Raw genomic sequence first — 116,828 nt, 5'->3', positions numbered from 1 at the left:
GACCCTTTTCTGCTCGTGACCACAAGGTAAAGAGGCTTTAACAAACCATTTCAACTTCCTCAAACTGCCACAATTGGCATGGATGCAAGATCACATTTCGTGCAGGGCTACATAAGCATGAACCAGGGAGGCACATAACTTCCATTGCGCTTCTGGTCTGAAGTAATGTTGTCCAGCAGCAAACAAAAGGGTTTTATAACCTGCAGCCGGGCCCTGAGCCTTTAAGGTGTCACGGAGCTTCTGTTTTATTTTTCTGCTCTGGATAACACCTACTTTTAACCCTAATTAGGATTTTTTTTCAGGGCGTGGGAAAGGAATTTCTTTCCTATTGTCCTATATCTGTGGCAGTGGATCAGCTAAAACCTATTGGCTAAGTGTATTTGATACCCAACCAACTGCTCAAAGCAAAGTGCTGTGAAGGAACAGGTGTCAGTTTGGCCAAGGTTAAAGCATCAACGGAAAATCCAGGGTCAGAAGTAGTTTTGTGGGACAGGTGGGGAAGCGTCTCAAGAAAACGGAACTCAAGAAACAAGTTACCTGAGTGCAGTATAGGCAATGAACTAAGAAATTTGATGGAGAAAGCAGGAGAAAGAGCTTTGAGGCTAGAAGAAACTCCTCAGCTCTTAAGATGGTACAGGGCTGTCTGTCTGGGGGAAGGGAGTGCTGGGGAGGTGTAGTGGTTAGTGTCATACTAGAATGGGTCCCCAGTGTGGTGCCCATGGACACCGTGGTGCCCGCAGACAACTTTTCTGGCACCCACCAAGTGTTTTTTACCAGTGGGTCAGGCCAGATGGCACTTTTGCCCAGTAGGGCATGTGATTGGCCACTAGAGATCTAATTAGCTGAGCAGATTTTTTAAAATGTTGCTTTGGGAGCAGCTGCCACCACAGCACAAGTTTCTGATTGACTAAAAGTAAGCTGTTCATATATGTTATGTTAATTTTAAACGACGTCCTGTTAAACAAAGCTGCTCCCTGAAATGTTGAGCTGCTATTAAAATTATGCATAAGCCCATTCCCTGACATTCTGTGGATGGTTCCACCTCCTGCAGTGGCCATTTAGTGACAGTGCCTGGCAACAGGTAGTGTAATGGGGTGGGGACATGGGAGAGGGAGCATGACGTAGACTGCAGAACAACACTTCTGGTGAAAAGTTTTATAGCTCTAGGAATCGCCAAAAACTGTATGGTAAACAGAGTTTCCAGTGATTCCTAGAGCTACCCTATGTAACTCAGATTTTCACTGAGATTAAGATAGTGCCACATGAGATGCTCCTGGTTATTTGTTATTTATCTTCCATCACCACTTGGAGCAGCTGTGAGCAACAGGACCTGAGGGTAGGCCCCCGCTGGAGACTTTGGCAGCCCTATGCAGCAGCCATTTTGTTCCACCCACCACCCTGTGTGAGAATTTCAAAGGCACTGCAGTTTCAGAAAAGATTGGAGTCCCTGGACGAGGATTGACCCAAGATCAAATTTCCACCCAGTCATGAAGCTCTTTGGGTGACCTTGGATTAGTCACTCTCACAGCAGAGAATGGAGGACAACGATGTTCCCTGCACTGAGTAGCTAGGTAGAAAACCAGACTAGAAAAGCAACAGGGAAGATGGAGCTTGGTCAAGAGATACGGCAAAAAGAAGCTGAATGAAAGCATGTAGGGGGTTGAATATCAATGACCAAAAGCAAAAATGGGCGGTAGAGACATAAACAATGGAGGAGCCAAGAGGAAACGAGGCCTGGACAAAAACCTCACTTTGGTAGAGGAAAAAGAGGAAGAAAGATGAGGGGGCAGGTGCTGAGCATTATGGCCCAAAGGAAAATCAGCTTTGGGGTTGTGGGAGACTTTTTAAAAATAAGTTTTTGCACCAGTTAAGAGTGGTGCCAGAGAAGGTCTGCCAGCTGTGTGTTCTGCTACCACTGCAACATTGCAGTGACTAATGTCACTGTGATTCACATCTTGACTGTTGTTTGGCTGCCAGCTTATAATATTACTTTGCATGGTTCAACACAAAGCCCCTAGCATGTGGAATGCACTCTAGGTAGGACTGTGCTTCAGTGAACTCCATTTCTGCTTAATTATGTAGCTCTGTCAGCAGCTATTAGTCATGATAACCAAATAGAACCTCCATGTTCTAAGGATGTATATCTCCGAATACCTGGACGGGGGGTCAACAGAGACCCAGCTTTTAAATTCCCCAGAAGTTTTCACCAGGGGGTTATTCAGCTCAAGTGAACCAAAATGATCGATCAGTCAATCAATTACCTTTATTGGCATTAGAAATAATAATAGTCTACAATCAGAGATAGGGATAGGCAGAAGCGTAAGCAAGCAATTAGTAACAGTTAATAATAAAATTAATAAACATTCAGCAATCAGGTACGGCTATATGCTTGGATTTAACTTTATAAACCTCTGCTAGAAATTTTGCAACACTTAAAGTAACACAAGGGTCATGATCTTCTAGAGTGAACCAAAATGAAAAGGGCAGGAAATCAAACTTATCTTGGTGGACAAATTCCTCTTCAGGAGCTTGCAGCATGCTAAAATGAAGTACAGAATTTGTAGCAAACTGATGCTAGGTGCAAAATACAGGTCAGAGCACTGCAAAAGTAACTAGGAGGAAGAACATGAACAAAAACAACTCTCCCTTTGAGGCTATAAAGGCCAGTAGTTAATCATGTCTCCTCAGTTTTACTCAGAAAGCACAGCTCCCTTGTAAGACAAAGAAGAGAAGAAAAATCAGCGTCCATGTGGTATAGTAATTATTAAGGTGTCAGACTAGTATCCTTTTAGGGAGTTCAATAGTGCTTTCGCCAAAAAAAAATAACAAATAAAGAAGAGAGAGGCTGCATAAACGTTTTAAAAATATCAGTAGTGTAATGCTTTAAAATGAGGAGATTTTGTGTACAGGAAAGAATTACTTTTGCTTTGAAATATTACATTCAAAAAGTTGAGAGGAAATGTGAAAAATTAAAGGGTGCCGTATGTAAGAGAAGTAAACTACCACGGACATTAAATAAAAATTAAAGATAAAAATAAAAAATTATTACCGTTAAACTAAAAAAAAAAAAATTAAAGGTTCTAATCAGATGGGTAATGTGCCCCGTCGTAACAACTGGGACGGCACATTTCACGCATGCGCGTGCAAGACCCACTCATCATATTTTAAGAACCAGAAGGATCGCCGTTTTCATTGCGCGTCCGCTGCGGCAGTTAGTACAGATGACTTCCCAGTCACAGGGATCTCAGTCCTGCCCTGAATAGCACCGCCGTCTCATCCTCATTTTGAAACATGGGACAGACTTCGCACTCTTTTTCGCTCGCTCTGTGTCCACGATATATAATATTTCCTCGTCGATTTCTAAAAACAGGAGTTAATATTTGTATGCTAATCTATTCATCGCTGGCCCCGCCCCTTTACAAGAAGCCGTTTGCGACAGGGTCGGGAAAATCGTTCGTGGTTTATGGCAGCAGGAGAATATGGTGCGCGTGAGAGGAGGGCCTTTCCACGCGTAGGCGGTCACACACGGACGGGTTTTCGAGACAGGGGAGCCTGTGGCAGGTCTTTCTAAAACAGGAACATATTTTCATAAAGATGAGAGAATAGCGTCGCTATAGAAACAGGGTCTTGCGACGCTGCCGGGACTTCCGGTAAAAATCGAAAGCCGCCGTTAGTCGTCATTCTGCACTTCTCTATGCCGTGATATCTCTATGGTGAAATCCCTCTACTAGATCTTAAAATGGCGGGGAGAGTAAGCACTGCGGCGGTGTCCTCTCTAGGCTTTTTGTTTTCCGATCTCTGTGGCTAGAGTCACCCCAAAGAACTTGACCTTCCGACTTTCAAATGGAAAGCGGCCATTGGCCGTGATGGTTAGCGGCGGCGCTCTGGCGCTGAACATCTCTATAGTGAGCTTATGCCTGGTATTGGAAATTGAAGCCGTGGTAGCCAATTCTGTGCAAGGACTGCCGCCTCTTGGATGGCTCCCCTGAGGACCAATTTGAGAGAGAGCTAAGTGGAGGGAGAGGGTGAGAGGTGGCTGTGTGAATGTATGGAGCACAGCAAGTGCGGAAAGAGGGTGAAATACCTTTTTTAGAGGCTGTTCAGAGCCATGGATCAACACTATCTGTTGGATTCCCTGCAGCTGACCACCCCAGGGGGTCAGGGTGCCCCCCAGTACCCCCCAGTAGAGCAGGTTGTCCCTCAATTTCTGCAGCTGTTTGCAGGGGTGGGCGCCCCACAGGCTGGCAGCAAAGTCAAGGCAGGCATGGTCAGAGACCTCTTGGTCATCTTGGAGGCTGTAGACTGCCAATGGCTGCTGGGGGACTGGCAGAGGAACTCCACCCCTGTTCTTCGAGACTTGGTAGTTGCACTTAGCACCTATGCAATGCTGCCCCAGCATGAACCTGATGGAGGAGAGCTTTCCTGCAAGGATTCATCCAATGCTGCTGCAGCCAGTCGGGCAGCGGAGGTCATCCTGGTTTTCCAAAGCATCTTGACCAAGGTGGAAGCAGCAAAAGGCTTGGAGGAGCTGGGGTTCAAGGCAGTTGGATCATGCTTGCAGGCAGTGGCAGGGCCCATGTATGTTTTTGCTGTGACTCATGCTGCAGAGAAGCCGTGGAGCAGACCCAGGACGCGGACCCTGGCCCAGGAGCTGCTGGAAGGTCTGCTTCGGGTTTGTGACTGCCAGATAGTCCCGGAGTTCCTCAGAGGTGCCACCGAAGATGAAGAGGGTTGGTTTGCGATGGTGATGCAGTGCCTGAAACCAGAGTTGACCAAGTGAGTGGAAGTCCACTGGAGGGCATTGTGGAGACAAAGGGAGGAAGCTAGAGGAGAAAGCATTTAGCAGGTGGGGATGGCTTTTAGCATTCTTGGCTGCTTTCTAGGAACGTTTATCATACTTGTCTTTCTGTCCTGTATCCTGTGACAGCTGATATTTCCCAGTAAGCTGAGCACTGGAGTTATTTCTTCCAAACCTGTTCAACTTCATCTTGGCCAACTGCAGCTTTCCTAACATTGCCCCAGCATTAGATACTCCCATAGAGGTTTTTCAGGGGGACATGGTTCAGTTCTCTATTGTTTCTGCCCTCTGTTTCTTCAAAGCAACATTTTTCCAGCAGCACATTTCCAGTGACCTCTGTCCCCTTCCCTCCCTTCTAGCCCCAGAGAACCTTCAGCCGGAATCTGTAGAGGGTCTGGGTCACAGGAAATATTTGTCATCAGATTATATCTTTGGAGAACATCAGATGGAGACAGGAATTTGCAGTTTTGACTTCGCCTAGTAGCCATTATTTGTGGTCCCAATTAAGCTTTACTCCAAGTTCTCTGCCTGTCCTTTGGGAGAGGGGAAGGGGATCTTATTTCTCACTTTATGCTGGAGTTTGAAGGGAGACAGAAACAGTGAAAGTTAATGCTTCTGTACAAAGGCCCAGCTCAAACTGAACGAAAACAAATCCTTTCCATCGATTTCCTAAGTGTTTATCACAGGAATTAGGGGTAGGAGTAGGTACTGTTTGTGTCATTTTGTCCTGGGCTTTGAAGGGAGATAAAAGAAGCAGTGATGGTGGCCCCCAGTTTAGGAATTATGCCCCCCAGAAGTCTATATGTACTATTCTCTGATCTTATTTTGGTGACAGAGGAAGGCTTCTTTATTGCCAAAAAATTGGGAATTAGTTGGATACTTAACAGTGCTTTTTGTAAATATTGTTTTATTCTGTTTTGGCTTTATTTTATACTTGCATTTTTGTTGAAAGATGGTCTAAAAAACTAGAGAGAGAGCGCGCACGTTTCTTAAAGGATTTCAGGCAGGCTCTCCTGTCAGAATCCTTAGTTTGTTTTGTCAGTTACTTCATTTATAGCCCACCTTTTTCTATGAATCTCAAGGCAGATTACACAATACAAAAAAATGGACAGTATGAGACATTCAGTAAACAGTGCAGTAGGGCTAGGATTGCAGAGATGGAAAAAATTACAAACAAAGAAAACCTGTCTTAGGCATGATATGCAAGTTTATGCTGAGCCTGTCCCACTCTCACTTGTTTGATGTGTGGAAAACTTGAGGGAAAGGAGAAAGAGGGTATCTGTCTGTAAGACAAGTGATCACCACAGCTGAAGTTGTGGTATCCACTGGCAGCCATCTTGGTAAACCCTTGCTTGCAGACACAATTGTCCACGTGATCTGACTCATCACTGAGAATAGACGGTCATCAAGGGTTTACTAAAAAGCTACTACTTGTGGGAAGATGGCCACTTAACAAAACCTTCCTACATTTTAGGCAGAAGGGTTGTGGTCCCTGGGAACTGAATTATTCAGCTATCCAATCCCATTGAGGCCTTGGAAATGGGAAGACCTTGCAGGCGATTCTCCAGCCTGGATCATTGTCCACTTGCTCTATCCCTGCAAGTGAAGAGCATTCACATGTCATTCTGTTCCTTCAGGAAACTCTCTGAAAGCGCTCTAGCTGTGTACACCCAATAAATGTCCATCTCCCTACGTCATCATCACCTTGCAGGTGAAGGAGTGCCTTGCTTGAAATTAAAGCATGTTCTGCGTTGAAACAGTCCCTTTCCACCTTCTGGCCGTAGGTTGATCCAAGGCTACATCCGATACCTGGATGATGTGATGGGAGCTTGGGAATAACAATTCTTTTTGACCCTCTTCAGAGAAACGTGGCAGCGCAGCCCAGCCACAAAACACGTGTTTTCCTGGACACTCCAGCAGGTCACTCGACCCTGGCTGGGCCCTCATTTGGAGAAAGTTCTGCCACCATCGCTGCTCCTGTCAGATGACTACCGAGTAGAAAATAAAATCCTGGGCGTGCAGTGCCTGCATCATATCATTCATAATGTGGTAAGGAACCCACACTGCCCTCCCCACCAACACTGCACGCACTGCTAACTGAGGCCCCTTAGCTCCAGTGTTCATTGGGGGGTGACAAGGGAAGTGGCTTCATTGCCTCTGTTGGCTTATACGTAATACATGTGGTAATTTGAGCTTCTTGGCCTAAAAGGTAGGTAAATCAGATGTTTCAGTGGTTATGGTTGCACAAGCGGAAAGAACTGCAGTCAGCCTCAAGGATACGATGGAGGCATACATGCAAACAAATATGACGTGCTGGATTAATGCTTGTGAACTGATTAAGATGTGGAAACTGCTTGTTTTAATTCTTTAAAAATCTTACTAGATCAGATTCTATGTCTCTTTGGTCTAGTACTGGCTCCAACAGCTGCCAGCCAGATACCCTGGAAAGCTTCCAAATGTTTCTGGAGGCAGTACCATTCCCCTGTTCATTCCAAACATCTGGTAATCACCATTGCTTGGAAGTGGCTCCCCTTCCATTTTGTTATGTGTTTAGTGCATGTCAGATCCTAGCCTTAAAGGTCCTGCCGAAACATTTCTTGTCATCGGGTTCTGGAGTACAGAAAGGATGAACCTTGCCTCTTTCGAGGAGCGTCTGTTTGCAAATGGATGCATCCACAGCCAACTCCCACAGTCACAACGGCTTTCTCTCATTGCAGCCAGGAGCTGACCTCTGCCAGTTCAACAGAGCACAAGTTGTGCACCATGCCCTCTCCAACCATCTCTACACCAAGGAAGCCCAGCTCATGCAGGTAATTCAAGGTTGTTGTGTGCACAACTTCCTCTACACGCTCTGAACCGATCAGGCTGGTGGGCCAAGGATAGGGCTACATATCCTCTTCCCTCCCTAGCTGCTGATGATAAACTCTTGTTACTCCCTAGTGGTTTCCCATTACCCTGCTTTGAACAAGAGTCAGTAGCTCTGAGGTTATCGCTGTAGCATCTTGCAGTTCTGGTTCCAGAGTGCTCGCATTTTTCTTTCTGCCTGATAGCTAACCTGAAGAATGCCTGTCCTTGCCTAGATACGAGATTGGAGCACTTTTTTCCAGACCGCATGAAATAATGAAAGATGCCACTCTAACAGTGCAATCTTAAGCAGAGTTGCACCCTGCTAAGCCCACTCGCTCCACTGGGCTTGGAAAGGTGTGACTGCTTAGGATTGCACAGGATGCACTTTGGATCATGCAAGTTCTACTGACATCAGTGGGGCTTACTTCCCCGTCACTTGCACCTAGGGTCAGGGTGTATGCAGCAAAGAAGTGTGTGCAGATGCTTAAACCGCTCGAGGATGGATCATCCTATCCCAGGCTGATCTCTGTGAGCCAGGGGAGTAGGTTTCCCGCTACTGTACTTGGTCCTGGGTTGAGGGAACGTGTTGCCCAATTCTCTGCTGCCCTCTGGAGAAACGTAAGTGAAAGTTCATTGATTCACCTTATCCTTGTAACTAAAACAGGCTGTGTTGCCATGCTTGCTGGACTTGCTGGTGATCCTGGAAAGGGCCCCTGGACAGCCGTCCCACAAGCCCCGATCTGCCAAGCCCTCCGACAAGGTGCTCCAGCTGGTCTTGACCCATATGGAACCAGAGCACCAGCTTGCTCTGCGGAGGGTGTATGCCCAGAATCTTCCTGCCTTCATCGAGAGGTGAGAGATCCCCTGGCCCCACCCCCAGTACTTTGCTTCTGCTTTTTTGCAAATAATCAGCCCTCTGTTCAAGTTTATAATATTTAACCCATTATCTTGAGAGGCTGAGCATCCAGATAAGTCGCCATCTGAAAAGGCTGCTGCGGGTGATTGTGGGATACCTGGAGGTCTACGATGGACCTGAGGAAACAGCCAGATTGGCCATGTTGGAAACATTAAAGAGGACCATACAGCACGCCTGGCCCAGGTACCTTTTTAAATCTGCAACACCACTCAGCATCTGTATGCTTCTGCATTTGGATGGTGGTCTCCAGCTAAAAAATTCTGTCTTTAAAAGTAATAAACTCTTGAAACCTACTCCCTTCGACTGACTCTTAAGAGGCAGTTTCAGGGGGGTAGCTGTGTTGGCCTACAGTAGAAAAGCAAGATTTAGGCCCAGTAAAACCTTAAAAGACCAACTAGATTTCCAGGGTATGAGCTTTTGAGTGTGAAGGGAGCTTTGATTCTTGAAAGCTCATACTTGGCAATCTAGTTGGTCTTTCAGATGCTTCTAGACCAGAATCTCTCTCTTAAGCAGCAAATATACATTGGTTGTAAGCTGTTCTGCAGACTGTGTTTGACCTCCTCTCACTCTCCCCCCCCCCCTGAAATGTTGGCAGGGCTGCTCCCGATGCGTTTACCCCAGCCCATTAGCATAGCTGACTCCTGTCCTTACCTCTGATTTCCTTCCTACGTTGAAAAGAACGTTACCAGGACTGTAAAACTCCATAGGCTAGGGGTTCCCTTTGAAAGCAAAGTGATATACCAGGAATTCAGGCTGGGGAAGTATCGAATCCAGTGAGTGCTGAGATACAGCCCTGCAGATAATGGCTTAAGGTTCCATGTTGCAGGCACCTTAGAATACCTTCTGCTCATCCTAGGTGTCTTTCAATCACAGGCCCCTAGGACAGGGAATGGCTCAGGTGAGGATGTCAGCAAAACCCCTGCACTACTGCTTTTTCAGAGTGATCTGTGAATTTCAGTCATTTGATAGGGTCTGGCATTGGGGATCAGGATTTAGAATGGAAAGTGCTAGAAGAATACTGCTGTGGTGGTTTTATTCCTGTTTGGCTAGCCTTTTAGTAACATGGTAGCTTGCCTTCAACTCCTTTTGAGAAACCGGCAGGCTTAAAGTGTTAAGTAGGGTACCACATTCACTGCAGTTAATGAATCTGGCCTTGCTGGTAGTGAGCACTAGCTGCCTGGTTGCATTTCCTAGATCCCCAACCTCCTCCTGGGATTCAGTCGGCTCCACAAACAGCTTTCCCATCAGACTGAGCCCTGTTCACCATCTCTCTGTTGCAGGATGACGAGCCGTCTCACTGTGCTCCTCCAGGCTTTGCTGAGGCTTATGTGGGACGCAGCCACTGACAGGAGCCTGACACCCGAGCCAGTAACTGCAGCATTGCTGCAGGGAGCCACAGACTGCCTTCTCTTACTGGATCGGTGTTCCCATGGCCAGGTGAAGGTGAGACCAAAGAGAAACATCTGATGGAGAAAGCAAGCAGCCTCTTTTTTTTTTTAAACAGCAGATAGCTGTGCAAGATCTGCAAGAGACTATTGACTTGCACCTGTGAATCTGTCTTCATGTGCTAAAATGCAAGGAGTGAACTCTCTCTGTCAAAGTGCGGATATGTGTGTCCGTTCATAGGGAGAGGGGCTGTGGCTCAGTGGCAGAGGATTTGCTTTGACTGCAGAAGGCCCCAGGTTCAATCCCCTGCATCTCCAAGTAAAAGGATCAGGAAGTAAGTGATGTGAGAGACTTCCGTCTGGGACCCTGGATACCTGCTGCCAGCCTGAGTAGACAGTACTACCTTGGATGGAGTTTAAGGCAGTTCCAGGACAGTTAAAGACACACTGCTTGTTCCCAGTTTATCCATTTCCTGGACAGAGAGAACAAGGGGTTAAATACGTTTGTAACCTGTTCCCCTGTTTAACCTGTAAACTCCACAGTGACGAATGGGAATGTAGCCCTTGTTTGCTGAAATTTCAGCACTAGTTCTGCGGAGACAGGAAGCACCACTTGCAATGTTGAGATCAGGGCACTGACATTCCGTCTCCCAGAGCTGTTGCATCAAGCGCATGGCACAGCAGAAGGGCACAGCTTTCTGCTTCAGACTGACCGTAAATTGTCTTCCTCTCTTCCCAGATTCTCCTGCAAGGAGTCCAGCGCAGCTGTCAAGATGATCGTCTTAAGGAATACCTCAGGAAAGTTGAAGAGGAGCCTGTAGGAAGCTTCATTCCAACAGAGCCCAAGAGGGACTTTTAGCGAAGGAGCGCAAGACTGGAATAAGTACCCTCTGGCTTTTAAGAAGCCCACCTGAAAGGCATTGCTGTGCTAACACAGCCAAAAACTGTTGACTATCAAAGGCAGCAAAATAAAAAAATTAAGGCCATGCATGAGGCGGATATGGTTTTATTTAGATGCTGCTTCCTTAGGAATAAAGGGACATCAATGCAGAAAACAAGTATAAAAATAACATTTCAAAATCCCCATTTTAGTGCCCATTAGCTCTGCAGCCCTAGTTTTAGTTCCAAGTGAAAGGTCTATTGGTAGCCTCTTGAGTTGGAAAAGATCTTGAGAGGAGGAGACAGTGGCATACCCTCACCCCGTACAGTTCTCTGATTTGGCTTTCTCCCCTCAAGAGGAATCACGTTGCTTTTGATTTCGACAGCAATTCTGTTTCTTGCTCGTATTCTATTTCGATGTAGGGCCGTTTCCTCCTGACTGGCCCCTTCAGCGGAGCTTTACCCTTTGACTTGGGCTCACTGCCTCTCTCTTCCATCTCCTCCTCACTGGATGTAGCCTCTGCTTCCTCTTCACTGCTTGTTCCCAGTTTCTCCATTTCCTGCACAGAGAAAACAAGAGGTTAAATACAACTGGGCCTGTTTCCTGTTCCCCCAATGAAGCCCTTCTGCTGTAGAACTCCCCTCCATACCAACAACCACACTGCTAACAAGTACAGCCTCAAAGCAGTACTTCTGGGCTTCCTTTTCTATCCCTCAACAGCTGCTCTGTACTTATCCAAATTAACAGAGCTGCCACTGTTCAAAAATAAGCACAATTTAAGAATTTCCATGGTTCATAATTCTAGATTACCCTTGCAAGGAGACAGCTGCCATGCCCTGAAATCTGTACTTTGCGCGGAAACAGAAGGGAGAGGTATAATTGAACTTTGTGCACAATCGGCATTCATCAGCCAAAGCCACTTAGCTACCATATCAGCAAGTATTAGACAATTGCTAAAACTGATTTGAGCATTTTAAGGTACGTATGTAATTTGCTGAATACCCTGACTGAATCTAATAATCAAGTCTGCAATACACCAGGGAATTTCCAATGTAAATATTCCCCAGGAGAAGGCATAGATTATGTAACCAAAATCTTCAAGAGAAGAAATGCATTGAAGAGAGGGCGATTCTGAATTCAGCCATTCAGAAGGAAAGCTTGCCTGGTGATCTACTGGATCTGCTGAAAAGGAAAATCCTGAATGTAAGGAATGTTTAAATGTATAAGGAATGTTAAAAATGTCAAGTTGCAGGTGACTTATGGTGCCCTCGTAGGGTTGTCAAAGCAAGTGACAAACAGAGGTGGTTTTCCATCGCCTGCCTCTACATAGCGACCCTGGGTTGGGTTTCCTTGGTGGTCTCCCATGCAGGTACTAATCAGGAGCCAACCCTGCTTTGCTTCTGACATCTAATGAGATCGGGCCAGCCTAGGCAAAACAGGTGTAAAAATGCTATGCATTTTTTATTACTGGATATGACTAACTTTTGTATAAATGTAAGATGACCTTCTCTCCTATTTGGAGGGGACGGCATACCTATGAAAAACCTAATCTTGCATCTGAGTAAATACTGTGTTTCCTACTGGCAGTACAGGAAAACCGCACCTGCACCAAAATTTAGCAGCCATATTAGAACTCTCAAGGGGAGGGGGATCCAAGCTTTCTCCAGATGAATGCCAAGTATATACAGAGTCGTTAATTGTCTTGCTCATAACGAGCTATCTGGGACTCCAGAAACTTCCACCTAAGACAAACTGATACCTTCCATTTGAGAGATGTTTGCTTAGCAACAAACAAATCTAACAGAGCAACCAACAGTTAATGTTTGCTCTCCTGCTTGAGTTGATGCTCACTGGAAATCCAGGCCCTACCAACTGAAGGGCCTGCATAACAGCTAAATTTGCCCTGTCACACGTCTTGTCACTTCTAAGTTTCAGTGCAGATTCTAAGCCCTGCTTGGTGAGGTGGAAGAGTAACTCAATTATAAGATGTTGAAGAAAACACAGGTTAAGGTCTAAAGCAAGAGATCCCTCATTGCTGCCCAAGACTGGCAATGCACTTGGCTGGGGCTCATGCTTGAACAACTGGCTTCTGTATCATTGTCAGAAGCACCCAGTTTTTTTAGTTGCCCAGACAGCAAGAGCAGAGTCTCGGGTGCTCTTTTCTCCAGAATTCAAGAGCCTCTGCAATTTTCAGCTGACAGCCTCCAGGGGGCAGCACTTACCTCAAAATCACTGAGATCGCTCTCATCTACCTCCACAAACTCCCTCTTGTTGGCATCCTGCAGGAAAAAGACAAGCAACATCTGGGTATTCGAAAGAGCAGCTTTTCTTCTCATTGGTCCTTTCCCAATCATTAAGGAGATCCAAACTTTTGGAACCCTCGTTTCCCAAAAGCAAGCTTGGGGAAGGCAAAGAAGAGCCTGTCAACTTAATCTGCATATCTGCCAAATGAGTATTTAGCAAAGCCCCAACTATATCAGGATTTCTTGCCAAGCCGTAAGGCATGCTTTGAAGCCCACAGTACTCTGCATGCGGCTGTCTTCTATGGGCTTGTCTCCTAAACCTCTAGAGTTCCAGTTACATAATTTTTACAGAACGAGACCAGTAACACGCTTGCGTGCGCACACACCCTCCTTAAAATGGCTATACAGAAAGAACAAAAGCCCTATTAATTAGAAATCTCTCCCAAGAACACTTTGACTTGCAAGGCCACCCTAAAGGAGAGGAATGCTGCCAAGTTTCGAAAACATTACCTCCTCCTCCTCTTCATTCTTCTCTGTATCTGAGTCGGTCTCACTCTCAGCATCCTGTTTTTGCAGAGCTTTGTCGAAAGCATGGATGGGGAAGTTGTATATATCGCCATACTAAAAAAGAAAGCACATTGGGGAGAAAGACATTAGGAGAATTCCGAAGCCGACGTGGCGAGGGCATTCTGTACAGAACGATGCCAGCCTACAAGAGCTCTCGAATTTGGATTGCTACAACAGATTAATAATGGCACCAAGCGACTGCGTTTAGTTGTGTTAACACTTTTGATGCTTTCAGAAGCATATGGAAAGCTGACTCGGGAGGAATTGGAGGGCAAAGTGGGAGGGATGAGATTTTTAAATGTGTACATGCAGAGAACAAGCAAAACAGGAAGTTCGTTTATCAAAGAATTTAGGGCCTTTATTTCAACTAGCTTAAAGGAATGGTGTTTTAAACTGTTACATAACTGGTATTTAACCCCAGTTATATCAAGTCAATAGGGAAAGGACAGGGGCTCGGTCGCACAGAGAGCCCTCAAGCAAATCTGATTGGAAAGATGCAGCCTACAGGTATCATCAGATGGTGCACAGCTAGATATATTCCTCTCTCTCCAGTGTGGCTTGCTTTGGGATGTACATAGTTCATAAAGATCATCTTGAGATGGTTACTGTGATAGCTACAGCATGTAAATGGAAAGATAGGGAAACCCTAGCCCTGAAGATTTTTCACTTTTTTTAAAAACATGGAATACTCTGTATTGATTACTGTAGTGTGTTGTATTTTTGTTGTTGTGCCTGTTTCTTTTTCTTAAGGTCATTTTGAAACAGGTATTATTTGGGGGGGGGGGGGGTTGTAAAAAAAAGTCTAGCAATTATGGTGGAAAGTCCCTAGAAACCTTTACTTTCATTCAAAACTAGAAATGAGATTCTAGCCTGCATTGTTCCAGGGGAAATCTTAACGCTGTTGTAGAGTATAACCTAAAGATCTCCGGTACTAGAGGGCAAACCTGTACCCTCAAAGTTTACATGGGACCCTCACCATTCACAGGGAATCCGTTCCCAGGATCACTGAGATTGGCAAAATCTGCAAATACCTAGGAGGGTAGGGGTCTGCGGCCTTCCAGTAGAAAAAAAATCCAGTTTCTCACAAAACTGAATGATGTAATGACTGATTATGACAGGGTGGGAGTAAGCAAATTTGGGACTGCATCATGTGTCTGGAGTGTTAATAAGTGAAACTGCAAGTCACAAATCCTCAAAGGCAAGAAGAGTTTTCTGTACTCTTTTTCAATAACTAAAAAATCTGTCGATGCTTTTTTTTTTTTTACACAATCAGTTTTGTACTGCTAAGCATTGAACACGACAGACCCGAAGCCCCTGACACTCAAGGCAAAATGAATTTTTAACAGCTGTGCTCTTCAACCTTTGTAATGGCTCTGCCTAGTCATTCAAGTTGCTATACTTACGTGCTGTTTTTCCTTTTCAGAAAGCTCAGAGCCTTTTATAAGTCTGGTAGTCACCCACCCACCCATCCTGGCAATCACCCATCCAAGTACTGATCAGTTGCAAATTCCCAGACCCCCTCATTAGGCCCCAAGATCCACAGCCTCCCACCCAACCATTTCAGCCTGAATGCCACATACAAGTCCCTGCAGAAACAGCAAGGCAATAAATAGGTGAGATTTCCCTGCCGCCTCCCTTCCTGCACTACCTGCAGACAGGTAACCGAGCTACTGTAACACACCACATTAAGATACTAAAACTGCCCATACCGTCTCTTGCTTGAGTCTCTCCAGCAATTCCTTTTCAATGGCGTTGTCAAGCTGAGCAGCAATCAGAGCTTTTTCCTGCAGGAAATAAATGCAGATATAGGAGCACTGAACAGGCAGTGAGCAACCTTTTCAGGGAAGGATGCTGTCCAGGAACAGGCAAGCTCAGTCAGGAAATAGGACTTTCCAGGGGCTTCTTCAGTTTTACTACTACTTATTAAATCCATGTACCATCTTAACTGCTGTTTGATATGCAGCAGAGTCTCCTACCACATAAACACCAGTTTAAAACTAATAACACTTTAACCAAGCAGCAGTTAGATATTCAGAACCACAGTCTCAAATAAAAGGTATGAAAGAGAAAGGAGTAGTTTTCTTTACTCCAAAAAGAGAGAAGCATTTGAGGAAGGCATTCCACAATACTGGGGTAACTACTGATGAGGCCCTGTTCCTGATGGATGCTAATTTTGTAGCCACAAATAATGGTAGCCCAAGAAGGATAAACCTGGAAAGATATAGAAAGGATAGGGGGAGATCATATAGCAGAAGTCTCTTTGTTCTTGTAGGAAGAGTTCTATTTTTTTGTGCACCACCTAATGGGCAGCCTTCTCATAAACTATGAAAAAGAAAGAACAAGAGTCCAGTAGCATCTATTAGATGTAACAAAATTTGAGGTAGGATACGAGCTTTCGTGGGTAACAGCTCACATCTTCAGAAGTATCTGACTCATGAAAGCTCATACCCTAAAAAAAATTTGATAGTCTTACAGGTGCTACTGGACTCTTGCTTGTTTCAACTGCTACAGACAGGCTATCATGGCTACCCATCCTGATCTATGAAAAAGAAAGAAACAAAAGCCACAACTCAAGACCCAAGCAAAGCACCTCAGAACCTCAAAAGTGACCAATCACATTCTGACAATCCGAGTGATTAAGAAGTCTTTGCAGGAGCACTCCACTCCTGCTGTCTATTCTCAGCATTCTTTACAATCTCAAACACACATTGTGGCACTGAAAGTTTTTTCTCACTCTCCCCGCCCCAACTCGAGTTGCCCAGGTGTGACTTTCTGAGAGTACAGAGGGACCCTTTAAAAGAGGCGAAGGAAGGACGGTCCCAAACCCTGCAGGGAGGAGGCTTATCCCACTCTCCAACTCAACACTGATGGGTCTATATAGCATGCTGGTATTTTTGTTGTTTTATGTTGGTTTTTAAATACCAATATACTGTTGGCTTTATGGCTGCTGTGCTAGTTTTACTTGAGTTGGTTATTTTAGTTTGTTGTTATAATCCACAACACATAAATTGTCTAAAAATGATAAGCCTCTGGAAAGTCACACCTCTAATAAGAGTAATCCCTTCCCAGGTCACTCCTTCACGCTAGAGGGCAGAAGGAATAGAAGAGGGCAATAGGAGAGTCCAACGACAAGAAATGCCAACAGTTACGTTACCTCTCGCCTTTTCTCTCTCCGTTCGACCTTTTTACTTAATGGAACAAGTTTCCTCCTGCAGAGAAGAAAAGAGCAGTTAGTGGAGCAATTCTGAAAGCCAGGCACCAACACCAAATTAGGAACACTTTTATCTCAAGTTCTCCCTTAACTCTATTAGCAACAGCTAATATCACCAGCACCAGCACACCTACACAGCAATATCACCAGCTCAAACAGAATTACCCTGTTGGCAGCCCAAGCCTGCAAAGAGAGTTTGCCAAGCACCACAACTCACTGTCTCTTGAGCGTCAGCTTGCGGATTCTGATCAGGTACTGTGTGATCTTCGTGAAGCGCTGCTTGCATTTGTGCCGGATGAAGCGAGGCCAGTAGATGAGGTTCTCATCAATCTCCTCCAGCGCTTTTTCGTAATTCTTGCTCAGTCGGACCTGTCAGAAATAAGGTGGGGAAAGTCTCTAGCAGTTCTGAAAATAGCAAATCAGTGGGATCCCACATGCAGGAGGAGCACCAGAACGGTAACATCTTAAAAATCCTAGGTTCCATACAAAATTCTTCATGATTCAGCCCTTCAAGGATAGTTGTGTTGGGTCAAAACAAAAAGCGAGAGTTCATGGTTAGCGCGTTGATCCAAGAACCAAGTAAACTACCCATACTTTCATCCAACAATATTAATCTCTTTCCAATTCTAAGCCAATGGAAATTGGATTGCTTCATTAAATCCATCTAAAGCTTTTGTGAAATTCAGATTTTTAGAACTTCTAATATTTTCCATCTTTCTGCAGACGGTTTTAGGAAATTTTTATCAACTGAGAATAGCTGCAGCGATGCCAACAAACCAAAAAGATCCGAAGGCTGAAAACTGTTCTGTTCCAATGGGCTTAGTAGTGCATTTGATGGGGAAGGATACACATTAGGCGATACGGCATATTATGCCACTTCTGTCCACTAGTTGGTTCTATTTGTGTGATTTTATATTGGATGAATTTTCTTGTGGTCAAAAACCAATTGACTTTATGTTGTCATAAGCCACCTTGAGGACCTAATTATTCAAAAAGGCAGGATATGAATATTTTAATTAAATAAAAATAAGTGTGCCAGAATTTCCTTATTAATTCTGGTAACGTTTGTCTAAGTCAGTCTAACTATACGGCACAACCAATACATGAAATCCACATTTAATAAACTACATTTCTAACCCAAGTTAGAAACGCAAATTTTATTTAGCCCTAAATGAGTATCTGTAATAGGCTTTCAAATCCCTTTCACATTAACTGCTAGAGATCTACCATTCTGGTACTGCACAACTTACAGAGAGGGGACGACTTACCCTTTCCCATAGCCGATTGGGAAAAGCAGCCCGTTCAATTGTCTTCATGTAAAGGTAACACTGTCCTAAAAAGGAACAGAGGCAGCATAAAGAGTCAGAACCAGGTCTGCCCTCGGTCAGACGAAGTATAGATCATGTAAGGTCAGGACACCAACGCTCTGAAAATAATGGAGCATCGACTTTCTAAGCAGAGTCGTAGATGCCCTTTACATACCTGCGTAGGAGAAAGGGAGCGGCGCTTTCCCATACTCAAGAGTCAGCACATGCTTGCCAGCTGCCAGGTTTTGAAGGAAATGGAGTTGATAGCTTTACCACCCAAATTGCAAGTTCCATTTCCTTTGAGTTTTGCTTGGGCTCTGTTTTGTGACTCTTCACTACCAGGTATACCTTCAGGCTCAGATGAAGCACTACAAGCAGTTCCTGCTTTTGCACAAGATAGAGAGGCAAAGCCTCCTTGCTGGTCACTGAGAAGTCTAAGGGAAACCAACTCAAAGAGCAAGCACTGAAGGCGGCCTATGCCCACGTGACACAGAGTCGCCTGGTGCGTTCTAGAGCAGCCCGTGCTTCTTAATCAGGCCGTGATCCATTCTTTGGATCTAGGAACCAGCCAAGAAAGGGAGGAACCAGACTTATTTTTCAGCCTCAGGGGATTTTATACTTTTAATGACCACTTTATCTATCTGCTGCTGTTACCAAACCTAACACTAACTTCATAGCGTCGAGATAAAAGTGTTGTCATTTAAAAAATATATATAAGGTAATACTGTGCATCATTACCACATTTTTGAGGAACTGTAGGTCTGTAAAAAATATATCAAGTAGGACCCAGAGGTTAACTTAGAAATACACTAAAGAAGTGAATGGGATTTAAATTGAAAACAAAGTAAAATGAAGCCATTAAGATGAATCTATCTTCAGGGCTCCAGTTTCCATTACTTTTAGGTACATAAATACAACAGGAATGCAACATTGTGTCTTCTCGTGCCATAAACATCCATCCTGCACCTAACAGTCAGGTTGTGGAGTACCATTCTGAAATTCAACAAGTCCCATTCTCACAGCAGGAGCAGACAGGGAGCAGTGGCAACGGGGCCTGCATTTGCTGACAGGCTTAAGCACTAACCAGCTGGGATTTGTTCAGCCCTGTTCTAACCAACATGCAAAGCAGGAACGTCAGTCTCCTCCATGGCTAGATGCACAAGGTTCACATATATCTGAAAGTCGCACATCGTAACAAAAAAGCAGCATTTTTCTCCTTTAGCAGCCTAACAATGTTCTTACAGATGGCTTTAAAAAGGGGTTGATTCATGGAGGGTAGGTCCATCGGGGGCTACCAGCCATGGTGAGTAAAGGACTCCTTTACTCAGTAAACCTCTGAAACCCAAAGCTAGGAAACAACATCAGGGTATGCACAACTGTGCCCTGTTTGTTGCCCTCCAGGGCAACCAGTTGGCCACTGTGTGAACAAGATGCTGGACTCGACCACAATTCCGATCCAGCAGGGCTCTTCTTAAGCTTTTCATAATTAGGCCCACAAAGAAGAATGCATGTTTGTTTTGGCAGCTGTTTTGACCTACAGGAAAACCATCGCCCAACAACTCAACTGATTTGCTTAACAAGCTGGGCCAAATATCCAGCAGCATGATTACAGCACTTCTAAATCAAGGCATTTCTAAAATGTAAGCCAGGTAACAGTGCTACCTTCCTCTCTCCTCGATTAGGGAGGTGGACCCAAGGATTATCCAACCAAAGACAACCGTGAGGAGCTGCAACCACGGTCCTCACCTTTCTCTTCCTTGATGGTAGCATATTGGCTGTTTGCCAAGGGACAGGAGGAACGGTTGCACAGGCCAGTTATATTAAACTCATTCCGGCAAAAGCTCTGTGTTTTTGTCCTGCAAACAAGATGCTTGAAATGAATCATGTATTCGGTGCCTTTTATACACAGAAGGTTAATTCTAATGCATGTTAGAAAATGTTAGTATGCAGACGAATCAATGCAAATTTAAATTTTAAAAAAACAGTAGCTTTATGTTGCACATACAGCAAAAAGAATTCTCATACAGTAAGGCAAATTTGGTGTAGCATCAGAAAGAGTTTACTAGGGGATATGACTACTAGAACAGTTGGAAATAGGCCCATAATCCCCATAACCAAAGCAAGACAGCAGGCACCTTAGCCCAAGGATTTCAAAAAACACCAGCTAGGGATATATATTCCTGAGCGCACTGCCTCAGATTTCACAAGGGAGAGGGAAATCACATCCTGCAAGTACTCAAAATCAACCCCAATATGAACCCTCACATACAGAATCGTCACATCATAAGAAAATTGTGCTATTCAATCATTGCTTTTGAATCATCCCTCTTCTGAAGTGACAGAAGATTCTTACGTCAGTAAGTCAGGACCCCAACTTCTCCTAAAGAGATGCTCCGTAGCCACTGTGAAGTCTCCCACCAGCCAGCAGATACTGAAAAGAGTAGGCCACTTAAGAGTGAGCAGCCAAGAAACGGCTCCATTCTGAACGACTCCAAATGATACCACGAACAGCCCCTGAGCTTAGCACAAGAGGGGACAAGGCAAGACTACTCACCTGATCTTGAACGAGCAGAACTGCTTGTTGCCAAGAGTGTCCCAGACAATCTAACAAATGAGAGAGAGAATCTGTTAGTTTTGCTCCTGGCAGGATCCTGCCCCTCCAGGCATAACACAGAGAAGTTACTTACCACTTTCTGAGATGGGCTATTTTACTCAAACATGAAGCTGAGGTACAGTGAAAAATACAACTTTGGTATGGTCACAGGAATCAGAGGAAGGTCTTGAAGAAGATGCAAAAACCCTTAAATGAGCACTCTACTATATTAGTTAACTTTTAAAAAACATCTTTAACAAAAAAAAGCATCGTCTGCTGAGGTGACCCAAAGCTAAAGAAAGGGTAAAATTGCTGGGCAGTTTGCCTCAAATGTTCATGATGTTTTTAACAGAGCAAAACAGAAATAGTCAAATGTTAAGGAGGGTCCTGAAGTTTCTGCTTTAATTTCACCTAGGTGCACCATAACTGGAATACCAGCTGATCTCCCTTTCTTGGTTATTTTCTTTTCCTGATCAACTTCCAATGTGAAAGAATAATAATGATAGCGCTTATATACCGCTCTTCTAGACAGATCAATGACCCACTCACTGCAGTGGACAAAGTCGGTGTTACCATTATCCCCAAACTACAGATAGGGAACTGGGGCTGAGAGAAGCGGCGTATCCAAGTGTTTTTTTTCATGACTCTCCCTTACATTTCCATTTTTGCCCACTTTCACTATGTAACCCACTTGAGTCTCAGTGAGAAAGGCACTATAAATGACAAATAAATATTGCGCCCACCAAACCTGGACAGATAAGGTCAGCCAGCTCCTTCCTAGGAGCACCCTGGCTACAATGTTCTTGGGAATTAAGTCCTAAATGGAGAAATGCCAAGTCCAATAATTTGGAAACAAGACAAGACACTTCCCCTTCCCCTCTGGTAGCCCTAATTGTGGGGAGTTAAAGCTATGGCGGCTCACAGCCCTAATGCTAAAAAAAAAAAAAGCTCTGATGACTTTTGGTATGAGCCCCCTCCCCAAATCCCGACTCCCCCCGGCTCCACCCTCAATTCTCCAGGAATTCCACCACCATGGAGTTGGCAACCCCAGCAGCAGCAGCGAGAGTACTCTGCACATGGCCAGAAGCACTCTCTTCTCTTCGTGATCACAGCGGACTGGAAACACGAGCCAGCGTCCAGCCCACAGACCCACCTAGTTTGCCCTCGTGGAAAATGAAATGAAGGAGGTCGAAGCGGAGGCCAGAAACTAGAGCAGCCGGACGGCACAGACTGAAGCCCACCCTCGCCCAGCCCCTTGCGCCTGCCTCTCCCCGCCGACCCGCCTGGGCTTCGACTCACATCATCGGAGTGCATCTTGGCCCAACCGGCCCGCAGAGCTCATCAGCACACGCTACAGCCACAGGCACGGCGGAGCACGCAGATCTCGCGAGAACCGCGCGCGTGACAACATCCGGGCGGAAAGGAGGTCGAGCCTTCTACAACATCCGCCCTGGCAGAGGCGGGGCTGAGTTCGATCAGACGTGGATTTCGGATTGGACGGATTGCAGCCGTGGGCAGGGATTTGCTGCTCAAGCGACGGATCAGGAGATTCTGGTTCCTTTGTCTTTGCTGGCGGGTTTTAGACCGCTTTCTGTCGAGAACGGGAAGCGTTGCTGGTTCTGTAGCAGGTGAAGGCAATGCCTTTTAATGTGTTATTCGTTTATATAAAGCTTGTTCTTTATAGGAGCGAGCAAGTCAGCTAGGATGTGCCTCTTTCCCCATTAGTCAGAAACGCACTAGATCACATGAACTTGTATTACAGCGAACCAGACCATTAATCCAGCAAGATCAGCATTGTCTATACATGATTGCTGAAATTGAGTGTATTTGCAAATTTGGAATCATGGAACCCCACCCCCACCCCCAGGCTTAATAGGAACCTTGGGTACTTCTTACTACAGACGCTGATTTTCTGCTGTTTACACCCCTGCTCTATCAAGCTGATGACAGTATTCTCATACCTTACACCCTTTCTTGAAATACTCCCACCTTCTGGCTGGCATGAAACCCTGCATACTTCCGCTTCTAAATCTAATTGAAGAAGGGAGCGTCAACTCTCGAAAGCTCATACCCTGAAAATCTTGTCTTTAAGGTGCTTTTGGACAAATCCTGGGAGATGCTGGGACTGAGTCACAGCCCCTCCACTTAACATGGAAGAGGTTTAGTCACATTGGCTTGTAGCTATCAATGAGCCTGTTCTCCATGAACTGGCCTAACCCGCTTTTAAAGCCAGCTCAGAAGCCATCAGTACATTCTGTGGCATGAGTGCCATAAAATTAATGATATGTGAGGAAGTACTTGGGAGGGGGCTCTGTCTTGAGTCTACTGCCCATCATCTTTATTGGATGCTCCTGACTTCACATTTTATGGAATGAGGCACAAACACATGGGCATACAGTAAAAGTGAAGTAATGATAAAAAGTGTGTGTCTCTGAGCATATGCAATTCCCACTACCATTTCACTAATCACAATTATCTGTATATTTTCAAAAATAAAATATACCCTGTTGGTCCAAAACAAACCCCATAAACAATATCTTTATTATGACTTAAGGTCAGCGTCAGCACATGGTGAGGTAGGGCAGCTCCCAGGGCTCATCGCTTCTGATGGATTCCACTGCTGCTGATTATCTACTCACACATCTCTGATGCCTGCACTCACACCTTTCCACTGTCTGCTTGTGAGTGCTTTGTCACCTCTGCTCCCTGATGCATATGCTGCCTAGTGCTGCTGGAGAAGGGCATGTGGGTGGCACACAAAGCATCAGCGTTCCTGGTGGCCATGGCAGTGGCACTCCTAGTTGCACCCCTCCCCCAGCACCACTGGGGAAAGAGCATTCAGGCAGTGTGGGCAGCTGTAACTGTAGGTGGTGGGAGAGCTTGCAAGTGGGCCAAGGAAGGACACCCAGGCAGATGGGGGCACAGGGGTGGGAGGGCAAGTAGGAGAGCCTAGTAATGGACATGGGGGGGGCTGAGCACTCTCTGTCCTGGGCCCCTCAAAACTTTAAACTGGCCCTGTTAAGACTATGGACCAAGCTACAAGTGATGAATGACACTTGAACGGCAAATGAACAGACTCACGTGTATTCCTCCCTGTTCACTTGCATTCCACTTGATCACATGTGAGTCTGTTCACTTGCCGTTCAAGTGTCATTCGTCACTTGTAGCTTGGCCCTAAGAAAAATGACACAAAACAGACATTCATGGTATCTATAGCTCTTTGTTACAATGGTTTTGTTTTGTTTTTTAAGGCAAAGGAGAGCATTTTTCAGCTCCTGGTCTTGATGCCATTTGTCAGCTTTTGCCTAGAGAGATTTAGAAGGCACTGTATCCCGGGATGCAGTTCATATCTGGCATGTGGAAGAAGTCTGTGAGCACACTCCCTTGTGATTTGAATATAAAGGTTTGTGGAAGCCCTCTCTTCCTTTTTTTAATATCCAGCTTGATAAAATTCTGAGGCACTCAAAAGTTTGCACACCATTTTGTGTCATTGTGGTTGGTTTTAATGCATAGTATTACTTACTTTTGGCTTTGGACATCATTATCCCTGAATTTGTGGAACAGCTTATTAAGGACTGCATTATTAAATTCGTCCACTAGAGGTCCTTATATACAAGTAAAGCCTTTGAGAGGCTGGGCTCATAAAGGAAGACCTTTGTTTAACCCCCGCCCCCCCCCAATGGTTTTATCTGTAGGCTATCATCTACATGTCTACAGATCTCCACAATGGAAACCTCTCTCTCTGTTCAGAAGCCAAATCCTATTCCTAAAAGCTCTGCACGGTTGAACAAGAAGTTTGGTCTTTCCTCTTTCTAAGTCCTTTGGTCCTGCTCAGGGCTTTTTTTCTGCAAAAAGAGGTGGTGGAACTCAGGACCTCACAATGACGTCACTTTGGGTCAGCTGGAACAAGGGGGGGAGTTTCTTAAAGTTTAAATAGCCCTCTGCGAAAATGTGGTGTGGAGGGCAGTCTAAACTCCCCTCTTTCTGGAGATCAGGGGGCGGGCCACCAGCCATGTGACCATTTTCAATAGATGCCGGAACTCCATTCCACTGCGTTCCAGCTGAAAAAAAGCCCTGGTCCTGCTGAAGTTTTCCCTGAAAAGCTTTCCCAATAGCTCTGCTCAGCATTTGAAAAGTACAATTAACTACCTCAGCCTTTTTGCCTGAGGTGATGAGAACATGATATTTCTGATTATGTGGAAAGCCCATTGAATTGTGACTACTCTGAGAAAGATTTTTCAAAACGGGGACAATGCTCGTGGTCACAGTTGAAACCATATCCTCTGAAAAGGACCAATTTGGATAGTTTTAAGTATAGCAGGACAATTAACAATATTTTGTAAATGTCTTGTGAATGAACTATATTTGCACTGTCACTTTAAAGATTAGAGTCAAATTTTTCTCCTGCTATATTAAGATTCAGTTGATTGTGAAATACTATTTACAGAGGCTTGTTTAATGTCTTGACTGTGAATGTAATTGTGCGATATATTTTTTGAATGTGTTAAATGCACAAGCACTTTAATGCTCTGAGATACTCTCTTTGGATACACAAGATTTAGTTATTCTGTTCACAGCACCCTTAGAGGCTTGTGTAGTATTTTGAGCAGATTGGGGATTAACACAACCAACCTGCTATGCTATTGAAATACTTTGCTTAATGCATAGAGAACTTTGTTAGATTTTTTTTAAAATCTTTGCTTTGCTTAATGCATAGAGAACTCGGATGGATATTTTAAAAGCTTTGTAAATGACTGTATACATATGTACTTAAATTTGTTTGTATTAGTAAGATACTTATTGAACAATTCATATGATACAACGTCGACTTCTGGTTTAGTTAGGTTTCACAGCTTTTGTTTTTTGTTCACCGTTGTTCCATGATACTCTCTTTTGTGTAGGCTCAACAACTAGGGTTGTCAACTCTGAGTTGGGAAATTCCTGGAAATTTGGGATGGGGTCTGCGGAGGACAGAGTTTGGGGAGGTGAAGGAACTCAACAGGGGTAAGATGCCATACATTCCACCCAACAAAGCTGCCTGTTTTTCCAGGGGAACTGATTTCTGTAGCCTGGAGATCAGTTCTGGGAGATTTCTGGGCACCACCTGGAAGTTGGCAAACCTAAATAATCAGCTGGGTAATATTCTGCAGAGTAAGATGAGTACATCAGCAGCCAAAGCACATGGAGAATGTACTTGATGCAAAGAAATGAGCCATGTTGATACCAGCTGCCGTTTTGCCCAGTGAATTGTCCTGTAGAAATTTTCCTAACCACATATTTGATCACTGGACAAAGCAAAGTTTCTGCTTCCTGCTGAACACACAAGCCAAATGGAAACATAGATGAAGGTACCAATGCTGGCTGGTGGAATGGCCTGCCCAACAAAGTTAGGAAGGCCCCACACTTTTATCATTCCACAGAACATGTAAAATAGAATATCAGGAGGTCCTTTCTAGAAGGGGTTGCAGACTTTATTGGGGAAGGCCCTTTTATAAGGGGAAGAGGGTCGCAGTAAATGCTAATGAAAATTTTGGTCATTTTCATTTATTCATGGTATATTATACTGTTGCATTGTTTATCTAATTTTGTAATGCTGATTTATGGCATTATTGTGTGTGCCCCTTAAGTTTGGGCATAACTGAAGGAGTGTGGACTATTCAGTCTGTGCCATTGGCTTCCTGCTGCTGCTGCAGAGATCTCCCACACTCAGCTGAAGGGAAAGTGGTATGGCTGAGCGGGAGAGCATCTGCTTGGCATGCAGAAGAAGCCAGGTGTCTATCCCCAGCATCTCCAGTTGAAAGGACCAGGGAACAGGTGTTGCGAAAGGCCTCTGCCTGAGACCCTGCTGAGCCTCTGCCGGTCCAAGGAGGCAATACTGACCCGGATGGACCAATGGACCTTGCTTATTACAATGCAGCTTCAGGAAAGGGTTCTTCCTGCCTGCTCCAATTATTTCCCACTGCATCACTTACCCAGGAGACTGAGAAGCAGCTACAAAGGACACACGTTTCAGCAATAACCCCCCTTAGTCTTTTTTAAACATCAACCCCAGCACCCCAAATTTCCCTTTTGCAGGTCATAACAGAGATTCTCTCTGTCTCCAGACAAATCCCAGTTTTGTTGCAGCATTCCTGTGTCACTCTCATTGCCTAAAGTGCCACAGGGGAAGCTTGTGGTTAAAAATACTCATTTATTGGAGAGAAGCCAAGCACTCCACACCTCCCATGTTTTCATTTGTCATAGGAGAGTGGGTCATCTCTGACGGCCCTTCCCCTCGCTCCTTTGGAAACCTGACAGCTTTATTAAGCGTCACCTGGTTCCCTTCCCAGTCTTGCGCTCTGACTGTGCCAAACGGAAATTGCAGATCTTTCAGTGACACAGACAGAGGAAGGTGCAATCAGTCCTGGGCACATGCTGATCTTTTTTCCATTTCTCCTGGCACAGATGCGCGGGGGGGGGGGGGGGGAGATGATCTTTCATGGGATATTTGTGAGGAGTGTCGGATATAGAGAGAAGCATCAAAGTCTTCTGTAAATCTAGGTTAAATGTTCTTCTCACACAACAGTCTTCACAAATCCCTCACAAAGGTCTCTGTCAAAAACAAAGGCACATTAATAAAAAATTTAAAAAAACACAAATGCACTGAGGCATTAATGTACATATAATAAATCAAACATTTTAGAACAATGTACTGACCCAAGGGCCCTGACCTGGATAGCCCAGGCAAGCCCAATCCTATTAGATCTCAGAAGGTGAGTCAGCCTTGGTTAGTCATTGGACGGGAGACCTCCAACGAAGACCAGGGTTGCAGAGGCAGGCACTGGCAAACCACCTCTGGTAGTCTCTTGCCATAAAAACCCTACTAGAGGTTGCCATAAGTCAGCTATGACTTGAGGGCACTCTCCACCACCACTGACCAAAAGGGCTACCTTTTACCTTGCTTCCTTCACAGATATCTCGCTAACTTTATTGGGAAGAGTGATTTCGTAATGCTGCATCCTACCAGTTAAGATCCTCTTATCGAGCCCTTCTCTCTGCACCCTTGTCAGTTGTTAGGTCAAAACATTTATTTTTACCCAAGTTTTTAAAGGAGGGGTTCTATCTTCCAAAAGAGTTTTTATGCTTCTGGCTTGAGGATTGTTTTATGAATAACATTCCAAGCTGCCCAATGTTTCTTTTATGCTATTCCAAACAGTTTTTTGGTTCTGTTTATTGTTTTAGTTATGATTCAATCAGGTCTCTGGAGAGGCGGCCTATACATTTTCAAACTCAATAAACCTCATACTGGGAAGGGCAAAAAGAAAGAGATCTTGTGTATAGTAGCTGTGCGTCTGAGGAAATGAGCTCTGACTCATGAGTGCTTAAGCTGCGAGAAACGTTAGGTTTTCAGGTGCCGCGGGATTCCTGTTTTATTTTGCTGCAGCGAATGCTTTCCAGCTATGATTCAGAAGGACTTCGCGTACACTAAATAATACATCTTGATATCACTGACCTCTCTGCTAGCACAGATGATACCGTGGGAGGAAAAGTGCTTTGCAGCAGGGGCTGCTTTCTTTAAAAATGAGACATAGAAGGCTGACTAACTGAGGTTTGCCCCTGAGGTCCAACAGTAGAAGGAACAGGCTAGCTAAAGGTACAATCCCAAAGTCCTGGCATTTGACCCAATATCTCCAGGGACCCTCAGAGGTAAGAAAATGATCTAAGGAGCTCTCTGCTTGCTGGCGGAGGCGAGGTGGGCTTCATGGCTCTAACAGGGTACATTTCTTGGAGTTTCCTTCTATTCTTCACTCTCTGCTTCCTCGTCGCTGATGTCAGTCAGTGGAAACTCCCGGAGAACTTTCTGAGTGGCGTAGCTTTTGGTCTGCATGGAGCATTCCTCGCTAAGAATTGCCTGAGGAGCGAAGGGAACAAAACGCTGTCACATTTAGCTGCCTTATAGTCAGACCAGTTAAAAAGATTAGGTGGGGCAAAACAGTGCTCCAGGCAGACTGGTGCATTCCCTGACCCAACCCACCTACAGCCACGGCCACAGGACATGGCTCTCAGCAACAATGTTGCCCTTTTAAATTTCTTGGAACTTTATCTTAGGAATGGTACTATGAGAGCCATCCAACCCTGTTTGTGAATATAAGGTATCGGGGCATTTTAGATATTGTAGAAGCAACATCCACGGTCCCTGGGAGCTGTCCCTGGTCCTGCAGTACCCAAGGCCTGAGAGAGGTAGATGTGCTTGGCCTGAACAACTGAAAGTGCCGATAGAGTCTGTTCTGATTAAATGTTCCTCCATACAAAAGGACTTCTACCCCCCTCCCCCTACACAGAAAATTAGAATGGCACAGAAAAGGGGTATACTATCGATTGTTTTCCCCTGACATTTTTCCAGAACACGTTTGTATGCAACTATCTCCTTTGGCCCTCCAAAGTCTGTGCCTTGCCAGTAGATTCCCAGGCTGCTGTAAACTGGTGTTTGGGGCATAGCAACACAAACAGAAATAAAGGGGAGGGGGCATTCTTAACATTTTCAATACTTTAGTTGAGCAGATTGCCCACAGAAAGCATCCTTTGTTCTGTGTTCCCTCCTCATCTGCAAGGGTTGTCCCTGTTATGCATGAGTGTCACAACCTGTCATCTAGAAAGATTGATATGGGGTGTGTATCATCCCACACAGTCATTTTGAAGACTGGTTTTTTTTGCAATTCCAGTATTGGACAGAAGCATCACCCTGGGCATATGGTAAACTCCTGGATGGATGTGGCCCACACAGTCTGAGGACTCTTTGGATTCAGTCAGTTTAGTTTCAGATAAAAACTTACAATCTTCTCCTCTTTGGCTGGGGGGCTCCGTAGGAACCAGCAGAGAGGGGCATATAAAAGGTTGATTCCCCCAATGACAACCATTAGCCAGGGGAAGCCAATGGCTCGTACAAGAGCACCCCCTGTAGAAGGACCTGGAAATAAAGAAAGATGTAAGATATTGTTTACTTTTTATCACTTTTATACCCCACCGTTCTTGCATGGGACTTAAGGCAGCATACCTATATTTCCCCAGTGGTTTCCTATCCAGACAAGGTTTTTTCTGGTTTTCCACACCCGGAACATATCTGCCATCATGCTTTTCCCCAACCACATTAGTGAAATTTAACAAGAAATAACACCATGAAAAATTAGGCATGCTATTGTGTCAGTTGTGTGTGAAGGGCATTGAAAAGGCATCAAAGAAGCAATGGAAAAGAGGGGAAATGCCCAAGGAAACAGGCAGGATAAAAAATTATCTCCCTGACTTTGCACAAAAAATAAAAGAAATGAATACGTGACATTTATTTTACTTCATTTTTTACACCCCACTTTTCTCCCCAAGAGGAACCAAAGCAGCTTACATTATTCTCTCCTCCATTTTATCCTCACAACAACCCTGCGAAGTAGGTTCAGCTGATAGTGCGTGCCTGTCCCAAGGTCACCCAGTGAGCTTCCATGTTATCCTCTCTCTCTGCTTTTCTGTACCAATGCAGTGCGATTTTACTTCCTTTTGGCACCCATTTGCGTGCCCCTGTCACCAACTCTTAAGGTGCAGTCCTTTACAGTTACACCAGAAGAAGCCCATAAAAATCAAGTCTATAGAGTCTATTGTCAATTGTGCTGTAAAAGCACAGTTTTATGATGCATATGCCTCTTCCTATCAAAGTTGTGATTTGAGGTGTTGGGGACGCTGTCATTTCAGAGCACTGCTATGCACTCAGGAAAATGCAGTACCGAGATTGTTATTCAGTGCCACTCAGCTGACCTACTGGCTCTGGCAACATATCTCTTTGTCTCACTTGCTCCATCTCCCAGCAAGGCTGCTTGTTAAAAGATCAAAAGCTTACTGAGAATGCTTTGAAGATCAATCAATTAAAAAACCCTTGAACCCTAAAGTTATTGAAATTGGGATGGGGAGACTTAAAAGCTGGAAATGAACAACATGGAAACACAAGAAAGAAACAAAAACAACATCAGGGGGACTCTGTTCATTCATACCGATAGCAAAGCCCATGCAGAAGGCCACATCGGCAATGGCATAGACACTGCCATAGACAGAGGTGTGCCGAAGATCCACCAGGTATCCCATAATAGGCATCATTGAGGAATCCACCATGCCTATCCTCAGAACATTAAAAAAAAATGAAAAATTAACACACATATAAAGGGCGAGGGGGCATCCCTTATTTCCCACCCTGTCTTCCACAAACCACATGTGATTATTCTTTCAGGGTACATATTTCTGGCTACATTGAAATGATAATCGCAAATGTTCTTAAAATAGTCTGGTTTTTGCAGCTGAATCATGTCTATATCTGAGAGCTTTGCCATGGATCATACACGGGCTCCCCACCAAAAACCTGAACTATCACTTCACAGGAACCCAGCTGACGTTCTTCAGTTACTTACCAGAGAGTCAGAAAGTCAATGAAAATAGGCTGCATTTCCTGAGCGAGCACAAACAGTGAGCTGCAGGTGCGCCCACTCCCCATATGCGTGACTTTCTTTTTTAGCATTACTTGTGAACACCTTTCTATAAAATCCAAAATTCTTCATAATCTTACCAAGAGCAATACCAACCCCACTGTTGGGCCCGATGAGTCCATAAATATTCTGAGCCAAGGGAATCTGCAGGCGAGGGAGAAAGGAAAGAGATGGATGGGCAGGGCATCAAATACAATTCACAGCCCTATCTCTTGTTTACTTCACAGACTAATTCAATGGATGTACTCAGGGCTTTTTTTCAGCTGGAACACGGTGGAACGGAGTTCCAGAACCTCTTGAAAATGGTCACGTGGCTGGTGGCCCCGCCCCCTGATCTCCAGACAGAGGGGAGTTTAGATTGCCCTCCGCGCTGTGCGCTGTGCGCTGTGCGCTGTGCACTGTGCATGGAGGGCAATCTAAACTCCCCTCTGTCTGGAGATCAGGGGATGGGGCCACCAGCCACGTGACCATTTTCTCCTAGGGCAACCCAGTGAGTTCCACCACCTCTTTTCCCAGAAAAAAAGTCCTGGATGTACTAATGTAACATACAAATATGGAGAAGACCCCTCTGTTTTCTCTCCTCTTTTTCTGCCTTGCGGGGATCCGGATGGGAAGAGAAGGGAGATACCCCTTCATCCAACATAAATATTCAAGCACTTGACACGATATTTATTAAGTAATGTAATAAACATGTTCACCCTTGCTTCTTTCTGTAAAAGTACCCAACTTCTGACCAGTATCCCCTTCCAGTAAGCTCACTGTTTTTTCAATGCTACTTTGGGGACGGATCTCTTTGGAAGAGTGGAAGCTTGGTCCCTCTTCATTCCATAGAACAGGGAATCTTCTCTAGGATCAAAGCACCAATTCCTCTTCCAGGGTTCCCGTCCCAGTGCAGGTAGTGGAAGATAAAACGGCCCTCTTCATGGTTTCCCAACTGACTACTTTGTGCAGTAATCTTGGAGCATAGATCTGGTATCATACTCACACAGAGGAGGCTGATTCCCACCAGCACCATTCCAATCAGTGAACAAAGCCACCTTTTAAAAATGAATAAGAAATTAGGCACAAAATGATGAGAGGTCACAGGGGAAGGAAGGGAAGGAAAGAGGAAGAAACAGACAAACAGTTTCCACTTACCGTCCCATTTTGTTGGCCAGTATCCCAAATAGGTTGGTACCAATCAGGTAAGCTACACTGGCAGGCAGAAAAGCTATCCCTGCAAAACACAGAAGCACCAGCCTTAAATGAAGGAATACAGGGTCTCCTAGAAAGTCACACAGCTCATGAGAGATTTGGGGCATTTTTGTCGCATCTGCTTTTTAAACAAATGTATAAGTAGAGAGCTCAGGTGGAGGCAAAGAGGCATTCCTCCAGTGCAGCAATTCCACTATCCCACATCAGAGATTCAGCAACTGCAAGGAGCTCCAGTCAATTCACCGCAGTGCCTCTGTTAGAATCTAAACCTGTTCTTTCTCTTCATACAGAGACATGCCGGTCACTGCCTGGGGTGGGGAGATCACCTCATCCAAGCACTGATGGATATTTGCACAGAGCTACTTCCCAACATTCAAGGCACATTAAGGAAATACTGATGATCACTTAAAAGCATTACCATTCCTTTTGCCAGATCCTCTGGTTTATTTACTTATTTTTTATTTACTTCATTGGTACATCACCTTTTACCCAATGGGGGTCCAAAGCCGCTTATATTGTTCCACTCCCCTCCATTTTATCCTCATAACAACCCCACGAAACAGGTTAGGCTGAGTGTGTGTGGCTGGCCCAAGGTGACCCAGCGAGCTTCCACAGCAGAGCAGAGATTCATTCCTGGATCTCCCAGATCCTAGTCTGACACTCTAACCACTGCGCCACACTGGACAGCTCACACTGGCTTCCTCCGGGCATTTGACTTTAGAGCTAACCTATAGGAGTCTCTGATCCACAGCAATGAGAATCGAAGCTCTTAACAATATATGCCATAGCTGAGCTCTCACAATCAAACCCTCTTTCACGGGTGCCAATTCTCCTAATTTTCCAAAGGGAGTCCCTGTTTTCTGGACTCTGTCCCTGGTAAATAATTGTCCCTATTTTTTTCCTATTTTTGCCTTGTTGAAATGTTTTTAGCACAAGTTGGTAGTAAGGTCTTTCTTTAGAGTTCTGCGTCCTACACAGGGTCTCTAGAAGTGAAAGCGGGGATGTCTATCATATGGCCTCCAATGCACATACATTTCAGTGCACGTACGTGAACAATACGCTGCCATGTGGTACACAGCCTTCCGTTTCACACACTGCAGCTGCTGGGCGCCATTTTGTACTGCTAATGTTTTGCTGAGGAAATGAATCCAGACTACAGCTGATAATAAGCAGAGTCTTGAGCCGTTGTGGGCTGCACAGGTTTGCCAGCTGCCTGGAGAGGAAAAAAATCTTATCCCTTTAAGAGAGGCTTCATGGCACATTTTCCAGGTGATATTATTCACCTCCATGCTTCAGCTACTCATTTCTACACACTATGCCTCTATTAAAGGGACAGACATTTTTCTCCAAGCCTGTTGGCTGCTCTTTTCAGGCATATTGACATTTTCCTTTATGCAGGGTTGGAAGGTATGGACGGGCTCCTTTTGTGCCTAGCCCAAATGAGACTGCTTACATTTCTCCCTCCTCCATTTTCAGTTCACACTCTCTACCAGAGTCTCAGTGCTCTGCAGTCACAGTGAACCAGAATCAAATATTTGACTGGTTGTAGGTTGACAGTTGTTTATTCTTAATTTATTCCTCTGCAGACAATAAATGCCTCCCAGGCGGCTCTGTTTGCTCCAATAAAACACAGCTTCCTTATTGAAACAATCATTTGCATTTAATTTCCTCCATCTGTCCCTTTAATTTATCTTCCAGGTTCTTCAGGGAAAATCTATGCACTGCCCATTTTGCTAAGAAATACCAGTTAGACAAACAGAAGCAGCGATCTAAAGAGACTTGTGTCAGTTTCATTTTTAAAATACTCAGTACAAGGATGGAGTCTGTCACTCATCTATATCCAGCCTCCATACCATGCCTTCCACAAGTAATAAAGATCTCTATTGAAAGTACTTATTTATGAATGTGCCAGGGCTCCTCCTCAGAACACAGTGGCAAAACAACAACCAAATTATTTTAAATTACACGTCATCCACGCTCCAGGCTTGAAGCCTCTGCATACCCTGTGGTCCAGTTTCCAAATTGCCCCCCCCCACACACACACCCTTTGAGTCCTTTGCCTTGAAGGTATTTTATGGCTAACCTTATAACCTTTTCCTATATTCAGTGCAAGATGCCTTCGGCAACCTCCCCCATCCTTGCTCTACTGCCCGTTCCAGGAAACCAGCCTGCAGGAAAAAATGCCTGCTCACAACCTCCCAGGATGTCTGTATCTGGCTGAGGGCTCCTCCTGGATGACTAGTTATTAATCTGATTAGCAGCCGTTGTGTTCAGCCTAGGTAGTCCCTCTGTTTCGGCAGTAAGTGCAGCTGAGAGCATCCCCAAAGGTCATTCCTCCACAAATTGGATTTCAGTGGTTTTTGCTACAAAGGTAGGTAATTTTATCTTATTATCCTGACCCGTATCCTAGGCAGCTGGTAAATCGGCATGTTCTGATCTTTCCTCTCTGTGCCTCTGAAAATGGTTTTATTTTTTAATCAGTAGGTGCCTCTGCAAAAGCCATGTGTTTTTTCCTAGTGAATGTCCCAGCTTTTTAAAAAAGTCCCTTTCTACCCAGCTGCTACAAATGTTACGTGTAAAAATACACACACATCTCTCTTACGATGCATATGTGCGTCAAACAGACATGTCATATTCCCAGCTCACTGTCTCTTTACCCAATTTGGTAACCAGAGGGCCTGACAATTTTACAATTAATACTGGTAACGTGAATAAATAACAATAACAATAAATAAATAACAATAAATGACAATAACAATAAAATAACCATTGAAACAGTCAATAGTGGTAAAGTATGTTTTTTCAACCTTGAATGCATTCCTTCCTAAGAAAATATCAGATAGATGGCTCCAGCTTTTCAAATGTGTGTCACTCAAGCTTGTGCCATGTATTCTGGGAAGATGCGTCATTTTGATCTTATATTCTGTAAACAATTAGCAATTATCCTGTAAACAATTAGCGTTAAGGGTATATAAGATTCTCTGACGTGACTGGTCTTTTATTTACACATTTCTGCCTGAAATGGTGATATGTGTCATGGGCTTATTCTATAAACAATAAACCCATATTTCTTTATCGATCACTGCTTTTGGTGTCTTAATTCTGTGTGAAGTTATTGGCTGAAAGGGGGATTTGAATCAAAACACAGAGTACTTCAAAATAAATCCCCCTTCATAGACCTGCTTAGCTTTGCTCTGGCAGTGTTGTATCCTGCTTTATCATCACCTTCCCCAGATTTCAGCCTCCTAAGCGAAAGTCTAGGGGCAAGAGCCACTCATATCTGGAAAGTGCATGCCGCACTTGCAGTCTTCTCTTGAGGATCACGTTCAAGCAGAACATGTTCTGCCAGTTTACAGCAGAAGGGGCTATGCAAGTGCCGAGTGGCTGATTCCTGTAACATCAAGAACTGTTCTTTCTAAAATATTTTTTCCTGATTCTTATAAGAATTGCCTATGCTTCAAATGGATTCTGTCAAGCCACAAATTTAAATGTTCTGTTTTTCAAAAAACAATTACACGGAGCAAATTAATAGCACAATTCTAAGTGTCATTAAGCCATTCCTCTCAAACTCAGCTATATTGTGAGGATAATAATACACTGAATTTGTTCACAGTTCTGAGTGGATCACTAATCTGTCTAGAAGCGCAGTATATGTGCAGTTGTTGTTGTTATATTTCTATAACAACATTGACTTCAATGGGCTTAGAAGGGTATAGCCATTGATTCTACCCTTGCTACAGCCCTGTGGGAGGTACAAAACTAATAAAACCCATTGCAGAATCAGATACTTGTTTCTTTTGAAGACTAAAGACAGAGAGAATTTAGAAAAGTCTGACACAGCAAATTTTAAAAAATTGCACCACAGCATGGTGCAAATTAAAAAATGTGCAGCCTTCTGTTTTTATGGCCCAGGAACCCTCAGTCACAGACCTTAGCAAGTCTCTTTTGTAAGTGAAACTGAGGCAGAACTGTGTGAGTTCTGCTTGAAAAGCCAAAATACTGCCAATTCTGCTTCAAGAAACTCTGGATCCTGCATAAAGCAAGCAAATGAAACATTGCATTGGATTTGCATAAATTGTTCCACTTCTAACAATCACAAGGAAGGACAAAGAATTATCCCTCTGAGAACCTTATAATTCAGCCATGTCCTCATCCTCTAGCCTGGGGGATGGATCTCTTTAGATGTTACTTGCATCCCTTAGAAGGCTACACTTTTATCTCCACTTAACTAGCACTGAGTGGTAATTGACTCAGTTTCCAAGTGCATCAGATTGAGCTGCAGATTGACCTTTGATCATATTTGGTTGGCTGCATGCAGAAGTCCCACTCCAGGAGAGGGTGGATGGAGCCTGGAGTTCTCCTGGAATTAATACCCATCTCCAGACTACAGAGATCAGTTCCTCTGGAGGAAGTAGCAGCTTCAGGGGTGGGTGGACAGAATGATATCGCATTCCCACTGAGTTCTCTCTCCTTCCCAAATTCCCCCCTCTCCAGGCACTGCCCCCAAGTCTCCAGGAATTTCCCAAGACAAGATAGAAACCACGTGTGTTTGCGTGTGCATTTAAATGTCCTGTCAATAACCAGGAGGACCATAAACAGGAACCTACCCAGCTGCCACTCTGGGGAGCACATGGTTTGCATCATCCAAATGGGCAAAGTGGCTTCCAGCATAGCGATTCCCATATTAGCAAAGCAGAGAGAGCCTGAAGGAGAAGAAATGTATAGGTTTTTATCCTTGTTATCACTGATCACAGTATGCATGATGCTTTTTGCAGATGGGCAAAGGAAAGGATGGGTCTGTGCTGCTCTGAAGCACTTAAAATTTTCTTTCAGACAACCAAAGGAGACGGCAAGAAATAAATGTGAGCAGGGGTCATTTTGTAGAAAAAGAGCTGGAGGAACTCATTAGCATAACTCATTAGCATATGCCACACCCCTTGTCATCGGTGGAAATGTGTCATTAGCATAGCTGATTTGCATATGCCACACCCCCTGACATCACCTATCCTGGCTGCTTTGGACCCAACCCTGGCCATTCAGGGCCAAAATTGGGCCCAAAATGGCAAAAAGGGGCTGAAAATGGCCAAAAAGAGGCCCAAAACGGTCAGGATTGGGCCGTTGCTGAACAGGAGAGTGATCCACCACCTGTCAGAGGCCCAATCCGGGCTGTTTCAGCCCCAATCCAGGACGAAACGGGCCCAAAATGGCCAAGAGTCAGGTGGGCGGAGCCACCTGACATGACCTCTTTGGGGAACTGCCGGAACTGCGTTCCTGTGCGTTCCCCCTCAAAATGAGCCCTGAATGTGAGCCAATGTAGTTGCATGTGTCCAGACAGCTAAACAAATACAGTTATACATAACTCTTAAAACTGTATGAATAGGGGGAATTAGACCTGAAGGAAAGATATGATCAGGATTTCACTTTTTAAAAAAATGGTTTAAAAGTTTTTTTTAAGAGAGCCAGCTACTCAAGACTTTCTGTTCATCTCAATGAGAACCCCAAATTAAAACTATTTAGAAAAACTTTGGGATTCCCCAAACTGTTCTAGTTGCTCCTTTCCCTCTTTTTTCCCTGCACTTGCATTATTATAAAGAAATCTAATTATCAAGGGGTAACAAAGATGAGAATCAGAGAGGCAGAGAGATGCCAAGGCTCTCCAACATTTAAACAAATAGCAGGCTGTCTCTCTCCCTCCCCTATTTTTATTGATAGATGTGCTTATTCTGGTGTTGAAAAAAACCTTAATCAATGCTGGAAGAAATGGGTTTTTCCATTTCATTAAATCCCCAGCTCTTGCCACATAGAAGGTTTTATTCTGCCATGGAGTACCCAGAGCTTCAAGACAATAAACCCATAAGGACAGTATGGTGGCTTACCTGCGGCAATCAGAATGTAGGGGTCCCATAGCAAGGTGAGCAGCGGGGTCCCTTTGGCACTCTACACGAAAGGGAAGAGGGGCTGCTGAGAGGGGTCAGAGATGGAGCTGGTAACTTTAGCCCCAGTACTGTCAACCCCATTTGGTCATTTTTAAAAATTGTATTTATTTATGTTATTTCTAGTCTGACTTTCTCACTGAGACTCAAGGCCGATTACACAGAGTAAGTCCATGCAGCCACCAGCCGGAACATTCAACAAACAATACAATAAGGTATGGATTACAGATATTTAAAAACAAGCAGAAATCCGAATACAGAGATGAATCACTAAAGAATCAAAGCAGACGTGAACATATTCCATGAGTCAGAAACTCCAAGTAGCAGCATATCTACACCAACAGATAGTACCTAATAGAATGGTCTATTCGTTTCCCATGAAATCTGTCTGATCCATTTCTTACAGCACAGGCCTATTACCTGAGTCAAAAGCCCTTCCAAATAATTCTAGTGTTGCATAGTTTGTGGAAAGCCAGGAGAGTGGGAGCTTTCCTGACCTCACCAGGCAGGCTGTTGCGTAAGGTGGGGACCAATACAGAAAATGCACATGTACAGGCAGTTGTTGATTTTGCCCATTTGCAAGGTGACACCTGCAGAAAGCTCTGTTCAGATGAGCAAAGCTGCTGAGGCAGAGCATAGGGGGAGAGGCAGTCCTGCAGCTATGAAAATTTTAAACTGAGCCTGGTGACTGATAGGCAGCCAATGGAGGGAGTCAGAATGGGAGCAAAATTCAAGCCTTGTATAAATCCTGATAATAATCAAGCTGTGGCATTCTGCACCAGCTGGAGTCTCTGAATTGACTTTGAGGGGAGACCAGCTTGTCCCTCAACACATATTTTGAGTTGGGAGATCCAGGATATGTCATTGCAATTCTCTTCCAGCAGGTACTTTGAAGTAGTCCTGTTTATGAGATGTGGGAGTGTATTTGAGCCCTTTTCTGTGAAATCCTAAGAACACGTTTCTGGGGATAAGCCCCATTGAATAGATCTGAATGGGATCTGAGGAGATCTACTTAGTATTGCTCTCTTTATACATGGAGTGAAGACCTTCAAGGAGCCACTGTAAAAGCAGAGGTTTTCACATGAGTCAGTTCTCTGTGGTCCCTGTGTGGGAAGCCACCATTGTATAGTTTTCATGTTCGGATTCAAACTTTTGGTTCAGCTCACTTAAAAGCTTTAAAAAGAAGAAAGGTAGGGTGGAAGTCTCTTAAATAAATGAATAACCTAAGTACATGTTACCCAGATGCCCTGCACCTGACAAACAGAAGTTGTCATATTCCTGTCAAGCTGTCTTTCTCAATTGTTCTCAAACCCTATAATGCTCTAGAGCAATCACAATCTGTTGCCTACCCCATCTTATCAAGAAAGAGTAAGGCCTGCTCGCTGCTTTCTGTCTGCCATGCCCCTATTGTTGTACATACCTCCGGTGAAATCTTTGAAGGGTGCAGGATGCACATCTGTAAAGCTAAAGGAGAAATATCATTATTTATTACAGGTTTCTTCCACCCTTCCTTCAAGAGAGCATAAATGGCATTCACTTCTCTCATTTTTCCCTCAAGGTGAGCCTGTGAGATTAGGCCGATACATAGAGACAGACCTAAGCTCTCCCAGAGACCTTCATGGACAAGTAGGATTTTGAACTCAGTTCCCCACGTCACTAACCATCACTGATTCTCAGTGCCAGCTTCCTTTTTGAAATGGCATTTCAACTTTGTTATTCATGACCTTTGATCTATTTCTGTCTACCAGCTAAGCTTTCCTTTGCCCTTTCCATCCCAACTGGCCTCAACCACAGCTGTGAATATGTTTTCCTGTTATGCCAAAGGACTCACCTCCGTCCAACAAGGCTAAGAATGCCAAGATCAGAAAGGGGGACGACTTCCCAACAAACTCATACATCACACTTCCAAAGGGTGCTCCAACTGAAGAAAAGCAATAGGAATAAAAGAAACAAGGTCATTGAACGCTACAGCACTTCCAAGGCCCTGGCAAGAAAGTCGCTTAATTGACTGAAGCGGGAAAAACGATTCTTAACCAATTGCTGTTAAACTCAGTGAACACAGTCAGGGAGCTGATGGTAAGACTTGTACTCTCAAAGGGTACCTGTCTAGATCTAAATGTGTATTAGATATAAGAAGTGGGTGAGCAGGATGAACACAGGAAGCTGATAATCTGCAGAGGCACTCTAGCAGACAATGGTTGTTGACTTTGGATGATGGAAGCTCACTTAATTTCACTGAGGTGGTTCTACTTCAGGTGGTTTCACATGATGGATTGCTCCATTATTTAAAAAAAACTATTCTTACCATGACCTGAGCCATGAGCAGTGGTGAAGATACTGACTCGGGAAGAGATGTATCAAAAGGCACTGGGAGTCAGGAGACACAGGTTGCGGAGGAACCTGGTTTAGGCCTCAATACAAATACTGTGACAAGAGTGAGAAGCCAGCAGCGCTCAGAACTGGAGATGAAACTACTCATGATCTCCTTCCCTCTCTTGAGTTGACAACAAGCCCATTGATATTTAATGGAAAGGTAATGGATTGAAAGGTATCGGGCAAGATTTTTCTTTTAATGGTATTTTCTCTTTAAGAATCCAGCATTGGTAGCAAGTTTGATAGGAAATATAAAAGCTCGGTCTGGCTACAGAATTTGTTGGGGCAAATAAGTCTACTGCCTGGAAGCTGTCCTTGGTGCTGAAAAGCCAATCGCCCGTCTTTCTGGTTTCTTGCTGCTTACCTGTACTTTGGCTCCTGGTTCAATTCACTGGCAACACCCCCTATCTGCTTGTTAGATAAGCTTTCCTTGAGTCTCCAATGGATTAGAATCTCCCAGGACTGGACAATTCCCTCTGCCCATAAACATCTAGCTGTAAGTATAAGGTTGGACTAAAACTGTTCTCCCTGATCTAGCTATGTTTGTCCACAATTTTCTTATAGGGAGAATAATCCCTTCATATGAACCCAAAGTTGAAGTGGGACAGTCCAGACACAGGTCTACCACTTGTGGAAGGGGTTAACTAGATGAACTCCAGGAGAGCCAGATCCAGATTTCCTGGCATCTTACATTTCATTTTAAAATAGCTATAACTCTGTGTGCGTGTGCGTGTGTGTGTGTGTGTGTGTGTGTGTGTGTGTGTGTGAGAGAGAGAGAGAGAGAGAGAGAGAGAGATCAAGCCAATCACCTTTTCCCATGTTGGAGCTAATAGCCACTCAGCATGGGTGATTTCTAGCTCGGAAATGGCAAGGGAAGAATGCCCTCTTCCCCAGTGCCACGTCCTTGATCCAAAACAGCCCTATACCCCTCACAGATGTTTTTTAAGGCATCTAGAGATCTAATCACAGATTCCTCAGGTCTCTGTAATTCCTGAGAAGCAGACCTGTCACTTTAAACAAAATGTCTGCTCTTATCCTCCATTTCTCAACCAGTCATTTATACTAAAGTTATTTTCAAATTTAAAGTACTATATAGAAAAGCTAGCAAAGTACTTGTCATGATAACAGGCTGTACTTTGGATATTTAAGCAGCAGCTGAAAGTTGTATTACCAAGCTTCATTTGTGATGTCATGGAATAGAAAACTGAAAGTGATGCTTTATATATCACCAGGCCATCATCACAGGCAAGGGATATACGAGCCAAGTCTAATGGTATAGAATTCTGGCTAACTTTCACCCACAATCTTCCCTTCTAGTGAAAACTTGTAACAACACTGGCAAGAGTTGTCACTGAAGAAGTTGAGATGGCTGTAGGATTCTGTGCATCAATCTGGTTTTTGATATGCACCACTGTCATACAGGAGATGAGGATGCATTTCAACAGATGTCCAACATGATCAAGAGAAACAACCATGAAAGGAACACTGGAGAATATCCAGGGACAAAAACAATCTAGCAGATGAGCAAAGGAAAGAGGATGGAAGGAGCAGGAAAAATGAGCCATCAAAGAGTTGGTAACATGATAACATTCTAAAGTTCACTGTGGAACAAGAGTTACTCACCAAGAACCCCCAAAGCCAAGCCACCTAAGGCTATTCCCATAGCATTTCCCCTCTCATTGTCATCAGTGTAGACACTTGCTAGCATCCCAAGACCTGCAAACAGGGGGAACAATGCCAAGACGGCTTTGAGTTGCTTCCTGGGTACCACATCTATTCCAGCTGTGTCTGCTACTTAAAGATATGTATTTATTTAAGAAATTGATAGCCTATGCTTCTACCAAAGCAGCACTCCTGATCGTCTACAAAGCTAAAAATAAATAATGATCCTAATCTCAAATAATGAAATGTAATGTCCTCTCCCAGAGCTTACACACAGGCTGTAAGGAATTGGGGCAATACCTGCTCCCAAGACCCTTCCACCTGCCCAAGTTCTTTGCCCATTCCAGTAACACCTACATCATGTTTACCTGCAACAGATGAACAGGCAGACCCAAGGCCTTGCAGTGCTCGAGCCACAAACAGCAAGTCATAAGTACTGGAGAAAGCAAACACTAAGGGAGGGAGAGAAACACAGCAGAATCATAGATGCAGAGGAGTTAGCAGAATCAGGACTTTTGCAAGGGCAAATTACTGAGGAAATGTACATGATCGCCTTGAAACTCAATTGCTCTATAAATGCTAAGGGGAATTATAATGGTGGTGATGGTGAGTTCTACAACTTTCCTGGATGATACTATCTTTTCTGATGCACTGTGCAAGAAAATCACCCTTCGCCCTCTCTTCAAGCCATCACAAACGATGTAATAATTGTGTGTGCACATTTTGCCATTGTGTAAACCAACTCTAATTAACATTTGCTGTCTGGAAAAGGTAAACATAATGCAAACTTTTCCATCAGCATCTATAAGCCATAGAATTCACGGCTTCTCGTTTTGACCATTTCTGCGAGTACTTCAGAAAATTGAAGGACCTTATAAATTAACTCTCAGTGATGGAGTGGTAAGCCTGTGTCTGGACTGTACCATTTCAGATTTCAAGGAGGGACTCACATGATGGAATGCTCCTCCATTTTAAAAAAAAAATAAAGAACTAGGAGAAAGGGTAAATGGGTAGGATGCTTTCTTTATGGGTGGAGCATTTCATCACATACAAATCCATCTGCAGTCTGGTTGAACAGCCCACTTTCAGGTTTACTACATCACCTGCTCTTTAGAGAATTCACCTCATGCATGCAACGTTTCATAGATTTGAATAAGGATGTGCCTGTAACACTCCTATTCACATATCAAGTATTGCTCTCCTCCCAGTGTTTACACTGCTGAGAACACTTCTGAGAGCTTGTCTCTGCCTACGGGATAGTGTATTCATGTATTCTGCTCATTTAAAAGATAAGATTGTTCTTTTGATAAAGTAATATTAGAAAAACACAATTTGCCCTGTGCAGTATTATCACTGTTCAAAAGATCTCAGCACCTGCCATGTACAAAATGGCAGAGTGTGCACTGAATGCTGGGTTAGTGTTCATATGCATGAATTTGAGTACAATATGCACAAGATATGTGACGCATTAATTCCACCCCCACCCCCAAAGTTTAATTTTCACATAGTATTTAACTTACAATGTACAATTTCTTCTGTGTTTATTGTGATAACTTTTTTTCTTTTGCACATTTAGTTGCCAGGATTACTGTATCAAGAAAAAAACAGTCTGGGGAGAGATGAAAACCTGAACCCTTTTCTCTCCTCCCATTTTTCTCCCTTGGGAAAAGATAACCTTGCACTGCGTTTACACCCACTGGGAAAAATATGGATATCTGTAAGTTTTCCTCAACAAGAGTAAAAGGATTTTTTTCCCTAGGAAAAAAACAATAAGGGAAGAAAGGGTTCAAGTCTCCCTCTCTCCCTATGCCATTCTCTTCCTCGATAAAGCAATTCTGAAGTCTGCATTTGCAAAAGAAAAAAAAATTAAACATAGACAAAAATGTAACATGTAGCTGAGCAGTTAATCAGTCCATAGAAAATAAGCGTCTTACTTCCCCATTTCTGATTCACCTTCCAGATGTTTACATTTTGTCCTCAGGTCACATAGTTTAGATAAGAACACTAACGGTCACATGGGAGGCAAAATACTCACAAAGAGTGGACAGGAACATGATGACAAACCCAAGAAACATGGGAATGTGGTATCCTATCCTATAAGAGGAAAGAAAATCTGTGTGTCTTTTTATTTTCAAAACTGCATTTATTTATTGCCTTGCTGTAAAATTCGCCGGGCAACTTAAGAGCCGTAATAATATACACACAATTAAAACACATCCAATTCAGTTCAAAGATAAAACAACTCATTCCCAGTCCAGTATAGACCTCATCATGTCCTTTTTAGAGATGAAGAGAGACCTCAAGACACCCATTTTCTACTCAAATGCGTGGTTTTTCCAAAACAGCTTTATAAACACAACTTTTTTGCAGGGGGGTGGAGTCTGATTTTTCATATACATATTTGCATACGCTGAATGGTTCTCCAGCTACCATCACCGAAGCCCAAGCAGAAAGGGCATTTTTCCAACATGCCTGGATTCTGTTTTAGTAAATTTCCCACCCTCCACCTGCCATTAGCAAGGCCAAAGAGGCAGCAGCCAGGATCATGTCTAGATGCAGCTCCAACTGACAGCCTCCTTCTACCCAGTTGTCAATGGCCGTCATTTCATCACTATGGCCAAAGGAGGCATATGGCAGAAATCAGGCATTCTTGCCTCATACCTGGATATGGCTCCAGCTCCTCCCTTCCCACCTATCAGTTGCTATTAGCAAAGTCAGACAGAAAAGCGGCAGCAGCCAGGCATCCTTCCACCATGCCTGGCTGGCAACTTAGTTCAAATTACACTTCATTCTTTGTGTTAGCTTTTAATCACCAATCACTTGGGAGCCAATTTTTTAAGGGCTTAAAAGTGTTGGCAGAGTGCCAATGCAGCAGTCAGGAGACACTGAAATGATTAAGAGTAACGAAGGCTTTATTTGTGGAACTGACAAACTGGATAGAAAGAAAGGAGTATAAATCTAGCTAGTTCAGAGAGAATGTGTAAAGAGCTAGAAGAAAAGCATTCTGCAAAGAAAAGCCCATTTATAAAGAAGGCACTCCCTCTACAGTCCTGTCTAGCTGGAGCTTGCTACTCCCTGCAGAATCTTTTTCCCTTCTTTATTTAATTATTTTATTTATTTCCTTTATTTATACCACACATTTCTCTCCAATGGTGACCCAAGGTGGCTTACATCCTCCTCCTCCATTTTTCCTCACATCAACCCTGTGAGGTAGGTAGAGTGAGTGTGTGTTTCACTGGCCTAAGGTCTCCGAGTCAGTTTGCATGGCAGAGCGGGGATTTGAACCTGGGACTCCCAGATTTTAGTCCAACACTCTAACCATTATACAACACTGGCTTTTTTGTACACATGGCATTGCTCTACTCTAACAAAAAGCAGGTTAAAACATAGGGAGTAAATAAATAGATATCATACATCATACATATGCACACCATTGGTTGGTTAGGTGTCCCACCTGTTGGTAAGGGGTCCTATAAAGGGGTTGGCTATGAGCTGCATCAAAGCCTTGGAAGCAAACAGCAATCCAACGCGCACATTCTCTTGAGTCAGAAAGTCAGCCCCCTCTGTACAATTGTCACTCGGAATCAAAGCTGCCTGGGGGAGATGAGATGAGTTTCCTTCTTGGGTCTTGCTTGCACCGTTTGCATCCGTGCTGGCAGTATAGCCAGAGATGAGTACTGTGGTATTGTCATAGTGAGAGAATACTGCTGCATAAGAAGCAGCTGTGGAGACCGCCATCGGAACCAGGCCTTGCAGAGCAGAGTGACTGGCATTTTTGTAGGTGGTAAAGAGGAAGGAAGGGACAATTGGCACTGAAAGGAAAGCAGTCAGAGGTTTGGATTGCAGTTCAAGGGTGCCATACAAAGCCAGGTATGCTGAATAATGTTCCTTCATCAAGACGAGCATCATGCAAGATTCTCCTATTGAGATTCCCTATGGACTGGACAACTATTTCAAAGAGACAGATGTGCTTTCAGTCCATCCCTTGCCAATCCCCTGCATGCCCCAGCCCATCCATGGTGCATGCCAGTATAAAGGAGATTCAGTAAAACCTTTGGCTGATGTGAGTTGTATCTCTTGGCACTCTATCCACCACACAACCCTGAAAAAGACAGGCAAAGCAACACACAACATACCCACAACTGTCAACAGCATGTTGTCTACCAGCAGGGCAACAAAGACGACCAGCAGCACCAGCTTCCGGGATTCCCTCCCCTCCTGTAGCCAGATCCAGGGGGTACACTCCATGAGTTTGGGCATTCCTGGAAGAGAAGAGTGATCAGCTTCTAGGTTTGTTTCTCCTCCTTCTTGAGGAGTCTAGAAGCCTAGAATCTGTAAGAGAAAGAACTCAACTAAATTTCTATCCAAATAGTTGATCTTCCAAAATTAAAAAAAAAACATCCTAAATGAATGTGTTGTTAATGTTAAATCCCAAAATAGAAGCCATGCAATACCTTTTACTGAGACCAACCTAAATAACTCCCCGATTTACTGCTTCCCAGCTGACCGAAAGATACAACCTGGTCCACCCTGCACCATCTTATCTATTTATATTTGCCCGGAATTCTACACAGGATAGTCATGAAGTATCTCCCCCTTCCCTTTTTGCTGTTTTTTAACATCCAAAGAGTTCTGTAGAACCTGAACATTTGCATACTGTTTTGCGTTATGTTGGTTGGTCTTAACAAAAGATTTTATATCTGTTTATAACTTCAAGATCTGACAAGATCAGGCTCTCCTGTGCTATCCAGCAGAGTCAGCCTTGGTTAGTAATTGGATGGGAGACCTCCAAAAAAGACCAAGGTTGCAGGGGCAGGCAAAGGCAAACCACCTCTGTTAGTCTCTTGCCATGATAACCCCACCAGGTGTCGCCGTTAGTCAGCTATGACTTAAGGGCAAGATTTCATTTTTTATAACTTTACTTCCTTCCTTTCTGCTCCACTTGCCTCAAACTGCCAGTGAAAAGGAAATCACATAGCAAAGCTTTAGAATAACCTTCTGTTCAAAAGTTTTCCAATCACTTCCAAATGTCAGAAATAATTCTGTTTGGCGTGGGAGCATTTATGTTATTGGTTTACCAAGGGGCACTGTTCGGGCTGCCTCTTGATTAGTAAGTTTCTAACTACTCATTCCTACTGGTTGGGGAAGGAGAAAGTACAGCCCACCCCCATCCCCATTGTACCATGGCAGTGACAGAGAGGGAGAGAAATCAAGGTCTGTGAAGAGCAATGGAAAAGGTGCTGTTTAGGAAACAGGTGTGGGGGAAGGCATCCTGCAAAGGTTTCACTTAGAACATTTTAAACAGTGGAAATTCAGTATGCTTCTCCTCTCGATATAGTTCTTTCTAAAGGACTAGGGTACTTTCTTCAATCTCTGTTCCTATCATTTATTATTGTTCACAGCATCTTTTCTGTCAACAAATACAACAGAACACTTTATTAATCAAATCTCAGTACTTTTTACTTCTTTCCTGGGAAACTCCCACACTCACCCACACACACATTTTGCTCCGGTGTCATTAAAACTTTATAACAAGACCATTCCCACGTATGCAAGCATCAGAGTATCTAAATGGTGTGAACATTTCCAGACTATCAGATAAATAACAGATCTTGCTTATTTCAATGGGGTTTCCTTAATAGCAAGTAGGTTGAGGGTTGCAACCCAAACTTTTCTTTTCTTTCTTTCCCACTTAATTAAACTGGGTTTACTTACTAGCAAATATTGTAGTTCATATCATATTGTATAATTCCTTCTTTCGTTTCTTCCTTCCTTCTCCAGCTCTCTCTCCAGTTAAAAAAAGACAGGGTAAAACTTGTAAAAAAAGACAGGTAAAAAAGACAGCTCTCTCTCCAGTTAAAAAAGACAGGTTTCAACCTGAAACTCCTGGTTTTTTTAAATCAGTCTCCAACTTGTTGGCTCACAGTTAGAAATGGGCTCTTTACCATTTTGGAGTGCCTCACAGTTGGCTGTCTCCCTGGTACTGTTAACAGCAGAGAAGGAAAGTGCCCCTCCTGTTGAATTTATTAGAGCCTTTTATCTGGGGAGGATATGAAGAATCCTCATCCAGGAAGATGTAATTGGAAGCTCAAACATGTTTCATTCAGCCCTGTAGCTCTGTTTACGTCAGAGGCTGGGAAGGGGGAATGTGGACCAGTGAGGGGGGAGGTTGCCGAGATTATCTCCAGCACTGAGGCACCTGCAATACATGGCTTTTTATCAAGGTTTATCTCTCATACACATGTGTTGTCACAGTGTGCAGAAAGCAAACAGCAGAGACCTCTGAGGTTGCCAACACTGCCTTGGGAAATTCCTGGAGATTTAGGGATGGTGCCTGGGGATGGCAGCTTTTGGGGAAGGAAAGGGCCTTGATGAAGTATAATCCCATACAGTCCACCATCCAAAGCAGTCATTTTCTCCAGGGGAACTGATCTCTGTAGTCTGCAGATCAGCCGCAATTCCAGGAGAACCCCCGGGCCCCAGGCTGAGGTCGAGAGGCCTTAGTTCGGTATCTTCGCTGAACCCGTGGGTGCAGGCTTCCTCCCTGAGGCCCCCCCTCAAAATCCCCCTCTAGAAAACTCTGGATTGCAGGACCAAAGTGAGCTGAAAAATCACCTAGTTAATCCCTTTATCTGAGGCAGCATTTATCAACTCTAGCAGAGTAAAACTATATTTTGGAAGACTATTGCCCAAGATACAATGTGGCCCAGGAAGACAATGAGAAGAACTAAGAGGAGAAACCTTTTCTAGGCCTATAAAATCTTCAAGCTATTTTTACTGCTGAGGCCAACTCATGTTCGGCCTTACTCAAATGTACAAGGAGGAGTGAAGTCAAATCCCAGTCAGGACTTCAAGCGTATTTTATTATTTGGGTTCAGAATGACTGAGATCCTCAAACAATTCCAGTCCCTTTCTACAGTCATATTCCACAAATCAAATATTAACCAGTCATAGAGGGATCAGCTGCTGTGAAAGGTAGGGTTGCCAACTCTAGGCTTGGAAATTCCTAGACATTTGGGGATAGAGCCTGGAGAGGGTGGGGTTTGAGGAGGGTGGGGACTTCGGCAGGAGTAATGCCATAGATTTAACCCTCCAAAGCAGCCAGTTCCTCCTGGGGAACTGATCTCTGTAGTTTGGAGATCATTTGATGTTCCAGGAGATCTCCAGGCTCCACCTGGAGGCTGGCAAGCCTAGAAGTGGTAACAGGAGGAGCATCTATAACAAGTAGCTACAGAAACAGAAGAAGTCTCAACATCAGGAATTGCATCTTTAGAAACAGTAGTAACTGCAACAGGGCTTCAAGTAGTAATCACAGCAGTAAGCTACAATTCTTCATACTCTAGATCCCTGTGGTATTATTCATACCTGTGCTGTATTAACTTCTTGTGGGGCTCACCACCACAGGCTATAACTAAAACTGAGATTGTCGTCAGGGACAGAATGCTAACCAGAAAATCTCCAAAATAAGGAACAGGTCCTAAGAAAAGTTCATCTTAGCAATTCTTTATTAGAATGTAATGTGATGTTTTACATTAAAGAGGGACAAGAACTCTGGAGAGCTTCCTGATTGATGAGTGAAGTTGCCGAGCTCTGGGGACATCACCCAAAAAAGGAAGGGCAGTCTTAAGGTGAGTAAATTTGTTTACAGGTGATCCAGATGGCTTCATTGGAATGTAGGATGTTCAATCTTGAGACATGTGAGAAAAGAGAAAACTTTACTGAGTTGAATGCTGAAGTAACCTAGAATCTTATTAGAGAGCTGATGTAACATAGTGGTTAAGTGGCTGGGTTGCAAATCAGCATTCTGCTAGTTTGACTCCCACTACTGCCATGAACGCTGCAGGTGGTCTTCGATAAGCCACTCCTCTCAGCCTCAGCTCCCCAGTTGTATTGTGGGAATAATAACACTGACTTTGTTCACAACTCTAGTGTGGCACTAATCGGTCCAGAAGGGTGGTATATAAGCCCATCATTATTAATCTTGTTATTGTTAAGGAAGAATTATTGAAAGGTATTGTTTCTGATTGGCAAAAAAAAAAAAACTATGAGTGATGGTCTGTGAGCCTAACAGTACAATCCTAAGTAGACTCATACCCATTTAAGCCTATTGACTTCAATGGCTTAAACATGGGTAACTATGTTTGGGATTGCGCTTTTAGTGTTTTCAGCAGATATGCCTCTCTCTCTGAATGCCATTGTTTCTTGATGGAATCAGCCTAGGTGGTCCCCATCTTACCACCTCTGTCCCCTGACTTGCCCTTTGACCTGTAAATGTCCTCCTGTGTTTTATGGGCCCCACATCAATGGTGAGTTGCAAGACTGAACTTTTCAGGCAAACCTCCTCATACATGGCCCGCTGTTAAGTTAGTTCATTTGGTTAACAGCCAGAACTTGTAAGTTTTCTTTTGCGCAGCCAAGAGTTTTAAATGGCTTGTCTCTCCCTGCTTTTCAGAAAACACACAATAGGATTTTATTTTAGGATGCTTTTTTGTGGAGGGTAATAACTATCAAGGTGGTGTTGGAAATGCTCAGCTATGGTCTTGTCTGAGTGTGTTTTAACTCTCTTGTGGTGGTGTTTAAATTTTTACTGCAATTTGGTGTTGCTGGTGTGAGCTGCCTTAGGAAAAAGGGAGGATATGTTAGAAAGGAAGGAAGGAAGGAAGGAAGGAGTAGTAGTCTTCAGATAGAGGGGGAAGGAGAAAGGCCAAAGTGGAAGCTTGATGGTAACAAACCCTTTGGCTTGGAGTGAGGCTACATAGTCCACAAAGAAAGAAAGCACTAAACTCAATCCCAACTAAAATGGTAATTCCCACCGATTCCCCATCCCTGCTGCGGACCACCTGTGTGACATTCCTCAAGGCCCAGCATGCCCCAGAAGCAGCGGAGATCAGTGGGGTGCAGAGGGGTGGGAGAAGCTGGAAAATTCCATTCTACTGGTAGAAAAAATTTACAGTGCAATCCTAAACAACGTTATATACTTCCAAATTCATTAAAGTCAATTAGTCTAGATCCAGTCCTTTTTTTAAAAAAAAAAATGGTGTGGGCATATGGGGGCGAGGGGTTGTGTGGCTCATTGTGATATTTTCACACGGCATGAAACGTTGTTTATACCAGCGCCTGGCTGCAGTACCTTAACTACACAAATATGCAAAAATATAAAAAAGAAAGGATTACGCCGGGTGTTTTGTTTTAAAGAAGATTAGTCTTACAAATACAGATGCAGGCATTCTCAGGAAGAGTTTCCATGTGTGCCTGTTTGCTTTCCCTAGCTTGTGCAATGCAAGCTAAGGTTACACTATAGAGCCATGTATAATTTCATTTCATTTTCCCCTCAATAAAGAGTGCTTCTTCTTGTGCTGCCAGTAAAAGACAACCAGTTTCTCCCCTGAGACAAGATCAGTTCCCTTTGCTGCCAGCCAAGGCAACATATAATGATGTACCTCACACACACACAAGAGTAATGAATGTGTTATCTGGGGGAACAATTATGATTTCTTAGTTACATTTTTTTACAGATACAATATCCCCATAATTGTAGAATATCCTAGAAAAGGAATTGGGATGTACGCTGTATGCTGTAAACAGCAACAGACCAGAAACTAATGTATATTTATTGTATAAGACTTATTTAAAAGTTTGTGACATGTTTTCATCTATATAATAGGCCCTGGTCTGGAAATACTGTCCCCTGATGGGAGGTGATTTCTACAGGGTGGCTGGGGGGTGGTTGCCTGGCAACTAGACAGGAGAAAGAGGGGAGAGAAAGGGAGGAAGCTGAGGCATTTTTCTCTGGAGGGAGCAAAAAATTTCTGAAGAAGTTCCACAGGAAAAAAGCCTGTGGAGAGTGAGAATGGCAGAAGTTACATTGGCAATGTCTTGGCAATGGCAATGTCTTTTGACATGGGCCTTTGACTCTGAGTATTTTAGGGCCTTTTCCTTCTGTGACTGTGTGGAAAAGTGTCTTCCAGAGTTGTGCAAAAGAGAGACCTCTCCAAGTGTGCAACTAGACCAGCCTGTGGCTTGTGAGTCAGAGATCAGAGACTGAACAGACTTCCTTCTCTTTTCACTCTGACTTTGGGATGACTCAGAATATTTTATTATTCACACACTGCTTTGTTTAAAACGTGAATTCTAAACCCATTTGTTTTCCCCACCTTTAAATAAAAGCTGTTTGTTTGCTGTTTGGGGCATCCACAATTCTGTGGTCACAGATGTGGCCCTTTTAAGGGTTACAATTGCATAATAAACTGATAGTGCTGTGAGGACACCAGTCCTCAGGGAAGGTTCTGGAGAAAAACCTGTTGATTACTAAATCAGCATCTGCAAGACAGATTCCAGATTACTGCCAGTGCCTATAAGCGGAACTACAAGTGACAAAAGGCACAGGTTGGACACTTGTCAGCTTCCCTCAAGTTTTGATGGGAAATGTAGGCATCCTGGTCTCGCAGCTTGGCTCTCCGACTGCTGTCCAACGGACTTTTCAACTGTCACTTGTCCAACATTCCGCCAAGCTGCCTACATTTCCCATCAAAACTTGAAGGAAGCTGACAAGTGTCCAACCTGTGCCTTTTGTCACTTGTAGTTCCGCTCTCAGTTTTGAAAGGGAGCATTACATCTTGGTCCCAATAGCCTTTGGTGCAACCTGAGATTTTAAAAAAGTATTATTTTGTATTCAGAGCTGCCTAACTGTGCACCAGTGTGTATAGTGGTTAAAGTGTTAGACTAAGGTCTGGAAGAGCCATGTTCAAATCCCCACTCAGCCATGGGAGCTCACTGAGTGACCTTAGGCCAATCACTCTCTCAACCTAATCCACCTCACAGAGTTGTTGTGAGGATAAAATGGAGAAGAATGATATAAGCCACTTTGGGTGCCCATTGCAGAGAAAGTTAGGATAGTTCTCGTTGCTGCTGCAAGTAAAGAGGTATTTGCAGTGGCAATAGCACATCCACATTGCAGTTTCCCCCCACACTTTCCTTGCCTCAGCTCCCCATAACTGCTGCAAGAGTTTTTTTGGCTCTTAAAAAAATTGGCAGTAGCATTATAATGTTATAACAATCTATCTGTTAGGTTCTCTGAATTCCTGGCTTTCATTTTTAAAAAGAGGTTCGGCAAGAAAAACCATAGAAATCTGACTATTAGGGGAGGATATCATGTGGGTACTCCCCTCACAAAAATCAATATCAGAAGAGTACTGTATTTGTTGATTGCATGAAAGAATGAAGAAATTGAATATGGTTCCAAAACAGCCACAGGACGCAGGCTATCTTATCATATTAGTGAGAAACTCCCTGCTTTATATACAGAGGTTGGCCAATACTTGGCATCTACTTGAAATCAAGAATTTGCTATAATTTAGATGATTGTACAATTGTAGCCCATGTCTTATGTTTTTGAGTTTATTAACTGGAATAAAAAATTATTTTTTTTAAAAAAATGATATAAATGTTCACTAAGTTGTTTTGGCAAACCAGATCTTGTGGGGAAAAAAATCTTCTCTTAAATGTAACTTATGATGAACCTGTATTTAAACATAAACAAAAATTTTTAAAATATTCTCCTTTATTCTGTTTGGAAACATTTATGAATCTCCATTGGTGCCCTTTTTTTTGCCTGAGAAGGAAGAGGAAAAAATGACCTGTTGCTGCTGTGAAAGAGGAAGCAAAATGTGCTGAGCTGTTATGATTCTCAGAAGCACTAGTGGACAATATTCGGCAGCAGAGAGAGAGCAGTTTGCACATACTCAGAGCAGAATTACTTTATGTATTAGGATGTAGTTGAGGAAACTCTGTAGCAGAGGGCAGGTGACACAGTGTTCATGCTCAGATGCTCAGAGCTGTATTAATTTATATTGAATATAAGATTGGATATAATGTTGAATATAAAATGTAAAATATAAAAGGCTGTACATAAAGTATCTTAAGTATGTATGGAGATGGGGAAAATATTATGTAGTTTCATTATTCTGATAATTATTTTTGCTTCTATTTTATGTGTATGTTGTTGTTTTTTTAAATGTTTCATTCATTGTTTTCTGTTTAAAAAATTTAAAAAGAGTTGTATTAATTTATATTTTTTCATCTGGTTGATGTTAATTTACAGTGCAGCAGGGGTGCACTTTGTACATGCTCAGGGGTACGTTTTATTACTTTATGTGAAGATCCAGGTTTATGATCTGGTTGACACTAGTCTACTGCAGAGGAGAGAAACCGCGCTGCTCATGTTCACTTTTATTACATTATACCTTACGATCCGAATGACGCCATACTGCATCGGAAGAGAGCTCTGCACATGCTCAGGCACTCGGGTTGCCAGCTCCGGATTGGGAATTCCTGGAGATTGGGGGGGGGCAGAGTCTGATGTAGGGAGAGAACTCAGTTGGGTAAAATGCCATAGAGTCCACCCTCCAAATTAGCCATTTTTTCCAGAGGAACTGATCTGTATGGCCTGGAGACCACTGGCTATTCTGGGAGGGCTCCAGTCACCCCCTGGACTTGGCAATACCACATCCTCCCCTATGTAAAAGTACCCTGGCTGCGGAACTGCGGCGAGAAGGCACCCATCCCTACGCATGCGCTTCCTCTTCTCCGCGGAGAGCCCCTCCCCTCAGCACGCTGGCCAGCTCCTCCGGGCCCCGCCCTTCCCTCTCTCCCCCTCCCTTTCCCCGCCCGGCACTTCCGGCTCTGTTGGAATTGAGCAAGAAGAGGGAGGGGGCGGAGGACTGAGAAGGCCTATTTGAGCGCCTGCGCAGTGGCGCCGTAGCTTAGACGGGGAAACAAGATGGCGGCGGTGCGGGCGATCCGAGGGATGGTGAACGGAGCCATGTCCGAGCTGACCGGAGGCGGTGGTGCCGCCGCCGCGCGGGAGCAGGCGGCCGCCCTCACCCGCGACTACCTCTCCCAGCCCCGCCTCAGTGAGTAGCAGGGCAGGCGGGGAGGGTGTCTGTTCTGGACCCCATCTTCGTCCCCCGAGAGTGGCTGGACCCTGGTCATGGCTTGGCCTCGGCAGGTATCGGCTCCTCCGCCCAAGAGCCGTCTCCTCATTCGAGACCCTTTGTGAGAAATAGCTGGTGTCAGGGGCAGAGGTTCCGGCTAGGGCTGAACCTAGAAACCCGATCTTCCCTTCTGCAATGAAAACAGTGCCCCTGAGCGTGTGCAGAGTAGCTGCCGTTCGCCACCAAGCTTAATGAGCCCAGTCGTTTTCTCTCAGCCTAGGCAACCTCACAGAGCTGTTGTGAAGATAAAACGTGCATGGGGGAAGCTACCTCTGCCGCCTTAAGCTTCCTGGTGGGTGAGATAAAAGCGAGTACAATGAAATAATAACTGTGCTCCCTTTCATTTATTCCTCTTCTGGTGTCCAAGGACGATCTTCTCTTTTCTCCCTTGCTTGGCTAGGCCAGATTCTCCCACTCTCCCCTTCATAGTCCCTCCTGGCCATCTAGGTTCTGCTCTTCGTATGTTCCCCTTACTTATTCCTCTGGAATGCTTCCTTCTGGTTTGGTTTCCACGGTATGCCTTTTTGAGAGTCAGAAATCTAGTTGGTCTTTGCTATTGGATCCAGATTTTGTTTTTTGACTGCAGACCAAGACAGCTACCCACCTGAGACTATCCTTCTGGTTTTGCAGCTTGCCATTATTTCCTTGAGGGTGTCTGGGATTTAGTGAGGATGTCCCTTTTGCCCTTATCCCTTCCTTCCTATGTGAGCTGGAGTTGTAGGGTCTTGTTCTTTTGCTTTTCTGAATCAGTAGTGGTGCTTGCAGCCGTGCCAGTTGTATGTATGCTACATTGGGCAATTATGGGTGGTTCTAAGAGGGCAGGTGTTTTTGCAAGGAAGTGGGATTAGCCTTGAAGGCCTCATTTTAACCCGGGTGTTTGCGGTGCTCTGGGTACCAAGCTAGTCCAGAGCCTTGCATGGAGAAAAAATTTGGAAGTGAGCCCCATTGAGCACAGTGGCTTTTGCTTTTGAGTAAAGGTATCTAGAAATAGGCGTCACGGTTTGCATGTAAAAAAGGAATTCTCACATCTTTATGGAAAGGTGTAAAATGGCATGAGCACCAAAAGGCCTGGTGCAGGCTGTCTTTGCTGGGCCAGCTCGTCACTGGTGCTGCTTGGTGCTGCTCGGCGTGCAAAAGAAACCCACTGTCAAGCTCTGGTTTCCATATCAACAGAAGGAGCAGATGCTGGGTGCCGTTCTCTATCATCACATGAAGATGCTACCACTCCCTTTCCCCAAATGCAGCTATTCTGGGTCTTATTTAAATGGGAAATAACAGTAAGTAGTTATGAAATATTTCTTCTGTAGGTTGACTAATCTGCTTTGGCTGAATCTCAAGGTCATGTGGTACACTGCAGAATGGCATAGAATGTGTAGCAGCTGAGAAAGAGAAGATGGCCTAGTATTATGGGATGCCTAACACTAACATCCAAGTATAAAGAAAATGTTAGCATGTGTACACAGCGGTTAGAATTTAAAATCTTTCCATAGGCCTGTAATAGGTAGATTTATTGCTGCCTGATTAAAACTTAGGAGGAAGGACGCAAAGATGCCGAGACATTCATCTTGTGACGCCATGTGCTTCAAAGAATGTGGGAGGATAAACAGCTACCAGTGTAGAAATTAAAAAGTATATAATAGGCGTATCTTGTTATATGAGAAAGGGCTATTCTTGATGGGGTTTTTCAGTAGCAGCTAAAATTAGAGTCAGCATCAAGGAAAAGAATTAAGAGTATTGCTCAAGGAGGCATATAGGTTGGAACCCACATGATACAATTCCTGCTTCACCAGCTGAAGGTTTTAGACGATGGAGGATGTGATCCTCTGCATTTTCACTTGAGCATAAGTCCCATTGGATTCAGTGAGACTTCCTGCCAAGTATATATGCATGGGAATGGGTTGCAAAAGCAGTTTGATATTCAAGTTTGTGCAAGACTTGTGAGATTATAGAGTTTTAGATAGTTATGGTTATAGATAATGGAATTAATGAGATTTGAAAATAGTGTATGCATTTTCTGGAAACCCCTGAACATTTAAAATTGAAACATGGAGATTTTTCCCAGTATGACTAGGAATTCCTGGGCCTGTCTTCATGGAGGCTATGTTTTTTTTACTCCCAACAAAGGATTGTGCTTTTTTCACCACATACTGTTATGTATTATTTGGGTCTCTCACATGGAGACCCAAAGCAGCCTACAATATCATTCTACCCTCCTCCATTTCTTCATCACAACAACCCTGTGCGGTAGACTAGATTGAGAGTGCCTTGCCAAGGATCACCCAGCAAGCTTCCATGACGGAGCGAGGATTCAAATCTGGCTGTCCTGGATCCCTAGTAGCATCACACTAACCATGGTATCACTCTGATCTTCTGCCCCTCTCGCATCAAAGACCATGGTGTTCCTGGTCTGTCTTTCTATACTTGTGATCTTACTAACGGAAATCCTGCTGAAGCTGAGCATGTATTCAGTGATGTTTACAGAATGGTGAATGTGTGTTGAATGCTTGCCCAGTTTTGGGATAGCTTCATGAGTACCAGTGATTCAGTGCCAAATATTTAGAGATTTTTCACATAGGGTCACAGGACTACTACCGAGATGGAGTGTATTTGTAGTAGCTACAGGGCTGAGTGTGTGAAGCCCATGTTCAAATAGCCTCTTTGGGCCAGGAAGCCTGGTGAACAATTCCCAACAGCGATTCCCATCACCTTTGTTTTTAGGGTTGCAAGCGCTGCTGCCTGTATGGCCAAGCACTCCTACTGCATTAATGTATCAGCAGATCCTCATCTCCACTATGACTCTCAAAGGGTGGCTTGATCCAGACATTGTTCTCCAGCCCGAGTTCTTGATAGAAAGGCAGAATGCAAATGTAATAAAATATGCCATATGCAGATGATGAAAAAGGGTTCAGATCATAGAAGCACAAAAGTAACTATTCAGCAGAAAAGCCAGGCTGGTCTTTCTGTTCGAAGCAGGGAGGCACAGATGTTGCATATCCTAATCCTGTTTCTGTAATTCATGGGGGGCGGGGGGGGGGGTTGTAATATACAAATGTGCAGTGCATTGAGCTATTACAATTGTGCAACTCTTCAAAAGGGGAAATCCAGCACCACAGCGGTAATAGTTGGCTGCATGGACTCTCCAGCCTTGTGCAAGTAAAGAAATGAACAGAGTGGAGGGCTGGCATCTAAAGTAGCAGACAACCTTCTCTGTTCACAAGATAATTTTTCTCCATTAAGATCTCAGCTGGTTGGCTAACTGGTAAAAGTCCAGTTCTGTTCTGATGTTTTTAAAAATTCTGAATGTTTTCATTCTACATTTTTTTTCCCTTTCAGATGTCTGCCCTCTCCCTTCTCAACCAGCTGTGGTTGTGCTATAGTGTACATGGCTTTAGGCTGACTGAATCGAGGGGGTGGGAGAGTGCCCTGCCTTCCCAAGGATTGTAGTTCTGGGTGTAGGTTTCTGAGCAGCTAGCTACACTTACGATGTTAAAAGAAGGAAAACAAACTATCTAGCAAAAATGCAGGAAGTGTTTTGCCCAGTGTTAGGAGGGGGGAGGCGTCTTAGCAGGAGAGTCACGAGTTAAGGGATCTTTCCCAGTTTGAGAAGAAAAGGATGACAACGCTGACCTCTAAACTTGCCTTGCCAGATATCAGGGGTCAAAATGCTCCCAGCTGTAGTATTTATCAGCTTTTTGTATCTTCCTATGAATTGGTAGCCAAATGCAAGGAAAAGCCCCCTGCAGTCAGCACTTTGTATGGTGATAGGTTGGATCCTGCATTCTCAGTGGGGAAGTTCATTTTCATCTTGTGTCAGATCTCCGGCTCCCCCAGGAGAAGTGGGGGAGGGGGATTGTAGCAGAAAGGAAAAAGAGGAAAAATGCTTCTATTGGTTTCAGATTTTGGCAGGATCTATGCTGATATCTTTACATTTGTGGCTTGTCTGATTTGCAACTTTAACTTGAGTATGCACACGGATTAAAACAAGATACCCAAAGCCGGCCACATTGTCTTGTCTTGTGACACTTCTGAAAGAGACTTAGCCTTGGACTTTGGCAGGATTCTGGTAGAAATGTTTTGTGGCTGTGTGTTAGCTACAAGAAATGTTTGTTTGAATGTAGTGTGCTGGTTGTTTTCAGGTTGGTTCTCTTGGTTTGTCTGAGGCAAAGGCATCTCTTGGCAAACTTGTTACTCTTTATTTCCAGTATAAATATCTGTCTGTTGACACAACACCACTTTTATGTGCATTCCTGACTGGAATAAACCTGAACTGGCCAAGCTTCTATTGCTTGACCACTAAGCACTGAATTGCTTCATAAGTGTCGCCAAAACAAAGACTGTTGCCTGCATGTATTTGATGAATACTTTAGATAAACATTTTAACACTTAAAATGTCTGTGATCATGATTATTAAAAGTAGGTTATTGTGATGGTTTTGGTTTCAGTTTCTCAGCATTTCCTATATTCAAAGCGAAAACACACTGAACCTGTTTAAGTCACTGGTCCCCAGTATTGAGATGGGCTTGTCATTTTAGTCCTGATTGTACATTCATTAGTGCCCTGTTGCTCTTTCAACCTGATCCTATGCATGCTTGCTTGGTTGCAAATCCCAGTAAGTTCAGTGTATCTTTAGTGTGCTTCAGATTGCTGTCTTAGCCATGTTGGTCTGTTCTGCCGTTATCAAAGCAGCCAGGCTTGTTCATCCTTTCCCCAAGGTTCAGAGGTGGCTGATTAATGATTAGCCCATTGTCTTGTGAGGATGGCAAAGCCTTGTGGCTCACTAAAACACTTCCGTATTCACAGATCATGTGAGACTGAACTCAAGTGTTTTGTGTCCCTGGGGAGGATGGGAAATGTTTCCTAAATGATGAAGAGCCCTCATTCCTTCCTAATAGGTCCTTACCCCTCCTATCTTCTGGAGAAAGTCATCTGGGTCAAATTCATATTCCCTGTATCTAGGCATTCTTTCTGAGATTAGAAGCAGGGGAAAGAGGGTTGAGGTCCCAAGAAAGTTTGTTCCATGGTGGGAATCTATCACATTAATTTCTAGGTAAAGAGGGTTGGTTTTCCTTTCCAGGAGTCTTGCAGGTGATGGCAACAACAAGAGTGATTCCAAAAACACTTGCCCAGTTCTCCGGGCACAGAATGATTTGTAACCAGCATTGCTCACTCGCAGATGATAAATGCTGCTTCTCTGGAAGAAAAAGCTTTTGAGACCCAGGTGGCTAAATGGTACATCTGAAACTGACTTGTAGTAGAGTCAGATCACTGGTCCATGTTAGTCTGTAGTTGCAAAATGGCAAAGAGTCCAGTAGCACCTTTAAGACTTGTAGTAGAGTCAGATCACTGGTTCATGTTAGTCTGTAGTTGCAAAATGGCAAAGAGTCCAGTAGCACCTTTAAAACTAACCAACTTTATTGTAGCATAAGCTTTCAAGAACCACAGCTCTCTTTGTCAATCTGGATTCTTTACCATTTTGGTCCATTTAATGCACTGTTGCTTATTACAGCAGCTACTTCCAGATTCAGATCTTTCTCAGTTATGCTACCTGAGATCCCTTAATTGTAGAGCCGAGGGATTGAACCTAGGACATGCCAGGGACGTGCTCTGCCTTTGGACCATAAGCTTTCCCCTAGCAGTGTCTGAGCAATTGCAGAAAGGTATCATTGAGGTGGGTGCTGCCTTCATGGTTGCAGAACAATGTATCATCCCTCTTGTCTGTAAGCCTTTCATCCAAAATTTATTACATAGTTTGAGTAAGGATTTTCTCCCTTGTTTTTCAGCATATAAGACAGTATCTGGAGTCAATGGGCCACTAGTAATCTTGGATCAAGTGAAGGTAAGCTTGACTTCTCCTGGGCGCTTAAAAATGGGCCCACCCTTCTGACTGCTAAAACTTTGCATCCTATAGATTGCCTGCCATACTAATTTATAAAGAGAATGCATCTTCCTTCAACAGGGTCTCTGCAGCAGAGAATACTCTTGCGGTAAAGTCTATTGGGGGTGACAAACGGTATTCTCCATAGAGTGCCTGTTTATTTTCCAGTTTTGGAAGTGGTTTGCTGGGTTTTCAAACAGGCTTGAGGTCTAATTTGCATTTCTTCTTATTGTACCTCAATTAAAATGTGTAGAAACTCTTAGCTGTAAAGTACCAGCTTCAGTTTTGAAAGGGCATGTTCTGGTTTATGATGTGGTTGATTAGCCTTAACATAATTTGCCGGCATTAGCTGACATCTTAAGCAACAAACAGAAGAGGTTCTGATTTCAGTGATGGCACAGACTTTGTGGGGACATAACAGGAATGCTGTGTCTGATGTTGCACCTACTTGTAGCTTAGTCTAATGCGTGCCCTGAAAATCTCAATAGAGGAGCTTCTAGAGAGCAAGATTTGCTCTGAAACGCCTCCATCTGTTATATACTACTCTGTCAGTCTTCTGGACCTGTGGGCAGACTGTGTCCAGTAAACCAGTTAAAAAAAAAAAAGGTTAACCACACAAAAGGGAAAAAAACCTGGCACCCACTATTGATTAAAAAAATGAAAACAAAATACGTTTGAAAATATATGCAAACATGCATCAGGATATACTCACAAGAAAACATGAATTCTAAAAATACATTAGACCTGAACAGCAACCTACAAAAACATCCATAGTTCAAAAAGCTGGAGCTCTAATGAATAACATGCATGACAGATAAATAAATGTTACTCTTTTCTTCAGATATGTGGAATTTTTCTTTCTTTCTTGCATAAAGCCACCTGAAACAAAACATTTACCAATAAACTGTCCTCAGCACTACCAAAAGAAGTCAAACTATAATTTTATTTTTAATTTATTTTTATTTATGTCATTTATAGTCCGCTGTTTTCACTGAGACTCAAGGCAGATTACAGTGTGAGATTAGTACAGTCAATTTCAAGGATATTTCCATAAACAATGCCAAAACACAATTTTACAAAGACATAGCATTAGTAAGAATCCAATAGAGAGTAGAAGAAATGTTGAAACAGAACATGAGCAATTCTAGGACTGACATTAGACCACATGAAACACAAGTAGCTCATAAGAGCACATACTAGCATATTTAGTCATGTCAATAATGCAAAAAAAAGTTAGAAAAGCCACATATTTACCACTGAAATAAGGTGAGAGTCAGCTGCTATAGACAGGACATGCTCTGATGAGAGGCAGAACCTGGTAGTGCAACTACTTATCAAGTATGGAATGCTGTAGGAACTATGGAGAAGGGGCACTTATATATCTGACAAACTTTAAAGATATTCTTGAATTCTTGGATCAGTGACTGAATAATGTGGGAAAAGTTTGCTGAACTCTGAAATGCTGAGCATTAACTTTAGCATTCACCTACATTATAATTGTCTTGAATTTGGGGTAATTGAACTTCATGGTCCGTTGGGGTCCGTTGGGGGTCATCTGATGTTTGCATCCATTTATGTTCTGAACAGAAACCTCTTGACCTACCTTTATTCCCATGGCTTAGTTTCCTAGATACGCAGAGATTGTGCATTTGACACTTCCTGATGGAACAAAGAGAAGCGGGCAAGTGCTGGAAGTCAGTGGATCCAAAGCTGTGGTTCAGGTAAATGGCAGAAGAGCATGTTGGTGGCATGGATGGCCTGACCTTTGACTCCCATCTTGGGTAGAATAGCTTTTGAACTTGTATATCTAAATCAAAAACATGTCTAAGAAATCAAGAAATGTTTTTCTGAAAGAACTGTACATTGCTTCCAGTTCATAGCTATATTCTTCAGACTACTGCCCCCACGTAGTTTTTTTTTAATAATTTTGAGAGAGTTCTTTCATGACCTTTAGATCATGAAGCAGCCCTCTCACTTGCACCGATGGAGTCACATCATAGTAGCTACATAATAATGGACCCATAAAGTTTCTGAGTTTTTTCTGGTGCTAATTTCTCTAATGTTCCAATATCTGACATTTCTGTGTACATAAACGTTCTTTGAACATCATTTGCTTTCTCCCTATGCAAAAACTGCCTGCTGTTACTTTAGAAACCTTTAATACAAGGCAGGCATAGTTAATGATAACTGCAAACTCCTTTGTGTGCAAATACTTGACTAATGGTATATTGCAAAAATTATAAAACTGATGTATCCTTATCCTAAAACTTTCAAATAAATTTTTGAGTAGCATTTCTTCAGTTCTACTTATGTATCATATTGGTCTGAAACCACTCTGCACAACCATCGCAAGACAGAATATTAAGCATTGAAATTCTTTCTCTAAAATACCTTGTTTTACCCTGGTTGGTTTAGTGTTCAGAGTAATTTTATTTAAGATTGCAACTTAATATAATAATTTCAGGATAGTAATTTTAGCATGCAGATGTTCTGCATATCCATGTTTCAGATTCTTCTACTTTCTAAGTTTTTACTGTCCTACATGTTTCATACTTTGAGGTACTAATGCTCTGAGATTTAACATTCCCATTCTTTCCATGTCAAATTAAACTCCTTTGGATTTCTCACACTTAAAATATCATCTGCATATCAGGTTATTTGAATATATATCTTGCTAATGCTTATCTGTTAGAAAGTTATCCTGCCTGACTACTGAAGCAAGGACTTCAAGCGCCAGACTTCACACCATTTTAAAAAAATACCTGTTTTTAGGTTTTTGAAGGGACTTCAGGAATTGATGCTAAGAAAACATCTTGTGAATTTACTGGGGATATCCTTCGAACCCCAGTATCTGAAGACATGCTTGGTAGGTACAAGATCTTCTTGGCTTGACAGTGTTCCCAGGATATCAGTCTTCCACATTTAACAAGAATTTGGTACTTTGTTATTATATCTGCTGTTCTTCTTGTCTTTGAAGGGCGTGTGTTTAACGGATCAGGAAAGCCCATAGACAGAGGCCCTACAGTCTTGGCTGAAGATTACCTTGATATCATGGGTAGGTTTAAGATAATATTGTTGAACACTTAAGAGGCAAGTCAGATGTTCACAGGTGGACTGAGTGCTTCGTGTTTATGTTTCTTAGCATACATAAAACAGGAATCCGTATCTGCTGGACTGATCCCAACATTAGACCATCTGTTTGTATTGTTTCCTTTCAGAGTATGGCATCATGATTATTCAGGATGGCCTTTTCAAGTATTCCCTTTAGTTCAGAATTAGTATCAGCAGTGTAGGGCTTTAACCATGCATAAGCTTAGTTTGCTTGTGTCCAGTTGACTGTTCCTATTTGTTTGGTATTTTTAGTGTTTCTGTGCTGCATTTTCTACAAAAAACTTCTCAAAGCAGTACAGATTTTAAAACGGCAAATAAAAGCATTATCCTAATTAAAAAAAATAGAGCTGAGAAATCTAGCTGCAAGACCAAAAACAAGCAAGAAATATTCAAATATTTAGCCTTTTTCAGGTGTAATGGTTAAAGTGTCCAATTAAGATCAGGAAGGCATAGGTTCAAATCCCCACTCTGCTATGAAGGTTGTTGGGTGACCTTGGGCCAGTTGTATACATGCAGCCTAGCCTACCTCACAGGGCTGTTGTGATAATAAAAGGGAAGATGGGAGAATGATGATATGAGCTGCTCTGGATCCCTCTTGGGAAGGAAAAAGGGTATAGATATTTAAACAGGACAGGAATTTAATCAAAGTTTTTTAAGAGATCATGTTTCCCTCAACTTAATACTGCTTAAAAATGTCAAGCTTGTTTAAAAAGTCTCATGATTGATAGAAGTACTGGAAACTTGCAGTCAGCTCTCAAGTCTCTGAACCCAAATGGTAGATTTTATATCCCTTTCTTGAAGTCATCTTAATCTTCCTTTAAAGGAAAGTGTGGGCTTAAAGATACCTTTTTCCTATGAAATAGGTCAACCAATCAATCCTGAGTGCCGAATCTACCCAGAAGAGATGATTCAGACTGGGATTTCTGCTATAGATGGCATGAACAGTATTGCCAGAGGACAGAAAATCCCCATTTTCTCAGCTGCTGGCTTGCCCCATAATGAGGTAGGGGCATTTGAACTCCTTTATGTTGAAAGCACCAAGAAAAACAAGCTGACTGTATATACATATTTATGTATTTTTCTCTTTGCAACTTTGAGTTTTTGCGCTAGATCAGTAAAAGAAATAACATCTTCTGTTACCGCCTTCTGGACCACAGTCCTTTCCCCCACGATCTGGCTTTTAGGCTCCATCTGGTTTTCATTGCCAGAGATATGAAATGTTGGCAGATAAGAGAAGAGTGCATGAGTGTGGCACTTGACTTCTCCCCATGAGGAGGAAGAATTTCCATCCTTTTTCAAGAATTGGTCAGTCAGCTAATTGAGTTTCAGTTGTGCAATATTTGTGTCCCTTCAGCCTTGTTCTACTATATGGGCACTCGGTAGAAAGATTCCAACCTACTTAGCAGCTGCCTTCTTGTTGACACATGCAAATGCAAACTGTGTCCAGTCTCCTTCCCTTTCCCCCCTGAGTTCTTTCTGCAAGCAAATGCCCTGTGCATGGAAGACATGAGTAGTTCTCTCAACCTTTCTGTTTCAGATAGCAGCTCAGATCTGTCGCCAGGCAGGCTTGGTGAAGAAGTCCAAAGATGTGATGGACTACAGCGAACAGAATTTTGCCATTGTGTTTGCTGCTATGGGAGTAAGTGGATAAATGGGCAGGTGGGGAAGTGCCTTTGCAAGCAGTTCTGTATGCATGCAGTGTTATGGCATATCTGCAGAACAAGACAGATCTCTCCTTAATCAAATTCAGGGAGCCTCTAGTCTTAGTCCTTGTGCTGGAGCAGGATTAATTAGACCAAGTCATTCTTTGTTCATTTGTATAAAAAAATTAAGTGTATTTAGCTTTGTCTAGAAGAAACACTTCAAAAAAAGAAGACTCTGATATAATAAACAGCAAGTATCACTTCTCAGTGGTCTTAATATAGACCACACATTTCTATTCTGTAGAAAAAAATGTTTCTATGTGCTTTTTGACCACAGACAAAATTGAACAAGCAAATTATTTTATTAGGGGAAGAACAGAGCTGACAGATGACATTTCAGAGACTTGCTCTTTCCATTTACTGATGAAATGGGAGACAGAGCAGCCACAATTTCACCTTATTATTCCTTCATCAGCCTTTTGTCCCACCGTCTCCTTCATCTGTGTGTGGTGGGCTGAAGTCCACATGCACCACACAGCAAATAAGAGTTGTAAGACAGCAGGGGAATGTGGCTGCTGCATCTCCCACTTAATTGGCTTATTTTAAAGAGACAGAGTAAATCTCAAAGCAGTAGCCTAGCAACACTAAAGAAAAAAACATCATTGGACGTATGAATCGTGCACCCATCCCACCATTAAGCAGAGTGCTGATTCTTTGATTTCTTGTCTTGCCCTAGCAGATCACAGACACAATTGTGCAAGTATACAGAATCAATTCATCTTCCCTTATGGGATAAGAGCTGGTGAAGCTCCTTGAGATTTTTTAATGCTTTAGAGTTACTTTCTCGCAACCAGTCTAAGTTGCCTTTTTGCTTTGCGATTGACCATCTCTGCTGTAGGTGAACATGGAGACTGCTCGGTTCTTCAAATCGGACTTTGAAGAGAACGGCTCCATGGACAACGTGTGCCTGTTTTTGAACTTGGCAAACGATCCAACGTAAGTAGATAAAACTTGACACTATTTACAACAAGAAGGGAGATTAAATTAGAAATAGTTTCCTCCCAAAACAAGTTGGGAGGTAGTCATTGTGGAAAGAAGATAGAGTAAATCATGAACAACGCAGAAGCTGCTCTCTGCACCCATGAGCTTCCCTAATTTGAGAGAGTGCAGAGTTTGCTACATTGCAGTTAGGGTGACACAGAGAATAGCTGTTATCTGATGCCCAAAGGCACATGGTCTGTTTCAGACACTGAATATTGAGAATGGTTGGTGGAAAGAGAATAACCTCCAATTACATGGAGCAGCTTGCTGAACCCCCTAATGCCATCAGACGGAATAATAGAGCTCTTATTCCTGCTCTGAGAGATGTGGGTGGGAAACAGATTTGCGGTGTTCGTCTGCAGTCACTAAGGCAGATGCCTGCAGGAAGAGGAGAGGGGTCTTAGAGGAGCTTCAGCAGTCAGTCTGGCCTTGTGCTCCTGATAGCTGTTCCTAAAGTGACATAATAACATCTTTTTGCCATAGTTGTCGCTGCTGTGATATGTAGGTATGTCTTATGTCTGTTGGACTACATTGTCAGACAAGCCCCTGCTTGTCTCATAAATGGTTTCTTCTAGCCTAACAAAGCTTTATCTGTTTATAGTTAGATTCAGACTAAACTGACAGTTTGCATTTATTCCCCCTCCTGTTGTGGTACCCCTCATGTCATTCTCCAGGGTCCCTTATCCCCCCTGGAGAAGTCTTTCATGGAGATCTGTGGAAGGCAGAAAAATTGTATTCCTTAACTGCCCTTTTTTGGGTAACAGAATTTAGCTTTGTTTAGTACTGGCTGCCTATCTGGGACTCAATTAACCAGCCTCTATTGTTTTTTTTTCCCCAGCATTGAACGCATTATCACACCTCGCCTTGCTTTGACCACAGCAGAGTTCTTGGCTTATCAGTGTGAGAAGCATGTCTTAGTTATTCTGACAGATATGAGTTCTTATGCCGAAGCTCTGAGAGAGGTATTTACCCTTTTCAGCATATAAGTCTCCGCCATGCAGGCAAGTGCTTTTCCAAGGTGGCGTGAGCTTACTTAAGTAAGGAAGTGAACCTTGCAACATATAATGTGCCTTCTTTCTGGACTTGGGGAGTGGGCAAGGTTTGGCAGTTCCCCTTGCTTTGCACACTTGGTTTTCGGAGCCTGAAGCAGAACAAATGGTCACTTTTTAAATTGAAGGGCTCTTCCTTTGTTTCCCAAGTTTCCAGTTTAGTGCTCTGTTGCTAACATGACAGTGCCGAGAGTTGCCACATAAAAATGCCTTGGCTGTTGTTTTGCACAGCCATTGTAATAGTTAGTTCAGCCACCCAACAAATGTACATGCTGCTCTGTTGTGCAAGCAGAGGAGCAGGTGCTGGCCTGTTGGTAGATCTCTGATCAGCCCACCACTTCCCAACGGGGGAAGAGGTTATTGTGTGGCCAAGGACTGAAAGAATTTCGGTGCTGGTGATCTGCTATTTGTACCCACCCCCCTTTCCTGTATGACCTCGCTTGTCCTGCTGCTGGCCCCAGCTTTTTGCCACTTTTTTTTCTCTTCAATTGCCGACAGGTCTCAGCAGCCAGGGAAGAAGTGCCAGGCCGGCGGGGCTTTCCTGGTTACATGTACACAGATCTGGCCACTATCTATGAACGGGCTGGGAGAGTGGAAGGCAGGAATGGGTCCATTACTCAGATTCCTATTCTTACAATGCCCAATGATGGTGAGTCTTCATCAAGTATGCTTTTATATGTAGGCATGTGTCCCTACTTGTGAGCGCTGTGCCTATTCCTGGCAGGTGCGGGGGGGTGGGGGTGTCATTGCATTGGGATTAATGGGTAGCCCAATTTCTGTGCAGTTTTAAGTTTAGGAGAGATGTGAGACCAGAGCTGATTGCCGTCTCTTGTTGATTCTGCCAGTGGGCATTAACTTGGCACCTTGCATTGTGTTTCTTTCCCCCAAAACCCTTGACAGGGTTTTGTTCAGTATCTTGTTGTACTAGTAATGATGATAAACTGTTCATGTGTACTGATTTGCATGCCTGTGGTCTGAGGGAAGTGGGGAGGGTGTTCCCAGGCAGCTTGCTGTCTTTTGCCAGGACCGACTCTTCTGGGTATTTCCTCTTCAACCTGTTGCCCAGGCATTACACATATTTCCCAAGAATCCCTATTCCCTCTTAGATGTTGGTCGACTGCCCATTTTTCAGGCAGTAGTGCAGTTACTACCCAAGCTGCTGGGAGAAAGCACCACTCGTTATTTCCAGCCTTACTCTTGGCAGAGTCTTGCCACTCTTGTCCACAGCGGTCAGGGAAAGCCTGCAAGCATTAATGTGCTTTCCTTCTGCAGATATTACTCACCCAATTCCTGACTTGACGGGATACATTACTGAAGGACAGATCTACGTGGACAGGCAGCTGCACAACAGACAGGTCAGGCTGCTGGGTGGAGGGGAGGGCTTGGCAGGTTGTCTACAGAATGAAACTCTTCTGTACCTCTGACAGTGTGTCAGAGTGCTGCATGCCTCATATTTTCAGGCTATGAGTGATTTAAGGAACTTCAGTTCAGCCATAAAATACTGCTTTTCTTTTAAGATTGTTAGAAAGCTCATTTAGTTGTTGCTGGGAGATCTTCTGTTCAGGACAGATTTGTTTGGAAGCAAATACTAATACTTAAGTATTTGGAAGCAAATACTTATTAAATAGAAGCCCAGTGGCACCTTATAATACTTAAAATTTGTATTGACATAAGCTTATGCTGGAGTACATTTTGTTCGTCTTTAAGGAACCTCTAGTCTCTTTTGTTTTGCTGCAGCAGACTAACTGCTATTCATCTGGAGGGCCCCTTGACGGAAACATTTAGTCTTTACAACTATAGAAGAGGTCAGGCTAGGAGATAATCAGGCAGACATGTATTTGTGGGCAGTATCTTGGCTCGTGGCTTTGTTCACTGCATTTTTATTTTTCCCTTCCTCCAAGGGAGGTATACATGGTCCTGGAGTTCATCCTTACAACCAACTTGAGCTGCAGATTAAGTGGAAAGAGAATGACTGGCCCATGATCAGCCAGTGAGCTACATGACAAACAGGGCTTTGTACCTGGTCTGACACGTTAGCTATTAAATCACGCTTGTTCTTGGTTGCTCTCCCCTTTTCCTAAACTGGCAAATGTAATCTTTTGCAGCCACACCTGCACTTAATCACCTTCCCCTACAGATCATAGTTTTTAGACGTAACTTAAACCCATTTCTCCTTCCAGATTTATCCACCTATCAATGTACTTCCCTCTTTGTCTCGATTGATGAAGTCAGCTATTGGAGAGGGGATGACAAGGAAGGATCATGCTGAGGTTTCAAACCAGTTGGTAGGTGTGACCTTAACACTCATGTGCATGGTGGGGAGGGGCAGTGAAAAGGTAATAGGAAGCCTCAGACATTTTGTGCGTAGTTAAAATATTTCTATCCCTGTCTCTTAGCAAGATCATTAAAGCACATACTGATTAAAACATGCATCAGTAAAAGCATATTCAGCTTGGCAATAATTCAAGCAGCAGCCAACAGTAAGGCCAGTGTCACCCAGAATGCAAAAGAGAGCAGAAATTATCTTAGTTCTCCAGTTTGGCTTTTAGAGTCGAAAGAAGTCAGAGGTGATAAGAATCAAGGGAGGAAAAAACAATGCCATTAAACAAAATGCTCAGAAAGACCATCGAGTTCTTATCTTGTACGTAAAGCTCAACAGATTTGCTGCCAGGCAAACCATTGGAGGGACAGCCCTAGCTTGGGTGCACTGCTTATCTCATATCGCTTGGCTCATAGCATCGTAGCTGGCCTTCTCTGACCCTTCTTTTCTTTCTCCCAGTATGCCTGCTATGCTATTGGGAAGGATGTCCAAGCCATGAAAGCTGTTGTAGGGGAGGAAGCCCTTACTTCAGATGATCTTCTCTATCTTGAATTCCTGCAGAAATTTGAGAGGAACTTCATTGCTCAGGGTAGGTGTGGGATGCTGAAGAAGAGCACCAAGTGCCCTTATTACTGTCTTGGTCTTTATCATTGTGTGACTGTGCCACTGGCTGTCCTTTCAGGGCCCTATGAAAACCGCACTGTTTATGAGACACTGGACATCGGCTGGCAGCTGTTGCGTATCTTCCCCAAGGAGATGCTGAAGAGAATTCCTCAGAGCACTTTGGCAGAATTCTATCCTCGAGATTCCACTGCAAAGCACTAGCTGCACCTTTGAGCTTTGTGAAAATGCTGGGTTTTTTTCTTCCCTTGTGGTGTTGTTTACTTGTCCTTCCTGTAATTAAACCGAGAATAAGCGACATATTTGTGCCAGTGTTCCTGATGGGTTTAAGCTGACAGAGTTTAAAATATACCCCCTTCTCAGACAGCTGGATGCTGATTGGTTTACATTAACGGGGGGTGGAGATTGATCCATCTTCACAATTGTATCAAAATGGCTCCACCCTCTTGGTTTCCTGGAAGAACTTTGTGGAAATGCTTGAGGCTGTGTTGTTGAACTGTGAATAAATACCAGGCACATAGAAAGGTTGAGCTGAGCAAGAGTCAGAAAAAAATCTGTTGCTTCCTCAGGTCATCCTAGTCCATTCAGAAGTTTCCCCACTCTGTCTGATGGTGTGGCACAGCGTTTTCACCCTGAGCTGGCTTGCTGAAGGGGTGAGAGAAAGGGTACCCATAACAAAGCAGCATGGTCATTGTGGCAGGTTGAATCCACAGATCACGCTAGTCTCAGTTATGACTGAGAAACTGCAAAGTAATGAAGTTGCAAATGTTTGCACGCCTGGTGCTTGTCCGGTAACAGTTACAAGATTCCTACCTCTTCTGTGAATTTGGCAGGGGGAGTCACTTCTTGGACTGCCAGCCGAATGAACTGTGCTTGCATTTTTGTGCATGCGTGAATATGAAACTGGCAGCGTAAGGGGCTCCCTCCACTTGTTCCCCTCAATTCCAGAATAATCGCAGCTGGAATCCTGTGCTCAGAGTGGCTATCCCCACTGCTAATAAATATTTATCCTGAACAGTGTTAATACAATCCTAAGGGCAGCTCAGTGGTTTCGGATGCACACCACAAAATAGCCCAACGTATAAACCTAGCAGGGAGTAAACTGCCTGGGCTTTTGGGTTAAGATCTAATTTGTACCAAATGAAGGGTGAGGGCAATATGAATGTGTGAAGGGATATTTTAAAATCTGTTAAACAGCCTTTTGGGGTGACACTAGGCTTTTAAACCATGTCCATCTTTGGTTTGTGTTTAAACCACCTTCCAACCATGGAGTTGGCTAGCCATGTTAAACTGGGCAAAAGAACTCAAGTTCACGTCACTGACAGCCTAATGCTTGTATGGCATAGATTTCAAAGTCCAGGGCAAGAAGGATCTCTGTAGCTTCTTGACCTGCCTTCTAGGGTATTCTTTGGGGGCTGTGCCCGGTACTCGGGCTTCAGTGATCCAGGTTACAAACAGTTGGCCAGCTTCCTGGCTCATAACTAGGAGTTGGCTCAGAAAGGTTTGTGATGGCTCAGACAGCGTAGACTGCACCAGCTCCAGCATCTCCCCCCACCATGCAGCCCTCAAGCTGTCTCCTATGCAGAACTTCCTTGTACTGTTCTTGTGTGCTCTGTAACTTGGGTGCAGTAGCCTTTTTCTTTACTCTAGCGCATTCCATCAAAGTTGTGTCAATTCTATTTTTCTCTGGACAAAGGCAGGGGATTGGGGTGGGTGGGGAGATAGCATGAAAATATTTTAATGTAGAAAAAAAATGTGATATCTGAATAAGTTAAACATGAAAAATAAACATCAAAACAAAATGAGTGTTCCATTAATTGGCAAGTGGTTGTTTTGTGTTTCCTGGGGGGTGGGGGAGCTGTCACAATTGGTGCTACTTACCAGCCCACTTACCTGCAGTGCTGCTGCCAGATTTAGATGGAGGTGGGGGTGTTCTAGTTCCAACTACACCTACCTGTCTGCAGTAGCAGGAGTTCCAGTTGTCTCATCTGTTCCACAGCCACTTTGAAAGGGATACGTGCATTACTTGCACAGACATTCTTATTTGGGGGGGATTAACCCCCTGCCCTGTACACTTTTCTACAAACCTTGCAGAAGATTACCCCCTGTCTGAACCTGATCCCGCTTTCTGGTTATTATTCTGAATGGGGATTGGCATTAGCATTCAATACAGGAGTACAAGCCATGCAGGCTTTTTGCTGGTGCAGTTGATTTTCCGTTTCCCGCCCCCAGAAGCATTATTCAGTGCTTTTCAAACTTTTTATACCACCCAATATGTTTTTGTTGAGATTATCCTGGAGTTGCTTCTACCTTTAGCAGATTCTTTTGTGAGGTATGTGTGTTCTCTTTGGACATTCTAAAACTTTTCTAATGCATGCATACATTTATAATACAAGATTATCATTTTAGTTGTATTCTGTTTTACCAGTAGACCAAGGTATCGGAGATACTTACGTGACTGATGACTATATCAATTTTTAAAACCAATAAAATTCCACTGGACTCTGCTTGTGTTGAATGGAAAGTGGTGCCCTTGTGATAAAGGTACACATGTATGTATCTATGCACCATTGCGACATCAATCAGCACAGTTACTCTGGTACTCCATACAGGTGCAGTGAAACAAAACAAGTATGAAATTATTCTAGGGGAGGTTAATTAAAATTATGCTTGAAAATGGACAGATCTGAGTTGATTATTTTTCTCTGAAGGCTTCCAGATCACCACCAGTAGATTTGCTCTGTACCTTTAGAAAGACTAATATGTGAGTGAACTGCTGAAGCTCTCTTCCTCTCACCTTTTCAGTCCTTTATACTTCTCTTTTTTACTTGGAAAGCAAATAGGGTTCCAGATGTGCTGCACAGCTGGTGAGTGATAAATCAGTGGGAGATTCTGATATGAGGTTTAACTGCAAAAAGCAAATGGAAAGAGGGGGCTATATAGATGAGGGATGTGGCACTGCAAGGGGGTGTTAATTCTCCCTTCAACCTGCTTGCTCGATCATTTTGGGGGTGGAATGCTCTGGCTCCTCCATTCACTTGTTCTGCCCAGATGAGCATATAGTACAAAGAATATACGTTTTATAAAAACCAAATGGGAAGCCAAGCACTAATAGCTGGGCCTTGCTAATGATTGAGGGGAAGCCATACTACAACGAAAATAACAACTGGTACACTGGACTATGAACCCAATCCTCAGAAGTTAAGAACTTGACTAGTTCTTTATAGACTCTTGAGAATAACCAATACAAAGTTAAGGTACATTTGTAAAGAAAACCCTTGTCCTTCCATGCTTGTCTCATTCTTTCACCATTGAATTCTCACAACAACCCTGTAAGGTAAGTTAGGCTGAGAAGGACTGACCAGCCTAAAGCCATCTTGTGAGCTTTATGGAAGAGTGGAAATGTATTAGAGTATTTGTATTCTGCGTTTCTCCTGGAGCTCAGGACTCCAAACAGCTTGTAAATGATAGTCATAGACAACCTTTAAAAATATTCAAAATCCAAAAACATTAAGACATCCATTACTACTACATACATTGCTGCAAAATGCAAGCAAGCCCCTGGCTCCTTGATGTCACAGCTTCAAACTTGGATCCTAGTTCTCCCCAATCCAGGACACACTGGCTTTCTCAGAATGTGTTCTCATAATCCCAAGTGAGAAGGCAAGGTGCTAGCAGCACAGCTGGATTCAAGAAGCAATTAGTGGCTGTGAGGTGCTCCCTGATTGGTTGGGCTAGTCCAGTAAGAGTTTCAAGCAGGGATAAGAAGGAGAACAGGTCATGCTTGCCTATGGACGGTTGTGTGTGTGAATTATGGCTGACCAGAAGGGCAGGTGGGCTGGTATAAGGGAGCTGTTGTGCTGTTTTGTTGTTAAAGGTTTGTACTGTAGGATATTTTTGTTTGCAGAGGCCTAAGGGATGTCTTTGTCAAGGATATAGAGGCGAAAAACCAGTTGTAGAATTTGGGTACTTCTGTGAGAAGGTTTTTAGAACCTGAGTCCTAATGAAAGTTTTATTAGGAAGATTTTGAGCCTAGTAACTTGAATCTTCTGCTCCTACCTGACTTGTAATAGTTAAATGTTTTGGTCAAAACTTACTGAGCTTTGTTTGATGGGTAGGACTGTAGAAGGCATAGTAGAAAAACTTTTAAATGAATTCTTGTGATGTATAGAAAAAGACAGCTCTGAGGACTGCAATTCATGGTGAGAGTATCTTTAAAACATTAAATGTATGGGAGAATGCCAATCTTCGGGTGTGGTAGTAGGGCTAGAGTGCTTACAGTTCTCTTAATATAAATGCTGGTGGTATTCTTTAAGACAAATAGTAGCTCTCCAAACATTAAGGTCCCAAATCACTCCAGCAGACTTTCAGTTCTCCTTTGGGATACTGTTTTTCACTATTAGGTAATGGAGTCTTTGCTGCTTCTACGAACTGCCTAGAGTTATGTTCTTTACTTTAGAAAGTTTAGATGCTGCACCAGATACCCCACAGCAGCCATCTTGTAATGCCTCTGATAGCAGTGATCCAGAAAGTATCCCTGACCAGGTAAGCTTGTGTAGCACTTACTCCTCTTGTTCACACTACCTATGAAATTCAACAAAGTCATAAGCCCTTGATAACTGCTGCAGCAAGTTAGAAATAGAACTTACTTGCTTCAGGGGGGTCAACATTCTATGACCATTTACTAGTCCCTTGGCTACACAGCTCAGCTATGGTAATAAAACAGTTGCTTTGTAACTGCTTCAAAAGCCATTTAAGGCTTGAGTGGGGGAGGAGTCCCTTCCTTGGAATCCAGGCTTGTACTGGATTAGTTGGCAGAAATTCAATCCAAGACTGGAGTTAGTAGTACAAGCTCAGCTGTTATCCAAGTACACCAGCATAGGTCTCTGTGCAGGGCAGGGTGGTGTCATGGTTAGAGTGCCTGACTTAGGATTCAGGACCCATATCTGAATACCTGTTCTGTCACTGGGTGACCCTGGGCCATTCACACACACTCAGCCTAAACTACCTCATAGGGTTGTGAGGATAAAAGGGAGAATGATGTAAGCTGTCTTGGATACTCACTCAGGAGAAAGGCAGGATATAAGTGAAATAAATATATGGTCTTTGGCTATGCTCCACCATAGGCTTCTGATGAACATTTGATTAATAAAGAGTTACGTTTGCCATTTTCCTGGCTGCCAATTTTATTTGTTTGTTTATTTGTTTATGTCCTTTATAGTCCGCCTTTCTCACTGAGACTCAAGGTGGATTACACAGTGTGAGATTAGTACAGTTAATATCAAGGAAAATGCCATAAATGCCAAAGACAGCATTAGCGGGAATCCAATATGGAGTTGGAGGAATGCTGAAACAGAGCACAAGCAATTCTAAGACTGACATTAGACAACATGAAGCACAAGTAGCTCATTGGAGCACATATTTAAAGCAACAGATAGTGTGTAAGGCAACATAGTGGTGAAGTCTATGATCCCTAACTCATTAGCAAAGCATATGAGACCCCCTCTCTACAATGCTGCCCTATCCAAGTAAAAAAGCCTTTTTGAATAATTAAGTATGGTCTAAAACCAAAGTGATGAAGATTATGGATCCTGGTAAAAGGTAAATTACAAAGCGGTATTAACTGTTCAGCCTTCATCCTCAGTTTTGCTAATTGAAATCTGGCTTCCAGCACTGGAAAAGGATAGTATTTTAAAAGGACATGTATAGACACCAGGCAACTTGAGTAGAGAAACGTGATGCAATATTATCAGGTTAGTACTTGCACCAGATTATGTGCCCTTCAAGTGTTTTTTGCTGCTGTGCATTTAATCTTGGTTTCAATAGGGTGCAACTACTACTTTAGTTAATTCAGCGGGGGTACAAAATCCATTCTTAGCAAGAGCGTTTGAAAAGAATCCTTGAATTCAGCCCAGGAACTCAAATACAATTCTGTATCGCGTCCTTGCCTCATGATGCTTAACTTAGAAGAGCTGTGCAACTCGGTGATGTACAGCATCTCTTCGTGTCCCTCAGCCTAATGAACAGCATGCAGAAGTATCCGTTTAAACAGGATTGATGATCCATAATGAGTTGTCCTTCCCTTCTAGCCAGTCCAAATCTCTCCACCCCAAGTGGTATCTCAGGCCATGAACTTGTCTAGCTGGGAAGATAGAGAAGCAATGTACCAAAAGTGCATCCATGGTAAGCAAGCGAGTAAAGGGGCAACATTGAGGGGGGGGGACTGCCATGGGGGGATCCATGGAGCAGGCCAAGTCACAAGACTTCCTTTCATTTGATGATTGGATTGGATCTGGGTGGTTTTTGAGGGGTCGTGGTAGCTGTTAACATCCAAATCAAACGCTAGTTTTAACTGGGCTGGAGAAAATTGACTGCTTGGGTCCAAAGAATTCATTGCCCAAGCACAGATGTTGGCATAAAGATGAACAGAAGTGGTTTGCCATTGCCTACCTCTGCATAGCAACCCTGGACTTCCTTGGTGGTCTCCACTTCAAGTATTAACCAGGGCAAACGCTGCTTAGCTTCTGAGATCGGACAAGACCAAATCAAGAGGTGGGCATAGACCATTTTGGAAAGAGTTGGATGGTTGAGTGAAACTTCAGAGGTTCAGGGTTGAGTAAAGAGCTGTGTAAGATGTGCAGAGAGATTTCACTCAGGGTGTTATTAAATGTAGCAGCTCCACCATCCAACTGGGGTCACCTCTTATTTTCTATAAAGCATAAGGTGGTGGAGGAAATCTGGGGCTATGACTGTATTATGATGTAAAGAGGAGTCTCGCTACGTAGGAACCTGCGCCATAAAGGATCCTTTTATAGTTAAGATAGCCTTCATCTAAGCTCTAACTTCCTTTCCTTGGCTATCCATGTTAAATCTGGTGAATTGTCCGAACACCAGAAGGCATAAGCAAGATCAGAAGCCTTTATGCTATAAGACTTGGATTCCATTGATGTTACTGATTTGATATTCTGAATTCTTGCAGATCTTGAGGAAGAACTAAGGAAAGCTCTGAAGAATGACAAGGCATTATCTAACCAGCTGTATGAAATGGGCTGCCTTGTGTTCTCTGAGGTAGAATGGCTTGTCTGGGCAGGGCCTGGGAGGGTGTAGGGAGAATCTAAAATGCTTGCTCCCCCAAGTGACTAAGTCAGAGGGAGCCACCTCAGGCAGGTTCCCTTGGTATCAGCCAGAAGATGCTTGGGACAAGCTAGTCTTATAAGCACTTCCATGTAACCAGGGCTTTTTTTCTGGGAAAAGAGGTGGTGGAACTCAGTGGGTTGCCCTCAGAGAAAACGGTCACATGGCTGGTGGGCCCGCCCCCTGATCTCCAGACAGGGGAGATTAGATTGCCCTCCACGCTGCTCAGTGGCGTGGAGGGCAATCTAAACTCCCCTCTGTCTGGAGATCAGGGGGCGGGGCCACCAGCCATGTGACCATTTTCAAGAGGTTCCGGAACTCCGTTCCACCGCGTTCCTGCTGAAAAAAAGCCCTGCATGTAACCAAAGGATCCTGAGGTTTAGCTCTACCTGACTTGCATGTTACATTATTAACAGGCTGGTTGGGCAATCCTGGCTTAGAGTTCGGTTCTTACGGGAAAGAGGCCTGGATTTGCCTCACGTTCCTCTAATTTTCCATGTGCCGTAGATGGAGCTATGTGACTCGACCTCTCCCAGTTTTGCAGAGAAGCTGAAGGTCTACCTGGAGTGCCTGTTGTTAGAGAGGCAGCAGCTGGAGAAGAGAGCACTGAGGGCAGAACGGACTGTGTGGGAACTGGAGAATGAGAGTAAGAGAAATGATGAGGCCTTCAAAAGTTTACTTCTTATCACCATTTCATAAGCAGAAATTTCTGATTCATGAATCTTCCTAGCTGGGGTCTGAATTTTTAGGTGGTGTGAAAAGCTGGGGCTAACTTCCCATCCCCTGTTCCCTTTCGAATGAGTTTTGTGGGAAGATTACGGCCTCTTCTTCATTTATATCTTGGCATATGTGTTTAAGTTTCTCTCTCCTGCTCTGGGCAAGGAAATGCTTTGCAAACCAGCACTCACGGAGCCAACACAACTTTTGTTGCATTCCTCCACATCAGCTCTTCAAATGGCACCCATCCCTCAGCCACAAATTAGGATTTTCTCGGCAGCTGGGCCTGCCTCTACTTCTGGTATCCAATTCTCCTTCCTGGTGGGGCTCCTTGAGTTTTAAGTGCCATTTGTGCAACTGTACATGTGGGCAATTGTACGGCACCTGATTTTCTTTAAAGACAGTGTTAGGGGGGTTATTAAGCTGAAAAAACTGCTCTGGGGAAAAGTGGAGGTACCTCACGATGGCAGAGGTTCCTTGCTAGTTGGGCTCTGGGTAGCCCCTTCTGCTTTGCGAAGAAACAAGTAGGTCCCTCAGAGCTTGATCTCTGTATTGCAACAATAGGAGCGTTCTTCTAAAAGCAGCAGAGCGCTTCTGTTCTCGTGGGTGCCTACACATTCTCGACATGTTAGGTGTGCTAATGCTGACTGGCGGCTTCTTGTCTGTCTGCCTTAGTGTCTGTCCTGGAGGGACGCCTGCATGATCGCGGCCATCGTGGCATGCAACGCATGGAACGTTCGTTCCTGTCTGGCCCTCCTCCACCTCCCTTTCCTCCACAACCCATCAGGTAAGCTAATGCCAAGCACGGTTCTACAGTCAGTGGTTGGGTGAGCCTGTATGCATTTCTGCCACAGCACCGAAATGGGCTACAAACTAGAGAGGAAAATGGATTCCTGTTTCTAGATGTGAATCCTCAGTCTTCTCTGTGTTATTTCTGTCTGGTTACAGCCCTAATAATTGCCCTCTGTGAAACCAAATTGCTGTCTGCAGCCATCAAAGCTGTAGCTAGATAAATACCTTCGAAGGCCAGTGGAACATGTTGCCCAGGCACCAGATCTGTCCAGGAGGCTACGTTTTTAATTTCCTCCCACTGATATCTTAGAGATATTCCTTTTTGTCTCATAGGGATGAAGTAGATAATTTCTCTTAACTGATCTGTGAGTTGGCAACAAACTGGCAATCAAGGATTATCTAAGCTGATGGTGGGAGGAGGAACAACCACATTCTGAGGTCTAAACCACCTTATTGTCTTCTGGATGTGCACTCCTGATACAAACACAACTGGAAAGAAAAGGGGTTTTGGACTGGGATGGAGGATGGCAACCATGTACGATATTGGCAAGAAACCATCTTTCCAAATACAGATAGTAACTCTGTAAAAGGCAACTTATTTGCATGCTGTGTGACTGTTCTGGTCATAATGGAGTTTCATTAACAGTAAGAGGTGAACTTTAGTTTTGGCAAATATGTCTGCAAGACCGTGGTTTTGGGTGCATGGTTTGTTGGGTGCTAGCTGCGCCTGCCCAAAATGTCATATTTTAGACTGAAGGAAAATTTCCTCAGGGCGGAAATGCAGTTTATTTAGGAGTGTACACAAACCATTACAAACCGGAAACAGTTCCAAGCTAGGTAATTACAAACTCCAACAACACCGCATTACTGATCACTGTTGCATCTTTGTGAATCTAGTTGTCTACTTTCTTGGTGGATCCTCCTAGGAGACCAAGTACAGAGGACTCTACTATTGAGGCCTTGTTACTCTCTCCACCCCCCCACCCCCCGCCACCTAGATTTAATTATTTAAGAGTTTCTGTCTTTGGTTTCCTTGGCTGCTGCTGCTCTTCAACCATGCTAGGTAGGGACACTTGGGAAGTAACTCCTGGACCATCCACACAGGCCAGGAAGCCCCTTCTTTTATTGTTTAGTTAAGCACAAACTTTCTTCTTCTACAGATTCCTCTTCTCTAAGATCCACAAGAAGTCACCAGAGAAGATGGCTGCAGCACAAAGTTTGGGCAAATGGGCCGAGGAATCGTTTGGTATGTGGTGTTAGATTTGGGGGTGAGATCGCTTTAGTCAAATAAGGGGAAAGTATGCCTTTCAGCCAGAAGTGAGCCACTCTTTCTCAAGGATCTGCTGGGAAGAAACAGAAGAATCTTCATGCAGCTATCTCCCCCCCGCTTTCCCCTAATGTAAGCAGCCAAATAGTGGTGCACTATTTGGCTGGGTAGTAATATGTCTTGAGGTTGAAAGAGCAATGCTGTTGGAGCTACAGCAGACGTGCTGTACATTCTGAATCAGTAAAAGCACTCTTCTCATTCTGAAATATGTCATAAAAGTTTTTTCAGTACTCCCCCCCAAATTTCCACTTCTCTGACATCAAAACAATGTCCTTGGTGGGAATAATGGAAACTATGTTTTTCAGGCCTTCAGATTTCTTAGTAAGACTTAGAAGGCCTGGTTTCAAATCCCTACTCACTGGGTGAATTTAGCCTGGTCATTAACCCTAACCTACCTCACAGGGTGACTGAAGATAAAAAATGGAAGACAGAAAAGTCATGTAATCCACCCTGAGCTCTTTTTAAGGAAGGGGTGATGGAAATGATAGACTGAGACAGCTTCTGCAGAAGCAAAGGAACAGGGCAGAAGTCTTAAACGAAGAACTTTGATTAGCTTCAAGGTTAAGCTTGGAGTGCTTCACTTGTGAATGGCAATGCATGTTGCCTCTAACTTAATTTTCACTTGAATTTCCTGAGCAGAAACTGATTCAGAGTGGAACCACATGAGACACATGGGCACGTGTTGAATCCTGCAAGGATCCCTGGGCAATATAGTCTTTAAAAAAACCCAGCTGCTCGATGTGATTCTTAGCAGGGAGAATCGCAACTGGAGGGTCTCTCTCTCTCTCTCTCTCTCTCTCTCTCTCTCTCTCTCTCTCTTTCTCTCTCTCTCTCTCTCTCTCAAAAATCCTCTGGGAGCTTGGGATGGAGATGGGGGGGTAACAATGTAACAAGATGCAGGAGAAAAGCCGAGGTGTTTTGCAAGTGAAAGAGAAACCCAGTCCCTCCCATTCCTCGTCTCTGAGCTCCTGAAGAAAAACTGAAGTGAGTGGATTTTTGAAAGAGAGAATCTCTCGAGTCAAGCGGCTATTCTTTGTAAGAAAATTCACTCAGCTCAGTTTTCCTCCAGGAGCTTGGAGAGGGGGGGATGGCAAGACTACCGCTCCCAGGGAAGCTGTGGGACCCAACACGTGCTCTTCATGTGTAATTTGTCTTGTATGTTTCAGCTCTCAAGTCACTTCTGTGGTGTGGTGTGGTGTGGTGTGGTGTGGTGTGGTGTGGTGTGGTGTGGTGTGGTGTGGTGTGGTGTGGAGGGAGCCTTACATCTGAGAAGTGTGGAGTCTGAATCTTTCTGCCCAAAGCCACCTAGGCATTTGTGATGATCAAGGGCTCCATGAAGGACTGTAGTTCATTCATATTCTGTCTATGCTGCCTTTCCTCAAAGGAGCTCTATGTGGCATCCGTGGCTCTCCCTTCCTCCCACATATTACCCGGTAGGGAAGGTTAGGTTGAAATTGAAAGTGAATGGCCTAATGGCTTAATACCTGAGTGGATATGAGAATTAGGGACTTCCTAATTCAATACTCTAGCCCATGAACCACAGATCTGTCCTACTATTTATGTTATCATTGAATGCTGCAGGCATGTGGAATAACACTATATATTGTGAAACCAAGTCTTTACTTCTTTCTGTTCTCTTTTAGGAGAAGTTGTCTCCTCAAAGAAGAATCCCATGAAAGAAGCGCTGATTCCCTGGGGAGCTCCCCACAAAGCAAGATATACAGAAGTAAAGGTGAGTGCCTGAATTAAGGGCAGGGGAGGCTTGTGGCACTGAGCAAATGATACTTGGGCAACCTTCTGGGAAATCAACAGAACAGACTTGTTGCATTGCTAGAAACACCATCAGAAATATGCCTCTTAACTTTTTTAACATTCTGTTTTTTTTTTTTTATACATAACTACAAAACACTACACAGCACTACACAAGACTATCACAAGGAAAGGGGAGAGGGAAGGGACAAAGGGGGGTGGAAAAAGAAAAAAAGAAAAAGGGGGGGAATGAACTACAAACACTAAACACTACACTTCAATGTTTCCCTTCATACTGTCATAATACAAAAATAGCTCCATAGGATAATGATGGAGTGGTTAATCATACAGAGAATAAACATTTCAAATTCTGATTAAACTTTCGTCCCCCTTCTAAGTCCCGAACGCAGTTCTCTCTGTGCAACCGCTGTTGCGGTGCTCTCCTCCTCCTCCCCCCCCTCCGGCTCCTCCTTTTCTTCGTTCTCGGTGCAGCAGAGTTCTGGGTTTTTATTCTCAAAATCCTTTAGTTGATCTTCTGATAATATCTTATAGGCCTGATCTTTATATCTGAACCATATTCCTTCCGGGAATAACCATTTGTACTTTATTCCATGGTCCCTCAGAAGAGCTGCAAACTTTTTGTATTTAAAACGCCGTTTCCGGACTAGAAATGGAACGTCCTTCAAAATCTTGACTTTCAAACCCATAAAGTCCAAATCCGCATTGTATGAGTTATATAGGATGGTGTCCCGAATCTTTTTAGATGAAAAGTCAATAATGATCTCACGAGGCAACTGTCGCTTTGTTGCATATTTTGAAGAAGCCCGACGGACCTCCAAAATGGCGCTTTTAACCTCTTCTTTAGTCGTCCTCGCGGGTATCGCCAATAGTTCCGAGACCGCCTCCCACAGATCCTCTTTTTCCTCCTCTTTCACGTTTTGGAGACGCAAAATTGTCTGCGTTCGTTCCATCTGTAGCCCGATCAGCTGGTTCTCAACCAGCTTCAGCTCCTTTTTTGTAGCCTTCACAAGTGACGCACTTTCCAGAGCAGACTTCTCTGCCCCCCCCCCCCGCTGCTGCCTTAATGGTTTTCACTTCGTTTTCAATTAAGCCCACCCTTTGATCAGTTTCGTTCAGCTTGTCAACAAAGGGTTTTATGGCTTCCACCACCGCCCTGCGCACCAACTCTTCGAGCGACTCCCCCTTCAAGGTAGCCGAGATTGACTTACCGAGAGCGGGACTTTGCTTCTTTGCTGCCATTTGGGGGGGGGGGGGCGCCAACAAAATTCTGGAACTCAACGAAGGGGAAGAACGAGTCTTCTTCAGATCAACCTCTCCTTCACAAACGCTTGTAGAACAGAAGGGATTCGCTTGTTTACGGGCTTCCGCCTGTTTCTTTTATTTGCCGTTTCTCGTTGCCCGGCGGCACTCGAGGCGCCGCGCACGTCTGCTGGCCTCCATAGGGACAAACGGGCAATTCCCCCCCCGCATTGATTTCGGGGAGTTCTTCCCGCCGCGTCCCGGACCCTGGCTCCCTCCCTGGGAGTCCTGGGGGCTAATCCTTGCGGATCAGCCGCCCGGTCAGGGTGCCCGGTCGTTTCCTCCCGGACCAGCCGAGAGGAGCGTCCGGCATGGCTGAGAAAACGAAACCGAATAACTTTTTTAACATTCTGAATGGAATCTAGCTATAAAATGCCTGCAAAGCAACTGGGGGCGTGTCAAGTTTGCGCTACAGAAATACCTACAGTATATATGACCTTGCTGTTTACTCCAGCCTAAGAACCTGTAAAGTCATTTTGAACTATATTTTCTGCATGGAGTCTACCTTTTGGTTATCATTGATTCCCATGATCAACTTTAGAAGTGTTTTAAAAACAAGGAAATACCTGTCCATAGATTTGCAGTCCATAAGCGAGGCACATTATGGAGGGAAAGGGTTTTATGTGCTAGGAAATTGGCTAAAAAACATCTGACCTGGGAGAGGGAGCGATGCTCCTGTACTGAGTCTTATATTGGCCCCCATGTCTTTGGGCCAAGTTGGGGATAGCGGAGGCTGCTTCGAAGTGTGTTAAGTAAACAAACTCCTAGAAAAATGCCAAACTGAACAGACTCTAACCCTGTTAGAAGCCTCTTTCCTCTTGTGTTTCTCAAACAACTTTGCTGCTTCATCAATAGAGAATTTCTGTACTTGAGTGTCTGTCAAATCTTAAATCCATGTCTGGATATATCAACCTATCTTTAACTACTCCAGACTCCAAAGTATGCCCTATAGATGGGTTAAACTTCCACTCCTAAGTTTAATTGGCTCCACTGGACCAACACAAGCCTGTGAATGGTTTCTAGAGGCCCAAGTAAACTGTACACTTGCCAGGATGATACTACTCTGATCAACAGAATGGGTCTAAGGGCCAAGTTACAAGTGGCAAATGACACAGGTTGGACACTTGTCAGCTTCCCTCAAGTTTTGATGGGAAATGTAGGCAGCTTGGCGGAACGTTGGACAAATAACCGTTGAAAAGTCCATTGGACAGCAGTCAGAGAGCCAAGCTGCAAGACCAAGATGCCTACATTTCCCATCAAAACTTGAGGGAAGCTGACAAGTGTCCAACCTGTGTCATTCATCACTTGTAGCTTGGCTGTCAGTCTATCTCCACTTCCCCCAACTACCCCAAAAACACAGGCAGGTTGTGCTTGAATCTCCCATCTGTTGATTGACACCTGCCACCATGGGCCCAAAATGACTGTCAGTGGGACTGTGCAATGTGCGCTGCTGAGGGGGTGGGTTGTGAACTGCATCTGCTTTTTTTATGCTACCATTTTTTAACTATTTATGTTTGTGTCTTTTAAATTGATGTGATCTGCTCTGGGCCTGCTTACTGGGAGAGCAGACTACACATTCAATAATCAATAAAACAAAATAACATAAGAAGTGCCCTGAAGGATCAGACCAGTGGTCCATCTCGGGGCCGATTCCAGGTTTTGGGGGGCCCTGAGCAGAGAGTGTGCAGTGTCCCCTTATGCCCACTTCTAGGCTCCCTTTCTTGCCCTCCCACCCATGTGCCCCCATCTGCCTCTTCATCCCTTCCTGTGCTCACTTGCAAGCTTTCCCACTGTCTGCAGTCACAGCTGCCAACACTGCCAGCACACCCTTCCCCCGATGGTGCCAGGCAGTAGGTGCAGCTAGGAGTGCCACCGCCTTGGCCACCAGGTATGCTGATGCTTTTTGCACTACTCACATCATGCCCTTCTTGAGCAGCACTAGGCAGCACATGCAGCTGGGAGCAGAGGCAACAAAGCACCCCCGAGCAGGCAGTGGAAGGGTCTGAGTGCAGGAATTGCAGGAGATGCTTAAGTAGGGAGTCCGCAGTTGTGGGCTCCACTAGAAGCCACTGGCTCTGGCAGTTGCCCTACCTTACAATGCGCTAATCCCACTCCTTGTGCATTTAGTCCAGCATCCTGACTCTCACACTGGCCAACCAGTTACTAGGGAGGGCCAACAACAGGGCATAGAGGCTGAAGCCTTCCCCTGATTTGTGCCTTCTAGCATTGGCATGCAGAGTTTCACTGCCTCTCAATGTTGAGTTTTCCTTTAGTCCCCATGGCTACTAGCCACTGATAGGCCTATCCTCCATGAATCTGTCTCCTTTTAAAGACATCTGTGCTCTTGGCCATTACTACATCATCTCGCAGCGGATTCCACATTTTAATCAATCTTTGAGTAAAGAAGTATTTCCTTTGGTCCATCCTGAGTCTACTGCCCATTAACTTCATTGGGAGGAGCAGCATTCCCAAGGGACATGTCAAAAGCAGGTGCGATGTGTTTAAGCGGCTCCTCTAACCCCAGTCTGTTTACCAGCTGAATGCTGCTGTTGAGGCAGTCACTGCTGATTGCCACGTCACTTATGTCCTCATTGGAAATATTTATTAGTTACTGTAGCAAGTTTGCACAGGTAAAAAAAAGTGGGATCACGCACAGAAAATATGCATGAAGCAAGTACATTAGAAAAAGATAAAACTTACTTTTATGGAATCAGGGCCATTCCCCTGCTCCCCCCCATGTCTTTAAAATAGCATCCCACTCATGGAATGCTGGCGGCTTCTTCACGAGATTTCTGATGTCACCCGGGTGCAGGCAGGCTTGGTTCCGCTTTCGTGGTGCCACAAAAACAGAATCATCACTGCCCGCATCCAGGTGATGTTAGAAACCACGTGAAGAAGCCGCCAGCATTCCATGAGTGGGATGCTATTTTAAAGACATGGGGAAACAGCCTAGGTTCATGTTCATTGTAGAAGGAAAGAGACAGAAGCCTAATCTAAAGAATACTGTTCCCTGAAAGCAGATAGCTAGCTTGGTCTAGCATTGGGAGGAATGGAAGTCTGATTTGGTCAGGCATGCTTCAACTGGTTAGTATGGCCTCTTGTGGGAGAAACCCACAGAATACACCTTGCCTGCGGCAAGACCCAGAGGAGAACACAAAGGGATGGGAAGAGGAGGAGTCAGAGGAACTCTCTGCATAGAGGAGGAGAGGCACCTTATCCAATGAGAGGGTAACCCAAACCATCTGGTTCTAACACAAAGAGAAAATGTAGCACCAAGTGTCCAGGCATGTTGAGTCACCTTTACGCCAGCAGTCCTAACATTCTGTTCTGTCTTCCTTCCAGAGCTGCATGTCCCAAGAGAAGAAAGATGCTTTTGCTGAACCCTGGGTGCCCCAAACCATCTGCCGCTCTGGAGCAGGTAGGAACGATGGGTAACACTCTGAGCTCTTGAAGGTTGGCCAAGTCCCTGCCTGCCACAATGACACCTATGCTGGTACTGTACTTCTCTCTCCAAATCAATCTCTAGGTTCCTGTTGGCCTCCACCTGAACGCTTGGGAAGCTCCACTTCCGGGGCTTTTGTGGGCCATAGTGATACGTGTGTGGCACAAATCCATGGGCACTGGGATACCCATCAAGGGAGGTGAGTAGTAGGAATGGATCCATAAGTCTCATCCAAATCCAGTGAGTTGGGACTGGGATTCCAGCAGCAGGGGAGGGGCAGGCTTTGGCAGTGTAATTTTCTGCTCTAGTGCTTTCAAGAATATGCCTCTGTGTGGGAATCAGACTTGGAAAACATTGTACTCATCGAAGAACGGCGGATAGATTACAAGTACTTGTTACCTTCCGCCCCTTAGATATTTCCTTCAATGTCCTTAGAGGCAGAGTTTCAATGCACAGTAAAACAACTGCTGTGTCACAGAACCTGTTCCATAGCAGCAGGTGCTTTGTGGCCACCAGAGGGAGTGGGACCTGGTTTAATATTAGATTCTGGGAGCATCAGCCTTACTGAAATGGAGAGAACCCATGCTCCGATACACATTCAAGCAGCTGCTTCTTGCATCACTTAAATTCGTCTTCATTACAGACCATTTCTAAGAGTGCACGTATAACCACCTTCTTGTTACGAGGGCCGTATGAGTTCATGATGGCTCAATACAAGTCTCACACGGGAAACTCATTAAAGTCCTTCAGACTCACATGTACTCCAGCTGCTGTATATTCTGCCACTCCTAGGGAATCTCTGGGTGCACCGATTGGGCTGTATAGTACTGTCATGGGCTGGGCCCGCCCAAGCTGGTAGCCCAGGTACTAACACGAAGCCAAGGAGTGTTCAAGAGTCACAAGCCAAGTCCAGTCTGTAGTCAGAGCCCAAGGTAAACACCAGGAGTGTGTCCAAGATCCAAAAAGCCAAGCCAAGTCCAGTCCGTAGGTCAGAGCACAAGGGTATCAAGGCAAGGTGCAGGCAAGAGCGAGATGCAAGGTACCAGGCAGTGGTTGCAGGTAATCGACACATTGCTTCCGCGCCCGGCAGTTGCTCCTGACTGGCTTTTATAGCCAGGCGTGATTTTCAGCCAGCTGCTGGGGCTCCATCCTGATGCTACTCATCGTCGCTCTCCAGCAGCTGGCGTTGGCTCAGGAGACGAGCACTGCGCCGTCTCTCCTGCAGTTCCAGTCTCTGGCGCTGCCTGCGGCGCTCTCTAGGTGTGGGTGAGCCTGGGGGGGTGGAAGCCCCTGGCTGGGCTTCCCCTGTGGTGCTGGCAGTCCCTGACTGAGCCTCCCCTGTGGAAGTTCCTGGCTGAGCTTCCCCTGTGGTATTGGGGCTAGAGGGTGCTGGTGTCTCAGCTGCTAGCTGTGAGCTTTGATCAGCCAGCAGCTGCTGCTCCTGATTGCCGGCTTCTGCTGAGTCAGGGCTAGGGCTGGCTACACAGAACTCTTCTTCTCCTGAGGAGTCCTGGCTGGCTACATGAGGCTCCTCTCCTCCAGAGGAGACCTCACTCTCAGACTGGGCCATGACAAGTACAATCTTAAGGGTAGTAATAAATACTTTGTCCGGGCAACTTTTTTTGTTGAAGTCTAGTTCCAGACTCCCAAGACTGTGTAGCTTTTCCAAAGGTGCTGTAAGACTTTCTCAGCGGAGCACTCCTCTGTGCTGACTGGTAACAAGACATGCAAGAACAGATTTAAGTGGCCTCCCTCTTATTTTTAGAGTCTTGAGCTTTGTTTGCTTTGTGTGGGGTATCTGTGCGAACTGTAGTAATGCTTCACGAAGACTCTGAATGCTAATTGCAAAAAGAGAGATCTTAGATTTCTCACATTTAAAATTTGATTTGCGTAACCCTATCGTGTGTTCTCACCAGGGAGCAAGAAGATTTTGTCCAGCGTGCAGAAGACGACAGTCTGAGTACAACCAGCACTCTGCTGGTTGCCACCCCATTAGGTGGAGGCGGTGAAGATATCAAAACCTCCCCTGATACTTTGGTCAATCCGGATATCAGTCCAGCTCTGCAGGTATCAGAAATGGAGAACCACAATGTATTGTCAGAGCGGCAACAATTAGCAACCATGGAAGGAAACTGTGAAACCGGAAAGCAGGGAGAACATGTAACGAGCAAGGTGAGGGAGTGTGTTACCTTGGGAGATCTCTCTCCTAAGAGTGCGGCTGGCCAGGTCTTTGTGAATCTCGGTGATAGTCAGACTGGCTCTCAAAAGCTTGATGCCAAGACCTTTCAAGATCTGTCTTGTGCTCCTCCCCTAACTGAGAACAACCCTCTTGAAAAATACTCTCTTGAGTCTGGCCAAAGCCAGAGTATTAGTACAGCGCATAGCAGTGATCAGATAGCTGCTCTGGAGCCTGGGACCAGTCAAGCTCTGTTAGGTGAACAAGCCTCTTGCAGTTTGGACTTCCTTCAAAAGCCAGGCGAGCTCTCTTCTCGAGAATCACTTCTCAAGGCTGACTTGCCATCCAGTTCCATAGCCTCTCCAGAGACAAACTATCCTCTTGGGGATCCACAAGCACTGGAAGATGTGCCTGGACTTAATAATAAAACGGATCAATCCATCTCCATGGAAGACAACTCCACTGCAGCTTTTTATCTACAGCTTCTGTCTGGGGAGCCGTTACCGTCTGTTCTCGGTGACCCTTCAGCAAGCATCCTGTTAGAATCCCCTCAACCATCCTCTTTGATGATGGAGGAAAGTCCTTCAAGCATATCTGAGGAAACAACTGCTGAAGAAAACCAGTCCCACAGTTGTTCCTTGGTCCAGCTTGAGGACTGAGTTATTACATATGACCAGTCTGCAAGGGGTTGCGGTGTGATAGCACCTGCTCACCCCTGACTTTTAGGTGCTCCAGTGCAGGCAGTCAACGCTTACGGATTTTTTTAAAGACTTGTGCTTAGATATGTCTGATTATATATCCCAAGAGAGGGAAATATGGTGGTGGGAAAACTTATCCGAGTTACTGACGGCTTTTTCAGTACAAATGAACTAGCACTGTAGGTGTTGGTATGGGGTGTTTGTGGTGCTGAGTCCCTCTCCTTGGATGACAGAGCCTGGATTCAATTATCTTTCTGGCTCAAAGAGGAATAAAAGTAAACATGACTCCTGTTTTTAACCAGAAATCAGCAATCCATGTTCAGAGATGCTGGCTTTTGTAAAATTCAAATAAAAACGAAGTATTTTTCAAAGCAATGCTGCAGTGTTAGCTATTGTATATCCCTGACCCAAGAATCGTGCACTCCTGTCTGGGATGGTCATCTTCTTCCACCGAGTAGACAGCTTCGGGAAGGATGTACATGGAGCAGTGAAGGAGGAAGGGGACGCCCACCTAGCCAGATCAGCCAAGTTAGTGCCGGTAACGAATTGCAGCTGCCCCCTTCGCCATGTTCTGGACAGATGCTATTCTGCAAGTGGCCATAGGGTGGTGATCTTGTTCGCTGAAGTGAAAGCACTCTATCTAGGCTGTAGAGGCTGGTCTGCTTGTATAAAGCTTGTAAGATCCCTGTGCAGCACCCAGCAAATCTGCATGTGATGGTTTCAAGGGAAAGACCTGGATGGAAAGAATTAAACCTTAATTTCCCTCCTTCTACTGATCCCAAAGTTCTGGTTTGGTAAGGTTAAACTAAATGTTGATCAGATCATAGATTCTGAAAAGTTTCTTATTTGGCCCTAAAGTGACAAGTGAATTTGATGGGTTTTTCCCCAGAGCTGCTGTAATGTGGTGGTGGTACACAATAGCTGTAAAGTTCAGCATGGTCTCTTCCAGGGCTTTTTTTCAGCTGGAACGCGGTGGAACGGAGTTATGGCACCTCTTGAAAATGGTCACATGGTCGGTGGCCCCGCCCCCTGATCTCCAGACAGAGGGGAGTTTAGATTGCCCTCCGTGCCTAGCTTGGCATGGAGGGCAATCTAAACTCTGCTCTGTCTGGAGGTCAGGGGGCGGGGCCACCGACCATGTGACCATTTTCTCCGAGGGCAATTTAAACTTTAAAAAACTCCCCCCTTGTTCCAGCTGACCCAAAGTGACATCATTGTGCAGGCCTGGGAGCATGCGCACACTTTGCACACACGCATGTGGTACCAGGGGAACCACCTCCCGCCAGGAGTTGCCCCCTGTGCTGGCAACTCACTGAGTTCCACCACCTCTTTTCCCAGAAAAAAAGCCCTGGTCTCTTCACCTACCATTATAGGAAGTGGAATGCCATATGGGTGGATGCTTCTTATTCTCCTACCTGCTGCTTTTCTCCTCCAAATCCCATGTATAGTTCCAAATGTCTGTTTGGAGCAACAAATTCATTCTTATACAAGTGCCAAAAACTAAATTCAATGTGTACTTCTGCCCCCTCAAATGATTCATGCTAATGGGAAATTCTTCAAATTGAATGAATTGATTCCCTCCCCCCCCCCAATGTACGGAAGTGAGCCATTTATGCTACTGTTAATAACATGCTAGAATTATGATTCAGAATAACTGCTGGAGCCCCAATGTGTAACAGTTTTACTTTACTATGCACAAGATGAATTTAATTCTGGTTGCTGATCAACTTTTGGCCAGTACTTTCCTGTTACAGAATCAGGTATGAAGATCTCCTAGTGGATCCAATAATGAACTCCAAACCCAAAGCAAAACATCTGTATAGAAGAAGACTGGATTAAGACCTGATGAGGCTCTGAAGTGTTGCTAGAGGTTTAAAGAAATGCATTTAGAGGGCTTTTATACTCTGGAACCCAAAACTGTAGTTTATTTAGCTTGGGCTTAAATCCATTTCTGGTGTAGAAAGAACTTCTGTCCTGAGGAGGTAGCTGAAGTGCCACATTCTGGTTAACATGCAACTGCAAAAAACTCTTTGAGCAAAACTATGTCTTTGTGTATGCCAGGCCACTGAGGACATCCAGTATACTTTTGACCGCTGTGTTACACCCTTGAACTTTAGAAGCTGCGTTATTATGAATAGCTGATTCACGTAACCCAGTAGCATTCTGGCCGTGACTTTCCCAGCCCTTGTGCAGTGGCCTTCTGTCAGATACGATCTTTAACTGAAGGCTGAAAGTGGGCCCTGTGACATACGTGGCATGTACCATCAAGCCTTCTCCTTGGAGGCACGGCTGCTCCATACTAGAGAGACAGTGGGGGAGGATTATGTCTGTCATCTTTCAGCACTATGTGAAGAGGTAGGCGGGGCACCAGGGCTGTGGAAAAATAACTCTCTTCTCTGTGCCTATTCTTCCCGCTTTAGGCTAAATGCTTGTTTATAATGTATATCCCACTCCTCTTCCTTGTGGGGACCCCCTCGTCCCTGTGAGGTAAGTTAGGCTGAGAGATTGTGATGGACGCAAGGTTCCCTAGTAAGTTTCCATGGTAAAGTGGGGATTCGAACCCAGCTGTTCTCTAAGTACTATGTAACACTGGCTCTCAATGGGACTGCCTAATGCACCAGCTGACAGCCACCAGGAAAACCCTTCTGGCCTTGCCAAAGTCCAGTTGAGGTGGCTTTCATTTGAAGTCCATATGGATCTTTACAGAGCTAGACAGAACAAGTTAATATTCTCCACCCTCCCCAAAGTGGTCACCAGGTCTTTGTGAGGCTACCTTATAACCTGAGAAAAAACAACGAAAGATTGAATATTGCCCTGCTTTCCCCCACAGTAAGAGATCTGAGTGGTGTCTTAGGCAGTAGTTAAGTGTCTTGGTCCTAGGATGTTGTTAAGTCACACAAAAAGTGACTTGCCCAAAGCACCCACTGAGTTGAGGCTTGAACCAGATGTTCCGGTCCATACTTGACCAGACTGGCTTTAACTGCTGTAACTCAACTGACTCTGAAGATATGAAGCTGCCTTGCCCTGAGTCAGATGGTCCAACAGGACCAGCACTGACAGTGGCTCTGCAGGGTCTAAAGTGCAGAAAGGCTTTGTGTTGGCTCTTTCTGTCTATAACAAGAGATGCTGGCCATTAATCCTGGGTTTTCTTTGCATGCAATGCAGATGGTTTTCCAATTAAATCACTGCCAACAGGATCAGCCCGGGAAGCTGAAATGGCCTTGCAGCAAGGCAGATGGAGTGGCCTCCCTGGTGCTACCAGCCAGTGCTGCCAACAATGAGAGCCAGTTGTGGCTAGGTTGTCGGGCTAGGAACTAAGGAGACCTGAGTTTGAATCCTCACTCTGTCATGGAAGCTTGCTAGGTAACCTTGAGCCAGTCACGCACACACTCAACCTAACCTACCTCACATGGTTGTTGCTGAGCGGCGCAGAGGGCAATCTAAACTCCCCTCTGTCTGGAGATCAGGGGGCGGGGCCACCAGCCATGTGACCATTTTCTCCAAGGGCAACCCATTGAGTTCCGCCACCTCTTTTCCCAGAAAAAAAGCCCTGAGAAGAGGTGATGCTGCCTTCTGCACCAAAGAGAGGAGCAGTGCGGGCAGAGAAAGAGGTAACTGGTCCAAGGAAACAGACAGCATTTCTTGCTGTCTTTCCAAACTGTTCAGTTTTTCCTCTTCTGCAGAGTAACTTCTGAAAGCAAGCAGGGCTTCTTCCTCAACTGACCCCTTCCTTCCACTCTGAATGGGAGCTTAAACAAGCCTTATCCTAACTGCTATTAAACTGCTTCGTGTTCCCCCAAAGATGAATAATTTAGACAAATGGTATAGCAACTCGACTGAATTATTCAGAGATACTCAAGGCTGCTGGCCAACGAAGCGAGCCAAGCGTTGAATAATCCCAAGAGGAAGCCAGCCTGGGGCAAGTGATGGGAAAGCAAAAGGATACAATATTCCTAGCAGGAAAAAGCCTCCACAGAACTGCCTGGTTTGCTGCAAGTGAGGTGCGTGGGAGTATTTATTTCCAAAGCATAAGATTCAGGGAAGGCCAGATGTGTAGCAAAGGGGAGGTCAAAAGTAGAAGGAAAGAGGGGAAGGCCAAGCCAGGAGAAGGGCAGTGTCTAGGGACGGGCAGTTAGATGGGATCTAATTGAGACCCATCCCAGATACAGAGCGGACAGCCAGTATGCCAAGGTTCAGTTTCTAGCATCTCAAAGGTTTTAGCTTTTAATGCTTTTGAGACTAGGTTACCACCTTCAAGTTGGGGCCTGGAGTTCTCCCCAAATTGTAACTGGTCTCCAGACTACAGAGATCAGCTCCTCTGAAGAAAAAGGCAGCTTTAAAGGGTGGACTATTCGGCATCACATCCTGGCTGAGCTTCCACCCCTCCTCAAACTCCACCCTCCTCAGGTTCTGCCCCCCCCTTCCCAAATCTCCAGGGATTTCCCAACTCGGCATTGGCAACCAGGGTAATGAAGGGCCCAAACTGTGCTACTGACTTGCCCATTAGCTAAGATTATTGCATCTTCTGAAGCATGAGAGATGGGCTCTGGAACAACCCCCCCCCCCCACCACCACCAAGATTTGCCTGGCTTTAGGTTGACTTTTTTGCTCAGATTGCTTTATTGTAATTATCTTATTGCTGGCTCCAGTCTGTTGTGATTGCCATTCCAGATACATGGTTTTGGCTGCTTTTACTTTATCCCTGTTTTTAATCTCGCTGATTTATTGATGTTTGATTTCATTGAAATATGTACGATCTCTGTGGAAGTCTCTTCTGGCATTTGTACAGAGACGAAGCGACTAAAATACTCAAAAGATCTCTAGTAGGAGATCTGCAGACCAATTGTCCAGTTTAGTTTTCTTGGCTCCTTTTCAAGGAATGGAATTTCTTCCTGAGATCAAGGTTGGGCCTTTTCAGTGCTGAACCCTTCCATTTGGAATGGCTTGCCTGAGGAGGTTGGTGACCATTTCCAAGAAAAGATGTAAAGTATTCTTGTTGGAGATGGTGTTTTGCTGCTGGTTTTGTGATAAAGAAAGTTGTTGTCATTCAAGCTAAGCATTGTGACCTGCGTAGATTAAGTATGTATTTCTCGTTGCTGTTTAATTCTGAAAGTGATAAAATGATTTTGTTGCCACACGCAACTGCCCACAACCCTCCAAAAGAAGAAACATCTGGACAGCTGACTAGTTGAAATATAGAACTGAAAAGCAAGCTGCCTCATTGACTGTTGTGCAAGCAGCTCAGGTGCGAATTTCAAAGTGGCTTGTGGAAATCCCTCCCAGCAGAAAAGTACCTGACAGTAAGCTTACTGAGTTTGAAGTGCTCTGCAAAAACAGTTTGGGTTCTCCCAGGCTTTTCTTGCTGGCTTGCTGTTTTTCTGTTGCTCTCTGATGTGATGTGGTTTTGGGCAGTTCTTATTTCTTCTCTCATTTCTTGCCTTGCTTATTAGTTTGCATTTATTGCAAGCTGAATTGGCTGTTAGGTCAGCATCTGTCTACTTAAGTTGCGGGCTGCTCACCCTTGGGATATCTTAGTATGCGTTATTTTACCATTTAGCATTATTGTTTTAATGCTGGAAAGCACCTTGTGGTACTCAGAGGCAAAAGCAAAAAAATTCGCTTTGCAACAGCAAACAGTTTGTTGTTTTGCATCACTTGTTTTCCATTTGGGCTCTGGGACCACAATTCAGCCGTTTTAGGACCAAACGGCGCACCTCTCTGTCTATATAGATTCATCCTAACCTTTCTCCTTGTTTGAATTTTTTTTTTTTTTTTATTACCTACATTAACTAACAATACAGAGGGAAAGAAGGGGGGCAGGGGAAGGAAAGAAAAAAAACAGCAATATATAACAACACTACACTACAAATAATGCTTTCCCTTCATACTGCCATTATTAAAAAATTAAAACTTTGTAAGATATTGATGGAGTGGTTGACCTTGCAAAATACAGATTACAATCTAAATTAAGTCTTCCTCCCCCACCCTGGGCCTCGGACGCAGTTCTCTCTGAGCAACTGCAACCGTTTCAAACAAAATTTTCAAACTAGATTCATCCTAACCTTTCTCCTAACAGCTTCAAATGGCATTCTGTAGTTGCAAGAACCCTGTGTAGTAGCGTTACCAACCTCAAGGTGGGCCAGGAGATTCCCCATAATTTCAACTGACCTCCAGAGTACAGAGATCAGTTCCCCTGGATAAAATGGCTGCTTGGGAGGGTGGACAATGGCATTAAATCCCACTGAGGTACCTCCCCTCCCCAAACCCTCCCCTGCCCAGGATCCACTCCCAAAATCTCCAGGAACATCTCACCCCACCGTTGGTAACTCTACTGCGCAGCTGTGCCATAGCTGTGGCAGTGAAATTTCATTTCTTTCTCCCTTGTGCAAGCCACTTTTATATTGGCCCAGTTGGTGAAATTGGTTCTCTCCCAACCTCCTGGATGGTCAAGTTAAGTAATTAAATGATGGGGGCGGGGGTACTGCTACTTCCATAATACTTGGGGGGAATGCATCTGTATGCAATAACTTCCATGATATAATACTGACTTAAACCAAGCACCAAACAAGAAGACTCAAAAACAATGCAGTATTCATCATGACTGGTTAGTTTGTTCACTATTCATGCAATCGGCTGCCAACCTGGCAAACAGTAAGAGCAGGTCTGTGGGGGACGGGTGAGCTACAGCATGGGCTGTGGGGAAATGTGCACGTGTGACATGCCGTCAATTGCCCTGTACTATTTGCAACTGGTGAATAACACATGAGCCAAACTGGGCACCTGTTGTTGTTTTTTTTCCTTTCAAAACCAGGGCACTAAAACCAGCTAAAGAGGATCTGCTGCAAAGGAAGAAGTGTAAGAGTGAAGAGGTGAATTGCCCATTCTGCACTGCCACAGCTTGGATGTACCACTGCTGCTTGTTGCTACAATATACTGCATCAGAAAAACCTGATCATCATGGAGCCTCAGCAAGTCATTTTGCGTATTCTTGTAAGTGATGTGGTGGCCACAAGGTAAGAAAACCTGGGTTCTTACACATGCACACACTGAATAAAGCCAGCAGTAGTCCTGTACACAGTGAAATTTAAGAATCACAGCATAAGGGGATGCTTTGATCTTTTCCAGCCTATAATTCTGTGAACTGATGTCTGTACACATGGGGAGGGGAGGGGGGTAGTTCCTTTTATCTCTGGCAGCTTTCCTGTCTCTCTAGCTACCACCAGCAGAAGCTGGGGTGGTACTTGGCCAGCTGTGGCATGACAGGGGCTTCATTAGAAGAGCCAAGCAAACACTCTGGGCTGGGCTGACAGCCTGACAAAACCCCATTTCCCTATTTAGCTACCTCTTGCGAGTGCGCTCTGACGTGTGTGGGTGGCAGCAATTAGGAGCTCTGATGAGCTCTTTCAGAAGAGACAAAATAATCTCAGGGTTCTGCAGAAATGAGCTCTCCTCAAGATATGTGGCTGCTGGCCTCTGAGCCACTGAGGGAGGGGAAAGAGATGGAGGCATCTGCAGGGGTTCCCTTGGAGATCTAAGCCCATGAACCCAGCATGTGATGGAAACTTCCAAAAACCTCTAGCTCTTCAGCTCTGGCTTTTCATTTTTGTGGTGATCTCTGGGACTATCTGTTCAGGAAACCCACATGTATCCCAGGGAACACATGAGTTTCTTCAAATAGCACCCCCTGGGACTGCTGCAGGGTGTGAAATTGGTGCAGGAGAGAAGGCTGAAGCCCCATCTCCATGTGGGATCTTCTGACTCGGCCCTAATCAGATACTACACATGCAGGAATTGAAAATAACCCACAACTCATATGTGATTGTATTACATCTGACACAGGGTGGGGACTAAAACCCAACCGGTGTATTCTGAGATGTGTGAAAAAATTTTTAAGACAGGTTCAATTAAGAGTCCATGACTATCAATCATTTCTCCAATATACTTTAGAAGGAGATGCCACTATATTTTTTTTCTTAATTTCTGCTCTGTGCTTTACCAGGGACCTGCATGTTCAGAGTAGTGCTGGAGACAGATGTGAACTACTGCTGGCTTCTTTCATAAGAGAGCAGCCATTGAGTCTCTGTTCTGGTAGGCTTCAGAACCACCTTAGATCTTTTTTTGTATTTAGTATGGCCTCTGTCGAGTCTGTATCACAGCTCATCAGCTTGATTTTGAGGAAATTATTGTAATCTGCAGCCAGTGGTGCAGTTAGGCAAGTTTAGACTCTCTGTTTTGGATTTAGGTAGGTCAAGGAGAAAGGAAGTAGAGATATAAAGATGGATGTGAGCTCTAAGTACAGCTTGCTTTCAAGGCTTCCTATCAATCACATGTGGCTCCTGCTGTTGCTCCATCAGGTGGCAGGACAAAAATTGGGGAAGCAATATGGTGTCTAATTCTATGACATCACTTCCAGCTGCATAACCAGAAGTGACATCATTCACTACATGCTGTGACACTCTAGGATTTACCTGAAACTTGATTATTTTCCCCATAGCATTTTGAGTGAATCCTACAGAACAGTTACACGGTCGAACGTGACATCCCAGCATCATCAGATGCCACCCTCTCCAGTTCTGCAGAGATTCTTGGTCCTATCTGGGAACCCTAAGTTCAAAGTTCTGGTGTTGACCTATAAAGCCCTATGCGGACTGGGTCCAGCATACCTTCGGGACCGCCTCTCCCCATATGTTCCCCGGAGGTCGCTTCAATCAGCTAATAAGCAGTTGCTGATGGTCCCTGGCCCCAGGGAGGTCCGTCTGGCCTCTACCAGAGCCAGGGCCTTTTCAGTCCTGGCTCTGACTTGGTGGAACTCTCTGTCTGAGGAGACTAGGGCCTGGCAGGATTTGTTATCTTTCTGCCGGGCCTACAAGATGGAGATGTTCCGTCAGGCATTTGGTGGGGGCTAGGCTGTCCTCTTGCCAGCCATACCACTAAAGACCGTCCACCACCCATGCAGGAGCTCATAAAGTGTGACACAGGTCATTATGTAAGAGCCAAGCCCTGTGCCTAAAATGCTGGATTTTAATATTTATACACGCCATTTGAGAAATTTTATTGCACATGGAATAATGTTTTTAAATGTTTATTTATGTTTTTATTGTTTTAAATTGTATGTTGTTACACCACCCTGAGCCCATCCGACGGGGAGGGCGGTCTAGAAATGTAATAAATCAATAATAAATAACTGGTCTAAATGATCAGGGGGACTCCTTGGATGTTTTAATTAATCTTAATAAAGGTGTTGCAATAGTGTTGCTTTTGGGTTTTTCTCCCAGTGCATCAATTTGCAATTTCAATTTTTTTTGATATCTCAGTGTATCTCCAGGGTTGCTTCCTCACTGCCCCCTTTCTCCATGACCCCTTCTCTGAAACTGCAGTGGGACTATTTGCAGTGGGGGGGAGAGATCTACCTGTTCCCCAGTTCTGCCCTGCAATCTCCCCAACCTTCTTCAGTAGATCTCTCCTTAAAGCTCCTACTCCGAAGTGGTTTGGGGCCAGGGATCATGTGGATTTCCACATGTTGTCTGCCGCATCTAATGCCATTTCTTCCCCATTCATGCCCACCTCAACACCACTGGGCTTTTTACTGTTTATTTTTTAATCAGCAGTGGCTTTCTTCTTTTTTTTAATTGGTGGGAGAGATATTCCTATACTATCCAATATACCTACTACTGATTTTTTAAAAAATGTTCAATAGCTCACTGGAGATGGGGGGTGAGGGGAATAGACTTAGCCGATACAAGGGAATGCATGGAGATAATTGCTACACAGAGGCTTACTGTATTTGCAGCAGCCATTACCTGAACAAGGGGAAGCAACCAAAGCTTGGCTTGCAGGGTATTTCCAAACAATGACCCAAGTGCTATGTCCACCAACCAAACTCCTCCTCAGGTGCTCCCAAGCCAGAACATCTTTGTATTGTTGGAAAATCCAGCCAGTGCTTTTAAGCATGAGATAACACAAAAACAGACAGGCTGAAGGTGTAGGAATCCACAACGGGCAAGCTCCAACTTGTGCCTCAAGAATGAACTTGCGGTTTGGGGATGGGATCTATTTCCAGTAAAAGGCGTAGGGGAGACCAAGACACAGACAGAGAGGCATTGAAACCGTGACCCTGGCTATTTCTCAACACAGAGAGCCAAGAACAGGGGGGGCCCTGTTAAACCACAAATGGGGTCTCACCAAGTGGCTGTATCTGAGACAAAAATTCAGCCGGTAGATTTTTAACTAGCAGTCAGTAATAAGCAAGATTTAGAATTCCCCAAGGATCTGTTTTGCTGGCTTGGAATGAGCTTTCTTATCCATGAATGTTTAAAGACTTTTCACTATGCCTTTAGCAGAGCTGGTATCAAGGAACAGTGGAGTGGAGCATTAGCCAACTCCCATGGTCTGGCAGAGGGGCACTGGGAACCAGGGAGGCTTAGCCTGTCTGTTGCATCCTCGGGGTGGAGGATCACTCCCCAAACCCTTGCCAAACTGCAAGGCCCTGTGGGGCAATCTCCCGTTTCATAGTGGGAGGGAATGGCATTTGACTCTTTTGCACTCCTTTTACCTTGCCAGGGGCGACAGGGCTTAAAGAAGCATGTAAGAATCAGTGTAATACGAGGGTTAGGGTACTGGACTAGGAGGTCTGAATTTAGGTCCCCATTTGGCCAGGAAGGTTGCTGGGCACGTCAGACTAGTCACTCTCACTCAACTTGACCTACCTCACAGGGCTGTCATGAGGATCAGATGGGGGAAGGGAGAGCCACGTACTTCTCTCAGAGTCCTTAGAAGAAGGATATCATAAAAGTGTGCTAGACTTGTAAACAGAAAGAGTTGCACTGGGCTCCCTCCTCTAGGAAGGGCTGTGTGGGTACATGTGCACACCTGCGTGGTTGGGCTGTGTGCTTACTGTCAGGAACACTGGCGGTCATCCTATGGGTAGGAGGTGTATCTGGAGTTTGTCTTGACATTTAGGATTAGGGTTGACAATTCTGGTTAGGAAATTCTTAGAGATTTGGTGGCGGAATCTGGGAAGGGCAGGGTTGAGAGGAGGGAGCTCAGCAAGGATGGATACCATAGAAATCCACCCTCTCGAGCTGCCATTTTCTCCAGTGGAGCTGATCTCTGAAATCTGGAGATCAGTTGTAATTCTGGGAGAACTCCAGGTCCCACCTGGAGGTTGGCAAGTCCATTCTGCTTCTCTGTTTAAACCTCCTTTCCTTTTGCCTTGTTTTAGTGGCCCTAGGAAAGATCCAGTTTGTGCAGACAATTCTGCGTTCATTTAGGATTGCCAAGGTTGTTCTGAGCCAGCTGTAGAGCCAAACAGCCTTTGGGCTCCAAGGCTAAAGCGGCAAAAGTCCATTCCAGAATCCTAAATGCTGCACTAGGAACAAAGCAGGCAATAGGGGCTCCTTCTCACTTACAAGATAAGCCTGTTTCTGGGCTTTTACAATTTCAGGTTGCCGGAAGGATTCACATCACACACATACAAAAAAAAAAGAAAGAAAGAAACAAAATCCCTGCACCTGGAAAACTAGCACCTGGATATCTCATTTTCTGGGAGGTGTAAAGTCCATTGATTTGGATCCAGATGCCTTGATTCTGCCACTGGGGGCAGAATTTCCTGTCCATCTGCAATCAAGTAGCCTGGCCTTCATTCATGGCTCTCCTTTTCCCTCTCTGTGGTGTTGTGCCTATTTTTTTACAGTCTGAGATTGTTACAAGCAGGGACACTTTTTTGTCTAACTTGCTAAAGTGCTGTATACACCAAATTACACTTTTACACATAATACTTTGGAATAACAATTAGCTCTGCCTAGAAGGAATCGTAGAAGGGGGAGAATGATTTAGAAATTTTGCCCTCTTGAAGATTTTATAAGCTCTCCCAGGGGCAGTAACCTTATTTTCTACCCTTCCTCCCCCCTTTAAATTGACTCCACTACTTTCAGCATGTGTTTCCTCTTGGCTCATGTTCAGTGTTTCTCTTACTTTGGAGGGTGGCCTTTTTTGGTTAATTTATATAGTTTTTTTGGCATGCCTAGGGCATCCTCCATGTGCTTGCTAAGCCATACTTTGTCTACAGGTGATGTGATTTTACTGTTTTTTGTGATTGGCACAAACCACCCATTTTACTGTTGGTGTTGTGGTTTCAGAACTGCACTAGCACCAGGGAAACCCATGTTCAAATCCCCACAGTGCTGTGGAAGTCACCTTGGGCTGCTCACACACTCTCAGTCTAACCTACCTCACAGGGTTGTTGTAAAGTTGAAACACAGGAGATGAGAGAACGGTGCAAGCTGCTTTTCTCCATTGGGGAAAAAGGCAGTGTATCAATTATCAATTAAATATATCAGTGATGCTTGGGTACAGCAACAAGAGAAGTGTTATTGGGTAGGGCATGCAACATCTTTGGAATATTCCTGGAGTTCTCTGGGTGAGGTTTGCTTTCTCTCTCGGTCTGGCAGCGCAAACAGTATTTCTTGCATTTCCAGATCCAGCTGTTACGTTGCAGCCACGCCTCCATTTTCCCATGCCATGCCCCAAAAAACTTGCCCAGCCTCTGCCACGAGGTCTGCTTATATCATCTGGTGCTTTGTGAGCAAGTCTGCTGGGGATGCTTCATGGTCTTTGGATCTGTGGTACAAAGCCTGGGTCTGCACCACCCCTGCCCCCTCTTTGGGGTCTCAAGAAACCAAAAGCACCAGGAGCAAAGAAACATGACTGACACTCAAGCAACTTTTTAAAAAAGCATCCTGATATTTGGGCCCGACTCCAAAAACCCCTGAAGCAGGGACAGATTTAGGCTTGCTTTCCTAGGATGGATGCAGGTGTGACTGCTCCAAAAGAAAAGAGTGCTCCCTTGCTATGTACCTGGCCACAAGGCAGCCAGTGCAACACCTGATGCTGAGACTCGCAAGATGCATCCCTGGATTCCCCAGTCAGCACATTCCAGGTAGGCGAGTCGACATCAATTGCAACAAGCTGTCCTTGATCTTGGGGTGAACAGGCACATCAGTATGATGCTGGCACACAATGATCAATAGCTTAGAACAGCTTTCTTCACACCCATTCTTACACTTTGCCAAAATAATCACCACTTCCTGGAGTGTAACAGAGTTCTGTCTCTGTAACAGATTTCGACAGGGATTCAAAACAGGGCAGTGATTCCCACAGTCTTTCTTCAGGTTCACAGGACTGCCTTCTGTTTATACACTTTATGGGGTGCCTTCTGCTGGCTGTAGTCGATGTCCTAGCAGGCACCTTTATTGGCTCACTTATGCATTTAATTTCTAAATTGCCCCGTCCTGGAAGTTAGGGGAAGTTAATGCTCAAGATATAACATTTCCCCCCAAAATTTGAAGCCTTGGGGGAGAATGATGAAAATGTTGGGAAAAACATGCGCCTACTGTATTGCTTTAACAAAATATAATGCATAATTATTAACAGCACATAAAAATGTACTTTGGGGCATATTTATTAAATATAAAAAAGACATGCCTTAGTTTTCCAAAAGCAAAATTGCCGATATACCCAATACTTAACTTGAGAGAGAGAGAGAGAGCTGTTAACTGCTGTATTCTGAACTACCTTAGCACATGTATCTTAATTTTTGCTATCTAATGCATAGGGAAAAATAAAGTTTGAAATTAGAGAACACAAATTTTATAATAAAGAGTATATTATTCAGAAAAATAGCCTCATACTGTCATCAAGAAGACTGTTGCGGTACAGTGGGTCAGAGTGTTGGACTAGGATCTGGCAGATCCAGGTTCGAATTCACACTCTGACAAGGAAGCTTGCTGGGTGACCATAGACCCGTTAGACACTCTTAGCCTAACCTACCTCACAGGGTTGTTGTGAAGGTAAAATGGAAAAGAGGGGACTGATGTAAGCTGCTTTAGGTCTACATTGGGAAGAAAGATGGGGTATAATTAATAGGGCTAGCAGCATAACTGGATATTGAGTTAAACTTTATAACACTGAAAACACTGAACTCTTTAATTGCATATTATCATCAAACACATTATAACACATGAATTGTTGCCAAAACCATTCTGATTATTTACATTTAAACAATAAACGTAACCTTTAAAAAGTGTTTCATAGTCTACAGTATACATACGAATTATCATTATCTAATGCTGTAGAAGGTCTGTATAAAATTTTTCAGGCTACACATTTTGAATGAGTAAAACCTTATCTTGTAAAGCATTTCACTCATTCCAAAGGAGAAAATAGTTTGTAAGAAGGTTTTTCCCCCCAGTGTTGCTTCAAGTTTCCCAAGTTTTCCATTAGCAAAATTGGACGAAAAAAAAGTCCTTAGGGATTTTTTTTCTGAAAAGTTTCCTCCAGAGACTTCACATGTCTAGTTAAAACATAAATCTGATAAAAGAGAAGTAACCAAAGGTGGAAATATGATGTGTGAATAGATTTAAACATAACTATGAGTTGGATCCCATCAACTTTTCAATCCCATCCAATTTTCAGTCCCCAGACACACACACTCCAGACTCTACACATCCTGCGTATCTGTTGTTCTGTGAATCCCATGATGCACCAGCCTTTGGGGTGGTCCAAAGAGCCCCACTTCTCACCCGCATCTGCAGAAAAATTGGTAGGATCCAGTCAAATTGATTAAAATGACTTGGGACAACCCATGGCCTATTTAGGTATTTATTTACTTTCTGCCCATCTCCTGCCTTGAAAACCCCACGGTTGGAGTTGCCGTGAGTCAGACTCAATGGCACCTTCTTCTTCTTCTTCTTCTTCTTCCCACAAAGAACTAAAGCAACATACGTCATTTTATCCTCCTCCATTTTATCCTCACAACAATCCTGGGAGGTAGGTTAGGCTGAGAGTGATTCACCCAACAAGCTTCCACAGCAGAGTAGGGATGCTGGAATTGTGGAGAAGAGTTAGGGACATTGTTTCATGTATGGTGGTCTTGTTTGAGAGTGCAAGAATTTTGGAACATGGTACATAGAAAATTGCCCTGACCCAGATAGCCCAGGTGAGCCTGATCTTGTCAAATCTTAGAAGCTAAGCAGGGTTGGCCTTGGTTAGTAATTGGATGGGAAATCTCCAATGAAGACCAGGGTTGCAGAGTCAGGCAATGGCAAACCACCTCTGTTAGACTCTTGCCTTGAAAACCCTACCAGGTGTTGAGAAACATACAGGAACATTTTATCACATGTGGTGGTCTTGCAAAGAGGTACATAAATTTTGGATAATGGTCCATAGACGACTACAATTTTACAGATTACAATTCCATTGAAACCTGAAATATTTTTGTTAAACTGTGTACCAGAAGACTTGGATAAAGATCAGAAATACTTTATTATACATGTAGTGACAGCAGCAAGAATTTTACTAGCATTCTATTGGAGATGACCAGTAATACCTCAGCAGGAGGAGCTAATAGTGAAGATAATGGAAAATGTGGAACTAGACAAACTAACTTTACTAATGAAAGGACAAATGGAAGAAGACTTTGCTGCACCATGGACCCCCTTTTACAACTGGATGAGAAACAAATATAAAGAATGTAATAATTATATGAAGGCAATATTGTCATTTCTTACTAGTAATCACAGTTGAGTGATTAGCAGTGTGAAAAATGTAGATAAGTAGAGTGCTGTTTCAAGCAGAATGTGTGATACTTTTTTGCTTCTTGCTTTCCCCCTTTTTCTCTACCCCTAATGAAAAAACTAATAAAATATTTATAAAAAAAGAAAAGAAAACCCTACCAGGTGTTGCCATAAATCAGCTATGACTTCAGGGCACTCTTCACTACCACACACAGAAAATTAGAAGGAATTTTGAGTTGTTCCCTGATTATAATCCACAGATGCATTTGCTATAAGATGCTATTTGGTTCCTTGTGTCTTTTCAAGGTAGCTAAGGTTGAGATCCTAAATGCTGGTAAGCATGTTTATATCTTAGTGAACTATGAGACTGAGTTCTGAGTCAACCTGTGAGAACACAGGAAGCTGCCATATATGGGCAGACCTTTGGTTCACCTAGAGCTCTAGGCTCTCCAGGACGCATCTCACGCATGGAAAGGTCTTTCCCAACACCCACTGTCTTGAGGCTGGAGAGGCCGGAGACTGAACGTGGGATTTTCTGCATGCAAAGGAGGTTCCCTGCCACTGAGCCGGAGCCTTGTTATCATATGCTCAAATGCCTAAACCGGGCCTCTTTGCGGGATACCACACCGCCTGATTTCTGGTGGTTACAAGTACAGGTTGTACCAGTTTTAGTGTCTTTCACTTTTTCATTGTCTTTTGGGGCTTGTGCCGACAGCTCCTGGGATTAGTTTTGCATCTTGGGATTAGTTTTGCATCGTGGTCTTGTTCTCTCTAAAACATGTTTTGACTCCTGCTTGCCTGCCCCTCATGCGGACCTTACAAACTGCTGCCGGCATAGAGGGTATAGCTGAAGGAGTTTGGAAGATGCTGTTTTAAACGCCTCAGATTCCCCAGGTGGAAGCTTTGCTAATGACAAAATTGAAAAATTTGCACATGTACAGATAATTTTTGAAAGTTTATGAGATAGATTGTGACTTTAGTACAAGTACTGTGTAAGCGTGAGGGGGAAAGTGTGGGGTAATTGTTGTTTGAGTGATGAAGCTGGGACACCTCCCCCCTCCAGCTTGAAATCCCCATTGGCCCATGAAATTTATGGGGTGACCGTGGCCTAGTCATTCTTTAGCATCCTAATCTACCTCACAGGGTTGCTGGGGAGATGAGAACCATGTATACCACCTTGAGTTCTGTGGAGGAAAGGCAGAGATAAAAACGCAAAAGGAGTGCATTACAGCTTGCTCTTTTACAGGTTTACTTGGAAGTAAGTCATAGATCCAGAAGAGTTAGCCGTGTTAGTCTGTAGTTGCAAAATAGTAAAGAGTCCAGTAGCGCCTTTAAGACTCACCAACTTATTTGTAGCATAAGCTTCCGAGAACCACAGCTCTCTTTGCCAGAGCATCTGACGAAGAGAGCTGTAGCTCTCAAAAGCTTATGCTACAAATAAGTCAGTTAGTCATAAAGATGCTACTGGACTCTTTACTATTTTGGAAGTAAGTGTTCCAGGAAGGTTAGGAAGTCCCAAGATCACATCCTTTTTCACTTGAATGTTGCCTCAAAATGGATGGAAAGCTCTAAAACTCAGTGCCCCATCTGTAAAATGGGAATAGCGACAGGCGCTACTAGAGGGACAAACAGGCTTTCATCCTATGCTTATTGGGGAAGATGGGAAGATTTTAAAATGTGTTTAGACATTTACGTCCCACTTTTGTCCTCAATGGTTGACCCACAGCAATGTATTTGTTCCTCCTCCATTTCATCTTTGCACCAAACCACCCCGTGAAGTAGGCTAGGTGATAGTTTAGCTGTGTCAGCCTGCAATAGAACAAGAAGATTGGAGTCTAGCACCTTAAGAGACCAACAAGATTTTCAGGGTGTAAGCTTTTGAGAGTCAGAGCTCATTTCTTCAGATACTGAGAATGAGAAGAATCTTCCTGGTATCTGAAGAAGGGAGCTCTGACTCTCAAAAGCTTACACCCTGAAAATCTTGATGGTCTCTAAGGTGCCACTGGCCTCCAATCCTGCTAGGTCATCTAACAAACCTGCATGGCGGAGTAGGGATATAGAACCTGTGCTTTCCAGATCCTAGTTGGACACTAACCATTTACACGTCTTGTACATTCTCAACAGCCACAATCTTCTTGTATACTGCAAGCTGCAGAGCCGAATTTGTATCTAAGGTTGCCAGTTCCAAACTGGGAAATTCCTGGAGATTGGGGAGGGAAACCTGGAAAGAGAGGCGTTTGGGGAAAGGAGGGACCTCACTGGGGTATAATACCATAGAGCCTCTCCTCCAAAGCAGTCGCTTTCTCCCGGGGAACTGATCTCTGCAGCCTGGAGATCAGTTGTAATTCCGGGAGATATCCAGCCACCACCTGGAGGTTGGCGTTGGCCGTATCCGGAAGGTAACGCCAAGAGAATGTGTTAAGTGATGTCATTAAATCGCCTTGTGTTCATTGATGGATGCCTTTGAATTATTTATTAGAAGCACTAGACACTTTGCACTGGGATACACTTTATAGTTGCATGTACTGATTCTTGTTATTATTGTTGTTTACTGCTTTTCCTCCAAGTGTGGTTTGTCCACCGAGGTACCTACCACCTGGAGGTGGGCTGCCAACCATACCCTTTGAGCCTTAGGAATGTGCCGTCTGTAACCTCATGGTGTCTATTTCTCCCTCCCGCCCCAGCAAACGCCGATCGGAGCGGAGAATAATTGGCACGCCTCCTCGTTCCCCAGACAGGCAATGCAGAGAGAGCTCGGGCACCTTTCCCGCCTGCAGCAGCCCCTTCGTCCTCCTGCAGTCCCAGCCGCGATCCCTCCTCCGGCCGAGGAGGGGGAGAAGGGCCAGAGCGGGCGGCACGTGCCGGCCCCCGGGGACACGGATTATCGCACGCGCGCCCCCCTGCCCATTTCTCCATCACGCTCGGCAGCTGCACAAAGCGCGCCCTTCCCTCCTGCCCCAGCTCCCCGCGACGGTTAAGCAACCAATTAACGCCGTGTATGCAAATCAGCGCCACGCCCTCTCCCCCAGTTCTAGGCTCTCGCATCTCGGCGCTGAAGCGAGCCAAGCGGCGGCGGCGGGGCTGTGGCGGCGGGCGTCTGGGATTTGCGCATCGGAGCGGGGATCCGTCTGGCTGGAGCCGAGAAGCGAGCCAGCGAGCTGCAGCGCCAGGTAAGGCAGGCGCGGGGAGAAGGGGCTCCGGGCGCGGCAGAGGTGAGGGAGCCTGGGACTAAAGCGGCGGGCGGGGCAGAGATTAGCCCGGACTGGGAGCGCGGCTCCCGCACAAGCGCATTAAAAAGCCCCCCGTGCCAAAGTAGCGCTTGTCGGTAAACAGCCGCCGGCCAGACAGAACAGACCACCTGGGACTTCTGGAGCGCCACACTGCAGCCTTCTGGAGAGGGTAGCCAAATGGGATAGTCTCCTGGTGGGGTATGCTCTGGTAACTTTGCAACCGTGCGCGAGAGACGAGCACAGGAAACCTGCATCGAGGCGTGCGGAACACACTGTGGGGTGCTCAGCATGCCATTACACGACGTGCCACTCTTCTGGCGGGTTGGGATGTTGTCATGGTTTCATGTGCCGGGAACAGTGGCTGAACACAGGCTGCACATGTCATATGCACAGCCCCTGTCAGGGATACGTGATAACACGACTCACGACCCTTATAATGGAGCAGTGTTGTGCATCTCCAGCGCTCTTGCATGTGGTACATGTTACCTGGCCAGCATCAGTGCAAAAACGGCCAGAGTTCTCTGGCACTTGAAAGACTAATGCATATGGTAGAACATAAACTGTTGTGGGCCAAAGGTACCACAAGAATGTAGGGTTGTCAAGAGGGGGGCAAGTGCAGGGCATAATTCTGTGACCCCTGATGTTCTGGAGGAACCAGGAGTCTGGTGGTAATGGGCTTTCAGATGATGTTTGGGCTGAGCCTGAGCGGTGCGAAGGGGATTCCCCTCCCCAGTCTTCATCTCCTGGCTGCTGCCTGGACTCTGTTGTGCAGCAGGCTAGCGCTGGCTACTGCTTTGACACCAGTATTACAATAATTGACATGGTCATAAGGTAGGTTTGCACACGCTGCAAAAGCAGTAAAGTCCATGGTTCTGGTTTCATTTGTATGTTTCTGTGGTGTGTATCTCCGTCACACGTGCACATTTTAAATCATTTCTGATCACATGCCTAGAAATACAGAACTACTTTTAGTGGTCTGGTATTCTTATATGTGATAGGAAAGCATGTGCCCCCTTACATGTGCATAAAGCACTTAGGAAGAAAGACACAATTAAGAAGACACAATTAAGAAGAAACGCACACTTTGATGTAGCAGGTGAACATTGGTGTCTACATCCTGCTGGTTTGACAGGGATTTACCAGCAATTAAGTTTGCTCAGGTCTACCATCTGAGAAATCTGTGCTTGAGCACTGGCAAGGTGAGCATTCCTATCGCAATGCATGGATCTTGTGGGACAATCCCCAGCCCCTTGATACATCTGCAGTGTCCCAAACTTTGCAACATGCTTTGCGCGTTAAACAGTGCTCATCGTTAGCAGGGACATACCAACAGCTGTATATTTTTTATCTGAATTGTGCAGATGTGGGTCATTCCAGATGTTCAGTTTATAACAGAACTAGGCTTCCCACAGCAGAGCTGCTTTCCCCTTTCCCCATATCATTTATGTGTTGTCAAGGTAATCTTCTACTGCTGGATTCCATACCAAATCCAATATACCAAAAAGAAACAATACATCAGAAACTGCAGGGTTTGTTTAAGCTTTGGGGTTGATTTAAAGAGCACCTGTTTCTTTTCACCTGTTCTTTATTGTCTGGAAACATTCACGTGCAGAGCACGGGAACAGACAGGCAATCCTGGGGTCTAGGGAGTTGCTACTTCAGCCTGGACTTTTCAGAGGGTGATCCAGCAGCTGTCTAGGAACATAAAAGTGATGGAGATGCATGCTGCTGTTCCCAGCACTGTGCAGTGTGTAAGGAAAGATCAAGTTTCTGCCTCTTGCAGGCAGATGTTGTGTAAGTGGCTACCATAGAATACGCCTGCAGTAAAGACAGCATGAGAATTGTATAGGTGTATGCATGCATGTATATGTAACTGGGTTAATACACCTGTGTGAGGTTGTATACAGTCACACCTGCATTGTCACAAGAAGAGCAGGCATGGGAATCTATGTTTGAAAGTCCTAGGAAAGCTTCTTCAAAGGCTGTATGGGGGGGGGCAGTGTGTCCTTGGATTCTGCACCTACCATTTTATGCGTGGGTTGTCTGTGCCTTCGTATTTTCCTCCTCTGTGGGAGCATTGCCTGTTTTGACATGTTGCCCTGGAGCTGCAGAAAATGTAAGTAATAATAATAGTTATTACTGATCAGCTTTGATCTGTGGCTTATGTCTGAATTGCGTGTGTCTGGGGACCTGTTAGCCAGGCTTCGTGCTTTTGCTGGTAGTGTGGAGGCTGGAGAATTTAGGGCATGCTCCATTGGGAGGTTCTCCTGGTGGTTGAAATGAACAGAAGCTATGTTTGACCTTAATGCGCTGATGGGAAAGAGAGAGTAGCATCACTTTGTTGATTTCTGCAGCCAAAGGAGCTTTCACAACTGGGGATTCTCTTCACTCCCCTTTCAAACCTTCTCGCCTTTATCTTTAGCAAGTTTAGAATCTGAGATCTTGAAAACACTTCTCTGTTTTAAAAAAAAAATTAAAAACAGGCTTTGTGGGTGTTACAGGTATAAAGGTGATAGAAAGGACAAGTGAATCCCCGACGATGCCTGTGCAAGTTACCCGTCTTAACTGTTGATACATACTGGAATGTTTAGCTTTTGTGCTGGAATTTTTAGTTGTTTTATGCATTTCCATGTTACATAATTCTTGTTTTTAACCACTGAAGAACTGGATGGCAGTACAGTTCAATGTGCTGACCGCATTTCTTGAGCTTGTTATTCTTGTAAGCAACCTAGCAAATGTAAGCATGGCTTTGAAAATGTGACATTCCATCAGCATTCCGTCCTTGGAACCCAAAACAAAAAGATTGGAAGGGCAGCAGCAGCAGCAACCCTTCAAGACCTATTCCTCAATGACATCAGTCATTTTTTAAAGAGGCTTGGATCATGCGCACCCAGCTTTATAGCACGTGCCCAGAGTTTCCAGATGACAGGGGTCTTCTACCATTATGTGCAGCAGGTGGGGCAAGAACAGGCAATGTCGCTGTGTAAGGAAAACATACCATCTTAATGGATCAGTCTAGGTGCCAGTCAGATAGATATAGAGAGGAAGTTCCATACTTGAGGTGCCACCATAAAAAAGGCTCTGCCCCTCTTAGCCACCCATCAGATCTTGTTTTGAAGAGGAAGATTCCCTGCATCACCATTTTTGAGACATGTTGTCAGATACGCCTCCAGCATATCTGTCATGTGTTACGGATTCCTTGCTGCAGTGTGTAGTGTACCTCTGAGAACATGCAGAGGGAAACCTGTTTTGCTGACTGGTTGCTAGCTGCTTATCTTGCACGTGTTTTGGTTACAATTTCCTGGCAGGCCTGAGAACGTGGCCTTGAAGTTCCAGCAGAGACTGTACCAACCTCCTAAGAGACTGAGCAGAGCTCATCCTTTCCCTCCTCCCCTCTTCCCTGGCTCAGCGCGCCAAAATCCTAACGGACTTGGGGGGGGGGCTTTGCCCAATAATTAACCTTACTTTGCTACGTTCCAGCCAGTGATCCTGTCTGACCATCTTGATACTGGTATTCTTCTTTAATAAAGTGACTTGGGGGGAAATACCTGGCAAGACCTGACACATGTAGTGCCATCCACACACAGGATGCTTTACAAAGAAACACCGTAAAGGTCTCTGCCTGGAGGAGCTTTCAGTCCGGCATAGCCCTACAGTGCCAGACAAAAAGGATGGGAATTTCTTGTGGAGTATTTTCTACTTTGTTCTTATACTTCCCTTTTCTTGACATGCAGCCCTGCTGAGTCCCCTCCCCTGTCCCCACCACCCAGTGCCTCTGTCATGCAATACTAATCATTGAGCTTTTGAAACCAGGGTCCCCTTAGGCAGGAGCTGTGGCTCAGAGAGGAGGTGCTTTGGTCCATTGCCAGCAGAAGGTCCCAGGTTCAGTTCCTGGCATTGCAGTGCAGGTGTTGAGAAAGGCCTTTCTCGGCCAGAGACCCTGGAGCACCACTGCCAATCAGAAGAGATAACACTGAGCTCGGTGTACTAATGTAGAAGTCCCTTTGACCCCTGCTATTCAAACTAAAGTTCTTGCAGATCAGGTGCATTGGGGAAAGGGGTGGGAGAGGCCGGATTGCAAATCACATCTGTGATCTCTCTGGAGATGAAGGGGTGAGTAGTGCCAAGGTGAGGTTATGATGAGCTATCCATTGTTCCACGGCGGTTATAGAATCTGCAGTGTGGCGTGTAGGAGTCAGAGCAGATGGAGTCTTTGTGGAGTTTACCACCTGGAACAAAAGTCCTAACAAGGCTTGCTATCAAAAATCCCTAACAGAACCGTGCCAGCTGCTGGATTGAATTCCTTGCTAGAAAAAAAAATTGCTAGAATATAGCCAGCCAGATTCACTTAGCCTTGCCTGTGCCTTAAGCGCACTCACTGATTCTGGCCCAATTGTTCACCTATTCAGTCATTATTGGTGCTGGTTTCTCTGTAGTCGGTTTGCAACTTGTAACACATGTGATGCACCTGTGACCTCCATTATCAGCACTGCAGCTGCCCTGTCGACATGGGATTACCATGATGGAAATTGCACCAATATAAACAGCAACAATTGTCCTAACTGCTAAAAAAAAATTGATGAGTAGAAATTCCTGAAATAGGAAATTGCTGTTGATGTCTGTGGGTGGAGATTTGTTGTTCCTGTCAGTTTGGTGGGGAATATATTGACAGATTTCAAACACTGAAAAAAAATCTTAGAAAGAGGAGGGAGGGATATTTGGAAGCCTCTATCAAAGACGGCCTTCGTAGCAGGCAGAGGTATGAATTAAAAGGGTGTGAAATCATTTTTCCATGCAGATACTCAAGTGGAATTTGGAGAATGCCTGGGCTCTTCTAGGTTAGGATGGCCTGCCTCCGGGCACAGGATTAGAACATCTCTGCTTAAAGTGTTTGTGGCCTAGCTTTCAGCCGTAGCTAGCAATATATTTAAAATGCTTTATGTCGGCAGGAAATAAATGTAAAAACAGTGCATTAACAGTTTGATCCTATGCTATTGATTTTAATAGGCTTAGACGGGAGTAACTGCATAGGATTGCATTGTAAAATACTGTTATTTGAAAGAAAGATTTTTTAAAATTACAATATTGTTGGTAGTTATACCATATAAGCTTTGACAGCTGTGGGCATTGTAAGATACAAATGGGGTGGAATTGGGTGAAGCGGTTAAAAGCGAAGAAGATGGTTGGCTCTATTTTACATTGAACAAATCCCAGATACAGAATTTCTAAAGATTGCTTATGTGTCTGATTGAGTGATTTGGATACCGGAATGGAACCATTTGATCTGGAAGTGGTAGTTAAGTTATTGGTGGGATCCAAGAAAGCTGTTGCCTATTTTTGGAAGGCATCCAGTTTATTTCCCATTGTATAATTGTGCAATAGAATCTGCACCATTTTATCAAACTACAAGGTACAGTAAGCTTATTCAGAGTTTGGAGTAGTACATTTCAGAATGATGTTAGCTTGTATATGTTCTCTCCCCCTGCCTCCTTTGATTTAGGATTTTTTCCCTTTAGCATGTTATCTGTTGTGCCATATTATACAGCTTTTGCATTTTTAAAATAAACATTATTTAAAACTTTGAGAAACCAAAATGTCTGCTTGCTGATAACTGAAAGTGATCAGTCCAGGTGCCAGTCAGATAGATACAGAGAGGAAGTTCTACCACCATGAAAAAGGCACTGCCCCTCTTGGCCACCCATCTCACATCCAGATGTGTGGTGCCCAGAGACCGGTTTTCAACAAAGAGTGCAACAATTGGACGGGTCTGTAGATGATTCCCAGGGTCCCAATTCTCCCGATTTCAAGTCTATATTTCACCCTTATCACTGCTTGCCAAAGATCAGAATCTCAGGTTTGTTCTTCAGCTTCTGTTTCCTTTTCCTTGTGCTTTAGACCATTATGCATATTTACTAAGAGAGCTTTGAAGTCTTCATAGGGAACAGAACCAGAGATCCCAAATATGCTTTTTTTCACATTACAAAATATGTAGGTCAAATAGAGATACACACATGCTCAGTTGCATCGTGCTCATGATTTTAAAATCTCCAAGGAGGATGAGAAAATGGGAGAGATGCAGACACCAGATGCACTTCTAGCCGAGCAGGCGCACTGGTCAGTGGACCAGTCCAGTATTGCCAGCTGACCTCTCCTAGTGTGTGGTCATAGTCAAGTATTCTTTGAAGTCAATAAAGCCACTTGGTGGAAGGTCACTTTCATTTTTAAAAATTTCCTCATGGCGCCAGGACAGGAATGAGGGTTCCTGGCCCCTAGGCTGGCCTTCCGCTTGCCCCTTCCCCTCACATACACTGAATAGGTATGCATACTTACTTGTGCGTAAGTCCCAGTGAACTCAGTGGATCTTACTTCTGAATAAATGTGCAGAGGGATGCCTAGTGGCTCAGCTTTGCATCTCTCCTACCTGGCTGCTCACCAAGCTGGCGAGTTTCCTCCCTGGTGCCTGGCCGCTTGCCCTTTCTTCAGTCTCTGACGGAAGGAGAGGTGCTGCTGCCAGCTCTTGCCCCATGCACTGCTTCCTGCGGCTGTTTATCGGGCACTTGCTCATGCGATGGCAGCAGGTAGAACATGCTTACAGGGCTCTCCCACTGCCAGGACTTTTTTTCAGCTGGAATGTGGTGGAACGGAGTTCCGGCACCTCTTGAAAATGGTCACATGGCTGGTGGCCCCGCCCCCTGATCTCCAGACAGAGGGGAGTTTAGATTGCGGCGCAGCGGGCAAACTAAACTCCCCTCTGTCTGGTGATTAGGGAGTGGGGCCACCAGCCATGTGAGCATTTTCACCAAGGGCGATTTAAACTTTAAAAAACTCCCCCCTTGTTCCAGCTGACCCAAAGTGACATCATTGCGCGGTCCTGAGTTCCACCACTGAGTTCCACCACCTCTTTTCCCAGAAAAAAAACCCTGCCCACTGCCATGCAAGCAAACAAGTGAAGAGGCAGGCAGGCATTGGTGGCCTCAGCAACTGCCTGGTCTTGCCAAACCCTGAGGCCGTCCCTGACCTCTACATAACTGCCGGCCTCTTCAAGTAGGAAAAATTGGCCTAGTTAGCACAACTGCCTCAAAAAAAAGAAGAAGCCTGCCTTCAGATAACATTGTTGAAATTTATGAATTATGATTTTTTAAAAGTTAATTGTTTCACAATAACTAATGTGCTTTTGCAATTTGCCTAAAAATGAGGCCTGGTGACGAATAAAGTATCTCCTGAAGTTAATGGCCGTTTCCACACTGCTTACCTTCCCTCGGAACGACCCAGAACATTGTGCAAAACTCACGGAAGATCGTGTTTTCATGGGTCGCAAATCTTGCGCGACAAAACGCGATCTTCTGCGGGTGTTGCGCAGTGTTCTGGGTCGTTCCGAGGGAAGGTAAGCAGTGTGGAAACAGCCATAGTTTTTAAAAGGCTTGACCAGTCACATTATCAAATAGTTTTTTGATTGGCCTCATGGGAGTTTTAGCCAGAGCAGGTGCCCACATACCAATCTGCGGTAACAAAGTTGAATTTTTGTTTATCTTCTTCACTCTTATCACTCATCTAAACAGAAGGGAGGAAAGCTGCAGTGACATAAAAAGGTGGTTTCTTCTCCTCCCACTG

General features: G+C 44.4%; 5 protein-coding genes and 1 non-coding gene across 6 annotated transcripts; 3 read left to right on the top strand and 3 right to left on the bottom strand.

The window, feature by feature from the left end:
* Positions 1-3,082: 3,082 nt before the first annotated feature.
* LOC129342759 (small nucleolar RNA U13) lies at positions 3,083-3,181 on the bottom strand. Its single transcript, XR_008598252.1, has one exon. It is a non-coding gene; the product is annotated as a small nucleolar RNA U13 (small nucleolar RNA).
* A 481-nt stretch (positions 3,182-3,662) lies between these two features.
* Positions 3,663-10,949, top strand: TTI2 (TELO2 interacting protein 2). Its single transcript, XM_054998128.1, has 7 exons — positions 3,663-4,776; positions 6,661-6,847; positions 7,516-7,608; positions 8,310-8,497; positions 8,601-8,744; positions 9,842-10,004; positions 10,686-10,949. Exons 1-7 carry the CDS (start codon positions 4,109-4,111, stop codon positions 10,803-10,805), a joined length of 1,563 nt encoding a protein of 520 aa, XP_054854103.1. The 5' UTR covers positions 3,663-4,108; the 3' UTR covers positions 10,806-10,949.
* MAK16 (MAK16 homolog) lies at positions 10,935-22,144 on the bottom strand. Its single transcript, XM_054998129.1, has 10 exons — positions 22,047-22,144; positions 20,709-20,758; positions 19,901-20,010; positions 18,116-18,180; positions 17,065-17,216; positions 16,791-16,845; positions 15,346-15,420; positions 13,580-13,690; positions 13,049-13,105; positions 10,935-11,385 (listed from the first exon to the last, which is right to left on the bottom strand). The coding sequence occupies exons 1-10, from the start codon at positions 22,059-22,061 to the stop codon at positions 11,188-11,190; spliced, it is 888 nt and encodes a 295-aa protein (XP_054854104.1). The 5' UTR covers positions 22,062-22,144; the 3' UTR covers positions 10,935-11,187.
* A 6,380-nt stretch (positions 22,145-28,524) lies between these two features.
* On the bottom strand, positions 28,525-46,656 carry SLC18A1 (solute carrier family 18 member A1). The gene is made up of 15 exons (XM_054998277.1): positions 46,545-46,656; positions 45,863-46,220; positions 44,444-44,502; positions 42,777-42,860; positions 42,370-42,462; positions 40,205-40,294; positions 39,794-39,837; positions 38,317-38,377; positions 37,048-37,143; positions 32,384-32,462; positions 32,232-32,283; positions 31,327-31,390; positions 30,761-30,880; positions 29,561-29,694; positions 28,525-28,638 (listed from the first exon to the last, which is right to left on the bottom strand). The coding sequence occupies exons 1-15, from the start codon at positions 46,654-46,656 to the stop codon at positions 28,525-28,527; spliced, it is 1,560 nt and encodes a 519-aa protein (XP_054854252.1).
* An 8,518-nt stretch (positions 46,657-55,174) lies between these two features.
* On the top strand, positions 55,175-71,360 carry ATP6V1B2 (ATPase H+ transporting V1 subunit B2). Its single transcript, XM_054997950.1, has 14 exons — positions 55,175-55,319; positions 61,181-61,236; positions 62,898-62,996; positions 64,048-64,141; positions 64,253-64,330; positions 65,250-65,389; positions 65,924-66,025; positions 66,928-67,025; positions 67,909-68,032; positions 68,618-68,768; positions 69,392-69,474; positions 70,300-70,404; positions 70,899-71,028; positions 71,122-71,360. Exons 1-14 carry the CDS (start codon positions 55,187-55,189, stop codon positions 71,262-71,264), a joined length of 1,536 nt encoding a protein of 511 aa, XP_054853925.1. The 5' UTR covers positions 55,175-55,186; the 3' UTR covers positions 71,265-71,360.
* Positions 71,361-81,924: 10,564 nt separating this feature from the next.
* LOC129342340 (uncharacterized) lies at positions 81,925-90,376 on the top strand. The gene is made up of 5 exons (XM_054998043.1): positions 81,925-81,943; positions 82,674-82,762; positions 87,442-87,517; positions 87,626-87,740; positions 89,458-90,376. Exons 1-5 carry the CDS (start codon positions 81,925-81,927, stop codon positions 90,374-90,376), a joined length of 1,218 nt encoding a protein of 405 aa, XP_054854018.1.
* The last annotated feature ends 26,452 nt before the right edge of the window (positions 90,377-116,828 follow it).

This window comes from Eublepharis macularius, chromosome 14, assembly GCF_028583425.1.
Source record: "Eublepharis macularius isolate TG4126 chromosome 14, MPM_Emac_v1.0, whole genome shotgun sequence".
NCBI classification, from domain to species: Eukaryota; Metazoa; Chordata; class Lepidosauria; order Squamata; family Eublepharidae; genus Eublepharis; species Eublepharis macularius.
Note: the sequence above shows the minus strand (reverse complement) of the source record. Positions and strands in the feature narration are given on the sequence as shown.

Coding starts and splice junctions, on each gene's coding strand:
- MAK16 (XM_054998129.1), bottom strand. Junction 20,011..20,708: donor TTCTGCTCGTTCAAGATCAG/GTGAGTAGTCTT, acceptor TCTTGTTTGCAG/GACAAAAACACAGAGCTTTT. Junction 13,106..13,579: donor AGAATGAAGAGGAGGAGGAG/GTAATGTTTTCG, acceptor TTTTTCCTGCAG/GATGCCAACAAGAGGGAGTT.
- ATP6V1B2 (XM_054997950.1), top strand. CDS start 55,187: ATGGCGGCGGTGCGGGCGATCCGAGGGATGGTGAACGGAGCCATGTCC. Junction 69,475..70,299: donor GGCAGCTGCACAACAGACAG/GTCAGGCTGCTG, acceptor TTCTCCTTCCAG/ATTTATCCACCTATCAATGT. Junction 70,405..70,898: donor CTGAGGTTTCAAACCAGTTG/GTAGGTGTGACC, acceptor TCTTTCTCCCAG/TATGCCTGCTATGCTATTGG.
- LOC129342340 (XM_054998043.1), top strand. Junction 87,518..87,625: donor CATCTGCCGCTCTGGAGCAG/GTAGGAACGATG, acceptor ATCAATCTCTAG/GTTCCTGTTGGCCTCCACCT. Junction 87,741..89,457: donor TGGGATACCCATCAAGGGAG/GTGAGTAGTAGG, acceptor TGTTCTCACCAG/GGAGCAAGAAGATTTTGTCC.
- TTI2 (XM_054998128.1), top strand. CDS start 4,109: ATGGATCAACACTATCTGTTGGATTCCCTGCAGCTGACCACCCCAGGG. Junction 8,498..8,600: donor CTTCCTGCCTTCATCGAGAG/GTGAGAGATCCC, acceptor TTATCTTGAGAG/GCTGAGCATCCAGATAAGTC. Junction 10,005..10,685: donor GTTCCCATGGCCAGGTGAAG/GTGAGACCAAAG, acceptor CTCTCTTCCCAG/ATTCTCCTGCAAGGAGTCCA.
- SLC18A1 (XM_054998277.1), bottom strand. CDS start 46,656: ATGGAGTGTACCCCCTGGATCTGGCTACAGGAGGGGAGGGAATCCCGG. Junction 37,144..38,316: donor CTACATTCTGATTGCCGCAG/GTAAGCCACCAT, acceptor CTTCTCCTTCAG/GCTCTCTCTGCTTTGCTAAT. Junction 28,639..29,560: donor CAGCCAAAGAGGAGAAGATT/GTAAGTTTTTAT, acceptor TTCGCTCCTCAG/GCAATTCTTAGCGAGGAATG.